Genomic DNA, 121896 nt, shown 5'->3' on the forward strand with positions numbered 1-121896 from the left:
TCCACATTCCTTCAGCAGACTGCATGTGATACCAGATTACATTCTGGTTTGGTTTGATGCTTATACAATAACAAAAGTGTTTTCTTCTCTACTACCTTTCTGAAGAGATTCTGAGACAGGAAAAGATTTTTTTTATTATATTTCCTCAATAAGACAAAAGATGGATGATTAAAACCAGGCAATATTAGCCAAGTCCAGCTCAAATTAGTTGAGTTCCCTTAATGACTGGATTCAATAAATGCTATTGCCGTATGCCCCTGAGATTTTGATTGTCTGTTACAAACAGCATCATTACAGCAATATGTAACTGTAATAAAATTATCAATATTACCACCACTAAACAAACAGTCTAAACAAAACTCTGGAGTCCTGCAGTCCCTTCTTCCCTCCTCCACTCTGTGTCCCCAATTCTTCTCAGTTGAGTCTAGTTTCTAGTCTCTGTCTGACCACTCCACTCCTACCCCAGCCACAGCCTCTCCATCTCAAAGCTGTACTCCATGCCTCCTTCTTTCTCGCCTTCCAGTCATCCTCCTCACAGCAGTCAACTTGACTATTCTCAACACTGCTCCACTTAAAATTCCTTCATCTCTGCACCCCAACTCATAACACACATAGAGCCTTAACTGATCTCGTATCTGCCTTTCTTTCCAGCATCCTTCTCAATAATTACTTTTCCTAGACTCCACCACCTAGGTCCTCCTCAGGACCCTCACTCACCCTATTTGGCAAAATGCTAATACCCACAATCACTTTGTGCCCCCACCTTTTCACCTTCCAGTCCATTGACCTCAAAGGCTCCATGGCATTATATCTGATGAGCTCTTGTGCCAGGTCAGGTCTCTACTCCTAATGACCTCATCCTGATGTGAGTGGGCAGTGATAATCCAAGACCTCCTCTTTATTCCACAATTGTCACTTCTTACCATACTCCCTCTCTCCTCCCAACAACTGTAATGGCCTCATTAAACCCAGAACACATCAGTCATTCTCCTACCTCAAAGGATTAACACTGAACACTCCATCTACATGGAACCTGGTCCCCTATATGTCTGTATGTCCAAATACCTATCACCTTCGAGCCCTGCTCAGAGTGTCAATACGGTCCCTATGTCACATGCAGCCTGCCTCACTGCCAAGGCTACATCTGATCCTCTTTCTCATTATTTGGTCATTTTTCTTAAGCACTTACCACCTTCTAACATTTAATACCAATATATTTATTGCAATTTTTCTACTTCTGCCTCCAGAATATAAACACCACCAGGCTGATATCTTCCTTTCAGTGATATATCCCTGCTACACAGAACAAGGCCTGCACATTTTCGGGGCTCCACGTATAGTATTTGTATTAAATAATTAAATAAGTGAAGGTGATAGCTCTTCTCCATGTGTAAAATGTGGGGCTGAATGAGATGATCCCTGAGGTCACTCACATATCCCAATCACACAGGGTCCCTAGAACAGAGATGAATTAATCACCTGCCACCTTCAGTTCCAAATTGGCCTCTTCATAGAAGTCTCCGTTTTTGAAGAAGTGGGTGTGTATGTCCCATTATCAGAAACTCAGACCTTGTGAATACGCACAGCAGCCTCCCCCTTTTTTTTCTTTTATTATTCATATGTGCATACAAGGCTTGGGTCATTTCTCCCCCCTGCCCCCACCCCCTCCCTTACCACCCACTCTGCCCCCTCCCTCTCCCCCCCACCCCCTCAATACCCAGCAGAAACTATTTTGCCCTTATTTCTAATTTTGTTGTAGAGAGAGTATAAGCAATAATAGGAAGGAACAAGGGTTTTTGCTGGTTGAGATAAGGATAGCTATACAGGGCATTGACTCACGTTGATTTCCTATGTGTGTGTGTGTTACCTTCTAGGTTAATTCTTTTTGATCTAACCTTTTCTCTAGTTCCTGGTCCCCTTTTCCTATTGGCCTCAGTTGCTTTTAAGGTATCTGCTTTAGTTTCTCTGCATTAAGGGCAACAAATGCTAGCTAATTTTTTAGGTGTCTTACCTATCCTCACCTCTCCCTTGTGTGCTCTCGCTTTTATCATGTGCTCAAAGTCCAATCCCATTGTTGTGATTGCCCTTGATCTAATGTCCACATATGAGGGAGAACATACGATATTTGGTCTTTTGGGCCAGGCTAACCTCACTCAGAATGATGTTCTCCAATTCCATCCATTTACCAGCGAATGATAACATTTCGTTCTTCTTCGTGGCTGCATAAAATTCCATTGTGTATAGATACCACATTTTCTTAATCCATTCATCAGTGGTGGGGCATCTTGCAGCCTCCCCCTTGATGAGGCTGTCCTTCCCCAGTGAGGTCCTCCCTGCAAACTCTGCCATCTCCTCCTTGTTCTGCTCCCATCCATGCTGACAGATGAACACCACTTCTGAGAAACTGGTGTGGATCCACCTGAACTCCATGTTCTCCACTCATGGCTGGGAACACAGAGCAGGGTAGTGTGGCATCACTGCCCAGCACTGCCACAATGGGGTCCAAAGGGCCAAGCACAGTAACTCCTCTGTGAACATAGACATTGCAGTGAGAAAGATGAAGACACAAAGGACAAGGGGCAGAGCACACACAGTATCAGGTAGGACAGCCAGGCAAGCCTGGGGGTTGAGAGGAGGGATGAAATGGATTGAGCATCCATGACACTGATTTGGATGAGAGCTTCTAACCCTAAATATGTCCCTGAAATGATTTCTGAAACTCCCTCCTATGCTATGCTAATGTCTTTAGGCCCTTCCATGAAGAAATCTCTAATTCAGTTCTCAAGGGTAAGCAGGCCCCTGTTCAACAGGAAGGACACTGTGTAAAGCACAAGTTACAGGGTCCCACCATTGAGTTTCTATTTCAGGATGTCTGGGAAGATCAAGGAATGTGAGTTTTGTTGTTGTTGTTGTTGTTGTTTGAGGTATTGAACTTGAACTCAGGACCTACACCTTGAACCAGTCCACCAGCCTTATTGAGTGATGAGTTTTTCAAGATAGTGTCTCAGTCTCTCAAACTATTTGCCCAAGCTGGCTTTGAACCATGATCCTCCTGATCTCTCCCTTCTAAGTAGCTAAGATTATAGGCAAGAGCCACTGGCGCCCAGCTTCGAATGTGCATTTTTTAAGAGTTCCAGATATGCACATACTGTTGGTATAGGGACCACACTCTGAGAACCATAGCCTTAACCTGGCCTACCTCAGAACAAACCTGAAAACTGACCAAAGAGCACATGTGCAGCATAGGGTCCCATTCTCTGAACATTCAGCCACACCCAGAAAATTCTCCACTCCTTACCCTAAATTCATTGTTTCAGTTCATATTTTATTCCTTCACTGCACTATTTTGAAACATTTTGTCAAATGCCTCCTCTGTGAAAAACCTGACATTGTCACTCACAGGAGACCCAGTCACTACAAATTTAAGAAAAATGTTCACCCTGATCTCCATCCCTCAGTACCCTTGGTCTTCTGAGGCCAAGTAAAATAGCCACAACCTGACTCCTCTACAGTACAATCTGTTTCAGAGAACTACTTCTCACCCCTTGTTCTGCTCCAACTGGACCCAAGCCATCATCTCCTTGGAGAACAGAATAGCCCAGGACCCTTGTCTATCCTCTCCAACCACTAACATCTGTGATCTTTTTAATGTAAGCTAAACAATTTCTCTACTCTTCTCAAAGGCCTAAAATTCTCTCCAGTTTCCCCCAGTGTCTCTCCAAACACAACTCTTACAGTATCTCAACCCCGACTTACTTTGCTCCACCAATTCTTCCCTCTTCTGTTCCCCACACCCCAGGCACACTACAAGCTCTGCACTGGCTGCTCTCCACAGCAGCCATCTTGCCTAGTAGGTCTTCATGGCTCACTCCCATTCTCCAAAGCTATGTTCCCAACTGCACTGACCACCTCACTGGCACTGCTGCCTGCCCACACCCACCCACCATGCCCCTGGCTGCTCATATGCTGCCCTGCTTCATTTCCCACCACATTCACTTGAGCCTCATTGGTTTCTTGCATTTGATTTTCACTCTACCCTGCAAGGACGTAAGCTTTATAAAATGGAGACTCTTTGCCTAATTTGCTCATAGAAGAGCACTGAAGATATAGTCAGCTTTCCAGTAATATTTGGGAAATATAAATGAATGAATGAATGCTAAAAACACCCAAAAATCAAGGAAGACAAACATGAGAGGGAAGTATTTTCAAACTTTTAAGATTTTGTACTTTCAAATTAAAAAAGAAAAACTTGTCCTTGAACACATGTCAAGATACCATTCACTTATTTTATGAATAAATGCCTCTCCCATTTTAATTTTTTTTTTTTGAGACAGGGTCAGGTTGTGCAAACCAGGCTAGCCTCAAACTCATCCTTCTGATCCCAAGTGCTGGGATTATATGCCTGTGACACCAAGTATGGCTCATCTTAATAATTGCTAATAAAAACTTATTAAATTGTTAGTAAAAATTTATGGTAGCAGTAATAGCATGACCTTTCTAGATCACAGATCCAGACAAATTTCATCCAGTCCTGATGAGCAGCTGGAGAATCCCCACACTAGAGAAAAACAAAGGAAGAGGACTAGGGACATTCTCACCTGTAGCTACCCCAGTGGGCAGCTGGGCAAGAAGCAGGGAGGTGATATGGCAGAGTACAAAGTGACTACAGCAATCCTCCATGTCCTCAAAGCTGGGGAGAGAAGCAAGGGAGTCAGGCCAAGACCAACAGGCAGCACGCAGAAGGCAGGTCCAGGCCAGAGCTCTGGTGCCTCAGCAGAGACAGCAGGGCTCAGGGCTTGGGTCAACCTCCTTCAGGAACAAAGCATTTCCACTGGTTCATCACGCTAACAGAGTGCTAGGCCCCCACAGCCATGACACTGTCAAAGAGTTGACCCTGGGCTCCTCCCAAACCCTTCCTGGATGACTGTGGTTTTAGGAAACCATTAGGGCTGCCTGGGAAGAAACTGCTCCTTTCCTTCCCACCCCAGTCTCAACCACAGTGCCAGCCCTACTTTGCCCAGCCCTACTTTGCCAAAAAAAAAAAAAAGGCCCTTCCATCTCAGCACCTGGAATCCTCTGGTAGAAATCAACCCCCATCTATTCATTAGTCACACAATAACTGTGACCGCCAGGGCAGAGAGCCCACATAAACCTACCTATACTCATGAAGGACATGCAGGCTCCGGCATGCCCCTTGTCTGCCACCCTATAATTTGACCAGGTGTCACCTAGGAAGCCTCAGAGACAAACACATTCTCAAGGAGGATTCAGCACCCACACGGGTACCCAGCACCCTGTCCTCCAATTTTGGTTTAGTTCACCTGATCTTGCATCTCAGCCTAGTCCCTGCTATGACACAGGAGATGCCTTGCCTGGGCAGATGCTAGGAACTTACCTCAGACAAGTCAATCCTCACCCTCTCTCTTTGGTGAAGATTTCTGTCTGAGAGGTAAGAGACCCTTGGTGGAGACACAGCTGCAGAGAACATAAAGACCTTTTGTCTACCACAAACCAACTGCTGTTTGGAAGCACAGGAGAGGCAGCCTCTTGTTCTAGGAAAGACAGACTCTGCGGGTGACTTGTGGGCTCCCCTGCAGGCTCAGTCACTCTCAGTGTGACTTCTCCTGTTTCCTGGGCTGCCCAATGGACAGAGGAACAGCATTTCTCTCCATGATTGAAGTGCAGATGACAGGAATTTATATTTGTAGTCATAAAATGTAATTAGAACAGAGCCTGCTCTTAGTAACTGCTACAGAAATATCCTTAAAACAAATGAATTCAGGGCATAATCTTTGCTGGGTCTGCCTAAAGCAAGACAGTTGTACTTGAACGCTGCCACCCCCAACATTCCACTGCCACCCCCAACATTCCACTGCCACCCCCAACATTCCACTGCCACCCCCAACATTCTCAGCATCCTCCTGCCTCCAGCTGCCCCTGGTTTCTTACTCATGGCCCACTTGTGTCTTCAAAGCCAACGTACCTGCTTCTCTGTGCTTCCAGCTTTGAAAGACTGTCACCTCCTAATGCATCTCTTAACACAGTAGCTGGAGAAACTTCAGAACCCCAGAGAACCCAGCCGAACCCAAATCTTCCCTCAGAGTTCACCTGCCCTGAGCAGCTCTCACAGAGCCAACTCCTGCTTCCAAACCCCATGTGGCTCAGGATTCCACATCTGAGAGTAAAATGGTTCCCAGGAGAGTGGAGAAGTTGCCATGGCGTCTGCAGAGACTCTCACACAGGGGACCCACTAAGCCCTCCCAACAAGAACATCTCCTCTCTGTCTCCTTCCACAACCAAAATCCAAAGCTTGCAAAAGTAGCATGGGCAGCATGTATGCCCTGCCATGTAGATATTGCTCCCTTTATCAGGAAGAAAGCAGCTGGAGCAGAGCAGCAAAAAGTTTCCCCAAAGCACTACAGACAAACTCCATTTAGAGGTGAAATGTCACCACCACCCCCTAATGCCACCACCAATCTCTGCCCAAAGGAGAGAATTCCCAAGGCCTAGAGACCTCAGGAAAATGAAAAGACAGAAAAAACAAAATGAATCCCTAATTAAGTGTCAGGAACTAGACTACACAAATTATAGCTATGCCATTTCATTGTCACAACTGCAGAGATGAAGTCATAAGCACTGACATCCTGTTACATCAGTTCAGTAATTCCGAGTCGAGGTAGGTTGGGGCCATATCTGCCAGGAGACTGCTCCACAACACCAAATCGCCAGCCCTCCAGCACAGCCCCACCCCAGCTCCAGATAACTCAAAGTGAGAAGAGCCAGAAAGAGACTTTGGACTCCTAATGCTTCAGTTATTCCATGGACACAAACCTTGTCTCCCCTGAATCCCAGTCCTTTGCCCTCCATCTTGGGAGAAAGAAGTGAGAGACACTGACAAAGGACAGGTAGATTTCTTTGAGAACACAGCAGAACTTGAAAACTACTGGCAGAGGACATCAAACATGGACACTGTCCTCTCCCAGCTCATCAGGATCACTGTCCAGCTAGTTGAACAATAAACACTGTGCACTGATTCAAATGTGATTTTTCTTGTTGACACCACGAATGATCCCAATGCTAAGGGGGTTAACATTTTACTTTCCTTTTTAACAGACATGTAATAGCTCTTATCTTTTACTTATTTCAAGTGCTGTTTAAGTGGAATCAGATAAATGCTAAGCCATAAATCAATGGTTAATGTAAAAGACATGAAATGTACCAGGATTCTAAAATGTGACGGTGGATGTGAAGTGTTCAGCCCCTTTACTTAAAGGTACAGTCCTACAAGACTTACCTTATCTTAACAAGGTTAAGAGGAGGAGTTCACTGGGCTATGTTCTACTGTAAGACAAAGTTTAAGTTTGTTTTTGTTTGTTTTTTGGGGTTTTTTTACTGCTTATTTCAAGGAAAGAAAAAGAAAAGAAAAACACATACAAGGGCAGGAAGAACGGCTCAGGTGCTACAGGGCCTGCCTATCAAGTACAAGGCCCTGAGTTCAAACCCCAGTACCACCAAAAAGAAAAGCACACACAAGCCAATGGTTTTAGTTCAAGTTTAAATTTTTCCTCCAGTCCTTATCCCACATGAGCCTGGATGGTGGGTTAGCTCTGTGAGTGCCTACTAAGCAAAGGCAGTGGCAGGGATGCCGTCCTTCCTCTGAGCCTGCCCATATAGTCTCTGGTGAGCAGACCCCTCTCAGCCAAGGCCGTCAAGTCCACAACTGAAATTTCCAACCACAGGTGGCTGAGGGACATCTTAACACCATACATCTCTGGCTTCTGAACCCTGGAGCAATAGGCCCCTTAGCTCTCAGGGTTTGAAACTAAAAACCCAGGGCCTGACAATCCATCCCCTAGGCCTTGGGTACTCAACGGTCAGGACTGCCAACATTTGAACACTTGCTCCTTGCCTGCTTACAGTTTCTATCCTGGTAAAGTAGAAGGACCCCAGCAGTTGACTGGAAAGAGCTCCATGGACGTATAGGAATCAGCTGCAGAACGCTCCTGGCTGGAGCACCTGTCCTACCATGCTCAGAGTGACCAGTGTGTCCTGCTTGCTATTCTGAGATCTCAGGGGAGTTGAGGGGCATCACTCCCATCAAAGCCCAGAGATAGATGAAGATAAAGGAGTGAGGCCAGAAGAGGAAACATATTCTTATAGGATATTTAAGGAACATTATTAGGCTAATAAGAAACAAAATAAACGGAAAGAAAGCAGACAGAAGGCAAGATGTCTTAAAGAGGAGGAGGAAGGGAGGGGTGGGGTCCTCTGGGCATTCAGACTGATGCATCCAGAAAGTAAGTATGTGCCCAGAGCAGCTCAAGCACTTTCCCCAGTCACTGCAATGCCAGAAGTCAGTTGCAGACAGCCAGCTCAGGTATGTGCTGGTGACGGGGTAACCCTCTCAGTGCCCCATAATAATTTATGGACCTTCCCAATCCATGGTCAAGGTGAAACAGGCAAGTCCTGGTGGACGGGATTTCAGAATCAAACTAGCAATCTCAAATATTGGCCTCTGACTCTGAGAGAATGAGAGTGCTCTGGGGCAGGGGAGGCAGGAGAGGCCCTGTCCAGCCTGAGGGGCAGCTTCTAGCACTCCCCAGGATGCTGGCTACACTGTCCCTCTCCTGTCACAGAGACACTTCCCCCAGGTATAACTAGGGCCCAAGGTAATAATCACTGACAAATCCTCAGATGTGAATCACTCACTGATTCTGAGCATTTTCTACTTCATTCCAGTGCTGTTTTAGTATAATTTGTAGTTCTTACTGTCCTCATTTTACAACTGCAGTATTGAAGTCAACAATGTAGAGAAATCTACCTGAGGTCACAGGGTCATGTGGACAAACCCTGACAGGAGCCAGATCCACCCCAAATCCTAGCTGAGGTCTAAATGGGGAGCCACCAGATTGGGAGCACCAATGCCAAGGTGCTCCAGGGTTCTGGGAGACAGACAGAGAGGAGACTGAGAACACATTAGAACTATTATAAAAGTTTTAATCTTACCTTTTTTAATGTTATTTGTATTTGTTTTTAATAATCCGTGTGATGTTACACAAATTTTTTACATGCATGTTCAAAATATTTTACTGAAAGGAGGACATGTTCAAAGGGGTTTGAAAAGTCTGGGCACAGTGGCTTACCCCTGTAATCACAGCTACTCAAGAGGTAGCTGAGAAGCTGGAGACCTGGAGGTGGGGAGGATTGTGGCTCGAAGCCAGCCAGGACAAAAAATTACTGAGACTTCCCCGCCATCTCAATAAATAATGTGGTACTGTTGTTTTGTGCCTGTAATCCCAGATACAAGAGAGGCATAGGTAGGAGGATCACCTTCCAAGACCAACCTGGGTCAAGACCAACCCTATCCGAAAAATAACCTAAGCAAAACTGGCTGATGGAGCCCCTGAGTTCAACACCCTGGTACTGAAAAAAAAAAGGATAAAGAAAAAAGTGGGGTGTTGATGCACAGGAAATCAATGCGAGTCAACTCCCTATATAGCTATCCTTATCTCAACTGGCAAAAACCCTTGGTCCTTCCTATTATTGCTTATACTCTCTCTTCAACAAAATTAGAGATAAGGGCAAAATAGTTTCTGCCAGGTAGCTAGGGGGTATGGGGGGAGATGGGGGGGTGGGGAGAAATGACCCAAACATTGTATGCACATATGAATAAAATAAAAATTAAAAAAAAAAGTGGGGTGTTGGAAAATTCCTCTAAAGCAGCCAGCCTCAGAAAGGGAAGCAGCAAGCAGAAGCAACAAGCAGACCCCAGCAAGAGGCTGATCCATGGGTAGGGAAGTAATTCTAAGCCAATGAAGAAGCCACCCAGGTGGCCTTACCTGGTTTATTCCGCCTCTGCTGCCCCCTTGTGGCCATCTCATGGCAGCCAGAAAGATGATTTCCCAGCAGGAAGCCTGAGAGGTACTGCCATACAGACAAGAAAGCTTAGAAATCTGGAAGGCAGAAAAGGAAACCAGACATAGAATAATAGCACATGCAGTAGGATTCCAAATATATGATGTTACAGGAGTCAGGCTGGGTGCCGGTGGTTCACACCTGTAATCCCAGCTTCTCAGAAGGCAGAGATCAGGAGGATCGCAATTCCAAGCCAGTCCAGGCAAATAGTTCACAAGACCCTAGTTTGGAAACACCCAACACAAAAATGGACTGGCAAAGTAGCCCAAGTGGTAGACCACCTGCCTAGCAAGCCTGAAGCCCTGAGTTCAAACCCCAGAACAACCATAATAAAGACAGAGAGAGAAGGAAGGTGTGGTGACAGACATTAAGAGTTCTCTACCATAGAATAAAAGACAAAAAAAAAAGAGTTCCCTGCTAGGCTGAGGGACATGGATAGTTAGAATAGGCTGGGACCTATGGGTCAATGCTCCATAGCTTGACTGCGGGGGGGCAGGGGCGGCTACACAATGTGCATTTTATGCGAAAGCTCTACACACTGGAGATCATTGCATTCATCCTACACAGTGGGAAGAATCCTGCTTCTTGCTGAGTAGTCCTGGGACCCAGGCACAGTTCTTCTTGCTCGGGACTCACCTATGAAATACAGGTGATATACTTCTGCTCTTGTGAAGACGTAATGCAAGAAATGATTCACTGAAGTGCCAGCTCATATGAGGATTAATTTCACAAGAAAACTGACACCTCACAGAAGGCAGTGTGTGGGCAAAGTCAGCAACTCTCCCTTCAAATTAGTCTACCCACACTGCTCCCCTGAGAAGGTGAGAGTGAGGATTTCCCTCTTCTTGGACTCTCACCCCAATACACGACTGAATCTTTGCAAAAAACCAAGGCCAGACCTGTTCTGCTATTTCACCCACAGCAAAAGCTTTTCTCCAACTCCAAGCCCCACCCCTTAAAACCCTATGAGGAGAGGGAAACATAGTTTCTGCTGAAAAGGAGCATGGTCCTGAGGAGAGGGACCCCATCCCACAGGAACCTCAGCCCTTGCCCAGCCCCTGTGAGGACCAGAGTGAGAAGAGAGATGGAGGGTCCAGGGCAGTCAAATTCCACTGAGAAGCTTCAGCTACAGAGATGTAGTGAAGGGGCTGTTTCCTGGCTGAGGGCAGATAAGGAGAAAGTGAGGGATTCTGAGGCACAGGAGCTATGAACCCCACACACTGTCCCAAGCATGAAGGGGTGCGGGAAGGAAGCTGTAGTCAAAGAGGAAGTCAGACACTGAAGGAGAGAGCTGAAGAAATGCCCATCCCCTGTCCTCCCACCACAAGTCTCCCCTAGTGCCTCCCACTGGACAAAGCCAGGGAGATGCCTCCGGCAGGGGGCATCAGTCTCCCAGGTGACAATGCAGGAATGAGAAGGGCACTGAATGGATGAGGAAGGAAACAGATTAATCAACCCAAAAAAGAAAGTCAGAAACAGGAGCAGGAGGTGGGGAGGTTAATATGAGAACCCTGATTCTTCTCTACTTCTGACAGCTTCCCAGGTGACTCACTGTCATTTCTGCCTATTGCTGACTCTCCCTCAACAAAGATGAAAACACCAATGACTGACTCAGTGACAAGGCCAGTGAGTGGGGAATACAGGTGCACTGGGACATGGGAGAGGTTGACCAGCAGTCCAGGGCAGTTTTCAGATGAGAAAGGATAAAGAGAAGAAACTGAGTTCTGTCCCAGAGCAGAGCCCTTAATGTCTGAAAGCGGAAAGCAACAGCCCAGCCACCTGGAGGGCCCACAGAGCCCCTGCTTCCACTTCTGCTCCACCCCACCCTGCCCCTGCTGCTGACTGAACATCCAGGTCCTTGACTGAAAGGACAGTGGCCTCCCAACAGGAGCTACGACTGCCTCAGGTGTGGACTCTACCCATGCTCGGCCCAGGAGCCTCCCCAGAGGTAGCCCATCCACCTCTGCCACCACCACCTCCAAGAGGGAGGAATGGGCTTCCGTGTCCCATCAGTTTACTCAAGAAGTCGAGGGGCTCGGTGTACGCGTGTTTGTTCATTGGTTTGTTCTAAACCACTTTATTGAGGCATGGCTGACCAACAAAAAGCTGCGTGTAATTAATTTATACAACTGGATAAGTTTGGAGATCAGTATACATCTGTGAAATTATCACCACAATCTATGTCAAAAACATTATCTCTCATCAGCCTTTAATCCTAGCTACTCAGCAGGTAGGCATCAGAAAGATGGTGGTTCACAGCCAGCCCCAGACCCTATCTCGAAAAAATCCATCACCAAAACAAGAGGGGGCGGGACTGCTGGTTTGGCTCAAGCAGTAAGAGTGTTGGCCTGGCAAGCCGTGAGGCCCAGAGTTCAAAACCCAGTGGCAACAAAGGTATTTCTCATCTCTAAAACTTTCCTACAATGAAAAATCTGGAGATGTCCTAAGCTTAATTACAAAGGTCCAAGGGTGGAAGAGGGAAGAGACAAAAAATATTAATCAGATAAAAGGTAAGACTGAAACGGGCAAAAGACTGTTCCACACTGAAAGCTTGACTTAAAGCCCCTAGAAGCCAACCTCAGGTACCACTAGGTACCACTACCCCGGGCTTAAGGATAAGCACTATATACACTTCCTTTCCCAGATTTCTAAGTGCATGGCTCTGAGCTCTCTGGCACACCTCATTCTGAAAGCCAGTGGCTACTGGCCTGACTGTCCAGCAAGGTGGCTGGCTGGGATCAGCATCAGAGCACTATACACACTTCCTTTCCCAGATTTCTCCCTGGGGTGAACTCCCAGCCCCTGCCCCATACCCCTGTCCTCAGGCCATGTAGCCCTTCACACTAAAGATGCTTCCCGGCCCCCTCTGGACTTCCCAATGCACCTGCCTGCTCACGGACAGCCCACACTTCGCCCCTGGCTCCAGCACTTCTCATACCTGCTCTCCTACGTGCCCTCCTGCACATTCTCACACATCACTCTGCCCTCACAGCCACCCACGGAAACCAGTCCCTGGATCAAGAAGCATCCTCAGTTTCCCTTTCATGAGTGCCCCAACCAAGTCTTTCCTGCCAGGCAGCTCTGTTCAGTTTTCTTATACTGCTCACTGCCATTAGCTATCACAGAGAACGAAAGAGATACCAGAAATTCCCAGGTCACACCTACAGTTTCAAATTGTCCACCAAACCTGCTCCCCATTTCCTCTGTATCTTTCTTCCTTGGCTAGAAAGCCAGGAAAGCAGATGAAGGGACTCCAAACATTGTGACTGATAGCCCCTCCCCAAGGTGGCCTCCCCTTGCCTTGATCCTTCCCATTTGCCTACCCCATTGTGGGGTGAAGGGCCTGTCCTGCCCTGGAGCTGCACCTACTACATGTATCACCCCTCTACCAGGGGACAACTGCCGTAACTTCTGAAGGGCTGTGCAGGCACAGGCTACACCTCCATCCCCTGGGACTAATCAAAGCGATGGGACCTTTGGTGGATAGAAGTCCAGTGACCACATATCAAGGAAGCCTTCTCCTAGGGAGCAGTGACAGGCAGGGTATAGTAACCAAAAGAGATGTTGTGGGTGGAGTGAAAAGAGCCCTCTCTCTTCTGTTTCAGAACCTTCCTAAAGGTTTGCCCACCTCTCCAGCCTCCCAGGTCACATAAGAGTAAAGCCCTTAAATAACCCCAGGATCTCCTATGTGAGCAGTGACAGCCTCCACCCACATCCAGCCAAGAGCACTCCTTTGGGTAAGAAAGGGTCTTTGCCACCACCACCTTCTCTGACGAGGAGTCATTATCCCAGACAGAAGTGCTCTCCACGGCAAAGACTTAGTCATCTAAAATGGATGAATAGGAAAACGAGATTGTGGTATAAGCTAGGAGAAACCATCAAGGGATAAATTTGGGGGAAGGAGCGTTTGTAAGAGGCCAGGGATGAGAAGAAAGAAAGAGACTCAAGCCCTGTTGTGGTTTGGATAATTTCCCCCAAAGTTCCATGTGTTAAAGGGTTTTTTCCCAGGGGGGCACTGTTGCAAAGTGCCTAACTTTAGCAAGTGAGGCCCAGATTCTTAGGTCATCGGGGGCATGATCTTGAAGAGGAATTATGGGACTTCAGTCTCTTCCTCTTTCATTATATGGCTGATGAGATGAGTGGTTTTGCACCACTATGTGATCCTGTCACAATGTGCTGCCTCACCACAGCCCAAAACAATGGGACCAGTCAGTTATAGACTGGAACCTCCATGAATCAAAATAACCATTTCCACTTTATAAGTTACTTATCTCAGGTATTTTGATACAGCAACAGAAAGCTAACTAATACAAGCTCTGACAAGTAGGACAACAGAGGAACCAATGTGGTCCTGGTCCAGTTGAGGATCCAAGTCCCATACTCAGGTCACTTGAAAGGCCCTCAGTACTCTCCTTTTCCAGAAAAAGCTTAACTCTCAACTTTTATCCATCCAGCTCCTCACCTCTTGATGTCTAAGAACCTAAATGCTACTGTGAGCTCAAGTTAAAGCTGTCTGATGCATCCATGTTGCAAGTTCCCTGTGGCTCCTTGGGGCTCCCTATGGCTCTAAACTCCATGGCCCTAGAAAAGGCTAACATGCACAGTTCATATGACACCACTGTGTACAGCCAGCTCAGAGAGTCAGCCCCTGAGGGACACAAAGAGGATTGGGAATGTGTGCCCCAAAGTGGACCCAACAGGGAGCCCAAAGAGACCCAGGCAGAGCCCAGCCCTCCAGGACTGGATCTTTGGCTCCTAACACTGTCTTTGATCCATCCTTTTCCCTGGGAGTCCATCAGCCTGCTCAGCCTCCTCAGGGTAAGATCACTCATTCCAGCAAGTGGACTCTGTCAAGGAGAAACTAAACAAGTTAATTCATAATGTCAGGCAGTGCTGTGGGAAAACTGTAGGGTTACCTGTAAGAGGATGACATTTGAGCAGAACCCTGAAGAAAGTGAGGGCAAAGCTGGGCGAGTGTCTAGGAGAAGAGCTTTTCTCTGGCAGACCAGGCAGGTGGGGAAGGGTCCTGAGGAAGGACTGTGCATATCCAGTCTGAGGAGTAGCCAGGAGTCCGCAAGCAGGGCTCCAAGAGGGGGAGAAGAGGTGGGAGGGCAGCTGGGCAGGACAACAGTTCTCAGACCTCAGTGAGCATCCGTTCCACAGGAGGGTTTGTCCAAACACAGCTTGTTGGACTCCCACCCAGGGTTTCCTATTCAGCCAGTATGAGACACGCCTGGGACTCACCATCCCTAACAAGCTCCCAACAGGTATTGTCTCTCCCAAATACACTGGGAAACCTGGAGGGAAGGGTACTGGGAGCCAGAGATCTTTCCTGGCAGAAAGACTCTCCTATTGCCTAAAGCTGAGCCAGACTCAGAGGCCCCATAAGGACTTCAGGCCTTGGACCATGACTGTGTTAGACTGGGGCCTGAGGCCCGTGGAAGCACTTCACCATCAGCACAGGCCAGGACTGGAGATACTACTTCCTGGAGTGTTTACCAGACACCCAGGGCATGTGGGCTGTGAGTAAAACAAGGCAGCCCAGTCAGGTGACAGCTGCAGGCCTCACCACCTCCAGCTGCCCTGATGCCCTGATGGCACGCTGCAGCCTGACCCCCCACCCACACTGTACATCTCGGATCCTCTGCCCCTCACTGAGTCTGCCCCTTGAGTCAGTCCTGGACAGCAGGCCCTTATCCCCAGCCAAACACCTGCTGCCCCACCACAGTATCAAACCCTGCCCCTATCACTTCCCTATCTCTACCCTGTCCATCCTAATCCCCACCCTCCTGCCCCCATGTCCACACAGGCCCCGAGGCTCAGTTCCAGCTGTGTAAGGCCTTCCTCCTGATGGAGAAAACACTATGATTCCACTGTAAACACATCCAACAGTCCCCAGTCCTCAATAAGTGTTTGGTAAAGTTTGGCAAGACAGACAGAAAGACAGAGAAAATGTGCAGATTCACAAGCCCTTTGGGTCCCTTGGGCTTGGAGCTTGGAGACATTTACTGAAGGCCAAGCAATTGTTTTTCTTATGTTCTTCTTCCTGTCAATCATACTTAAGAATTCCTTATATGCTTGTGAATTTTACATATTTTAATAGACTTCTTCCTTGTTCTAGACCCCAGCATATGAGTGTTTTTCTCTTCAGAGAAAAAACATAAGGCATTAGCCATGCATTTAACTTTTGCCTATTTATGTGATTGCTTCTAAATTTAAAATGAAGGATAATAATCCTTGATCCTGTGAGCCCAGTAAAAATGCAAACTCTGTCCTCAGGGTTGATTGTCAATCTTGCTGGGAAAGGGATATCCCCAAAAGCTACCAGCTCTGAGTCTTCTAGGACCTCACCAAGTCCCCAACTCCCTTTTTACTCAACACCTACTCACTGACCCACACCAGTCCCCAACCTCCGCTGATAAGGTCTGAGTGCCAAGGTCAGGTGTGTGATGGTAAAAGGGGCTGCACAGGTCTCTGACTTGGGAAGGACACACTCTGGCTATGACAGGAGCCACTCTTAGCCCTATTGGCCCCCAGCCCTGGAGAGCTGGCATTTCTCCTACCCACCCCTTCCTCCTGGGCCAGGCTTTCCAGAAGGAACTACCATGAAGGGCTTGTCCAGGGAATCTACATTGTCAAAGATAAACACAGGATTTACAGTTAAAGTAAGGAAAATATATTTCCTTCAGTAACTATTGCCACTAGGGGAAAGAGCTGGGCTCCATTCCAGTGTATGCAGAGGTGATATAGCATCTTGAAGGAGATCGAAGGGGTGGGGATGTGGTTCATTGCTGGAGCCACACAAGGGCAGGAGGCCCTGGGCTCAACAACAACAACAGCAATAATAATAATAATAATGCAAGAATGAGGGAGAGGTCAGCAGGGGCTCAGAGTCAGAGAAGTGAGAAAGTAAAAAGGGTTGGTCAGTGTAGGTGTGACTAGGCCAGCAATGTTAGCTGGCAGTTATTGAAGTTCTGATTCTGTCCTCCCACAGAGATCTGGACATACAGGCCTTTCCTTGATGACTGCATGTCAAAGAGATGACTCTCAGGCTGCAAGCATGGCTCATGTGGTAGAGTGAGCCCCTGCCTGGCAAGCTCAAGGTGCGGGGTTCAAACCCCAGGACCAGAAAAAAAAATAGAGAATGACTCTCAGGTCCTTGGGATATGCTTCTGAATTATGAGATACCTATTTACAGTTGTCAGCCCCTTTGGAGTAAATGCCCGAAGAGAGGGAGATCGGGGCCTATCTATCAACAGGTGTTGGTTAGAACAAATAGTAAATCTTCCTGGCAGCACTGAGCTTCCCAAGGCAGCACTTTAAGGGAACCTGTGGTCACGCCAGGGACACAACCTCATGCTGCTTTAGCTGGAGTTATGTCTGTCTGTCAATGCAGGGGTGCGAACAGAGCTGTCACATGCTGACAGTTCTGCAGGGCTCACTCCTGGGTCAGCTCCAGAGCCACTGTCCAAATGCCCCTGGGGTGGGGACAGGGGGTTGTCTAACAGCCTTCTCTGAAACTGGAAAAGGATTATTTAGGAACTATTGAAAGGAATATGACCATGTTTCTACTAACAAAAAGAATAGGGCCAGGCATGGAGGCACACACCTGTCATCCCAACTACTTCAAGTGGTAGAGCGGGATCGTGTTCAGAGCCTAGCCCAGGCAAAATTAGTACAAAGAGTAGGCTGGCAGAGTGGCTCAAAGTGGTAGACTGCTTGCCTAGCAAGCATAAAGTCCTGAGTTCAAATTCCAAAACTGCAAAAAAAATAAATAAATAAAAGTAGGAGACACTTTCTAAAAAACAAACTAAAAGCAAAGACACTGGGGACGTGGTTCAAGTGGTAGAGCACTTGCCTAGCTCGAGGCCTAAGTTCCACCCCAGTGCTGCAAAAAAAATGAAAAGGACAAATCCCATTCATGTATGAAAATGGAGAAATGAGACCTGCTGAAACTGTTCCAGGAACGGGCAATGGGGAGATAAAGAATGATGGAGGGGGTGAATTCAACTATGATATATTATAAGAACTTTGGTAAAGGTCACAATGTACTCCCATTACAAAAATAATTTTTTAAAAAAGCCCAAATCCCAAGCATTATAAAGTTTGTCATTTCTTGATCATTTATGTGTCAGACTCTATATAAATATTTCTTGTGCAATTCTCACAAAATTCCTCTGCATTAGATTATTATCTTTTCTTTACCGATGAGGGAACTGAGCGAGGCTCAGAGAAGTTACTAACACCATGTGTCAAGTCAGTGGCAGGGAAGGCAGGACATAAACCCAGTGTGCCAAACTCAAAAGCTGTTTTTCTACTGTATTATATTCTTCTCCCACACCAAAAAAAATAAGTAAATCATGACATTTTACTGAAAAATTATGTAACCAGAGTTAGAAGTACTGATAAAATAAGGCCCAAACCTTCCCGTGAGCGCTCAAGAACTGAGGTGATGTGGCACTGCCCTCATCACCAGCCCTGCTCTGCCTTTATCTGTGACCTCTGCAGCCACATCTGACCAATGGGCAGGACACTGGGTGCTGATCCCAGGACTCAGGTCACCTCGCATGGGGAGGTATTAGAGGGGCTGGGTGTGGCGGCACAGGCCTGTAATTCCAGCAACGTAGGAGGCAGAGTCTGGAAGGTCTGGGGTTTGAGACTAGCCAAGCAAAAAGGTTAGCAAGATTCCCATCTCCATCAGTAAACTGGGCATGGAGGTATGCATCTTTGAGTCCAAATACTCAGGAGGCGTTAAGTAAGTGATCGTGGTCTGAGGCCAGCCACAGCCAAAAACACAATATCCTGTCTGAAAAATAAAGGCAAATGGGTTAGGGTTGTGGCTTGAGTGGTAGTGCTCCTGCCTAGCAAGTGCAAGGCCCTGAGTTCAAATCCTAATACAGAAAAAAAATGGGGGGATTAAAAATAGACCAGTGTTTCCAGAATCCTGAATCCTGTGGGAACCTCTCAGGGGCTGTCTGAGGGGTGTTCTCAGGAGAAGCCACACAGGACCAGAGAACTGATCCTGTATCTCTTTTCTTTTTGGGACCACAAATATGATTTTTTTTCTGTATCATTACTTTCTTGCTTATGTTCCATATTCCAAAAAATATGTTTAAAAAGTAAGGCACATGAAAAATTGTGTAAGCTCCATATTATTCTAAAATCCTCCTGGCCAATAAAAGCATTTCAATTACAGAACTGCAAATATCTGGAAAAGGAGGGCTGGCAGAGTGGCTCATGCTCTAAGAGCACATGCCTAGCAAGTATGAGGCCCTGAGTTCAAACCCCAGTGCTGCCAAATAAATAAATAAATAAATAAAGTGGATATGGTCCATTTGTTGCATGCAGAATATCTGAATCATTCTTACGTTTCACTCATGTCAGTCAGCAAACCCAAGCTTTGCTTTATAAAAATATAGTTACTCTTACAGCAAAGCTCTAACCAGCTTACTCACATGTGTACAGCCAGGTCCCCAAGTATTAACTGTACAAAAATCTACAGGAGCAACAGCATCTAATTGTGTCCTGTTCCCTTTCATCACAGCTAAGGGATTTGGCATTTCTTTAAATGTTGTTTTGATATTGGCAAGGCTTGGTTATGCAATGCTGAAGACCAGGAAAGATACAGCTCATAAGCCACCAGAGTTCAGCCATCCTAATCTGTGTTGAAGCGCCTGAATATGTCTTTCAACCTCTGTGAGATGATGCAGCCCTGCATGAAGTCATCAAACGCCATCTGCCCTCCACCTTGTCTGTCAGACTTTCAGATGAGGATGTTGTGGAACTGGTCAGAGAGCAAGTAGCCCAAACCTGAGAGTGCTTGCTTGAGCTCGTTCTTGCTGATCATCCCGGAGTTGTCCCTGTCATAGGTGCAGAAGACATTCTGCCAGGGTGTGACGCTCTCCCCACACCCAGGAATTCGCTCAAGTTCTCACCAGCCTTGTGCTCCTGGTCAAACACAGCAATGACTGACCTGACAGTCACCGGATTAAATGGGGTCTGTGTGCTATTGGAGAGTGCTTGCTGAGGCACATTGTCTGATATCCCCCAACTCCTGTCTTTATCGACCCACTGGAAGACATTCCTCAGGAAGCTCTGGTCCAGATGCACTGGGCCATCCCTGAGGCCTGGAGGTAGAAGTAGGTGGCCATGAGCTGAGGCTCCAGAGACAATGCCGCTCCACTCCAGGGCTCCACTTCTTCCTCTACAGAAATGATTTTGATGTACAAATCTCTATATTTGATGTAACTTTCTTAAAAAGTAAGAAAACCACAGGCAAGACCATCACTAAGATGGCTTTCGGTTCCAAAGTCTTTCAACTCCACAAGCGACACTTAAGTCCCTGCCACCTCTCTCCCCTCCCTGAGAGCACTCCTGCTTTGACCTCTATGATGAGGTCACTCACCATCCTCACAATATGTGCTTTTCAGTGGGAATTAAGAGTCTTCATATGTGAAAATCTGTTACACAAGTGTTTTGACCCCAGAGGCTTTGCTTTTTAGAGTTCACTGTTATACAAAACGTCAATTAACCAGAAAGATCACGTGGGGTGTCTGAGGAACAGAGGCTGTCCTGTTGGCCTGACTTCATGAGGACAACAGTTACATTTAGTGAGGGCACAAGGGTTTGGCTTAGGCCAGGGTGGATAGTCCTTTCTTGTTGAATGAATGAATGAAGGTTCAGGACCTTTCTCTGATGGTCAAGGATAATGCAGGGCTTCAGCTGCTCTGAAGAAGATATAGCCATCCTCCACCACCCTCAACTGCTCTTGTGGCTACCATTATCAACCTTCCAGTCACTACTTCTCCTCACCATTCATTAAAAAGTTCAGTCCCACCAGGCATGGTGGTACACACCTATAATCCCAGCACTTGGGAGGCTAAGGCAGGAGAATTGCAAGCTCTGCTTAAGGAAAAATAGAAGATCAGTCCCTTAAGTCACTGTCTTTCTCTTCATCTTACTCCTACTACCATTCTTGGTAACTACTCTATAAACCAAGAAAATCCACTTGACACCCTGAGCCCCTGACCTCCTCACCTTCAAGGACCTTGTCTTCTGGCAACTGCAGCCTCTCACGCCACAATCATGCCTTGATCTGTAGACCTGCGACCTCCTCATAATCTTGCTACCACATGATGTCTTCAGATCTTTTCTTCTCAGGCTCTCTTCCCCCAAATTTCTCCACTTCCCAGACTTCCAATCCCTTTGATCCTGGCAGTATGAGATCCCTTTCCATTCCACCTTGCCCCTGTTACCTTTCAGAACCTAGCACACTTAACTCCCATTTCCCTCACTTCCTCCATCACACCAACATGGCAAAAGCCAAGCTCTGGACAAATCCTACTTCCCACCTGCTCTACACCAGCATCCAAGCAGCTGACACGGCGGGATAGTAACACTCTGCCATGTTTGTGAATTATTAATGATCACAAACTTCAAGTTGGTCCTCACATTTTCTTCTTCATTACACACCTTCCCTCCTTACTTCCAAATGATTATTCCTTGCCAACAGGTACTATCCTCTCAACTTTTTTCTGTAAATCTAAAACTGTTCTAAAAAGTAAAGTCTATTTAAAAGAAAAGAAAAACTTAACATTGGTGGATATCAGGGCTGTTTTATTTTTATAAAAATAAATAAGTAAAATTCTCCCCTAGCACTCAAGCTGCGGTCGTTCATTCTAAAGAGAACCAAGTAACATGATTATTTTGATGACAAGAAAGCCCTCAAAGACCAAGATCTCGTCAACTTGAGACTCACGCTTGGCAAATATGGGACAAACTGAGCACTGACTGAGTCCAATCCACAGTCCCACCAAAAAAAAAGGAAAACAATGCTCATTTGCATTTATAACCCATTCTAACCCTCAGCTCTGGGCAATCACTAATCTTTCTGTCTCTGCAGATATGTTCACTGTGGATACTTCAGTAAGTGTATTCATACAATATACATATCAAGTCAGATTTCTTTCATAGCATGTTTTCAAGGTTCATTCATGGTTTTAGCATGTGCCAATATTTCAGTCCCTTTTATTACTAAATAGTATTCCATTTTATGAATATATCATATTTTGTTCACCAGTTCGCCAATTCATACATAATTGGACTATTTCCATTTTACAGTATTGTGAGGAATACTGCTATGAATGTTCTTATGCAACTATTTGTGTGGACGTGTGCTTTCGTTTTTCTAGGGTAGATGCCTAGCAAGGGAAATGCTGGGTCATATGGTACATCTGTGTTGAACATTTTAAGTACTTGCCAAGCTAGCTTTCACTTCCAGGTCAAGATGACACTAGATACAGACACAACTGTGGGGTTAATATATAAAACAAACACAAGAAACTATGAAAGATGGGAGAAAATCTAGGTCAAGATGACACTAAATACAGACACAACTGTGGGGTTAATATATAAAAAACACCAGAAACTATGAAAGATGGGAGAAAAGGCAGACTGGCAAGAATCGCAAGACCCAATGAACACTATGCTGTTGAGTGCTCTGGGTTTTATTTTTGCCTCGAATATATGAAACTGGGTGCTAGAAAAGCCAGCAACCAGGAAACTTCAACAGGTACAGATAAAAAAAAAAATCTACCCAGCCAGGTGCCAGTGGCTCATGCCTGTAATCCTAGCAGGCAGAGATCAGGAGAATCACAGTTCAAAGCCAGCCTGGGCAAATAGTCTGCAAGACCCTATCTCGAAAAGACCCATCACAAAAAAGGGTTGGTGGAGTTGCTCAAGGTGTAGGCCCTGAGCTCAAGCCCAAGTACCAAAAAGAAAAAAATTCCCCCCAAAATCTCTAGACCAGGAAGGGACATCCTGAGAAAACAGAAAACTTTAAGATAAGTATTTCTACTCCAGACAAACACCACGGAAAAAAATATGCCCCACTCCCACACCTGCCAGCAAGGCTGGGTAGGGTGTTTAGATGTGACAATTTAGACATTCCACTCACCCACGTGAGGTACCCCCACCTCATGTCGATATGGTCAGAGAAGACCAAGTACAAAGCCAGGAATTTCAGCCTGCCTGGTGGTACCAAATGCCATCACAATGTCCCTAGAGATCAGATGGGGAGCAGGAAGGAGGTGCTTCACACTTTCTCAGCCAATCTGTGCCAGCAGAGGCCTAGTGGGGAACCTAGACTTCTACCTCCACCTGACACCAATGAGACAAGACCCTCTCTTCTGGTGCCACGTCAGAGGATACCTACTAAAATAGATTTAAATAAGATCCAGAATCTCATAATGTAATAGTCAAAATGTCCATGTTGCAAGTGAAAATCACTTGTCTTACCAAGAATCAGGAAAATCTCAAGCTGAAGAAGAAAAGATAATAGACACCAACACCTAAGAGGACCTAGATGATGGAATTGTCTGACATAAGTGAAGCAGGCAGGTGTTTACAGCAAGTACGAAAAGTGCTCTAGAAAGCAATTACAAATATTCTTGAAACATCAAAAATAGTCTTGGCAGAAAAAAAGAGAAGCTACAAAGGATAAACAGATGGAAATTTTAAATCTTAAAAATACAATAACCAAAATTTAAAACTCAATAGATTGGTTCAACCACTGAATGGAGAATGCAAATAAAAGATACAGTGAACTTAAAGATCCTGACAATAGAAAAAATAAACACAGGATCAGAGATTTGTGGAACTATAACAAACGGAGCTAATATTCATGTTATAGGAAACTCAAAAGGAGAAGAGAAAGAGAGTAGAACAGGAGAAGCATTCAAAGTAATAATGGCTGAAAACTCCAAGAGCTCCAGAAATAGTCAATAGTTATAAACAGGTATTCAAGAAGCTGAATGAGCCCAAGACAGCATACTTTTCTGTGTTTATGGACTGTTTGTAGATCTTTTTTGTCAAAATGTCTTTTCAAATCTTTTGTTCATTTTTTAATTGCCACAGTTGAGTTATAAAAGTTCTTTCTTTGGGCTGGCAGAATGGCTCAAGTGGTAAAGCAGCTGCCTAGTTCGCGTTAGACTCTGAGTTCAAATCCCAGTACCACAAACAAAAATTATTTCTATATCTTGGATACAAGACCTTTATCTAACATATGATTTGCAATGATTTGCTCCCATACTGTTGCTTGTATTCTCACTTTCTTTTTTTGTAGTGAAAATGATTGTAAGTTTATTCAGAAAGGAATACACTTCCAGTAGGCTGAAAGAGGTTATCACTAGAAAGAGAATGACCGTATCACTTTCTTGAAGGTCAATGGGATTTTGATAGGGAATGCATTGAAGCTATAGATCAACTTGGTAAGTACTGCCATCTTAACAATATTAAAACATTAAGTACTCTGACATAAGAAAATGGGATGCTTATTCATTTAGATTTTTTTAAATTTCTTTCAGCAACATTTTATCATTTTCAGTGAATGAGTTTTACCATCTTTTATTAAATTTATCCCAGAGAAATTTATTCTTTTGATAATATTGGAACTGTCTTTCTTAATTTCAATTTTGAATTGCTCAATTGCTGGGGCAAAGACAAATACATTTGAATTTTCTGTATTGATCTTGTATTCTGGTATCCTGAAAAACTTGTTTATTAGTTCCAGTAATATTTGGAGGGATTTGTTATAATTTTATGCATACAAACTCATGTCATCTATAAGTAAATACAGTTTTATTTCTTCATTTTATTTCTTTTTTACTTCCTCCACCCAACCTATACACTTTCAATTTCTTTTTCTTGCCTACTTACACTGGCTAGAATCTCCACTACAATGCTGAATAGAATTTTGTTCCTAAATTTAGGAAGAAAATATTAATTCTGCCACCATTATGTTAATTGTACATTTTTTATAAATGTTCTATCACAAGTTAAATGAGTTCCCTTCTATTTATAATTTGTTGAGAGCCTTTGTTGTAAACATGTTTTGGATCTTATCAAAAAATTAGTTCTGTGCTTAATGAGATGATTGTTTGATTTCTGTCCTTATTCTAACAATATGGTATATACAATATTACTTGATTTGGGGGTGTTGATTACTAATTCAATATCTTTACTTGTCTATTCACAGTTTTTCCTTAAGTCAGTTTTAACAATTTGTATCATTTTAGGAAATTGTCTATTTCATGTAAATTGTCTAATTTGTTGGCACACCATATTTTCCTATATTATTTCATTATTTCATTCCTAATTTTAATAATTTATGTCTTCGCTTTTTCTTGGTCAATCTAACTAAGGATTTATGAAGTTTATCTTGTCAAAAAGGCAACTTTGGGCCTTGTTGGTAGTGCACCATGCAATTCCAGCCCTTGAGGGGTAGAATTAGAAGGATCATGAGTTCAAGGCCAACCTGGGATACATAGTGAAACTTCATCTCAAAAAAAAAAAAGTTAACTTTGGGTTTCACCAGTTTTCTCTACGATTTGTTTATTTCCTATTTCATTTCTATGTCCATATTTATTCTTTTCTTACTTCTGCTTGCTTTGAGCTTAATTTGTTCTTTTTCTAGTTTTTTTATTATGGAAGTTCAGATTATTATGATTGTTATTCTATATTCTTTTCTAACATTAGCATTATGGACTTTAAACTCCCTATAAGCATGGTTTTATCTGCATCTCAAAAGTTCTGGTATGTTATGTTTTCATTTTCATTCAACTCAAACTATTTTGTTTTTAATTAGCGTATATAAATGCAAAAATAATGAATTCAAAATACTTTCTCATTGATCCAGTGGTTTTTAGAAGTAGTTGTTTAATTTTTACACACTTGTAATTTTCTCAAGTTTCCCTTTGTTGTTGTTTTCTAATTTAACTCAGTTGTGATTAAAAAGCATACTTTGATTTCAGTCTTAAGTTTATTGAGATTTGTTTGGTGGTCTAACATTTGTCTACCCTGAAGAATGTACCCAGTGCCTTTGAAAAAAAATGTTATACTCTGCTTTTTTTTTTTTTGGTGGTGGTACTGGGGTTTGAATTCAGAGCTTCATGCGAGCTAGGCAGATATTCTACCACTTGAGTCACTCGACAAGCCCTATATTCCGCTATTTTTCAGTAGAATGTTCTATAGATGTCAGTGAGGATTAGTTAGTTGACAGCATTGTTCAAGTCTTCCACTGGAAGACAGTGCTCAGCTGACATTCTTCTTTGTGGACTAAAGATAACTGCTTCCCCAATGTCATACTCTTTTCAGATGCATCTCATCTTATGACTGAATGGATGAAAAGGACTGGCTACCTCACCCCAATTCAGGACATCTCTGAGGGGCCATCATTAAATCCAGATTAAATCTCAAAGTCTGCTTCCTGGAGACCCAACCAGCATAGCCCTAACTCAGTCCAACTATGGCAACTCTGGTTTCAAAATACATGCCAAATCAGGCTAATTCTCACCATGACCCTGTCTTCTCTCACAGGTCACAGTGCAGAGAACGGAGAAGGTTTGGAGGGGAAGATTAGGTAAATTCTTCATAGGTGGTATTTAAATCTGTCAGGGAACCATGAGATGAGATCACCTAGGGCCAGGTTTAAAAATAGAAAAGATCCAGGAATTGAGGCATAGACACTGGTGCAAGAAGTTGGAGAATAACCTCCAAGAAAGTAGAGAGGTCTGGGGGATCAAGGAGGCCCCATGTACCTTGAATTTATATTTATAAATAATCTATAAAGAGATTATATTTGTACACAACTTATCAGGATGGATCAGTTTTGCTTAGTTTTATGTCTGCAATGAGCTCTTGTCTTCTTTGTATTCAGTCACATTATCAGAGCTCAGCTCATAGGCTGATCCTCTTAAGGTCAAAATCTCCACAACTGAAGTGTGAATGATTGACAGACTTACTTTTCCCTGGGGATATACTAAGAAAGAAAAGTCAGTTGAGCCAATGAACCTCTATTTGATGGGATATTGTAAGGAAAGGGGTAATTTTACATGCCCCTAGCATGCGGCAGCTTTGGAGCTGCAACATTACTAGAAGCCAGGAAGTCTGGGACCCAGGAACAGTTCATACAGCCTGAGCAGGTGCACAGTGACTTACCTTAGACAGGATAAGGCAGGAAGTGGAGTAGGCACCTTCCTGACACTGTCCTTAAACTGGCTTTAGTCCCAGCCCTCACATACTCTTGGTTTCCCTTCTACCTAACCATTTCTCTGTCTCCATTCTATTTCTTCTTTCTTCCAAGCTCCAATGTAGGGTCCCAGTCCCCTTTCCCACAAAGGGCATGAGATCAGCAACAAAGCAGAAATAGCAAGTTCAATTCTTTCCACCCAGGTCTTTGTGGTTCCAAAAGAAATTTAATGTCTCTTCCAATTTTCCTTTTCTACTCACCAGTACCGAATCCCTCCAAATAGCAACTAGAGAGTGCAAAAGTTGGGACTTTGCACACTAGGTTTTCCCTTCCAAGATCACTGCACCCTCCGCTGCCTCCTCAACTAGGGAAGGTGATGGTAAAAAGACAACACCAATAGGACAATGAGCAAAAGCACAGACAGGAAATCACCAAAGAAAAATATGAATAACCATTGCACGAATGAAAGTTAACCTTTACAACAAAATGTGGGGTTTATTTTGAGGTGGGTATTTTTTGTAATGTGTTTTTGTTGTTGCTGTTGTTGTTGTTGTTGTTATTTGAGATGTCTCTGTCTGTAGTCCCATACTGGCCTCAAATCCAAGATCCTCCTGCCTCAGCCTCCCAAGTGCAGGGATTATATCTGTGTACCACCACATCCAGCACAAAATGCAACTTTAAAGCAACAGTGAGATCAGGATGGCAAGGCCAGTAAGACCGTGCCCTGCCAACGATGTCAGACCCCATTGCCCGCTTCAGCGCTTTTTCAACTCTTCCCACGTCCAAGTCTCTCAATAAAATGACTTGAACTCCAAAATAAAACCATTAATAAGATACATACACTTACATCGTAAGTGGCAAGGTTTAATATGTAGGGCTGGCAAGAAAATGGACATTTAAAGACACTAAATAAAATATAAAGTCTTTGCTCCCTGGAGAATGACGCGGTACACTTAAGGACCAAGAGTTTTGGTTCAGTAGCTATCCTTTGACTCAGTGGTTTCACTTCTAAAAGTTAGCCTCAGGAAATAGCCACACAAATATGTAGGTTTAAGAATATTTACTGCAAAATAATTACTATATTTTTAAAAAATTGAGACCCAGCTAAATGGGCTTTGATATGAATCTAATTTAAATGAAGTAAAGTTTACCAAACAGTAGCATTCTGGGCAACCATTAAGGATGGTGTTGGTGACCTGGAGGTGTAGTTCAGTAGTAGTGTACATGTTTAACATGTGTGAGGTCCTGAGTTCAATACCAAGCACTCACATGGACACATACACACACACACACACACACGGACACACACATACACAGAGACACACATATATACACAACACATAGCTAAACATCAGATATACCTAAATTTAGGAACAGTCTACAAAATAACTGACCCATATTCTTTCAAAATGTCAATATAATGAAAGGCAAAGTAAGTCTAAAAACCTGTACTCATATTAAATGAAACTAAAAGGATCTAACTTCCAAATATAGTATACTGCATGATTCTATACTAGATCCTGGATCTAGAAATAAAATTGTCATAAAAGACTTTATGGGACAATTGGAAATTTTTGAATATGGATTATAGATTATAGCATTATATCTATCTAAGTTTTTTATTTTAATTGTATTATGTTATATAAAAGAATGCTCTTGTCCTAGGCAAGTTCACATTGATGGGTTTAGAAGTAGATGACACCTTATGTGTGACTCACTCTCAGGTGGTTCATTAAAAAGAAAAAGTACTGGGCTGGTGGAATGGCTCACATGGTAGAGCACCTGCCTAGCAAGCATGAGGCCTTGACTTCAAACCCCAGTACCACAAAAAAAAAAAAAATTACTACACTATGTTTCACATGCCTATAATCCCAGCAGTTGGGAGTCAGAAGCAGCAGGGTTGTGGGTTCCAGGCCAGCCTGGGCCACACAGTCAGACCTTATCTCAAAAACAAACAAACAAAAACTACTAGTGTATATTTGTAGAAAATAATGATAGCTAGGCACCCATGTTCTCCCAAACCAGCCCAGCATCTTGCCCATTCCCAAAATGGAGAAAAACAGGTCCCAGCAAGAGCCGAGTTAAGGCCTAGAAATCTCCTGGGTTCGTTCTGCCAAAGTGAGTAGTTTCAAATTATGATAAGTTGCAGAGCCTCAGAAGGACCTGTACTGACCTGGAGCTAAGCATCCTCTCTGGAAAAGGGGAATAAGGAAGTCCTTTTACCACTCCACACCTCTGTTTATAGGTCATACCCCTCCTATTCCCATCTCTAGAAAGGAGAAAGCATGTCCACAAACCGAAGGGCTGGGACTGCCCCCAGGGATCCCAGAAGCCAAGCCAGGTCTCCCCGCCTATCACCTGGCCCCCATCAACTCTGTCCTACATTCCTACTTCCCCAGGGGTTGTCAGGGACAGAAGGCCCCTCCCTCATCCCCCTCAATGTTTCTCCACCCCCCTCCCCATCACTAGGGTGTCCAGGACATTGTGTGACTCAGGAAACAGCTCAGACTGAGGCTTGAAGCAGGCCGAGGAGGAAGAAGGGGTAAATAGGAGCTGAGGAGGTGGCCCTGCTTCTGCAGTGTCTCTGCCTAAAGAGGGAGAGGGGATCTGGACTTGGGGAAGGGGCTCTGGAATGCAGCCCCCTTCCCTGGTGCTGCTGCTGCCACTGCTGCTGCTGCCACTGCTGTATTTCCCAATTGTCATGACCAGAGGTGAGGCATGGTGGGGAGACGGGGGCGGCATCTCCCTTAGGAGGATGTCTGATGGAGTGGGGAAGAGAGCCTAACCTCAGACTTTGAGGGGATACTGGATGAAGGAAATTCTTTTCTCCAGTGGAACCAGCCCACAGGGAGAGCAGAGGACTATAGGAGGTGCTGCTCAGACTCAGGTTTAGGGCCTGGTGCCAGGGGCAGTGACTGCTGGGGGGATGGGTGCAAGCATGCACCCAGGGAGAATCCAGCTGGCCCTGGAGCTGAGGCAAGGGGCTCTCAAAGTCACACTAAAGGAGGAAAAGGGAATAGACTGACCACCTGCTAAGGGAAGAGATGAGAGAAGAGCTGGCGATGGATGCATAGAAGGTCAAGGGCCCACCAAGTCCCTTTCCTGTCCAGCTGTCCCCACCCCACAGTGGCTCAATACTAGGCCCTTCCTGAAGGAAATCCCTTCCAAGTCTCAGCCATTCACCTCCCAGGAGCCCTCCCAGCACCCTCCCCCTCCTGATCGCTGTTGTCCTGCTTCCAGGGATGGAGCCAGGCTGGACTTGGGAGGCCAGAGAATAAACAGGAAAGGGGGTGGGGAGTAGTAACTAAGAGGCCTGGGATGGAGGGAGCTGGGGCATGGAGACCACATGGGGAGCTGGACCAACCAGAGTATGAAGCAGAGGGGGGATTACAGAGCAGGTGGGCATTAGGGGCTGCTTCAGGCAGGTCTCTGAGGAACAGCTGGAGGATGAAAGGAGAGCACAGGCCCCTCAGCTCCATCTCATCCTCATGTTCAATCTCCAGGGCTGCTATGCGGAAGTTTTCCAGAACCCTGCGCCAATGGAGGCACCTGCCTGAGCCTGTCTCAGGGGCAAGGGACCTGCCAGTGAGTGTGCCTCCTGGGAGTGGGAGATTAGAGAGAAGGGGAAGGAAGGAGTGAGGAGTGGGAAGAAAGAAGACAGGAGGTGAAGGAGCTGAAGGAAACAAGTGAAGACAAAGGAGAGAGGTGGGAGAGAAGAGGAAGAGAGGCCAGTGATGTGAGTTTTCCTTTCTCCTCCTCGCCCAGGTGTGCTCTTGGCTTTCTGGGGGAGACGTGCCAGTTTCCTGATCCCTGCCAGGATGCCCAGCTCTGCCAGAATGGGGGCAGCTGCCAAGCCCTGCTTCCCACCCCACCACGCTCTCCTAGCCCCTCCTCTGTATCAGCTCCCAGCTTCTTCTGCATCTGTCCCACTGGCTTCTCTGGTGAGAGATGCCAGACCCGGCTGGAAAACCCCTGTTCTCCCTCCTTCTGTTCCAAAAGGGGTCGCTGCCACATCCAGGCCTCAGGCCGCCCACAATGCTCCTGCATGCCTGGATGGACAGGTGAGCAGTGGTGGGGTGGCAAGGATGGGATAGGCAGGAGCAGTGGGCCAAGCTGTTAGGTGGGAAAGGAGGAACTGGGGCCTTTTGAAGACAAAGGCCATTGGACTCAAGAAGTCAATTCTTGGCAGTGATCCACTTATTCAAACCAATATTCCCCAGTATGCGATTGCAAAAATGTTGAACTATTTCCAAACTAAGGGTGCCATTAGCCCCCTTAGTGCACCATCCTGATACCTCTCCTGGCTCCCTCAAGCTTCCCTCAACCTAGCAGCTAAAGGGTTATTGCCTGCCTTGCCAGAGGGCCTCCAGGCTAAGCAATCTGAGCATCTGAATGGCCCCATTCTGAGTGGTGGGTGCCCACAATAGCACCGGGGAAGTCTGCAGTGGTGGGAAGTAGGAAAAGGCCAGTTATCTGACCCAGAGAGAGAACTGGGGTTGCCTCCCAGGAAGATAGGGTCTAGTCTTGGGGTAAGCTTACTGCTTCAGAATAAGAGCAAATGCGAGATCTGCCAATCACTAGCAACATGAAGTTGTATAAGATATTTAAGCCCTCTAAGTCCTTGGTTGTCAGCCCACAAACAATGAGACTAGGTTGTTGAGAGGATGAAAGTGGATGACATTGGCCAGGTGTAATTGTTAACACCTGTAATCCCAGCTACTGGAGAGGTGGAGGCAGGAGGATCACAAGTTTGAGACCAGCTTGGGCAAAGGTAGTAAGAGACCCTCCTCAGAAACAAAATTAAATTGGTAGAGTGGCTCAAGCAGGAAAAGCACCTGCCTAGCAAGTGTGTAGCCCCGAGTTCAAAATCCCAATGCTGCCAAAAAAAAAAAAAAAGAAACAAACAAAAATTAAAACAAAAGGACTGGGGGCATAGCCCAAGAGATAGACCATTTGCCTAGCATGCACAAGGCCATGGTTATAGGAAGGGAAGGGAAAGAAAAGGAAGGCAAGGGGAGAGGAGGGAAGGGAAGGAGAGGGAAGGGGAGGGGAGAACGGGGGAAGAGAGGGAAGGGAAGGGAATACAGTAAGGAAGGAGATGGAAAGAAAGGAAGGAAAGAGAAGGAAAGGAAGGAAAGAAAGAGAAGGAAAGGAAGGAAGGAAAGAGAAAGAAAGGAAGGAAGGAAAAAGAAAAGAAAGGAAGGGAGGGAGGGAGGGAGGAAGGAAGGAAGGAAGGAAGGAAGGAAGGAAGGAAGGAAGGAAGGAAGGAAGGAAGGAAAGAAGGAAAGAAGGAAAGAAGGAAAGAAAGAAAATGATGCCCAGGAAAGAAAGAAAGAAAATGATGCCCAGGAAAGAAAGAAAGAAAATGATGCCCAGGAAAGAAAGAAAGAAAATGATGCCCAGGAAAGAAAGAAAGAAAATGATGCCCAGGAAAGAAAGAAAGAAAATGATGCCCAGGAAGTGCTTCCTTAGCTCAGGGCCTGGCATGTGGTACCTGGGCAGTAATTGGTGGCAACTGATAATGACACTGCTGCAGTTGCCATTACCACTGGTACTTAAGGCTGCACCTTGAGCCTCCTTGTCATTATCCCAATCATTATATCCACCTAAAGAATAAAAACTCACATCAGAGAAGCAAAGCAACTCACCCAAGGAGGTGCCAACCTGAATCTCTGCCTGAAAATGCTGGGTGCTTTTCCCAAGTAGGAACAATTTGCAATACTCCTACCATTAGATACATGTCTTATTTTCAGAGTAGAAAACATGGATGCTCCATCCTCCCAAGGCACAGAAAAGCTAAGGCAGCAGGTGATGAAACAGGACAAAGAGAGCATGGAAATAAAGGGAGAGAATATGAATTGACACCCAGATCATCCAGAGGGGGAGCTAAGCAAGCTCCTATAGGCTAGATTTGTGCAGTGCTAGAACAGCCCCTCTGCCCTCCCCAACTCCCGCCACAGGTGAGCAATGCCAGCTCCGGGACTTCTGCTCAGCCAACCCCTGCATCAACGGAGGCGTGTGTTTGGCCACGTACCCCCAGATCCAGTGCCGCTGCCTACCTGGCTTTGAGGGCCATGCCTGTGAACATGATGTCAATGAGTGCTTCCTGGACCCAGGCCCCTGCCCTAAAGGCACCTCCTGCCATAACACCCTGGGGTCCTTCCAGTGTCTCTGCCCTGAAGGGCGGGAGGGTCCACACTGCGAGCTCCGGAAGGGACCCTGCCTCCCCGGGGGCTGTCCACATGGGGGCACCTGCCAGCTGGTGCCAGGGGGAGACACCACCTTTCACCTCTGCCTCTGCCCCCCAGGTGCGTCTGTATGGGCTTTCCTGTAAGTCCCCTTCACCTCCCCATTCTGGGCAGGGAGAGTTGTCTCCATTAGGTTTCCTTACCCCCTGATCCTATGACCTTGTCAGGTTTCACAGGCCTGGACTGTGAAGTGAATCCAGATGACTGTGTCAGGCATGAGTGTCAAAATGGGGCCACCTGCCAGGATGGGCTGGGCACCTATACATGCCACTGCCCAGAAACCTGGACAGGTGAGTTGTTTAAGCCAGATTTATGGCAACAGTGGCCCAGTTAGCCAGTCCCTGGTCTCCCCTCCTCTCAAGTCTCCCAGCTCAATCCTTGTCCCTTCCCACCCCCCTATAGGCTGGGATTGCTCCCAAGATGTGGATGAATGTGAGGCCCAGGGTCCTCCTCGCTGCAGAAACGGGGGTACCTGCCAGAACTCACCTGGCAGCTTTCACTGTGTGTGTGTGAGTGGCTGGGGAGGCACCGGCTGTGAAGAGAACTTGGATGATTGTGTTGCTGCCACCTGTGCCCCAGGATCCACCTGCATTGACCGTGTGGGCTCTTTTTCCTGCCTCTGCCCACCTGGACGCACAGGTCAAGATAGAGAATATTGGGAAGTTGGGGGGTCAAGGTGGAGGGTGAAAGAAGCACCAGGATGGGCAGTCAGGCTTCAAGCAGCCTTCAAGAACCTTGACCCCTCTAACTCCTGCAGGCCTCCTGTGCCACCTGGAAGACATGTGTCTGAGCCAGCCATGCCATGGGGACGCCCAGTGCAGTACCAATCCTCTGACAGGCTCTACACTCTGCCTGTGCCAGCCTGGCTACTCAGGACCCACCTGTCACCAGGACCTGGATGAATGTCAGATGGGTGAGGCTCCCCACAGCAGAGCCTCTCTGAGTCCAGGCCTCTGAAAAGAACAGAAGACAGGGAAAATTACTTTCAATTTGAAAAGCAAACAGCTCCTTTTCCTTGAATTGGTCCAGATTTGACATCTCTTCCTTCCATGGCCCTCTTCCCCATGCTCAGCCGTCCAAGCCCCACAGATTGTCCCCTTAGGCTTTCTCCATAATAAAGTCCTTCCCCATTTTGGTCTCATTTATCACAAACAGGCCCCTAAGCCTTCCCTAACAGTCTGACCTCCTTGTCCTCCCCATCCTTGGCCCCTAACTCTTCTCTCCTCCCAGCCCAGCAAGGCCCCAGTCCCTGTGAGCATGGCGGCTCCTGCCTCAACACCCCAGGCTCCTTCAACTGCCTCTGCCCACCTGGTTACACAGGCTCCCGCTGCGAGGCTGACCACAATGAGTGCCTGTCCCAGCCCTGCCACCCAGGCAGCACCTGCCTGGACCTACTTTCCACCTTCCACTGCCTCTGCCCACCAGGTACAGCTAGATGGGGCCTTGGGTGGGGGAGACAGAACTAATCCTGAACCCACTTGGTATTTCCCCTCCAGAGCAAGGACAGCCTCAGGCCAATTGTGGGTCAGTAACTACCAGATACTTCTCCTCTCCTTACCCCCCAGATGGAAACTGGGGCACTTATTGCCCCCAGGAGAAGGGCTGCCATAGACAGGAGTGAGGTTGTGTACTGCTCAACTTGGGGGAAGGGCTCCATTCATTTCATGATCATCGTAGAATACACAACCTGATCCACTGTACATAGTGACCCAGCAAGGGACAGTAGAATGGCAATTAAACTTTCCACACTGCATATTCTGCTCCTGCCAACCCAGAATGTTCCCCCTTAATCACACAAACTGTCCACTATAGAGATAAAGGGTAAACGTTTAAAATTCCAAAAGGCCTATGTGCTTGAGTTTGGTGCAATACCCTCAGTATTTTTTTAGGCTAGTTTTACCAGTGGGAAAAGTGTTCCTAGGGAGAGAACCACAGAGCCAATATCAAAAACCCAAATGAAACCAGAAAAATAGGAGCTGACTTTGTGCCAGGTACTGTCTGAGCATCTTGCATGCACATTTCATCTTCTCTTTATAATAACCCAGGGGGTCAGCATTGTTACTATACCCATCTTATAAATGAAAAAACTGTGGCACAAAGAAGTCAAGTGGCTTGTCCAAGTTCACACAGCTAGTAAGTGGCAGAGACAAGATTCAAACCCAGGGCTTCAACAGTTTTAATCATTACACTCCACCACATGGGCAGCACCCAAGTGTCACGGCTCAAGCCACCCACAGACAAGCAGAGAAAAGTACAGAAAACTGTTCAGTAATCCCACATACCAAGGAGCATCAGAGGCAGCCTCCCCATACAAGGAAAAGGGGCTGATTTGGCTCAAGTTCAGGGTGAGATGGTAGAGACTAGAATGAATACAAAGCAAAGGGACAAACAGGAGCAACACAGCTTCCCAAATCCCTTCAAATCCATCCCTACTCCTCCCTGTTCCCCCGGCACAAAGCCCAGGCAGATGCCCACTAGTCTCATTCTTACCTCAAGAATCTCCAGGCTGAGCAGCTACCAAAGAAGCACCACCCGCTGGGTACATAGGAATGGCTTCAAAAGGCACTTCCCCTCCACCTTCCTACAAGTGCCAGCTGGAACCCTACTCCCTGAACAGTTCACTCTGAAAGAGACAAAGCCACACACTACCAAAGGCAGGGAGGAGAGGGACGGTCCGATAGGGGTTTAGAGCAAGTCAACAGCACTGGTTCCAAAACCCAGGTCTTCCAAGCAGGAAGAGGAGCAAGGACGGCCTGGCTGGGGCCCACCCCTCACCATCTCTCTTGTCCTTAGGTTTAGAAGGGCAGCTCTGCGAGGTAGAGACCAACGAGTGTGCCTCTGCTCCTTGCCTGAACCATGCTAGCTGTCAAGACCTGCTCAATGGCTTCCTGTGCCTCTGCCTGCCTGGTGGGTGCAGATTCCAGTCCAGTCACCCTCAGTCCCAGGCATTGGAACCTCCAGGCCTATGACTCATCGGAGGCCTCTTGAAGCTCCCTTTAGCCTGGCCAAGTAGTCCCCCATTTCTCCAATTCCTTCCATGCTTCCCAAATTCTCTTCTGTCACATCCCCAAATCTTCTCTTGCTTGCTCTCCACTCTTATGTCTGTCCTGTCAAATCACCCAGACACCCCTCTTTTTCTTTCTTCTGTGTACTCTCCCTAAGTGTTAGGAGTCCCAGGCTGGTCTTGGCACTGCCACCAGAGACACAGGGAAAGCTGCTCAGGTCTTCTCCTTCTTTTCCCTGCTATGAAAATAACTACAGTTATTGACTATTTACTCCAGGCACTTGACTTTGTGCTTTTCAGGTATTATGTCATTTAACCCTTTCAGTGGTAATGTGACCCACTTCCTCACATGTACAGTACCACTGTGTTGCTGTACCACTGAGTTGCACCCCATCCTGGTCCCATTATTATATTCCCTTTTACCAAGTTGGAAACTGTAGCTGATAGGAAGGCAGGGTCTGAGCTTCACTCTTTCTGCATCGCCCTCGTGTTGCTCTATGCCCAACTATCCCGCGTCTTCTCCAGGAAACCTTGCAGGTTCACCTTTCCTGGAAAGAGGAGGCGCTGTTTTGCACTTGCACCTCTCTGGATGACCTTCACCTCCTCTCCCCATCCCACTCCCTTTCCCACCAGGATTCACTGGCACCCAGTGTGAGGAAGACATAGACGAGTGCAGAAGCAACCCCTGTACCAATGGCGGACGCTGCCAGGACCAGCCTGGAGCCTTCCATTGCGAGTGTCTCCCAGGTAAACTGGGGCTCAGACCCTGGAGTGGCAGGGAGGGGGGAAGGCAGAAGGCGTTCCCTGACACTCCCCCTGTGTCATAGGCTTTGAAGGACCACACTGTGAGACAGAGGTGGATGAGTGTCTGAGCAGCCCCTGCCCCACCGGAGCCAGCTGCCTTGATCTCCCAGGAGCTTTCTTTTGCCTCTGCCCCTCTGGCTTCACAGGTTTGCAGAAGAGACATTAGAAAGAACTGGGAGGATATTTGAGTCCATTTGGAGTGGGGCAAAGGTCATTGGTGGGTGTTTGATAGTTGAGATATGAAAATAAAATGAGAATGGCACCCCTTAAAATTATTCAGTACAAAACCTACACAACTACACAACCATGGAAACAAAGGTAGGTGTTATTGTAGGGCATACATTGGGCCCAGCACAAGTGCATGTGATCGGGAACTCAAAAGCAGGGCTTGAGGGAAGCCATTCACCTGCTTATTTAGCAAGCATTTATTACATGCCTACTGTGAGGGCTGGGGATGTGGCTCAGTAGTAATAAAGTGCTTGCGAGGCATACGTGAGTCCCTGGGTTTAATCCCCAGCACCACGAAAACATGATGAATAAATAAATAAATACTGGTAAGAGAGTTGCTGTTCTCAAGTGGCTTTAAATCTAATCTAACAAGAATTCTATTGATTGTGGCCCAATGGCCCTGAGAAAGGAATGCTCAGGGTCCTATGAGAGCACAAAGGATCAGCCAACCCAGACTGAAGGTGAGAAGGCTTCATAAAGGAGTGATGGCCAAGCTGAATCTTCAAAAACAAGTAGGGATTGTCAAACAGAATGCCAGACAGCATGTTACACCTGGAGATAACTGCACGTGTAAAGGTTCAGAGGGAACAAAAGCACACTCCATCTAAGAAACTGTATGAGATCCAAAGCTTAGGATCTAACCAGGCAAAGATGAGAAATGCATCAGTTATAGGAAGGTTATTTCACACAGGGTCCCATATAACAGGAAGTTAGACAGTATTCTGAAGTCAGTAAGGACAGGTTCATGAGGAGTGAGCAAGTCATGCATAAGACATTAAGTGGCTTTGTTTTCTCTCTGACTCTTCTCTCCACCCACCTTCAGGCCAGGACTGTGAGACTCCCTTGTGTGCCCCCAACCTGTGCCAACCTAAAAAGAAATGCCAGGATCAGAAAAATGAAGCCCACTGTCTCTGCCCCAATGGAAGCCCTGGCTGTGTGCCTACTGAAGACAACTGCACCTGCCACCACGGGCATTGCCAGAGGTAACAGATTCAGGCCCTGACATTTTGCCCCTCCTCTGGGTCCTCCTTAGCTAGGGCAGGAGAAGATAGCAAGTGAAGTATAGGTCAGTGAGAAACAGCCAATAGGGAACAGGAGAGATTGCAAAGTTTTTAAGGCAGGACAAAGGGAGGGTTCAACTGATTGGTGTTACCCAAGAAGAGGAGAGTTCATATCCAGAGAGGGAAATGGAGGACTAGAGGATCAGAGCAGAAAGAAGAATGTAAATTCCATGGTCAGTTTATCTTTCCGTAGATAACATCTTCTGAGCATCTACTTTGTGTGGACACTGTTCCAGACACTGGGGAAGCAGCCCAGAGCAAAAGAGGCAAAGTGACTGCTCTCCTGGAACTTTCATCCTAATAAGGAGACAGAGAGCTGAAGGCTTGGCTCGAGGAGAAAGTGCCTGCCTCATAAACACAAAGCCCTGAGTTCAGACTCCAGGGCAGGAAGAAAAAAAAGACTAATGGGGAGACAGACAATAAGTAATCAACAAATTAGATAAACAGAGATAGAGAATGAATGGTGGGGGGATGGGGTCAGGATGAAAAGGGGCAAGGCTGAGGGCAAAGCTGCTGAAGAAAGAGGCAAGAGTCTCAGGTCCAATCAACAGGGAGGGGAGAAGACCTGGAGAAGAGACAAATTCTCTCCTTTCTCTTCATGACCAGATCCTCCTGTGTATGTGATGTGGGTTGGACAGGGCCAGAGTGTGAGGCTGAGCTGGGGGGCTGCATTTCTGCACCCTGTGCCCACGGTGGGACCTGCTACCCACAGCCCTCTGGCTATAACTGCACCTGTCCCACAGGCTACACAGGTGAGGCCCTCCCTATACCATATATATCCCAGGCTATCACTCCCTAAATCAAGGGTGAGGCACATGGCTAAGGACTCTGCATCTCAGTCACCACCAAGGAAAACTGGGCATGGGCTGCAGGGGACACAGGTGATGGGGGGGGAGAAAAGAGGGTGGATGGGAGATAAAGGGAAGGGAATGCGAAGAGGAAGGAGGAAGGAGAGAAGGCGGACCGCCTTTATTAGACTTCACCTGTTTTCCTCAGGGACTACCTGTAGTGAGATGGTAACAGCTTGTCACTCAGAACCTTGTTTCAATGGTGGCTCCTGCAGCCCCAGCCCTGAGGGTTACTCCTGCACCTGCCCTCCAAGCCACACAGGGCCCCAGTGCAAAACCATCACTGATCACTGTGTGTCTGGTGAGTGCCCTTGGTATCTTGGGGTTAACCATGGGGGGGTGGAGGAACTGGGCAGAGTTCGCCATATTTCTTTTTAACTGGATGGCAATGAGCTGATGTTTTGATGGGGATGTCTGTCCTGTATGCGGTGTGACTGAGGTCACAGGCCAAGTTACAGGCAAGGAACCCAAACCCTCACAGCCTCCTCTCTCCAGCCCCATGCCTCAATGGGGGTACCTGTGTGAACAGACCTGGCACCCCCTCCTGTCTCTGTGCCATGGGCTTCCAGGGCCCACGCTGTGAGGGAAAAATCCGCCCCAGCTGTGCAGACAGGTGAGCAGAGCACAAAGACACCTGGAAGAAAGGAGGGACCCTTCAGCCTTCCTACTCTTCCTCTCTTCTCCCTGGGCTCTAGACTGCCTCCCACTTCACACCCTTGTGCTGCCTCTTCTCCTGGTCAGCCTTCTCCCCAGTGGTTGCCTTCCCAGCACATCACACACTCCCTCCCCCTTATCCCATGAACCTTCTTCCTACTGGGATCTGTCTCTGTCTTGTCCAGCCCCTGTAGGAACAAGGCAACCTGTGAAGATGGCCCTCAGGGGCCCAGCTGCCTCTGCGCCCCTGGCTACACAGGAGGCAGCTGCCAGGTGAGGTGCAATGAGCAGGTGCGCCATGAGGGAAAGGGCTGGAGAGGTCTAGTAAGAGGGGTCTCAGAGACAAAAAGGTGCTGCAGGGAAGCTTGGGAGAGACATCCACATGAAGGGAAGTAGGGAGACATAGGAGTTGGGTGGGGGTGGGTGTTGCTTGAAGCTTGTGTGGTGTAAAGAAGGAAGGAATGGATTTCTGATCCATTCCAAAATAGGGAAATGGAAGGAAATTAGGGAGGTCACCTGGTCTAGACCATTAATAAGGGAGTTTTAGGACGAGGGATTTTGAGGAACTCTGAGCCTGGAAACTTGATGCTCTATCCTTCCTCATGCTCCCTCCCAACCCTCAGACTCTGATGGACTTATGTGCCCAGAAGCCATGCCCACACAATTTCTACTGCCTCCAGAGTGGGTCCTCCTTCCAGTGCCTGTGCCTCCAGGGATGGACAGGGCCTCTCTGCAACTTTCCACTGTCCTCCTGCCAGAAGGAAGCACTGAGCAAAGGTACCCGCCCCAGGACCAACTGAGGAGCAGTTATCACTGTCCTCCAATCCCCATTCCTCAGAGCATCCACCCTGAGAGCCAAACAGCACAGAGCAACTACAGTTATTGATTCTACAGTTCAACACCTAGAGAAGCCTAACGCAACTTCACTCCTGCCACCACAATCAACACAACTTGAGCAACACCAACAATCCCAGTCAACAAACACCATCTTAACACAACCATCAAGGACAAAACTCAATGTAGCGCCACTCAATTCTGTCATGGCTAAAACTCAGAATGGACCACGTTTAACTCAACTATACTCACCACATTTCACCCACCCATCCCCTTTGAAGTCACATCAGTCTCCTTGATATAAGAGCTCAGTAAAGAGACTACTGTGGCCTTAAGGGATGGTTGATGGAATTCCAGTGAGAAAACAACAAAATGGATGCAAAACTTAGGGGACACTAGCAAAATCACATGTTTCCACTACAAGTTTCCCTTGAGTTCTTCTTGCTTAAGACCCATTTTAAGCCAAGACAGCAGTCATATAACACCCTGATAAGCCTTTAAAAAGGTGTCATTCCCATATTATGGGAGGAGGAACTTGATGTTTTAACCTCTTCTGGGTCAGGAGTTCCTAACTCATCAGGCTCACAGGACCTCCACTTGGGAAGGTTAGTGGCTCCCAAGAAAGAAGCCTCTCTGTCAATGTCTAGGGCCCCCGAACACCCTCCCACCCCACTTAACTTCATCTCTCCTTGCTTGTCTTTCTCCTCAGACATAGAAGTCTCTGCCCTGTGTCAGAATGGAGGCCTCTGCATGGACAGAGGCTCCTCCTATTTCTGCCACTGCCCTCCAGGATTTCAAGGCAGGTTGTGCCAGGACACTGTGAACCCCTGTGAGTCTCAGCCTTGCCAACATGGAGCCACCTGTGTGGCCCAGCCCAATGGGTATCTCTGCCAGGTGAGATATCTATAGGAAGGATGGGAGAGAAGACAAGGATGGGCTGGAGATGGGACACAGTAATACTGGTGAATGAGTATCTGATGTACCAAATTCCCTTCACTTTCCTTTACCCCACACATCCAACTAACCACCAGATCTCCTAAAATATTTCTCAAATCTTCCTTTCCCCTTTACCCCGTTTCTCACTGCCTCAGTGTAGGCCTTTGTTGCATTCCACATGGATACCTCTACCAGCCTCCTAGCCACCATCATCCTTGCTTCCACACTTGTCCTTCTGTCAGTTCAGTCTTTATCCACTACCAGGGGATTCTACTGAAAATGTTAAGCTTGGACTGGAGGTGTGGTTCAAGTAGTAGAGCACCTGCTTTGCAGATGCAAAGACCTGAGTTCAAACTCCAGTTCTACTTTTTAAAAAATGTTAAGCTAATCTGTTATTTCCCTGATAAACACTTTCAGGAGCTGCCCACTTCTTTCTCAGAATAAAGTCCAAGGCTTTGCATGATCTCACCCTGCCTGCCTCTCAGGCCTCATCTGTCACCGTCCCACTGCCTGCTCCAGAAACTTAAAACCACCCTGGCCTTCTTACACCCCCATTCTGATTTTGCCTCTCAGTCTTTTCCCCTGCCATTGCCTCTGTCTAGAATGGCCTTCTCCATCTTGTTTCACTAAATGGTGACATGAAGGTGCCTGCCTCAGGAATATGTCCCAAATTTCTCTGTAGCCTAAGGATGGGTTTCTCCTTGGTAAAGTAATTGACAAAGCTGGGATTCAAGTATAAGCAGCCTGATTCCTGTGCACAAAACCACAATTTTTGATGGAAGACACAGGCAGATTTCCTAGCCCACTGTTTACCTCACTTGTTAGTTTCATTTTTTTAACTGTTTAATTTTTTGTTTTGTTTTGTTTTTTGAGACAGACGGGGTCTCATTACGTAGCCCAGGCTGGCCTCAAACTCCCAATCCTCCTGCCTCCACTTTCCAAGTGCTGCGATTACAGTGGGATTACAGAGTGGGATTACAAAGTGGCATGTGCCACCATGCCCAGTTCTCATGAATATACAAAAGTATATTCAAACATATACAAAAATATACAAACATATACAAAAGTATACAAACATATACAAAAGTATGCTGACCAGTAGTGAACTTCTGTGCACTCATTCTCAGCTTCACATAGTTGTTCATGAAACTCCCTCCTCCAGAGGTTTCCAAAACACCTCTTCACTCATTCCCATCAAACTCCTGGTCACTCAGATTCTTTGTGAATCCACTTTTCTCCAAGTCTCCAAAGTCTTCCTGTAATCCATTCTTGCATGTTCTCCTTCCTCTTGCAAGCACCCAGCGTGTGGTACAGATCCTATCAGTGACCTTTCTCTCACTAGCAGAGTGGCATGAACCAATCAGAAAATGGTTAAGGGTTCCAGCATTCTAGAGGCAGAGGCAGGAAGATTAAGAGTTTGAGGACAGCCTGGACTATGTATGGAAACCTTGCCTGAAAAACAAGGGCTGGGGTGTAGCTCAGTGGTAGAGCACCTGCCTAGCATGCACAAGGCCTTGGGTTCAATCCCCAGTACAAGAAAGAAAAAGAAAGGGAGGAGGGAAGGAAGGAAGGAAGGTCGATCACCTTTCTGGGACTCAATTTCTTTATCTGTGAATCAAATTAGATAATCCATATAAAGTATTGTTAGAAGAGTTTTTATAAGGTTATATATATAAATCATATTATAAATGGTAATCCATTTCTCTCCTCTGGTTGACTGAGAGCGTCAAAGAAACAGCAATGAGCTCTAATTTTCCCTGTATTCCTTAATGCCTAAAACAGTATCTGGCACAACGTGGGTGTTCAGTAGATGCTTATGAATTAACTTATAAAGTATGAGAGAACCTGGTGGGTGTGCTGGTAGGGAAAAGAGGTTTTTATCAAAAATGGGGCTATGAAGCTTGGTGCCAGTGGCTCATGCCTGTAATCCTAGCTACCTGGCAGACAGAGATCAAGAAGATCATAGTTAGAAGCCAGATAAGACAAATTGTTCTCAAGACTCTATGTAGGGGGATGGAGTAAGGGAGGGGGGCGGGGGGAAAGGGAGAGAAATGACCCAAACAATGTATGCACATATGAATAAAAGAAAAAAAATTACAAAAAAAAAAAAGACTCTATGTAGAAAATATCCAGTACAAAAAAAGGGCTGACAGAGTGGCTCCTGTCCTCAAGCATGAGGCCCTGAATTCAAACCCTAGTACCACCAAAAAAAAAAAAAAAAAAAAAATGGGGCTATATTTAGTGGCACAGACATTGTTTGGACTGGGAAGGGTTAAGCCTGTGTTATTGAACTATCACATGTCATGTGGTATTGAATTAGAAAGATTGAGTAGCATGTGGCTGTTAGATGGTGAGTTGGGTGAGGCTGTGGGGCTGGAAGGTGGGGGCTGGGCAAACTATTTTGAGCTCAGCTCATCTATTGGCTTCATGTCTGACCCTTCCTGCCTGCAGTGTGCCCCAGGCTACAGTGGACAGAACTGCTCAAAGGAACTTGATGCTTGTCAGTCCCAACCATGTCACAACCATGGAACTTGCAGCCCCAAACCTGGGGGCTTCCACTGTGCCTGCCCTCCAGGCTTTGTGGGGCTGCGCTGTGAGGGGGATGTGGATGAGTGTCTAGATCAGCCCTGCCACCCCACAGGCACCGCAGCCTGCCACTCTCTGGCCAATGCCTTCTACTGCCAGTGTCTACCTGGACACACAGGTGAGGCCTGGGATAGGGGCCCAGGCATCTCTGGAGCACATTTAAGCAGACCACAGAGACCCAGACAATCCCTACCTATGAGACAGCCTAGTCCTCTTGTCTATGCCCCACCCCAGAGGAGATGCCCTTGAATCCCTTTGCCTGCATTCCCAGTGCTAGGCTGACTCCCAGGAATGAGTCAGGAGAGAGGCAAAGACTGAAGCTGTGTGTGATGTCTAATTTCACCCTTATCACAGGCCAGTGGTGTGAAGTAGAGACAGACCCCTGCCAGAGCCAGCCCTGCTCCCATGGAGGGTCCTGTGAGGTCATAGCAGGACCACCCCTAGGTTTTACCTGCCATTGCCCCAAGGTAAGTGGCCACAAAGCTGGCTTCTCTCTTGCCCCCTACATAGATACAAGGTGAGAAAGCTGGAATCCTAGAGGGCAGCATGGGGGAGCGCTGAAGTGGAAATTATTGAAGAGAGTCATCACATGTGCACAGTGGTGAGCAGTTCTCAGAAGCTCACCAGGGAGAAGATCAGGTGATAGCATGAAGGGAATATTTAGAAACTATGGGCATTGCCTACAGGAAGATCAAAAGCTCACCAAGGTTAAACTGGGTGGCCTTGGATAAGTTCTTTTAACTCTTAATGTGAATGTGGACCTCAGATCCATGGAACTGGATTAATCATAAGCCTTGGTTCATGATACACTCATATTGGTTAGTGTCCCACCTTCCTTTGTTATTCTAATTATTAGAAAAATAGTATAATAAAATTCTAATAATAATAAAATAATACGATAATTAGAATAATACAATTCTAACCCAAGAGTTACAAGATTAATAACTTACCTCTACTTATATACTCCTCTATTCTGTTTTCCTTGGACAGGAAAAGGAAAAAAATCCTTTTTCTCAGGATTAAGTTAACACTATAATACAGTTCAAGTCTATTGAGTCTCCCAGGACTTGCATTTCGAAGCTACAGTTCACCCGTATTATTTCACACAGCTGTGATTCATCCATTTCACCACAGTGTAATATGTCATTGTGTGAAATTACCACGGGACATGGTTTCAACATCCGTAAAATGTTTAACTTAATGCTAACTGAAGGTCCCTTTTAGATATGAGAATCTAGGTCTCTCTGCACCATCTTAACCCAGGCGTTTGCTTGAAGGGAGTGGGAAGAGTAACACAAGGTCCTTCCCCATTCTCTCTCCTCCCCACCACAGGGTTTTGAAGGTCCCACCTGCAGTCACGGAGCCCCTTCCTGCGGCATTCATCACTGCCACCATGGAGGCCTATGTCTTCCCTCCCCTAAGCCAGGCTTCCCACCCCTCTGTGCCTGTCTTAGTGGCTTCGGAGACCCTGACTGTCTGACTCCCCCAGCTCCTCAAGGCTGTGGTCCCCCCTCCCCCTGCCTACACAATGGCAGCTGCACAGAGACACCTGGAATGGGGGGCCCAGGCTTTCGATGCTCCTGCCCTTCTGACTCTCCAGGGCCCCGGTGTCAGAGGCCTGGAGCAAAGGGGTGTAAGGACAAAAGTGGAGATGGGGCCTGTGATGCTGGTTGCAGTGGCCCAGGAGGAAATTGGGACGGAGGGGACTGCTCCCTGGGGGTTCCAGACCCCTGGAAGGGCTGCCCTTCCCACTCCCAGTGCTGGCTTCTCTTCCGGGATGGGCAGTGCCACCCTCAGTGTGACTCTGAAGAGTGTCTGTTTGATGGCTATGACTGTGAGACCCCTCCAGCTTGCACGTGAGCCTGAAAACCCACTGGAGCTGAGAGAATGAGGGGGTTGTTGGGGAGATAAATAGATTCCTGGGCTACAGGGTAGCTGCAGCCTCAGGCTCTAGGGAGTTTCCACCCTAATAACCATTGCTAAATAGGGGGAGAAGACTTTGGACTCCAACCTAGGAGAATGGAATGACATCAATAAAATATTGATAAGACACAGCCTTTATTTGAGCACCTATCAGAGTTTGGGACTCAGGCCTCAAGCCTCCCTCCCAAAGCTTTGTTGCCAAGGAATATCTCCCCTAGCAACCAGTACCCCTGAGGGAATGAGGAGAGCTGGGGAGGGTAGGGAGAGGACGTTCTTAAGAGACCAGTATCTATTGACACTGTTGATGTTATTACATCAAGGTTTCTGACCACCAACCAGGGCTACCCCCCTTAGCAATCAAAGGTGTAGAGGCCATGTAATGTCAGGAATTCTTTCTGGGGTGAAGAGGGAACCAGGTTTTAGGGGGTCATGAGTCCTTCTCTCCTCATTCCACAGTCCAGCCTATGACCAGTACTGCCAAGATCACTTCCACAACGGGCACTGCGAGAAAGGCTGCAACACTGCAGAATGTGGCTGGGATGGGGGTGACTGCAGGTCCGAAGATGGGAACTCAGAGTGGGGGCCCTCCCTGGCCCTGCTGGTGGTGCTGAGTCCCCCAGCCCTAGACCAGCAACTGCTTGCCCTGGCCCGGGTGCTGTCCCTGACTCTGAGGGTGGGGCTCTGGGTGAGAAAGGATAGTGATGGCAAAGATATGGTGTTCCCCTATCCTGGAGCACGGGCTGAAGAGGAGCTAGGAAGAACTTGGGACCTCTCTCATCAGAAGAGAGCAGCCCCTCACACCCAGCCCCTGGGCAAAGAGACAGACTCTGTCAATGCTGGGTAAGAAGAGGGGCGGGGGTTGATGCTAATTTTTCTAATGGAGCAGAGGAAAGGAAGTCAGGGACTAATACAGAGATCTCTGGGATGCCTTTCCCACAGGTTTGTTGTGGTTATGGGTGTGGATTTGTCCCACTGTGGCCCTGACCACCCCACATCCCGTTGTCCCTGGGACTCTGGACTCCTGCTCCGCTTCCTTGCTGCAATGACTGCAGTGGGGGCCCTGGAGCCCCTGCTGCCTGGACCCCTGCTGGCTGCTCACCCATATGCAGGCACTGGTAGGTGACCCTTCCACTCCCCCTGACTTCTGCTCTCATGCCAGCATGACATCTCTCATAGATCTCATAGAGATAGAATGAAACAGGATAGCTCGATCTCAAAATGTTCTTTATGGGGAATTACCCTCAACACCTTTCTCTGACTCAATCCCTCATGACCCATTGGTTTTGTAGTCTCCCTCCTTAGTGGCCTAAGTACTTCATGTTAACCTCTGACATAACCCTCCAACAAACCTTGGGTTCTGGCTTATCTTCTTTACTAGACAAAGGTATTTGAGTCATCTCTGTATCAAACAGTTCATAGAACATGAAAGAAAAATAACTGTCATATTGTGCTGCCTATATGCTTTGCTGTAAGCAGCATTTTACAGTTAAACTTATTTAACCCTCTATGAGGCAGGTGCTATTATCCTCACTTCACAGATGAAGAAATTGAGGCAGGGAGGTTACTACACTCAACCAAAGGCCTCATGGTAATAACCAATTTCACCAGGAATGGCCTCTCTTTGTAACTGTGTCTCTCCTACCAGCACCCCCTGCCAACCAGCTTCCCTGGCCTGTGCTGTGCTCCCCAGTAGCTGGGGTACTTCTCCTGGCCCTGGGAGCTCTTTTTGTTCTCCAGCTCATCCGGCGTCGACGACGACGTGAGCATGGGGCCCTCTGGCTGCCTCCAGGGTTCACACGAAGGCCTCGGAGTCAACAGGCCCCCCGCCGCCGCAGGCCCCCACTAGGAGAGGACAGCATCGGCCTCAAGTGAGCGTGAGGAGAGCCCTGGGCTCAGGGAGGGAATCTTTCCTGTGATGATATTTATGACCAGAAGCAATAAGAAATACTATTGCATATATTGAAAGTAGGGAAAGAAGAGGGATAGGAAGGAAATCTTGGAGACCTTGACTGGTCTAAACTTGTGTAACTTCTACCCACTCATCCCCTTTCAGGGCACTGAAACCAGAGGCAGAGACTGAAGAGGATGGAGTGGTGATGTGCTCAGGCCCTGAGGAGGGAGAGGAGGTGGGCCAGGTGAAAGGGATGAGGCAGGAATGATGAGCTGATGGAGGAGATGACAGGACAAGTCAATGGCCTTCACTGATCTTTGCTCTTACCCCAAGGCTGAAGAAATGACCCCACCCTCCAAGTGCCAGCTTTGGCCACTGAATGGTGGCTGTGGGGAGCTCCCTCAGGTAGCCATGCTGACCCCTCCTCAAGAGTCTGAGATAGAAGCCCCTGACGTGGACACCTGTGGACCTGGTATGTGAGGCAACCTAGACCAACAAAATGAAAAAAAAACTTTTGATCCTCTACAATCATAAAGTATCAGATCTGGATGAACTAATGTTGTTAGTGCCTTAGAACAGTGGTTCTCAAAGTATGGTCCCCAGACAGTAGATCAGCATCACCTGGGGATTTGTTAGGAATGAAAATTTTCAGGCTCCACTAGAGAGCTATTAATTCAGAAATTTGGGATGTTGAGCAATCTGTTTTAACAAGCCCTCCAGATGAGTGTGATTTAGACTTAAGTTTGAGAATCACTGCACTAGAATGTTAGAGAATTAAGGCTTTCTTACTTCTTTGGATGAGGAACTGAAGCTGGGGAAGCAGGAGGTAGAAAAGACACTGAAGACAAAAAAAGTCAAGAGCTAGCACTTTCAAAGTGTGGTGATACAAGCCTCTAATTTCAGCACTCAGGAGGCATAGGCAGGAGACTGGTGAGTTCAAGGCTAGTATGGGTTACATGACAAGCTGCAGGTCAGCCTGAGCTATATGGTAGAGCCAGAACTTTGCTTCCTGACACCTCAGCTATGAATGAGTCTCCCTGAGTCTCCATTGTTCTCTCTCCCTTGTGTGCTTCTGATTGACCCATTACTCATTCTCACTCACAGATGGGGTGACACCCCTGATGTCAAAAGTGTGCTGTGGGGGAGTAGACTCCGGGACCTTCCAGGGGCCATGGTTGGGAAGACCTGAGCCCTGGGAACCTCTGCTGGATAAAGGGGCCTGTCCCCAGACTCACACTGTGGGCACTGGAGAGACCCCTCTGCACTTGGCAGCCAGATTCTCCAGGCCAACTGCTGCCCGCCGCCTCCTTGAGGCTGGAGCCAACCCCAATCAGCCAGACCGGGCAGGGCGCACCCCACTTCACACTGCTGTGGCTGCTGATGCTCAGGAGGTCTGTCAGGTCAGTGCACACTGGGGTCCCTACAGAGAACAGGGTGAGCTTACAAATAAAACTGGGCAAAGAGGTTTGACAAAGAGCAAACTGATGTGAGATTAAGGACCTGGAAAGATAAAACAAATGGAAGATGACTGTGTGTTGGTGAGTTAAAAAGTGTGAGGAGGCTAATCTAGCAGTCAGGGTATCCCTGGGCTCACAGGTCTTCTCTATACCCACAGCTGCTACTGAGCAGCAGACAGACTTCGGTGGATGCACGCACAGAGGACGGAACCACACCCTTGATGCTGGCTGCCAGGCTGGCAGTGGAGGACCTGGTTGAAGAATTAATTGCAGCTGGAGCAGACGTGGGGGCCAGAGATAAACGGGGTACGGATTAGGGGGGTGTGCTATAAAGATGAGCAGTTGGGATGTGGGATGATGTGCAAAATATAGGGGCAGCAGAGAGACCAAACCGGAGGCTGGGGCATTCCCTCCTGCCCTGCTGTCAGAGTGGTAAATCTGCTGTACGGTGTCAGAATGAAGCTCGTGAGTCTCCCCCCCATCATTCTCAACACAGATACTGCCCCAGCCCACAGGGAAGTGGGAATGGAGTACGGTATCTGTGGGAAGAGAAACCAGGTCCCACCGACCCAGAACAATACCCATTGTCCCTCCCGCGCGCCTGTGACGTCACCAGAACAACGCTTCCGACCGGCTGGCGGTCGCCGGGGCAACACTTCCCGTCTTTGAGGAACCGGAGTAGCCCTTCCCCCAGAGCCAGAATCCGTGGGAAACCGGAACCCAGGAGTCTGGCGCGTCGCGGAGTAACAACCTCCCACATTGTCCCCTAGGAAAAACCGCGCTGCATTGGGCCGCTGCTGTCAACAACGCCCGAGCCGCTCGCTCCCTTCTCCAGGCTGGAGCAGATAAAGATGCCCAGGACAGCAGGGTCAGACTGGGCAGCAGGCTATCCACAAAAAAAAAAAAAAAAACCTGAAGTGGGCGAGGCTATCAGCCAAGTGGGTGGAGTCAGAAAAGGCCCGTGTTGTGGGCATGGCCTTCCCTGACCTCGCCCCTTGGCTGTTTCTTCTCTACAGGAGCAGACACCGCTGTTCCTGGCGGCCCGGGAAGGAGCAGTGGAGGTAGCCCAGCTGCTGCTGGGGCTGGGGGCGACCCGAGGATTGCGAGACCAGGCTGGGCTAGCGCCCGCGGACATTGCCCGCCAGCGTAACCACTGGGATCTGCTGTCATTACTAGGAGGGGCGGGGCCACCGGAGATACATCACAAAGCGCCGCCGGGCCGCGAGGCTGGGGCGTTCCCGCGCGCGCGGACCGCGTCAGAAAGCGTACCTCCGCACGGAGGCGGGGCTCCGCCGCGCTGCCGGACGCTGTCAGCTGGAACAGGCCCGCGCGGGGGCGGTGCATGTCTGCAAGCTCGGACTTTGTCCGTAGACTTGACCGCACGTGGGAGCGGGGCCTATTCACACTGTCGGAGCCTGTCCGGAGGAGGAGCAGGAGGAGGCCAGCCCTCCCGCAGCCGTAGGTTTTCTGCAGGCATGCGCGGGTCTCGGCCCAACCCTGCGCTAGAGCGAGGAAGAGCCGGACGTGGGGGAAAGGCTTCAGCGGATGACCGGCCCTATGATTGGGTGGTCCTGGGAGCCTGCTGCCCCGCCTCTAGCACTGCAATCCCGCCTCCTTGCCTTACTCCTTCTCCAGAGCGGGGATCCCCTCAAGTTGCCTGGGGTCTTTCTCTCCAAGTAACGCCCTTAAACTCAGGAGGAGAGAGTCAGAACTAGAAGTCTACATAGAGAGGAGGAATTTTAAAACTACCCATAAATGACAGGCACTCTAGACTATGATCAAGCCCCAATCGTGAGGAGTCAGGAATTCAATTTCCCTCTCAAAGAGTGTATGCCCACTGGAATAGGCTTTGTCTCCCACGTAGAAAAGCCACAGCACGAAAAAGAAGGGTTTATGATGCTGGGATGAGACAGGCCCAGTTTCTCTCCTAGAAAATGAGGGTGAGAGTGTACAACAGGCCGAAATGGAGAGAAATATCTCTAACTGGACCCAAGAACTGTGGATAGATAGGATATAAGATACTCTTTTCTTGCGCATGGTTCCCAAAGGGGGCCTCTATCATCCTTTGCCCACACTGTGGCCCACAAACACCTGACTTATTTATTGAGCACCTGCCGTGTGCCAAGCACTGTGTAGATGCTGAAAGATGGCCAATGGCCATTCTAGTTGATGACTCCTTTCCTTTCCAACAACGAAACTGCTACAGGGATGAAGCGCCACTCTTCTAGCCATTGCCATTTCTATTTAAGAACCCCATATATGTCAAATAAAGCTTATTTGAAGTGTTAAATTTTTTGAGGGATTGAAGAGTGGGGTGGGAAAAAAATGTGAAAGTGACTGGATGGGGAATTTCATACCCTTAACACTCATTTGTATGGGGGCTTTAAGTATAGTATAAGGGCAAAAATAAGTAGATTCTTGGGGTCCGATGTTCATTTGAGTATCTTAGGAAAGCAAGTGTCTAGTAGTCCAGGGAGAAACACGCACTCTAAGCCATGCACACCATGTGTCACTCTTCCAAGTGCACTTAGTTACAGCCTGGAGATTCCTAAGCCTTCAAGTCAAGTACAGGAAGATGGAGAGAACATCTCGTGTAACCAACCATCTGTTTCAGCCACCTGATTTCACTTTGGTAGTGTTAGGCCTGAGATGTTGGAGGCATGAGGCATTTTGAAAATAATTTATTGAGTATTCCCTCTGTAGCACGTGTTTTTTTAATACTTGCATCAACTGATGTGCTATTAAAATCCCATTTACTCTTCCAAAAACTGAGACATGAGGATTTTTACCTACCCAAGGAGATAGGCACCTCCTTGGTACCTACCAGCCTGGATGATTTCAATCAAAGACCAAGCTAGGCAGATGGTTCTCTCCATTTTCCATTTCTGTATCCTGTATTCGTGACCAAAGAAAAGTTCCACCCTGTCCCTTATCTGCACTAAACTGTGACTTGCCAGAATGAGCCCTGTCCCATTCTCTCACATTTGATGCACATCTCAGCCCCTGAATAGACCTTAAACAGAGGGCACAGATCTTGAGTATTTACTGTGTATTGGACCCAGTGCTAGGAGTGTAATGTAGATTTGAGAACACTACAACCTGAATCTGAGTCCTTGGCTGCCCACTGGATCCATGCCCTTCCCAGTCCCACTAAGTCAGGGAAGATGAGAACGGCCAAATCCTACATCAAGGTCTTAGGGAGGGAAAGGACCTGGTTTGGGGGAGGGAAGATCCTGAAGAGTGAAACCACTTCCTGTGTAGCTAGTTCCGGTGTTGACAGAAAGAGCTGAAGGGGAGGCGGGGGATGGAGGGAGCAAATTCGGGTGTTGGGGGGCTAATAACCCTGGAGAAGAGAAGGCTGGACTCCTTCCCCACTAGGAGCCCCCTCCACTCCTGCAGCTGGACATTTTTCACAGTCTCTCTGTTCCCTGGGTGGGTGGAGAGGTCAAACAAGCTGTTTGGGTGGGAAAAAGAGAATGGAGGAAGTTGACAGAGATGGGCGGGGCCCTTGGGGGGGGCTGACCAGGAACCCAGCTTCCTGCTCAGTACCCAAGCATCCAGCCCCCAGCTCACCCCCACCCCTTTCAGCCCCCACTCCCCTCAGGAACCCAAGGTTCCTTCCCTCCTCCCAAATCCCAGCCACCCCTCCCCTGTTTCTCCCCACCTGGGGATGGAGGCTGAGAGACCCCAAGAAGAAGAGGATGGTGAACAGGTGAGCTGGACTCTGGGTGGGGAGGCTGACAACTGGGAGAGAAGGGAAGTATGAGGATCTGGGGCACAGACATAGTGACAATGCACACAGAAGACTTGGAAAAGCTAGGGCAGGAAGAGAAACACAGGAAATGGGCCACTGGCCTAGACCTCTGCCCACCCTTCCACCTACACTCCCGCTGACTGGAATGCACGTCTCTTGGCATCAGGGACCCCCGCAGGATGAGCAGGGCTGGCCCCCTCTGGACTCTACCACTCGGCCTTGGCGATCTGCTCCTCCATCCCCTCCTCCTCCAGGGACCCGCCACACAGGTACCCCCACCAACCCAGAGAACACGTGACTTTGGTGCCCATGTCCTGACTCCATTACCAAGGCCGGTCCAGTGTGGTCCCCCTACCATCACATCCTCTCTGCTCTAACCCAAAGACCCTGATCACCTCACTGTGTCTCCACCCCTCACTGCGCCTATCTGCCAACTTCTGTGGGTCTCTGAGCCCTCCTTCCCTCCTCTTCCCAGCCCTGGGGCCCCGCTCGGCCTCCCTACTCTCCTTGCAGACTGAGCTACTTCTGGACCTGGTGGCTGAGGCCCAGTCCCGCCGCCTAGAGGAGCAGAGGGCCACCTTCCATGCCCCCCCGAACCCCCCAAGCTTAGCCCCAGCTCCACCCCGGCCTCTTGAGGACAAAGAACAGCTTTACAGCACCATCCTCAGTCATCAGGTGAGACAACCCCAGGAGGCAACACTCAGGCCTCCAGGTCTTAGTCCATTCTCTTTTGGCCTTACCTCTTCTTTCTACCTAGGCATCCACTCTGTTGCCAGCCTCTAGACCCCATCCTTATCACGGGTTTCTTATCTGCTTCCCGCACCAACTCTGGCTCTTCTCAAGCCCCCACCCCCACCCACTATCAATGCTTTCCTCTCCCTCCACTCCTCCAGTGCCAACGAATGGAAGCCCAGCGGTCAGAGCCTCCCCTACCTCCAGGGGGACAGGAGCTCCTGGAGTTGCTGCTGAGAGTTCAGGGTGGGGGTCGAATGGAGGAACAAAGATCACAGCCCCCCACACACACTTGCTGAGACTTGACCCTGCAATCAGCCCCTCCTCCCTCCTAGGGCTCAAAGCTGGGCAGCTCATGGCATGCCCTCAACCCAGCTTAGCAGGGCTACCAACAGAAACTGCAGTATTCGTCACCCTCGACACCTTCCTTGGGAACTGGAGTGGGTGAAAGTGCTCAAATCCTGAGAATAGGCAAGGTAGGATGGTCATTTAATTCCCTCCTCAAGGATGCTGGAGCTTGAAGCAGTAAGAGGACCCCAGCCACCAAACTCAGGCAGTGGCTGGTAGTCTCTATCCTGAGCTGTCAAGCTTCTAGACAGGGCCTGCCTGCCCCTGCGAAGAAAAGGCATATCTCCCAAGGTACTGAGACAGCTCCACCCTCCCTCCCGGTAAGAATGGAGGGTGGGCACTGTGTAAGAGAGATTAAGACACTTCTCCATCCTCTGCGACCAGCATGCCCTAGCCCCAAGGCTGAGGGTCCTAGAAGCTGTGAACGGACCTTTAGCCCTGCCCACCCCCACCTTCTGCTGCTCTGAGTCTGTCTGATGTTTTGGTTGTATAAATAAATGTAATTCCCCTCTGGATTGAAGACTGGTATCTGGTAGGGGGGTAGGGATGAAGGGTAGGAAGATAAGGCCAGAGGCAGCCTCTCTTCCCCAGTCTGGCCAGAGGCCAGCTCCCCTCCCTGGCTGGTTAATTACTGGCTCATTAAGCAGCGGCTGGAGACCTTCCTAATTATCTCCCCCAGCCCCCCTCTCCCGGTTTTAATTAAGTAGAGCAGGGAGGGGAGTCATTAGGACAAGAAATATGAACTCAGCTGTCTGTGAACCCAGGCATTCCAGCGGCCAGAGTCCACATCACCTAGATCTCGGATTCAGAACCCAAGTGGCAGGCCGCCCAGCCCCTGCCTTCCCCCCCATGTCCCCCACTCCGTCCAAGGCCACCGAGGCCCAGCCCCGGGGCCTGCCCATATTTTCCCCGACCGACCAGACTCCTCCCCTCGTCCCTCTCCCCTCCTCCACTCGGTCTCAGTTCCTCTGTTTCTGTGTCTCTCTCTCCGCCCCCGACTCCTCCCTATTCCTCCTCTCTTCTCCCCTCCTCTTCCTCCCCGGCTCCCCTCCCCCAGCCTCCCTCCCTTGCTCCCCCCTCTCCCTCCTCCCTCTCGCACACACACCCCCGCTTGGGCCTCCTCTCTCTCTCCGGCTCCATTTTCTCCGCCGCCGGGGGCCGGGGTCTCCTGTGGGGGGCCCAGCCGGTTCCCCAGGTCTCCCTTCAGTGCCGGGGTGAACCCCGAGGGAGCCGGGAGGGGGGGAGACGGGCGGGGGCTGGGGCGGAGGGAGCAGCGGCCCCAGCGAGTTTGGGGGGGAAGTAACCAGGCGGGGGGAGGGGCGGAGCAGGGAGGGGGCCTCAGGGCCCCCCCCCAGCTATGGACGAGCGGCTGCTGGGGCCGCCCCCTCCAGGCGGGGGCAGGGGGGGCCTGGGATTGGTGGGTGGGGAGCCTGGGGGCCCTGGCGAGCCTCCCGGTGGCGGAGACCCCGGAGGGGGGAGCGGGGGGGTCCCGGGAGGCCGAGGGAAGCAAGACATCGGGGACATTCTGCAGCAGATAATGACCATCACCGACCAGAGCCTGGACGAGGCCCAGGCCAAGTGAGTGCCCCCATCCCGGGACCCCACACAGACCCACAGAACCTGGTACACAAGCTCTTGAGTCTTTTGGGAGTCCCCCCCTGCCAATTCCAGGGCCCTCTCAGGATCCCACCGCTCTTCTCTCTCCTTAGTCAGGGAGTCTGGTGGTGATCCCTCTCAAACCTCCCTTCACCCACAGACCCTGAAACCTCCACAGAGCGAACCCTAGGTGGTCTCCCTCCCCTGCTAACCTTTTACTGACCCCTACAATCTTCTGGATCAGCCCCATCTCCAGAGCCCTTTTCTGGCTCTCAGACTTAGAAACTGTTCTTGAGCGGTGCTGTATTCTCTCCTACCTCTCCACCCAGCCCACCCCATTCTCCTTAGATCTGGGACCTTACACCCTTTCCCTGAGGTCCTAATACACCCATGGCCCTGGCCTCCAAGGGTCTTCACATACCCTTGTGCCTGCCCAGCCCCAGGACCTGTCCAAATGCCTGTAGTGAACTCCTCATTTAGCTGAGCATCACCAACCCTCTGCCTCCTCAAACTTTTGACTCTTCTTCATCTCAGCTTCCATCTCTCTTCTGAAACCTACCTAGTCACCCTCATTTCTCCAGTCATCCCCAAATTCCTCCTCCATACCTTTCCTGGGCCATCTCCCAAAGCCCCCAGCCCACCCACGGTTTCTGCTGCCTGCATCTTCCTTCTGTTTTCCTGAAACCCAGCAGCTTCCCATACTATGGGAGCTGATCTACTCCAGTCCATCCCAAACCTCTTTTCTCCCTCAGCAGATTATCCCCCTCCCTCCTCACTCCCAGTCTCTCTTGGTCCTACAGCTCTGTTTCTCTAGTTCCTGAACTTTTTTCTTTCCCCACTCCCATTCCTCCCAAGGAAACACGCCCTAAACTGTCACCGAATGAAGCCAGCTCTCTTTAGTGTCCTGTGTGAAATCAAGGAAAAAACCGGTACGTGGGTTCCTCTCTGATCCTCAACTCTGGGGACAAAACTGTTTACTGTAGGGCAAAGAGTTTGACAACTTGGGGCTGTGAGGAAAGTGGGGACCCAGGGAGGTGACGAAGAGGGACCAGGGAAGGAACCAAAGTCTGGAAACGTGGGTCTCCAGGAGCTCTGAGCGCTGGGTGAGGAGTCCCTGGGGCCCTAAGTACACTTGCCTGCATGCTAGGCCTCAGCATTCGAAGCTCCCAAGAGGAGGAGCCAGTGGACCCACAGTTGATGCGCTTGGACAACATGCTTCTGGCAGAGGGTGTGGCTGGGCCTGAGAAGGGGGGAGGCTCAGCAGCAGCAGCTGCAGCCGCAGCAGCCTCTGGGGGTGGCGTGTCCCCGGACAACTCCATTGAACACTCAGACTATCGCAGCAAGCTTGCCCAAATTCGCCACATCTACCACTCAGAGCTGGAGAAGTATGAGCAGGTGAGGAGAGGAGGCTGAGGCGGGTGGAGGCTCTTCAGAGGGAATCCCAAAACCAAAGGTCTCCTCATCACCAGCCCACCTGCCCCCGCTGCAGGCATGTAACGAGTTCACAACCCATGTCATGAACCTGCTGAGGGAACAGAGCCGTACAAGGCCTGTGGCCCCCAAGGAGATGGAACGAATGGTGAGCATCATCCATCGAAAGTTCAGCGCCATCCAGATGCAGCTCAAGCAAAGCACCTGTGAGGCTGTCATGATCCTACGTTCCCGCTTCCTGGATGCCAGGTGGGGGCTCTGGTACCCTAGCTGGCCCCCAGCACCAGTCTGCTTATTTCTTTCCAAGACCCTAGAATGCCATGTTGTACAACACGGTACTCCGACAGTAGTACCTCCTGGAGTTATGCAACATGACAGCCCTGCTAAGATACCATTATGCTCCTCACACCCTTCTCCCTGCTCTGTAGACGAAAACGCCGAAACTTCAGCAAACAGGCCACTGAGGTCCTAAATGAGTATTTCTACTCCCATCTGAGTAATCCATATCCTAGTGAAGAGGCTAAGGAGGAGCTCGCCAAGAAGTGTGGCATCACCGTCTCTCAGGTATTGTGAGACCGTCTCTCAGGTACTGGGGAGAAAGAGTTTGGGGGCAAAAAGCTGTCAGCTATTCATTAAGGGGTTTCAGAGGGAAAAGTTTCCACCTGACCCTCTGTGCCCAACACCCTGCAGGTCTCCAATTGGTTTGGCAACAAGCGGATTCGCTATAAGAAAAATATTGGAAAGTTCCAAGAGGAAGCAAACATCTATGCTGTCAAGACAGCCGTATCAGTTGCCCAGGGGGGCCACAGCCGCACCAGCTCCCCGACACCCCCTTCCTCTGCAGGTGGAGCCCACTGCCACCCTGGCTAGCTGTTCTGTATACTTCCTGTTTTTGTTCCCGCTTCCTGTCTAGGCAGGATTATAGCAAAAGGGGACTTTTGAGGGTTAAAGGGACCAAGCTGAGATAGGATGGATGATAATGTCAGGGACAGAGGTCACTCCAGTAAAGTTACTTCTGCCTTTCTCTCAATGAATGGCCAGGGGAGGCTCTGGAAAAACCTGCTCTGATTGTGGGAATGTTGTTTTGGGCTTGGTTTGGTTTGGTTTTTTGATACAGAATCTTACTATGTAGTCCAGGCTCGTCTGGAACTCCTGATTTCCCTACCTCAGCCTCCCCCGGTGTGTGATTACAGATGTGTACCACCATGTCTGGCTGGGAATGTTGTTTTGTGGGTAATTTGTGTGTAGCCCACTTAATATCCCCACAGAGCTAGCCTAGAGAGCTTTCTAGAACCTGAGAATTGTGTACATCTGCCATCACAAGCTCCCTTGTACTCTTCCTTAATTTGTTCTCTTGTTTCCTCAAGGCTCTGGTGGCTCTTTCAGTCTCTCAGGATCTGGAGACATGTTTCTGGGGATGCCCGGCCTCAATGGAGATTCCTATTCTGCTTCCCAGGTCAGGTGCCCCATCTCCTGACTTTCCAAACTCCACCCTCCCCCTGCCCCCCACCCTTAAGATACTAGACCTTTTCTGAGGCTTCTGTCATGCGTTCCTTGTGGCCTGCAGGTGGAAACACTCCGACACTCAATGGGGCCAGGGGGCTACGGGGATAACCTTGGAGGAGGCCAGATGTACAGTCCTCGGGAAATGAGAGTGAGTGGTTCCTGAAGCCCCGTGGTCTCTAGTTCCAAGACAGGAGAGTCTTTTTTCCCTAGCACTGTTGCTTACACAGGGTTTCCCGGGGCCCTACTCCTACTGTTTCTCTCCCTTTTTCCAGGCAAATGGCAGCTGGCAGGAGGCTGTGACCCCATCCTCAGTGACATCCCCGACAGAGGGACCAGGGAGTGTTCACTCCGACACCTCCAACTGATCTCACCCCTCAGGGTCACAGGAGTGGGGGCTCCCACAAGGCAACTCTTGAAGAGGACACAGGCTTCCAGAGGACAAACCCCAAAACAGGAGAAGCACAAAACAGAGGGGTGAATGGGATCATCCCTTCTCCAACTAGACTCAGTGCTGAGGGTGCTGACTATATGGCAGGGAGAACGGGGCCCCTAAGGGGAGAGTGGGGTCTTTCTTTCCTTCTTTCAGTCTTTTTTTTTTTTTCTGTCCCATTCTCTCTCACACACACAGAAAAACAGACACCTATTTCTCAGACCACTTTTTCTCACATCTCTCCCCCCACACACATACACACACACAACTATTCTGTTTGTCTCTCTGGGTTCCCCCACTTTCCCTTCCCCACCCCACTTAAATGCTCTGGAATCTGGAGACGTCAGCCCTGCCCAACCCAGAGATGCCAAAAATGGGGACTCGACTTCTGGACAAGAGGACATGGGCCACGCCCCCTGTGCATCCCCACCCCTGGCCCCTCCAGACGGCTTTATTACCTCATATGCAGCTCATCTTAAACCAATAGAATCGCTCGGTGGACGAGAGTGTCTGACTCAGATATCTACCTCGGAGGGAGTTTCTGCTACTTAAGGGAATTGTTGACTGGGCTTTGGGGTTGAACCTTTTTTTTTTTTTTTTTTTAAAGAAAAACCCTGGGATACTTTTTTTGATTTTCTTATTGTTAATTTTTAATTTAGTTTGTGGAATTAGGTGGTTGTTGGTTTTTGGTTTTGTTTGTTGTTTTATTGTATATAAACATACTGATTTTTTTTTTTTAATTTCTTGCTTTCCCATATTAGAGGTGATAGCCAAAGGGATCCTAGTAAGAGAAAGGGAACAACCAGAACTAGTAAAGAGGCCCACCTGGCTCTGGGCCTACCCATCAAAAAGTTAGTTTTGCAGGACAACAACTCCCCTGCTTTGCCCCCCTCCAGTCACTTAGATGGTTCTTTGTGCAGTCAAGTTTTTGCTGCATTTGGTGTGGAGGCATAGTGGCTTGCCCTGAAGACCACCTGTCCCCCCCCTTCCCATAACTCTTGGGAAGAGCTGGATTCAGAAATTTTGGAAGAGCTCAAGGATGCCACCTTCTCTGTGTGATACATCTTTAAATTTTTTAAAAAACTATTTGCAGATTGGAGGAGAATGAATGGGGAGGGGGTTCTTGCCAAATATGTTAAATATAGGTTAGATGCTTATGTATGTGTCTCCCTCAGTTTCCCCAAAAATAAGGTCTTTTTTTTTTCCTCACACCAAAATCAAGGGGGTGGGGAGAGAAGTTGCAAAAAGTCAGGTATTGAGGAAGATAAAAAGTCTCATCCTCAGCCCTCAACCCTTATATCTGATCCCCACAAACATCCTCAGGATTTTACAAGACTGTCAGAGTGGTGACCCCCTCCCAACAGAGATCCAGGCAGGACTGGGGAGACAGGTTGGGAGTGATGGGTGGGGGAGGGGGGAGGCATGGGCCAGGGGCAGTTCTCTCCTCACTTGTAAACTTGTAGTTTCACAAAGAAAAAAAAAAACAACGCAGTTTTAAATAAAGGAATTTCTTTTTTCCCTGGGTTGAGAATTTTTTTTTCAAAAAACATGAAACACTAGAAATCTTTTTCTCTGAAAGCCCCAATAGGTTTCTACCCTGTCCTACAGCCTTATCATCACTGCAAGGCCTCATATCCACCCCTGGTGACAACACCCTGCCCTAAATCCTAGCAACCCTACCTAATCAAGATGGGGCTCCAGGCAGCCCTGTGCGGGATTAATGGAATACAGTGGGGGACTCAGAAGGAATGAGACCCTAGAAAGTGTACTTCCCTACCCCCAGGTGAGTGGCAGTGCCCAGAGGTGGGGTGAGATTGCTTCTCCTAGCACCTGAAGGACTCTTGTCCAGGAGGCATGAATTCCTGGCATTCCCTGTGACTGACAATAGTAGAAGGGGACAAGCCCCACCTAGGGTAGTAGCCACATCAGGGAAAGGGGCAGACGGAGCCAGGAGCCTGGGAAGGAAACAGGATGGCAGCTGGGGCAGCGGCTGGAGTCTGGGTGCTGGTCCTTGGTCTGTGGGGTGAGCTACTCCCCAGCCCTGCTGATCCTCCCTGCAGAAAGCACTCTGCCCCCAAAATCCCCAGAACCCCCCCACACCCCATCTCCCAGAATTTTTTCCTAGAACCTGGCTGCTGCTTTTCAAGTTCTCACACCCACCCTGTACTAATTTCATTAGCTCCCATCTTCCCTCTACCACTATATTGTCTCCCAGGGGCAGTAGTAGGCAGTCAAAACATCACAGTCCGGATCGGGGAGCCACTGGTACTGAACTGTAAGGGGGCCCCCAAGAAACAACCCCAGCACCTGGAATGGAAGCTGGTAAGCTGGACTTCTTGTCACAGCCTCCCAAATTAAGGAGAGACCTGTGATGATGCCCACCACCACCCTGCCTGATCCATTCTTTCCCAGAGGACTTGCACTGTTAAGACCTTTCTCCTCTGTCTCCAGAACACAGGACGGACAGAAGCTTGGAAGGTCCTGTCTCCCCAGGGAGGCCCCTGGGATAGTGTGGCTCGAGTCCTCCCCAATGGCTCCCTCCTCCTTCCAGCTGTTGGGGTCCATGATGAGGGGACCTTCCGGTGCCGGGTAACGAACAGGCATGGAAAGGAGACCAAGTCCAACTACCGGGTCCAAGTCTACCGTAAGGATTCTAGGGCCTTGGCTAGGGCCCACTTCTCATCTGAGAAAAAACATTAACTCCTGAGCCCTTCACTGGGTGTGTGAGGACCTGACTTCCACTGCTCCCATTCCCACACCCAGCCTGTGAGAATCTTCAAAGCTGCAGCCTCTGATTGGATTTCTCCCTCCTTCAGAAATTCCTCGGAAGCCAGAAATTGTAGATCCTGCCTCTGAACTCACAGCTGGTATCCCCAATAAGGTAGTGGAAAACAGCGGGAGAGGTCAAAAGTGGTCTTGTGAATATGTCTGTGTGCCTGTGTATCATCTTGCATTTTCAAAGGTTGAGGTCATCACTCTTTCCTCAGGTGGGGACATGTACGTCTGAGGGAGGCTACCCCGCAGGGTCTCTTAGCTGGCACTTGGATGGGAAACCCCTGATTCCTGATGGAAAAGGTGAGTCGCATGGTGCACTGCCCCCCCCTTCCCCACCCCCCACCAGCTGCTTCTTCCTGATCTTGCTCCCACACCCACCTACGTATCTTATCTTGTCTTTCCCTTACGACAGGAGTGTCTGTGAAAGAAGAGACCAGGAGACACCCTGAGACAGGGCTCTTTACACTCCAGTCAGAACTGATAGTGACCCTGGCCCAGGGAGAAGCTGCCCGCCCCACCTTCTCTTGTAGCTTCAGTCCAGGCCTTCCCCGGTACCGAACCTTGAACACAGCCCCCATCCAACCCAATGTCAAGGGTAAGCACTGAAGTAAAGAGGACCCCAAGTTCAGATGAACACATTCTGGAAGTATAGACCTTGGGGAGGCACAGGCAAGCCCATGGCCACCAGAGCCACTCCCAGGTATAATGATCAACCTCCAGCCCTTCCCACTCCCAGAGCCTGTGCCTCTGGAAGTCCAACTGCTGGTGGAGCCAGAAGGTGGAGCAGTAGCTCTCAGTGGGACTGTGACCTTGACCTGTGAAGCCCCTGCCAAGCCGCCTCCTCAGATCCACTGGATAAAAGATGTGAGTGACCTAGAGGGGTTGGGAAGTAGGGAAAACCATAACTGGTAACTGGAAGGGCAGAGGTCTAATAAAGGTAGAGGCAGGTAAGGCGCTAAAATGGAAGACAGGGTATCTCAGAATGTGTAGACAAAGATAAGAGTATGGGATGTTTAGATGGATTTTATAATAGTTTCCTGTCTCCCTTCCCCCACCAGGGTATGCCCTTGCCCCTTCCCCCCAGCCCTGTGCTACTCCTTCCTGAGGTAGGGCCTGAGGATGAGGGGACCTACAGCTGTGTGGCCACTCACCCCAGTCACAGGCCTAGGGAAAGCCCTGCTGTCAGCATCAGCATCATAGGTAAGACCCCTCCCCAAATCCAGGGACCCTGGGGGGGAAAGGGATGCAGAAGGCTCCATCTCCCTTGGCAAGATCCACCCTACCCCTCTCTCAGTGCACCCACATCCAGGCCTCCTCTGTCTCACCCAAATCCTGCCAAGAGAGCAGCCCAACCTTTCCCCAGTGAACTGAAGGAAGACTACAGTGGGGCTCCCACCATACAGCTCTCTCCCAACTTAAGCCTTTCTTTTTGACTTGTTCTGTCTCCCAGAAACAGGTGAAGAGGGACCACCTGCAGGTAAGGGATTGGATTAAAGTCAGAGAAAAACAGATAGCCCCACCACGTGACTGGGGGTATGGTAAACAAGAAAGGAACTGTGAGTGGTGGGGCTGTGCCCTCACTTTTCTGAAATCTCCCTACAGGCTCTGTGGGAGGGTCAGGGCTGGGAACTCTAGCCCTGGCCCTGGGGATCCTGGGAGGCCTGGGAATAGCTGCCCTGCTCACTGGGGCCATCATGTGGCGAAAACGGCACCAGGGAGAGGAGAGGTGAGTGAAGAAAGACACCTGACATGGGGCTTCCAGGCAGCAGGTGAGGGGTATGAGGGTAGGGGATGATGGAATGCTGGGAACCATGTGCAGAATTTTTCCCAATCCTCCTCCTCAGGAAGGTTCCAGACAACCAAGAGGAGGAGGAGGAGCGCACAGAGCTTAATCAGTCAGAGGAGCCTGAGGCAGCAGAAAGTGGGGCAGGAAGGCCTTAAAGAACCCCAACAAAGACCATGTCCATCAGCTCCTTCACACTGTGCTGGCTCCAGACCAGCTCTCCCCTGTACAATGTCTTCCCCACCTTGCCACACTTTCTTCCACACAAACCATGCTAAGTAAACACTTGACACAAGTGCTCTATGAATGTTTTGTGTGTGTGTGACCACCTCACCCCTGCTTTTGTGTGTGTGTGTGTGTGTGTGTGTGTGTGTGTGGTACTGGGGTTTGAACTCAGGGCCTCCACCTTTAACCACTCTCAGTCCTTTTTTGTGATGGGTTTTTTTCAAGATAGGGTCTTACAAACTATTTGCCTGGGCTGGATCAGGAGGATCTCTGCCTCCTGAGTAGCTAGGCTTACAGGTGTGAACCACAGGCACCTGGCACTTTTTTTTGTCTTTTTTTTTTTTTTTTTGAACATCTATTCCAGTTCAAGAGAAGACCCTCCTGTCCTGGGAGAGAGGAAGGGAGGGAAGAAGGGAGAGAGGAAGGAAGAAAGGGAGGGAGGGAGAACTTAGGAAGAATTCCCATCAATACATTTCACCTTTTTTATTGAATTTATAATAAAGGAGGTAGTGAGGGGTGGGGAGTTAATTAGAGTCAGACCCATATTAAACACGGGGGAGAGGAAAATTAAATTAAATCGACAAGAGGAGGAGTGGGGGAGAGCAGAGTAAGCCTTGCCCACCTTTCAACATCAAATCACGAAATTGGGGGAAAGCAAAGGATTAGGAGAGGAGAGAAATGGACACTGTCTTCAGTCTGTCCTTCCCCAGAACTGGGAGTTACCCAGCAAGAATTCAGAGCAGCGGGCTCTCCCATCCTATGCACAGATGTGTCTCCTCCCCATGCCCTTCAGAAGAGTGGCTAGGGTTGGCTAAGTTAGCCAACAAAAATGGAGGGGTCATGGAGGGGGTGTCCAGAATAAGGAAGGGTCTGCAGGAACCCCCAATACTGATTCTCCTCTTGTTGGAGATGGGCAGGAAGGAGATATAGCTCAAATACTGAGCAGCCAGAAAAAGAAGAAGATGGCAAGAAATAGGAAGAGGGAATCCTGCCAGCTGGAGGCCGGGTGACCCTGTCCCAGATCCACACCTGTAGGAGAAAGAAAAGCTATGGAAGTACAATGCTGGTGGGCCAGAAGGAGACCTAGGGGATTGAGAGGGCTCCCTGGTAGGAACTAAGGGAAGACTCTTACCTGCACCCCTGCGGAAAGGCTCGTGGGTATTGAAGACAGTGGTGAAAAAGCCAAAGGGAAAAGCACCAACACCAAATGAGAAGTGAAAACCCCCGGTATCACCAAATGGCTGGAATCCCTAGGGAGGTGGAAAAAGTCAGGGGAACAGAACACCTTTGGCAAGGAAGGAATGCTATTGGACAAGAAAACTCACCCCTCTACTCTCTGGAGCTGGTCGCTGGCCCTGGGGGCGGGGTGGAGTTTTCAATCTGAGAGAGAAGAAAGAGACTATCAACAGGGAATCTCTACTCTGACACACATCTTCCCTGGGCAGAAGCCTCAATCTTCCCTTGATACCACCTCCAGTATCTCACCTGGGATCCTGGGGCTTCTGGCTCCCTCGTCCATAAAGAGGGACAACTTTATCTCTGCTGATGCCAGCTTTACACACAGGACATTCTTGCCGGTCTGGTCGTGTCTCCAGCCACTGGGGGGTAGAGGGAGAGAGAAAAATGAAGTGGTTTCAAGTACAAGGAGGATCTTTTAGTTCCTCAGACCTCCCCATGTCCTTCTTTATCTCCTCAATACGCACCTGATGAAGACAGGGCCAGCTGGATGGGGGAAAAAGAAAAAAGTCAAAATAGTTACAGAAAAGAGTCACAGACCCCAGACTTAGCAGAATCCCATCTCACCCTCTTCCCAGGTATTACCTACTAGTTCTTTTCATATTTTCTGCAACTTCTACCATGCCAGCTAACTGAGCCTTCCTCCTTCTCTGATTTTACAACATCTAGAGTTCCTTCCATCTTCAACACTCAATCCTCTCCCAACACACACACACACACACACACACACACACACACACACACACATCCCCTCTCTTCTCTGCCTTCAATTTCCAATTCTCTTCAACACATCTCTTTCCAGGTCTTCTTTTTCAGCAGTTCTTTCCCCCATCCATTCAGCTCAAACCCCCTTTACTAGGCATTCTCTCACTACTTTTCCTCTCGTTTTCAAGCTCATTAAAGTCTTTCATTTCCACGACTCTTGAACCTCTTAATCCTACCGATCCACAATGCCCTTATGGTTTGTCATACCACCCCCTCCCACATTTCATCTAAATGTGGGCCCATATATTCCCTGAGTCAACAATTCAAGTGATACGTACCTTCCCTAGCCTTTGATTCTCATCCATTTCTACCTGTACAGCTAAGAAAATCTAACTTCCCTGGGGTAAGGTAGCTCACCTGTACAGAAGTGCAGTGCCCCTCCATTTCCCGTCCCACCTCCTCCTTATAACACAGCACACACGCACTAGCTCCTAATTTGTAAAACCCTCCTTTCCAGAGATCTCATCTAATCTACTCGCACAAACCAGATTAAGACGTGAGACCCCTCCTCAGGCCTCACGTGGGGGTGTAACCTCCGATTATCTATATGGTTATGCTCCCCGCTCCCGGCCTCCTCAGTATAGGGATGAGCCCCACCACCTTCTACTCCCGTCCCAGATTCTCACCAATACAGGTGGCCACACACACTGACCACAGCTTCCCGAGCGGTCTCCAAACATATATTACATTCGAAGGTCGCGCCCGCCCCGCCCCGCTCGCGGTTTGGCCCTTCAGGGCCCCCGTCCTCCTCCTCCGCAGCTGCCATGGCCGGTTCTGTTTCGCCCCCCACGTACCCCAGTCCCCCCAAACACACACACGCCCCAACAAATGAGAAACCGCCTCCTGCCCACGATCGTTGGGCAGACTTCAAGGTTTTCTAATCACTATTGGTCTGAGTGACTGCCGATCACACAGGATTCAAAAGAAAGGATTGGTCCAAAGGGTAGGGGCGGATAGGGTTTGTGCGCTCCTGCCCTCGCACAATGATTATTGGCTGACACAGTCACAGATTGGTAACAACTCGCTATTCCCGGTGTTATCGCCCGGCCAGAAAGGCTTTTATTCGTCTGTGTGGATGCCAGTCATAGCCAAAGCCCAGAGTAATTGGCTCAGGTCATATAGATCTCGCCCACTATCAGCCTCTTTCTTTCCTTCACTTCCGCTTTCAATGAATGTCCGGGTTCGTATTGGACTTTGGAGCGTATGGCTCCAAAGCAAGTGATTGGCTGGAACTCCACGGAATACGGTGGCGAGGTGAAATACGCTTGCGCAGCAGGAGATGGGACAAGACCGGCCAATCTTATCAGGGTTGAGCCGTCTCTGGTCCCACCCCTTCAGCTCTAACTTGTCGCCATGGTGACTGCTCTGCAATTGGCAAGGCTTGCAATTCAAAGGCCTTGGCCCCGCCCCATCCGGGTCCTTTGGCTGTGGACTCTCAAGACTGATTGGGCCCTTTCCTTCGCCCCGGATTGGCCGAGACCCGGAAAGACGGCGCAGAGCTCAAAAAAGAGGGCAAAAATTGTAGGGTCTCAGGGTTCAAAATGGCTCCGGCCTTCTTGGGTGACGTAGAGGGCAGAATTTGGGTCCGCCACTCCCTCTTAATGAAAAAGGAAGCAGAACCGGGATTAGCCCGACGTTTGGATGGTGCGAACATCGATCTGCGGCGCTGGTGTTAACCCAACTCCCTCAGCTGGACGATTCAGCACCCCCCTCTTTAGGTGATTTACAGAGCAGAACTGAGCTAAAGGCCCACCCCTCTTTAATGTGAAAGAGCATAACAGAATCGACCTCAACTCCGTCTCAAACCTTAAAAGCAGAAAAGGTCTGGTCCCACTCATTTATGAGTGGGTGCAGAAGGGACAAAGCCCGCCCCTTTTGGTAATTTGCCCAGCCGAACTGGGGTCTTCCCGGCTGGATCCTTGAGAGCTTGGGCTTTAGCCCTAGGAACAGAACTAGGTAACAGTCCTCCCACTACCAATGTTCTTTACATCCTTTTCACCAGGGCGTGTAAACTCATGCAGGCCAAAGGTGTGCCTCGGGGTGGGAGGCTGACAAAAAATTCAGCAACACCTTGATAAAGGTCCCATGTGATTCAAGAATCGGGAAAGACGACTGGTGGAGTGGCCCAAGCGGTAAGGACGCCTGCCTAGCAAGCGTGAGGACTCGAGTTCGAATCCCAGTACACAACAAAAAGAATTGGGAAAGCTAAGAAGTTGGGAGCCGCATAGGGGAAGCAGGGGTTTAGAAGGCTTGAGGAGGTTTAGAGAATAAGGTGTTGAAAGGCAGAGATGGAGAACAAGGAGATGGAATGATCCTGAGACCAAAGCAAGAACTGGAGCTCTGAACACATGGCTACAAAATTAAGGAGGCATGCTCATCTCAGAGGAATCAGCATTCTTCCTCACTTTCCCCCCAGAAACTAATGCCTTAATGCCCAGTTACATCAGAAGAAGAGATGCGTTCCGCTTCTATGTTGGGGGGAGATGTTGTCTTAGCTTGGGCAAGTAAAGACAACTTATCTCAGTACTGAGATAAGTACTGAGATAACAAGCATGGAAAAGAAATGAACCTGGAAAGAGCCAGGGAGTACCCCTCCTCTTTAAAGCCAGAGAGGGTGGGTAGAGGAGGGAGCTGGACTGCTGGGAGATGATGGGAGGAGGGGGACAAAGAGCAGAGACTAGACCAGAAGGCTGGAAGGCAAAGGTGCGGAGAGATGGAGACCTGAAGAGAAAAAGATAAGAGGTGAACTTAGCGCTTCGAATATAGTAGGTGCTTGTTAAATGTTTGTAATGGAATGGGGGAACAGGAAAAGGGGTCTTCGGGAAGAGTTGGAGTTTGAGGGACTAAGCACAGATACAGAAGTTAGAGAGGGAAAAAAAACCAGAGAAACAAAGTAAAAGTGACAATAAGAGGAGAGCTGCTGGGGAATGAAGGAAAGGAATGCGCCGAAAGAGGAATACATCAACAAGGGATTCAGAGCGTGTGTGCTGAAAGAATAAAAGGGGGTGGAGAAAAAAGATGCAGCTGGAGACAAGCAAAGCCCAGGGAGCTCTCTTGGGGCGAAGCTAGCGAGAGAATAGATGTGGGGAGGAGATGCCGGGTTTTCTAAGAGGGGATTGGCAAGTGAGGCCGCCCATCACCGCCTCCCACTTCCTGGCCAGCCCCGGAAGCTAGCAGGCGTTGGGGAGGGGTGGGGGAGATAGCGGCAGCAGCAGCCCCAGCCCTGAGAGATAGCAGGAAGGGAGGGAGGGAGGGTGCTGGGGGGATAACCCCCCACCATTCCTGCAGCTATGGGCCCAACCTCGCGCTCCCACCTCCCCTCCATCGGCAGGGGCTAGGACACCCCTAAATCCTGTCGCCCCCTTGGCACCGACACCCCGACAGAGAGAGACACAGCCAGCCGCCACCACCGCTGCCGCAGCCTGGCTGGAGAGGGGGCCAGCCCCCCAGGCCCCCCACCCCACTGAGGTGTGGGCGGGAAAGGGGGAGGAGGGAGGAGGGTGTGAGAGGGACGTGGATGAAGGGATGGGAGAGATGGGCTGGGAGGGCCGACTGGGGAGAGGGTTGCTGGGGAAAGGAGAGGGGCCTAAGCGGAAGAATGGAAGAGACATGGGTGGGAAGAGAGATGGAAACTCTGAATTTGGGACGGGGGTGTGGACAGGGAATTCCCTACTCATTCCCCAATTCCTTTTTTTACCCTTTGGCCCCACATGACTTTTGGGGGGTGATGAGGAGAGAAGGCCAGCAAAATTGCTTCCTAGGAATGCCCTCAGGCACTTCTGATTCCCTGTAGGCACAGAACCTTATTTCTGTGGCCTTCCACACTGCTAGACCCGTACTGACACAAAAATACCTTGTGGTGTTGGAGGTGTTTCTACGTTGACTCTGTTTCGTTGACATGTTTAATGGCTTATGTGCAGCTAGATTGTCCCTGTGCTATCCATAGGGTATAGAGAAATGTTTGATTTTCTGTCAGAATTGCCCATTGTCATATATTGTGTTCATGTCTCATCCACTTTTAACATGTTCAAGTACCGAATGTGTGTAGTTTTTAAATATTGCACTTATTATGTGGTTCCATACTACCTACATGTTTTATGCTTTTGCATGTGAAGGTGATATATCTTATTTTTTTTTAACTTACACGTTATGTCCATGGTTCTGCCATAACTGGGAGTCTTCATATATGAACTCTCATGGTTTAGTGGAGTAGCACACACTTATGTTGTGATTGGATTAGCTTGATTTCCTAGTTTTGATTCTCACTGCACATGTGTGTGCCTCTTCTCTTGATGGATGCACTGATTAACACATCCATAGTGTGGGCGCGCTTCTGGTTACACCAACCATGTATTTCATAAATTTATTGTCGGTATATTTTGAAAGCTCTATGCTCATTAACCTATTTGGCATTCCATTTTGTTTATTAATCCTTAGCTCCTTATCTGTTTCTGTCTAGAGAGGATGTCTTAATATCAAATATTAGAGAAGGTAACTTGGTCTCCAGGTCTCTCAAAGGGCCATTTTTTTTTTTTTGATGGGATTTGAACTCAGGCTATGTGCTTGCTAGGCAGTCACTCTACCACTTGTGCCACACCCCTCACCCTTTTTGTTTTTAGTTATTTTTCAAATAGGGGTAGGCCTCAGCCAAAATGTACCACTATGCCTGGCTTGTTGCTTGAAATGGGATCTTGCTAACTTTTTCCCGGGGCTATCCTTGAACTGTGAACCTCTGGAGTAGCAGGGATTACTTAGTAGCTGGGATTATAGACGTGTACCACCACACCCAATTCTCAAAGAGTCATTCTTACATGCTTTACCTTGCTGACCTCAACCTCTTTCTTCATACAAATTCTCTGTTGGCTGTATATCATCATGCATATCAGAGTCAGCCCTGCTGTAAACTCTCTTCATCCATATTTATGGACATTATGCTCCCCTCTTTGCCTGGCTCATACAGATTCTACTCTGTATGTTTCTCTTGTATATAAGATAAGATTATATCATGATTGTCATTCTTGTCTTCACCGTGACCATGTATATGTGTGTGTGTGTGTGTGTGTGTGTGTGTGTGTGTGTGTGTGTGTGTGTTTTCAGAATACCTTAGTGTTATGGCTTAGCACGTTCAATACCTTTTCAGTGACTTTTCATAACTAACATTCTATGAGAAGGTTCTGATTCATGATCAGAACCACTACCTTGAACTGTGTCCGAACCCAGCACTGAAAGAAAAAGAGAACCACTATCTGTGGCGTCTGACATTAATTGTAGGTACCTAACAGCCCTATAATCTGTTCAGCAAGTGTTTATTGAGCAGCTATTCTACTTTCTATATCGCCTTTGGAGATAAGACAGAATCCCTGTCTTCAAGCTGCTTACAACCTAAGGGAAAAGAAAACAGCAATGAGCAGGTACATATAGTGTGCTGTCTATATCAAGCCCGAGTGCACATCAGACTTACCTGGCAGGCATGTTAAAGTACAGATTATTTGGCCCAATGCCCAGAGCTCTTGATTCAGTATATCTGGGGTGAGGTCCAAGAATTTGCATTTCTATACTTTGAGAGGCACTGATCAAGAAGAAATTGTAATGAGAGCACAGGCCTCGAAGGGTTCAGGAAGACATCCAAAAGGTGGCTGTGTGAGGCAAGAGAAGAGGCAGAAAGGGCATTCCAAAAGGAACTGTTCAAGGCACAGAATCATGAAAGATCGAGGTGCAGCTGAGGAAGTAAATCAGTTGGGAACAAAAAAGACTTTTGTTGGCATGTGGTCAAAGATGTAAACAGAAGTTAACTTGTCAAGAAGGGCCTTAGGCAAAACAGAAAAATGTTCAGATTTAAGTTATAGAAGCATCTCTGGTTGCCATGTGGAAGATGAGTGGAGAGAAAGAGTTAGCAGACTACAGCATGTAGCCCAGGGGAGAAATGATGTTGTTCTGAACTTGCAGGGCAGTGGGATGGAGCAGTTTAGAAAGCCTACTTTTCCAGCTATTTCCTACATAGCCTCCTACCTTTGAGCACAGCTCTTCCTGTTCTAGGAAGGGAGTGCCTTTGACCTAGATGGAAGTAACAGGTATTTGCCTGAACACCCTTTTTGTCAACTGTAACCCTCCCTCCAGCAGTGGGACAGAGGCAGAAGGACCTAGAAGACAGGTTCTATATGCTTGCTTCTCTTCTTTCCTGAGGAAGGTGATATGATGTCCCCTTTACTCTCCACCCTCCTTTTTTCACTTAGGGGTGCCTTTCACACCACTTAGCTGCCCACGTTGCTTCTGTGCAGGTAGAAGGGAGGAAAGAGGGTGTTGGGATTCGTTTGCCTGTCTGAGGAAGCAGGAAGTCTCTGGGGATTGAAGAGGCTGCCTGGGGGGAGAGGGATTTTTCTAGGTATACATTTACATTCCTTTATTTGTCCCTGAGTGTGATGATGAATTTGCATATGTGTGTGTGAGCCTGCCAGTCTTTATATGACTGTATCTGTATCAGTGACATGAGCTTTTTTCTTATCACTCATCCCTCAGTGTTTGTCTGTGGGTGGTTTGTCATTGTATCTGATTTGTATTGTGTGTATGTGTGTGTATACACACAGGTGATGGCATAACTGAGTGCTCAAGAATGCGGACTGCTTAGGTTTAATGTAGAAACCACAGCTTAGGATCAGTGTGACCTCAGGTAAGTTTTTTAACCTCTCTAGGCCTATTTTCTATAAAATGTAAATAATAATGGCACTTTATAGATTATTGTGTGGATATGTGTTAACATAGTATTTATACTAACACAGTCCAACAGAAGTATATTGTAAGCCACATGTATAAGTTTTAATTTTCTGATAACCTCATTTAAAAGATATAAAGAGATGCCAAGCTGGGTGCCAGTGCTCAGGCCTGTAATCCTAGTTACTTGGGAGGATGAGATAGGGGAGGATCATGGCTCTAGGCTAGCCCAGGCAGATAGTTTGTGAGACCCCAGAGCAAAATGGACTGCAGGTGTGACTAGTAATAAAGTGCCTGCTTTACAAGCACAAAGCCCTGAATTCAACCATAGTCCCACAAAAAAAAGAAAAAGATACAAAGAAAACAGTGAAATTACTTTAAATAATATGCTTTTAATGAACCCAATATATTTCAAAGAAAATATAAATAATTATTAATAGGATATTTTACTTTTTTCTCATCCAAAGTCTGTAGAATCTGATGTATATTTTACTTTTCCAGCACCTCTCAATTTGAACTAGCCACATTTCAGGTGCTAAGGAACACATGTGGCTGGTGGCCACAGTATTGGACAGTGCAGGTATAGATTATTACAAAATCCTTTCCAGCTACAAGTATTAGCTGTCATTATTGGTTTTTTTATTTTTTACTTATCTGTGAGTTTCAGATATCCATATCTTGAGTCTCTTATCTCTGAATGTATCCAGAGCCCTCAAGGGGGAGGCAGGGAAGGTAGAGACAACTGTCCTAAACTCCCCATCCTAGCCAGGCTTCCTGAGAAGGTTTCTGTGAGAGCCCAGGCTCCATTCTGTGTCTTTGGCCTTTGTCCTCAGAGCACTTCCTATCCCTGTCTGGTGGGCCTTGCTCACCTGACCTCCCCCTCCCCTCCAGAAACCAGGTCCTTCACCTTATCCCTTGCAGGTGGCCAGAATGGAGCTGTGGCCCGGGGCATGGACGGTGCTGCTGTTGTTGCTTCTACTGCTGCTCTTCCTGCTGCCTGCCCTATGGTTCTACAGCCCCAGTGCCAAGTACTTCTTCAAGATGGCCTTCTACAACGGTTGGATCCTCTTCTTGGCTGTGCTCGCCATCCCTGTGTGTGCCGTACGAGGACGCAACGTTGAGAACATGAAGTGAGAGGCAAGGGGTAGTGGGTGATAAGGGAAGCTAAGGGTGAGAAATGTGAAGGGTAGATTTGCAAATAATATCTTGTGTCTTAAAGAGACTGAGCGAGTCTAGGGGTAAGGAAGGGGGAAAGGATTACAAAGGTGATAGAAAGTCAGTAGGGTAGAAGGAACTGAGGCATGCAGGTGGACATGAGTGGATCCCACTAGGCCTCCTTGCTGTGACCCCACAGGATTTTGCGTCTAATGCTGCTCCACATCAAATACCTGTACGGGATCCGAGTGGAGGTGCGAGGGGCTCACCACTTCCCTCCATCACAGCCCTACGTCGTAGTCTCCAACCACCAGAGCTCCCTCGACCTGCTTGGTGAGACCCTACCAAACGGCACACATTCCCTAGCCATGCCTTCCCTCATGGCACCTTCCCCAGAACCTGCTCATCTAGAGGTCGTCAACTCACTGGCATGTTTTGCCCCCTCACTCCCTCCTCAGGCCTTCTTTCCCTGGGGCAGATCTGCCCTCATAAGCAGGATACATAGACCTTTAGTCACCCGTGCTTTCACTTGGTACTCCTTTAACCCCAGTCCCTAGTAGTGTGGGTAATGACCTAGGTGAGTGCACTGCCTGCTGTAACACCCTACTTGAACCCTAATCCTTACCCCATGCCCACCTGTGCCCAAGGGATGATGGAGGTATTGCCAGGCCGATGTGTGCCCATTGCCAAACGTGAGCTACTGTGGGCCGGCTCTGCTGGACTGGCATGCTGGCTGGCAGGAGTCATCTTCATCGACCGGAAGCGCACTGGGGATGCCATCAGTGTCATGTCTGAGGTCGCCCAGACCCTGCTCACTCAGGACGTGAGTCATCCTGGGGGAAATGGGGGCTTAGGGAGCTAGGGAGTAGAATAGTTGTAACCTAGGACCTATGGGCCTCATTACTACATTGCTTCCACAATGACTCCTCCCTATGTGTGTGTCTTTCTTCCCCAGGTGAGAGTCTGGGTTTTTCCTGAGGGAACAAGAAACCACAATGGCTCTATGCTGCCCTTTAAACGTGGCGCCTTCCATCTTGCAGTACAGGCCCAGGTGATTACTACTTCCCCTTCTGCTGTTCAGTGCTTAGCCCCCAATCTTCCTGTTTAGGCAGAGACTTGGACTCAGAAGAACCTGTGGACTGATTTGCTTTACCCTTCCCCTAGGTTCCCATTGTCCCCATAGTCATGTCCTCCTATCAAGACTTCTACTGCAAGAAGGAGCGCCGCTTCACTTCGGGTGAGTGCTCTGAGGAGGTTTGGGGGATGGGGAGTGGCCAGAATGGCCATGGGAGAAGGGCTGGGGGGCATCCCTGGGAGGCAGGGGGATCATTCAGTGCCAGAACCCTGAGACATCCATGTGACCATCTAGTCTGACTCCATACCAGGCAATAAGTCCATATTAAACACCCACTGTATACTGCCAAATGGGCAGTACTTGGTCTCTCCAAGAGGGGCTTTTAGGATCTAGCAGGAAAGGTAAGGCCTGTATGTGCAAAGTTGTAATGAATAACACTTGGCAGTAAATACTAAACCCAGACAATGGGGTCTGCAGGGGTGATGGGGAGGTATCTGGACTGGGGTTTGGGGAGGGCTTTGTACAAGTGGAGGGGTGGTTGTCTAGGCTTAGGGAAGAGACTTTAGACTGAGGAAAGGAGTAGCAAGATTTCTGTGAAGCTGGGCCCCACCTATGGGCAGAGACCTGGGAGTACAAGCCATGATGGTGCTCCTCATCACCAGGACGATGTCAGGTGCGGGTGCTGCCCCCAGTGCCCACAGAAGGGCTGACACCAGATGACGTCCCAGCTCTGGCTGACAGAGTCCGGCACTCCATGCTCACCATTTTCCGGGAAATCTCCACTGACGGCCGGGGTGGTGGTGACTGTCTGAAGAAGCCTGGGGGGGTGGTTGAGGCCAGGCTCTGAGCTCTCCTCCCATCAGTCCTGATCGTCCTCCCCATACCTACCAACCTAGTGGCCCTGAAGCAGGACCAAGCCCTCTTCCTCAGTGCCCTTCTTCCCACTTATTCTCCTCTTTGGAATCTTCAACTTCTGAAGTAAATGTGGATACAGTGTCACTCCCTGTCCCTTTCCTGGCCCCACCCATGGACTGTCCTGCCTGGGTGCAGTCTCTACTCTGATCCCCACTTCCTGCCATCTTGTTTGTGGGACAGTTTCCTCCCCTTGAGTGGCTCATCCTACACCAGAGTGGGATTCATTCCATCCCATCCCCAGTGGACTCTTCCTTTGCAGTCTTCTCTCCCTCTCCATCCCACATTGACCAGTGGACTCATCCGTTCTGTGGAACAATTCACTCCCCACTCCCAAGTCCATGGATTCAGTGGGCTCATCCGTTCATGAGGACTCCACTCTGTGGCTGGAAGCTGAAACCTGGAACACTCCTCCCAGGCTCATCCTGGGAACTTCCTTTGGCACCTTCACCCCTCTCCTGGAGACCCCTCAGTGGGGGCAGACTTTTCTAACTCTGAGGTCTCATCTCTGCCCTTGCCCAAATGCCTAGGGTTGAGCACATTCTTGGATGCCAGTTTGGTCTCCACATTTCTGTCCCTGTGGTACAGTTCTTTAGCGGTCCTGACCAGATCCCACTCCAGCCCCCTGTACCATCCTAATCAGACATGGGGGGAGAGGCAGACAACAGGCACTGCAATCACTGCTCTCTGGGAAGTTGGGGAAAGGAACTGGCAGGGAGAGGAGGGCATTTAATTTATTTCTCTTTCTTTTGACCTCCCCACCCTCTCTAAACCAGTTTCCTCACAGTGGCATTGGCTGTTCCCTGCCTCCCACTCCAGATCTATTCCCCCAACCCAGGAGGTAGGCTGGGAGCAGAAGGAGAGGGTGGGACCCAGTTTTTTGTGGCTGGTTTTTATTAATTATCTGGATAACATCAAGTGACTGAGAATAAAGAGAAAGAGAGATCTGGGAGGTTTTTTTTTTGCTGTTTTTGTTAAGGAATTGAAGAAGCAGTCCTTGTCCAGGCAACCTGACCCAGTGAGATCAGGAAGACCAAGAGAGCCCACCTTCCCCCTTTCTTCAGCTCTCCACTCTCCAAAGGTTTCATGTCTCATTCCTCCTTGGCCAATAGCCTTATCTGCAGCTTACAGTTGGTCAATCCCAGAGGATTAGTACATGCAGTTTCTGTATAAATTAGGGGGTAGAGGCTCCTTATTGATGATGATTGAGGCCAGGGCCCAGGCTGTTCTTCTCACAGGAGCCTGATTAATGACAAGGAGATGGGGAGATAGGGTGGCTGTGGTCTGTGGATGATCACCTTCTGGGGATCATCCACAGACCACCATCCAACAATAAGTGGGACTACTGGGCTGGGCACAGGGTATCAGAAGAGAAGGAGCGTAAAATGGAGACAGCAGGTGTGTAGAGAGTAAGCATCCAGGAGGGGATTCTAGAATTAAGGAATACCACATTGCAGAGTCTTTGGAAGAGCTGGGGGCAGTCTTTGGGAGTGGGAGTTAGGTAGGAGGAACAGGACTCACAGGCACCCAGCCTCTCCTCCAGCAGTAGCACCTGGTCGCTGAGAGATTCGATCCTCTCACCCCGGCCCCACAGCTCAGCCACCTGTTCTGGCTGCAGCTCTTCAGGTGGCATGGGCAGCACCCCTCGGACCCAGGCCCCAGCCTGAGCAGCCCACTGCAAAGGAAGAGATAACCTCAAGATGTTGACAACCTGGCCTTCCTCACCCTGTAGGCTAGGCCCTAGGTGCTCCAGCTCACCTGTTCCAGCCTCTCCAGCCGCCCTCTCAGCTCTTTAATCTCCATCGCCTGCCTTAGGGCATATTCATGTTCTGCTTCCCGAACTAGAGACAAAGATAGGGAGAAAGTGATAAATTGACCAATGTCTTGGCTCTTGCTCCTGGCCCGAGGCCCTCTACCTGCAGCCCATACTCACTGGCCACACTGAGGATGCTGGCACTAGTTGGGGGTTCTGAAGACCCCTCTGCACAAGTGTGCTCATCAGGGCCCAGCATCAAGCCACGGGGACAGCCACAGGTGAAGCTGCCTGCTGTGTTGAGACAACGGTGCGAACAGAGGGTAACACTGGCCCTACACTCATCCACATCTAGTTACACAAAAGAGGAGGAGGGTGAGAGATGGTAAGGTGGGGAGGCCCAGTGCCACCTCCTGGAGGGGAGGGTGAGCCAACTCACCCACATGACAGTGCCTCCCTCCCCAGCCAGGGGCGCACTGGCATTGATCAGGCCCAACACAGACGCCTCCATTCAGACAAGGCTTGAGGCAGATGGCTGTAAGGAGAGAAAAGGGTTCAGACCTAAACCAAAGGCCCAACTCCCTTGCACCCCTGAGCATGCTTCCCATAAGTCTTGGGAGATCCCACCTCACCTTCACAGGTAAGTGCCCCCGGGTGTCGCTTCTTCCAGCCCTGGCAGCACACAGTGTGGGTCTGCTGCACCTCTCGTCTCACCTCCCGCCACGCCACACGGTATGTGGTCCTGGAACATAGTGCCAGGCTAAGGACCTGGGTTTGGGTTCTGGCCAAGGCTCTTGGTGTCCTTTTGAGAGACTCCAGAGTTCCAGGTCCCCATCCCTTACCTGTAGGTGCTGCAGATGCGCCTTCCAGCACACAGAGTCAGGTAGGGCTTGTACACAGGTTGACTATAGGACTCATTGTAGTGGAGTGGTACCATGAGTGTCTGCTTGGAGCAGACACCTTGCCTGCATCCATGCCAGAGAAGGTAAGAGACTGAGTGTGCCAGGCTGTGGGGAGCCAGGAGTCCCACAGTGGCCACTGAGGCCTCTTCCCTGGAGGTGATAGACTCTCACCCTCATTCTAAACTTTCAGCCCTGTTTTGCATCTCAAGAAGCCCCACCCCCAGCAGCAGGCTCCCATGCAGACCTCACCCAGGCCCACCCCCTCTGTTATCACCTCTCTTTGAAGGTTCCACCCTTGGCCCCCTCTCCTGACATCAGTAGCAGGAGGAATGAAAGTCCGCCTAAGAGAGTGCACAGCTCAGCCCTGGACCCCATGATTCTCCAGACTCTGTGGGCTGCAGGCAAGAAGTAGTTAAGGGATACCCTTCCTCTCTTATTAGCTGCTCCAGCCCCAGCCCCTCCTGAAGCAGTCTGCTAGTGCCCGCTTTTACAGACTAGCCACCAGGATTGTCTACACTTTGTGTTCCTTTAGCTGACCCGTCTTTAACATATCATGATTTATTCAGCATCAGCCAAGTTCACACCCTAGCACTCTCACTCTACCACCCCTCTAGCCCATCTGCCCCCAGTGCCCTGTTCCACCTGGAGGGACACAAGACAGGCTTAACCCTCCCCTCATGACCCTCTTTAACATGCTCTCTTAGAACCTAAGTTTCATACTTCAAAACCCAAGAAAGGAACCCTCACACCTTACACACAAGCCCAAGACCTGGAACTTCCATACCTTAAACACATTTCTGTTACCCTCACATACTCAAGCCACCACATGCACCCTGGACGAATCCTTCACTCAGACAATGCCCCCCCACCCAACTCACCCACCTCAAGGCTCTACATGACTCCCGTTTTTCCCATTGACATTCTCTCCCCACCTGCCTTCCCCTTCCCTCCTTCCCACCTGGCTTCTCTCCAGAGAGAATTCAGTCAGTCCAGCCTCAGCAGCTGCAGCTCAGACTGGTGGGTGGGCCTCTGGGCTGGGAAGGAGGAGGGGCTGGGCCAGACAGAGGCCTCCCATTCCTGCCCCCTCCCACAAGCCTCCTCCTTAGCTCTAGCCTGGTTAAGTCCCACTGCCCTCACCCACACTCTAGCAAAGGGCTGACTAGAAGAATCTTCCAGCCCTTGAAGGCCCCCACACTAGGGACTCCCCAAATCAACCACAGCTCCTGGCTCTAACACTACCCCTGCAATCCAACACACACTGTGAGAGAGACCAAGTTGGCAGGGCACAAAGCACGGTTAAGTCATGAGGGAAGAGGCAAGATCAGCTAAGGGAAAAAGAGTAAGGCGTCACAAAAGGGCAGGGGGTGGGGGGAGGTCAACCCAAGCCACCAAGGGGAAAATTGCCCCCACCTCTTGATGACATTTGTTAGGACTTGGGGGATACAGAGTTGAGTCAGCCACCACCCCCCATGCCAGAGCAGACAGGGCACTATTGTCTTGGCCCAAATTCCTTCTTTCAAGGAAAAGGAGGCTCATTGTGTAGCCCCTCACCCAGCTCTGGCCTACAAAGATCGAAAAGGAGCGCAACAAATGCCCACCCTGACCCTCAGCCCCCTCGTCTAGCCTGGGGGTGGCAAGCGCATTCTACCCATGAGGCTGAGCCCCAAACCACTGGAGCCCCTGGGCTCAGCCCCTAATCCTAGGCTGGGACAGGAAGAGAATTGTCTTCAGCAGGAAAGAACCCGCAGAGAATCAGGAACCCACACAGAATGGGCATTGAGAGAACGGAAACACCAAGGGGGTCTCCACCCCAGATCAGGCATCCTGGCACCCAGGCCCCAGGCTCTCCATCCCCACCCTCCTTGGGAAACCCAGGTTCCCTTCTCCTGGAAATGAGCCAAGCCACACTGAGGAAATGGAACTTTATTTCCATAAATACAGGGAACACCCACTCAAGAGTAATTAAAAGAGGGGCTGGGGCCTCAAACTAGGCTCCCAAGGCATACCCCAACACTGATCATAGGGACTGGGGGATCCCCAAACCTGAGATGGGCCTTGCAGGCCACAGATATTCCCCAACACTGACACTTCAAGAACGGAACTGTCCCCATAGGGGGGGCCTCAGAACCCCACTCTCATGGGTGTCCCTCTTCGGGGTGATGAGGACTGACGACGGGGGAAGTTCAGAAGAAAAGGGAACACAGAACAGAAGCTAAAAATGTCCTGAGTGGCCTGGAAGGAGACCCCTGTGGTGGGCAGGGAGTGGGTTCTCCTCCTGCACAGCCAGATACAAAGGAGGAGCAGCAGTAGAAGCAGCCACAAGTTAAAAACCTGGCTCTCACTTCCCACCTCAGCCTTGGGTGAAAGGGAAAGCATGGAGCCACCCCTAAAGAGGATGTGAGGTAGGGAGAACCAGGACTTGGCATTCACAGAAGAGCAGAAGAGGGGGTTCTGGGAGCCCTGGTTGGTAGGGGGCAGTGTGGGAGCAATGAGGTGGTCACAGGCATGCTAGATTTGATGTCTGCTTTCCAAGGCCACCACTTGGTCTCTGGGCTTGGGAATTCCTGGTGACTCCCGAGAATGTCCTTAGGAGAGCCACGGTTCAATGCAAGACTCATAAAGAGTACGGTTGGAATGCCAGGTCGTGTGGGAGATCCCGGCCATCGGACACCTCACTATGGCCCCACGGGCCAAGAGAGTCTTCAACCCAAAAGAATCCCGGAGGTACACCTTCGAAGTGGACAAAGGGGCACCAAAGCATGGAAGAAAGACACAAAAAAAAACAAAGTGAATTACTGCTGGTGTCCTGGCCCCCTCCCCACAGGGTCAACCCTTTGGATCAGGGAATAGTGGCAGGGAGGGCTCCACAATGAGGGAGGCCAGTGGCCAAAATCAGGGGAAATAATTCCAAGGAACTCACCAGTTGCTCCTCCATCTCTAAGACCGTCTCATTGGCATCATAGAAACCAAAGAAGCTACAAAGAGATTTGGGGTATGTTATCAGGACAGCCAAGGAAAATCAAGGTGGGCTAGGGTCCTTCAAGAACTCACAGCCCTTTAGAGACACAAGCAACAGGCAAAACACTCAAAATATTTAACTGGAGATAATGTACCTCAAAGGTGGATGCCCTGAGGATATAGCATAACATCTACAGAATTCCCATTAAAAAATTCTCAGCCTGAATCTAATGAGGAAATATCCAACAAGCCCAAACTGAGGGACATGCTACAAAATAGCTGATCTAGCCAGCTACGGCAGCACATGCCTATAATCTTAGCACTTGGGTGCCTGAGGCAGGAGGATCATAACTTCCAGGCCAACCTGCACTACATAGCTACATAACAAGACCCTGTCTCATTCATTCAATCAATCAATCAATAAAAGCTAGTCTATGTGCTTCAAAAATATAGATGTCAACCAGGCGCTAGGGGCTTACGCCTATAATCCTAGCTACTTGGGAAGCAGAGATTGGGAAGAACATGCCATCTCAGGCAAATAATTCAAGAGACTCACCTCCAAAATAACCAGAGCAAAATGGACTGGAAGTGTGGCTCAAGCAGTAGAGACCCTGCCTTGCAAGTGTGAAGCCCTAAGTTCAAACCCCAGTCTCACAAACACACACACACACACACAGAAAAACATATCTATATGTGTTTCTCTATATATAGATATATGTACACATATAGATACATATATATGTATATGTCACAGGCAAAGAGTGAAGGATAATTCTTGATTAAAAGAGGTTAAAGAGACATGACAACTAAATGCAACACGTGAGCCAAGGCTAGATCTTGCTTCTATAAGGACAATTAGAAAACTAATAATCTATAGATTACTGTCTCAATTTCACATTTTTGAAAACTAGCTTTGTAAAGAACAGCATATTTATAGGAAGTACATCCCCCCACACTAAAGTATAGAGGTGTAAAGACATATCGTGTCTGCAAACCCTACTGTCAAAGGATCCACACACAAAAAACCACAAATTTAAAGGTTTATATAATTAACTAATATATGTAAGTACATACATATGTAGGGGGACTGAGAAAAGATGTTAATGCAAACATGGTAAAATATTGCTGGATGCCGGTTGCTCATGTCTGTAATCCTAGCTACTTAGGAAGCCAAGATCAGGAGGATCACAATCCAAGGCCAGCCCAGGGCAAGCAGTACAGCACCTGCCTGCAAGTGTGAGACCCTGAGTTTAAACCCAACACCATAAAAAAAAAAGGTAAAATACTAAGATTTGGGAAATCTAGGTGAAGAGCGTACTAGAATGCTTTACACTATTTTGGTAACTTTTCTTAGAAGTATGAAATTATTTCAAAATAATAAGGTCTTGTGCTCTCTTCAGCAGCACTTATGTAAAATTAGAAGGATATAGAGAAGATTAACATGGCCCTTTACAAAGATGAAATGCACATTTGTGAAACATTCCGAATTTTTTAAAAGAAATACAAAAAATAAGATAGTGTGCTAAAACAAGTAAGGGCTGGAGATGTAGTTAAATATATATATTTATCATCCCAGCTACTCAGGGAAGCATAAATAGAACCACTGTTCAGGCCAGCCTGGGAATAAATGTAAGACCCTATCCCAAAAATAAAGTAAAAAGGACTAGGGGCATGGTTCAAGTGGTAGAGTGCTTGCCTCGCAAGCAGGAGGGAGACCTTGCATTCAATTCCCAATATTGTTTTTCGGAAAAAAAAAATTAAAAAGTAAAATAAAATGTCCTCCTAACAAATGTGAGGTCCTGAGTTCAAATCCCAGAGCCACTGATAATAATAATATAATAAAATAGTCTAATTTTTTTAAATTAAAGAATATTTAACTGGTATAGGCACTGAGTGGACCCTCACTGTGAATAAATGAACATCTGCTAATTGTGTTAAGTCCAGTGGTCGGTGGGAACAAAGGAGAGGCTACCACACTAATTTTTTTTATTATTCATTTATTCATATACGCATACATTGCTTGGGCCATTTCTCCCCCCTGCCACACTAATTTTTTAAAGCACTGACAATACGTCCCATTGGGAAGCTATTTTATCTCATTTCCTATCATCTCTTTACTGTAATCTGCCGTGATCCTGGTCTAGGGAAAGTGTCTCAGCCAAAGGGAACAGCAAGAACAAAGACACAAGCGATGAGACACTGTTGGACATATGGGGGAGCTAAGCTAGAGGTCTGGGGTTGGATTTTAGGTACAGAAAAGAAGTAATGGCACACAGGCTTGTGATTTGGACGCCAGCTCTGCCACACTCTCTCCAAGCGTGTGTTTGAGTGTGTTATTTAATACACCACATGAGCATACCTCCTTTGCTGGGACACAGTGGCTCAAGTCTATAAGCCTAGCTACTCTCAACCAATGGCTATGGTGGTGTGTACCTGTCAGCTACACAGGGCTGATGTAAGGATTAAACTAGCTAATACATACAAAGTACTTAAAAGAGTGCCTTGAGCTATTACTATCATTCATAGGGTTGTTGGATATGTAAAATGAGATAGCGTATATAAAGTCATCCCTTATTGTTGCACAATTATAATATTGTAAGGGGTGTCACTATCAAAACCCTCTAATACTGTCCCATCTCACTCAGAATAAAAACCAAAGGCACTAGCTGTCAGGAAGTATGGCAGATGAGGAGTTACTGTTTAGTAGGTAAGGAGTTTCACTTTAGGCTAGGGGTAAAAGTTGTTTAGATAGTGCTCGCTTAGGCAGCACATATACTAAAATTGGAACGATACAGAGAAGATTAGCATGGGCCCTGTGGAAGGATGATATGCAAATTCGTGAAGCATTCCATAAAAAAAATAAATAAATAAAAGTTGTTTTGATAAATGGTGGTGATGGCTGCACAACAATGTGGATTTACTTCATGCCACAAAACTACACTGAAGGGCTGGCAGACTGGCTCAAGTAGCCACTCTGACTAGCAAGCTTGAAGGCCCTGAGTTCACGCCCCAATACCAAAAAAAAAAATAAAAAAACTGTACACTGTAAAAATGGTTAAAATTGTAATTTAGTTACCTATTTACCTATCTACAAATAAACACACATACACCATATACATATACTTTTTTTCTCCTGGTGCTGGAATCAAATCTAGAATCTCAAGCATATTAGGCAAGTACTTTACTGAGCTATGGACCCCAGCCCAGTGTGTGTGTGTGTGTGTGTGTGTGTGTGTGTGTGTGTGTGTGTGTGTGTGTGTGTGTGTGTGTGTGTGACAGTCTCACTATATAGTCCAAGACCCCAGCCCAGTGTGTGTGTGTGTGTGTGTGTGTGAGAGACAGTCTCACTATATAGTCCAAGCCAGCTTCAAACTTGCAACCCTCCTGCCTCAGCCTCCTCAGTGTTGGGATTATAGGTATGTACCATCACACCTGGCTGTATTTGGTCACAATAAAAAAGGGAAAAAAATTGGGCTGGTGGAATGGCTCAAGTGGTAGGTTTAGCAAGCCTGAGGCCCTGAGTTAAAAACCCTAGTACTGCAAAAGGAAAAAAGAAAAAAATTAAGGGCCTAACTTTGGCCTACAAAGACTCAGTGTTAACTGGTTTCTGCTACCTCTCTACCTTCCTCTCCTGACCTCCCCCCAGTCCTTGTGCTTTTGCCACACCTGCCTCCTCATTCCTCACACCAGCCCCAGGGCTCAGCAGGAGCTCCTTGAGTCTTTTCCCCCAGACTGTGGCAGAACTCCTTCCCTAATTTCCTTCAGTCTTACTTGCCCAGCCTTCTAGGAGGACTTCTCTGACCACTATCTAAAATAGGCCCCAGTCATCCTCTGATCTCCCCTCTGCCTTCTTTTATTGCCACCTGACATATGTTTTTATAATTGATTATCTTCTCCCCAGCTAGAACATAAGCTACATAACACTAGGGATTTCTCTTTTATTTACTGCTGCATCCCCAGAGTCTAGAGCAGCACTTGCGCACACAGTGCTCAACAAATATTTTTTAGGAATGTAGTTCAGGTGACATTTCAGATCACTCATAATGACATACAACCGAGGCAAGCACACAGTGCCATGGAACCATGGATTTTCCTGAGGCATAAGATGGAGGGGATGAGGCTCAAGGCTGTCACAGTAGTCTAGGTCAGTAAAGAGACGGTAGGAAATAAGATAAAATGGCACAGAACTCCCCCACTTGTACCTATGTCAATTTCCTGGTTTTGATGTTGTGCTCTAGTTAAATAAGATGCAATGACTGGGGAAACTTCGTGAAACATACACAGGACCTCTCTAAACCATCTTTGCAACCCCTAATTATTTCAAAATTAAAAGCTGGGTTCCGTTTTGTTCTGTCTTGTTTTGTTTCAGATAGAGTCTCACTGTATTGCCAGGATGGTCTCAAACTCATGCGCTCAAGTGATCCTTCTTCATCAGACTCAAAATTAAGTTTTATAAGGGCTGAGTGCTTGTTTAGTGCTTGTTTGATCCCCCCAGAAAAGAAAAGCTTTTACAGAGGGGCTGACAGGGATGGAAAGAGAGTAAAGTCGGCAGGACTTAGTGACGGGGTAGATATAGAGATTTGGAATATGCCTCCCAGAGGTTTTGCTTTTAGGTAACAGGACAAATAGCAAGTGGAAGATACTAACTGAGCAGTGAGAAGTAGGCCAGTTTTAGGCTGGAGATAAAGATTGCTGTGGGGCTGAAAAATGTTTTTAGCCAATATTCAGTCTCCATAATCCCTTATTACCTGGACTGCCAGGGAGTAATAACACCATCATCAGGGCCTCCAATCAGCACCAGGCGGCCCACACGAAGAAAGTTTTTCCGCCATGCTGCAGGGTGGTAGAAAGAAGACTGAGTCACAGCCCAGGTTGTTGCAAAAGACATGGGGTCAAAGAAGCAGAAAAATGAACACAAGATGGGAGCATGGGGTCTTACCAGTGGCATTGGGATGGTCTCTTTCTCCATTGATTAGGGCCAGGAAGCTGCTGGCATTGAGGTATAAATCATCATGATGGGGGTCTGAGCACAAACAGCAGTTAGAAAGATAAAGAAGCCAATAAGGCTGTGGTAATAGTCAAGGTGAATAGTAATATAATAGTATTGCTAATAACTATAAACATGATAAGAAGCACTTTTATCTAGCACCTACTATGAATCGGGTACTGCCAAAAGCACATTACATTAATTTAATCTTCACAACCACCTTATGAAGTATGTGCTACATTATTTTGCAGATGAGAAAAAGCTAAGTAAGTTGCCCAGAATCACCCAGCAATGTCAAGTAGTCTGGCCCCAGCATCATGGTCTTACAGACTGCACTAGAGGTGGAAAAACTATGAACCATGGGCCAAATCTAGTCTGCCACTTGTTTTTATAAAAAAAGTTGCATTGGAACACAGACACAACTCATTCATTTACATACGGTCTACACTGCTTTCACACTGTAACAGCACAGTCAAGTAGTTGTGAGAGAAACTGTATGGCCTACAAAGCCAATAGTATTTACCATTTGGCCTTTTACAGAAAAGTTCTGCTGATCCCTGCATCATACTATACTCTCTGAGACAATTAGATGATACACATAAAGAAAGCAATTTGAACAGTGCCTAGTCAGATAATAAGTACTCAATAAATGGAAGATCTCATTATTGTCATTGGTACTGGTTAGGGTAGAGGTGGTGGCAGCAGGCCCTACCCTCCACAGTGCCTTCTCCATGGAGGCCCCAGTTCAGCATCCCCCACTCACCATGCCAATAGTTGCAGATGGAGAATTCCTGGCCCCAGGGGCTATAGCAGATCCGGTAGAGATTAGACCGCATGGAGGTGGGGAACAGCCACTTCAAATAGTCTGTGTCTGGCAAGAGAATGGCAGTTCCAAGTGGCCACTAGCCTCTGTGCCCCCCAAAACTCAGGGCCTTCTATGGATCCCACAGTGCCCACTCACCTCCATACTGCCCCATCTGTGGAGATGAGAGAGAGATGAAAGTATCCACATTGTGCTCATCCATGACAGAGAGCAGTGCCCGGCACACAAGGCCACCTGAAGGCAGAACATCAACATTGAGCAGGGACTTAAATACAGACAGGTCAACAGGATATAGGCCCCTGCTTTCTGCCCCTTCCCTCCACACACACACTGAATATATGGAGACTGGGGCCCACAGAATGCAGGCACACCCTATGCCAAAAGATCACATATCATGAAGTGACAAAGGCAGAATTAAGAGTCTCGGTCTCCTGACTAACTCCAGAATGCTTTTAACAATAACCATGAAATATGGGGACAGAAGGGGCAGTAGTACATGGAACCTCCCTCCCATTCAGGACAGACAGAAAGATACAGGTGCTGAGAGAAGTCAGAAAAGTGGGGCTCAGGTACCAGGGCTCTGGCTGAAGCAATGTAGTTCAGAAAAGGGGACACCAGGAAGTATCCCAGTTAGTATCCCTCAGATAAGGATCAAGCCTCAAGCAGGGCTTAGGAGTTACGAGGAATTTGTCGCCTACCCTGGGAGTAGCAGATGAGATGTACCCCTTGAGGGGCCTTTGCCATGATGGGGACCACAGCCTCTCGGAACCCTTGCACCTGTTCCCACAGGGGCCGCAAGCTCTCTCTGCCATCGAAGAGATCAAGTACTGTCACCACAGTCCCGGGGTGTGTCTGTGGGAAGGGGGCAATGCAACCACTGGGGATGGACTATGGAGCTCCCACACACACCCCCTGGTCACCATCCACATGCCTACTATGACTGCTAGAACCAGGGATCCCAGCTCCCAACTACCCCCTCACACATACACACTCCTGTGGCAGTTTCCTGAGGAGCTGGCAGTCCCAGAGGTAGCTTTCAGCTGCCCACTCTTCCTCCCAGCTATGTAGACACCTCCAACACCCTCCACCAGTGTCCCCTAACAGACCTCATTAATGTATTCCAGCAGGTGGCGAAAGCTGTATGAGCTGTCAAATAGCCCATGCACCACGATGACCGGCTTGTAGGAAGCGCGGTGGGGTGCCGGGGCTGCAGGCAGCAGCAGCAACAGCAGGAACGGCAACAGGAACAGAACCCACGCTGAGGGGAGTCTCTGCCCCCAGAGACCCAGCATGCTCCCACCTGAGAAGGGGAAATGAGGTACTGTGAAGAAAATGACAACATCCCCTTCCTTCGGAACAGACACCTGATAATCAAGCCTTCCCTTCGCACTTCCACACCAGGTCTTTGTCACATAGCCTACTTTTAACTTACTCCAGGTCCTCTCCTCACAAACACACCCCCTACTACACGTTGACGCACCAACGCGCATCTGAGGTCCCGCCCCCAACTCAGTGATCGGGGTACTTGGTCGCTAGGCCCAGGATCTTCCTTATGCATCACCCCAGCCATGCACATCCTGGAGTTCTGCAAGACCCCCCCCCCTCCCCGCCGAGAAGCAGCCCAGGACCCCTGGAGAGTGCAAACTCTCACCTGGCCTGGATCTGTAGGCCTCGCTCCGCCCGCTGTTTACTTCTCCCCAGTCTGGAACCCACGGGGAGGGGAAGGGTGTAACGAGAGCGCGCAGGGGAATGACGGATGGGAGGGGGGGAAGGACTGCTCGGGGTCGCGCAAAGCCGTCACGTCCGGGGCTTTCCCTGGCAACTGTGCGAGCGTCCCCTGCAACGCAGGCCGGGGGACCGCAGGGGCAATGGAATATTCCATTGCACCCTAGGAGGTGGGGAGGAAATAGGCGGAGCGATCCATTTAGGGAGGTGGGGAGAACCAGCAGCTGCAAATATACCCTAGAAATCTAAAGAAAGCCTCTCCAGGCCCCGCTGCACCGCGACCCGACTTCCCCCGCCTTGATTCACCCCACTTCGCAATCCAGGCGCCTGACTCTGCAGCAGAACACGAAATTCTCGGTCAGGGACGGTGGGGGTTGGATTCGGGAAAAGGTAGTCCTTTTGCCATACGCCTCGTGGGTGGCGGGATGTCGTGCAGGGCTGATGGCAGCTGGAGCACGCCCCTCGACCCCCTACCCACCCCATCAGCGTCTTACAACTCTTCAGTCTGAAGTGCGTGTAGTGCCCTCGTCTCCAGAGACGTGGAGAGTCCTCCAGGCCCCTCGAGTTAAGTGCAGCCTGGCCCAGTTTCTCCAGCCCCACTCAATTCTCCTCCCCAAATGCGACCCACCCCCCAAGGGGCGTGGGCTCCTGGGGCAGCGCTAACTCACGCCTACTCGATTTCGATCAGTCTTCTACTTGAGCGACGCCCTAAAATCCGGTCCTCAGAACTCTGAGTCGCTCCCTCCCCAGAGCATTCTACCCTAGCCAGACTTCGAGCTCCAGGTTCCTGCACCGCTCAGCCTACCCTTGACTCCTACCCGATATCCCAGTGCCCGGCTGAGGCCTTTGTTAGGGCTTTTACTCAACAGTTAAAAATTATTCCCTTGAGAAAGGGATTTCTGAGCATGTCTGAGTCTCTCCACCTGATCATAAAGTCTTTGCTCATTCTAAACTCGTCTCTCCCAATAAAACCAACTTGGACTCAGAAGCGTGTCGAGTGAGGATGGGGTAGGAGTAAGGGATTAGGGGATTACGGGAACGCCTGAAAAAAGCCAGAACGACCGGTATGAGGCCGTGCTCTAAATCTTTGAAGCCCAAAACTGACTCAGGCCTCTTTATTGCTTTCCGCCTGGACTCAGACCCGGAGAGACACAGCTAGGAGAGCGACTGCCTTAGGCAGGGGCTGGGAAATACTTCTAAAGGAGGGGGAGGGGATAACTGATGCTCAGGCTGCTTCTACAAAAAGCCCAACTGGTGTAATCTCGGTAGACTGCCTATCCTCACCCCACCTCCGCACCCACGCGCTTCCAAGATGCAAAAAAGCAAATAAAAGACTGCAATAATCGCTGTGCCTCAAGTGGACTCCGAGGTGGAGTTGCGTCTTGGCAAGGGTGGTGTGTGGGGGTAGGGGGATTTCAGGAATGAATCTGAACACTGACCTTACCCAGAAACTCTATGCACCCCAACAAGCAAGGTGGGGGGAGGAAGAGGGAAAACGGATGTTTATAAGCATGTAGTTCAGAAATGAGCAGTTAGATCATCCCTTCCCTGTCCCAAAGCATTTCAGCTCCTTAACTCTGGAGGAAGAAGGCAGCTATGAGCCCCAATGCTCTCTCCCTTCCCCCACCTACTTTCATATTACACACCAGAGCCAGGCGTGATAACATACTGTAATCCCAGCACTGGGGAAACAAAGGCAGAAGAATGGAGAATTTGAAGACAACTTGTGCTACATAGTGGAGACCCTTCCTGTCTTGAAAAAACAAACAAAAACAAAATTTAAAGCCGGATGGGTGGCTCACGTTTGTAATCCTAGCTACTCAGGAGGCAGAGATCAGGAGGATGGCAGTTTGAAGCCAGCTCCAGGCAAATAGTTTGGGAGACCCTGTCTCGAAAATAATCCCACCCCAAAGAAAGGTGGATGGAGTGGCTCAAGCCGTAAAGACGCCTCCTTAACAAATATGAGGGGCTCCCCAAAAAAATTATAGACTCAAGTCTCCCCACTTTATGGCCAGGATGGCAGCCCAGACTGTGCATCCCAGGAACTTTTCGGAATATCTTGGTTCTCAACTTTCCACAATTCTCCCTCATATACGTTAGCTCTTCTAAACAGGAGAAAATTAGGGCCACAGATTTGGGAGATCCTGGTACCTTGCAAATAGCTCGGAAGGGAAATAAGGAGGGGAAGACCTGCCTGGGTGAATCAGGTCTGGAGGGAGGTCGGATATTGAATCCACTGAGCACCTGGCTCACTCCTTCCCACGACATAATCACTACAGCGAGTCTTAGAAGGGGAGACTCTAGAGAGTTCTCTCTCCCTCCTTCCTTCTCTTAGTCCCACCCGCCTTGCTTGGTCTTGCCTCCGTTTCCATGACAACTCCAAGGGAGCCTAAATTGGGGACTTGAATACCAGGGTAAAAGGAGGAGAGAGGTGGTCCAAGAGCATACGAGACAGAGTGGGGGGACAGCTTCAGATGTCCCCCCCTCCCTAGACTCGGTCCCTTTAAGCTCCCCCCCCCTTTCCGCTCTCCCTCCGCCCCCCCCCCCCCCCCCCCCCCCCCCCGCTACTGTCTTCATCTCTCCATCTCTGCGCTGCTGCGGGCTGCGCCATCCCGGACTCAGACTCCAGTGCCAGCCGGGGGCCCTTGACTCCGGCTGCCGGGACCCCGTCCCAGTGAGACCGCAGGCATGTCATCGGAAAAGTCAGGTAAAAAACAATAACAAAACCTCCCCCACGCCCTCCCTAATCCCCCCCACACTTGCCCTAACTCCCTTCCTTAACCCTCCCTAGCCGGTGGTTAGGGTGGTACGGTTCCATCCTCCCTTCTGTCCACCTCTCAACGCCCCCCAACACCCATTCCTTCCTATCTCCCACCCTTCTCTTCCTCCCTCCGTCCAGTGTCAACCTCTGCCCCTTGCCAACAACATGGACAAGGGGGCAGGTTAAGAGGGAGGTACTGAGCAGCTTATTATCAGCCAGGTATTGCAGGGATAGCATCCCTGGGAGTGACAGATGGACAATCACTGGCTCACTCGCCTGGAGACATCCAGTGGGGAAATACGGAGACATGATGAGATGGGGGTTGGCAGAGAAGTAAAATCTAGAAGGCTCTTTTTTGTGGGCTTTAAAAGGGCCCATTAGATTCCCAGAGAGGCCAGGGCATCCTCCTTCACCACTGAAGGGAAGAGAAAGTGGACAATGTCATTCCACATGTGCTTATACAAAAACTATTTAACACATACGAATACCATGTTGCACGTCTACACATGTGCACTTACAAGGGTAGATCAGAGAGACCAGCCCAAGGTAGCAGTCACATAAGGACAGGAGACAGGGTCTATGAGTGAAAGCTGAGTGCATGCTGATGAAAAAGAAGAAAGAGCAGCAGAGGAGAGTTGTGACCTCAAAACTAGATTGAAGGGGGGAGGGCAGGTGGCCTAGATACAGTCCCTTTCCTGATCCCAAAATGAGAGATGGCTTCTCATCCGTCTCTGTCTTTCCCATTACTTCTCCATCCCTTTCCATCTCCTCTTACCCCTTCTCTTCTCTTCTGTCTTATCTCTCCCCTTATCCTCTCCTCGGCTTCCTGCCTTACGGCCCCCAGGTCTCCCGGACTCAGTTCCTCACACTTCTCCACCCCCGTACAATGCCCCCCAACCCCCAGCCGAGCCCCCCGTCCCGCCCCCACAGGCAGCCCCCTCCTCGCACCATCACCACCACCATCACTACCACCAGTCAGGCACCGCCACCCTCCCGCGCTTAGGGGCAGGTGGCCTATCATCTTCAGCGGCCAACGCTCAGCGAGGCCCCTCGTCCTCTGCCACACTGCCTCGGCCCCCACACCATGCCCCACCCGGTCCGGCCGCTGGGGCGCCCCCACCCGGCTGCGCTACCTTGCCCCGCATGCCACCCGACCCTTACCTGCAGGAGACTCGCTTCGAGGGCCCACTTCCCCCGCCGCCGCCCGCTGCCGCCGCCCCGCCCCCGCCAGCGCCCTCCGCTACTGCCCAGGCCCCGGGCTTCGTGGTGCCCACGCACGCGGGGGCGGTGGGCACTCTGCCGCTGGGGGGCTACGTAGCGCCAGGCTACCCCTTGCAGCTGCAGCCCTGCACTGCCTACGTGCCGGTCTACCCTGTGGGCACGGTGAGTGTGGGGCTGACAGGGGCCCGGGAGGTGGGGGGCACAGTGAAACAGGTCTTGAAATTGGGGAAACACTGGAAGCTGGGGAAATAGCGAAACAGGAACAGGGGACCGAGCGGTGTTCTGGTGAAAAGCTCTAGATAGAATTGCAAAGAGGTGAGGGACTAGGGAAAGGCCTGGGAATATGGGTGCTGGAGGGCGGGACGAGAGCGACGTTCTCTTGGGGTCAGTTGTGAGGGTCTGGGAGAGGGAACTGAGATCAAGAGGAGATCTGAAAGGACACCGCCTGGAGGGAAGAAATGGAACCTAGAAACCGAGGGGCAGAGAGAGCAGAAGCTGAGACTGAGTCCGTAGAAATCAGGTAAGTGTGTCTAGAGGGAAAAAACAAGGTCTGTTGAAGACCAGCACAGCGCCAGTGGGCCATACCTCGTGGGAAAATGTGGAGACCGCCAAGAATATGGGAGTTAATGATGCAGAATTTATGGGTGTCCTGGAAAAACAATAATTTTCTTTGAAAAGAAAAAAATGGTGCTTTTACAACCGCTCCGCCAAAGGCCGACCGTTGATAGGCCGTAAGAGGGTCGGAATGAGTCTCCTTCCCCCAACTTTCCTTCCACAGCCCTACGCAGGCGGGACGCCTGGAGGAACGGGAGTGACCTCCACTCTCCCCCCGCCACCCCAGGGCCCGGGGCTGGCCCTGCTGGAGCCGAGACGCCCGCCGCACGACTACATGCCCATCGCAGTGCTGACTACTATCTGCTGCTTCTGGCCTACGGGCATCATCGCCATCTTCAAGGCAGTGCAGGTGTGGGGCGAGGGGGTTTAGAATTACGCGGTTTTTCTTAGTCTGGGCATTCTGGGGATCATCTTAGAGCGAGGCTAAGGCGTGGGAACAAGCAGCGGCTGTCTGACCACCACCCACCCCCGTCCCTGGTAGGTGCGCACGGCGTTGGCCCGCGGAGACATGGTGTCCGCAGAGATCGCTTCACGCGAGGCCCGGAACTTCTCCTTCATTTCCCTGGCGGTGGGCATCGCAGCCATGGTACTCTGTACCATCCTCACAGTAGTCATCATCATCGCTGCGCAGCACCACGAGAACTACTGGGATCCCTAAAAACGCCCCGGCCCAGCCCCACTGTGCGCCCCTCGACCTCCCAGGCGCCTTCTGCAGTCATGCCGCGGACCCAATGGGTGTCCTACTCACCGGCCTCTAAGGCCGCTGGACTTCGATACATCCTAAACTCCGCCTCCACGGAACCTCTCGCCTTGAGAGTCCAATGTGAATCCAGTTCCTCAGGAACCTTTCCAAAACCCACAACCCCCGGGACGCCGTTTCCCGGGATCCCCGCCAAACTCCCGGCTCTCAGTAGTTCCAATCTTCCACCTGCTCAAAGTGCGACGCCCCCAGCCGAGCTCGCGAGGTCTGTGCTTGCCAGCCGCGAGTCTGGTCCCCAAAGCCCCGCCTCCTCTTCAGGCTCCGCCTCAACTCCGGCAAAGCCCCGCCTCCAGGTGGGCAAGCTCCGCCTTCTTTTCCTCCCTGCGGGGTGATTCAGTCTGGTTATTGGGTTTGTGGCTCTAGGCCCAGCCCACAGACCGACAGACACTTCCCCTTCGCTCTAGGACCTAGCCCCGGGATAACCACACCCCCACGCTCGCTCCAGTTATTTGCTAGTACTGTTTTGTCCTCCTTCTCCTGGGTCTCTACCTATTTTCTTGCAAATTTCGGAACCTTCTTCCTCCTCACTCCACCCCCGCCTTTGTTTTTTGAAATGAGACTTGGGAAGTTTCGAGTTTAGGATCCTTAATCTTGGAATAAGAAACTAGTCTCATTGTCTGTAAATACTCCTTTCCACCTGTCCCAACCCCTGGGCAACCTGGCAGAAAGGAATCCAGGATAGTGACCTCCCGAGCCCAGGAGGGAGCCGGCCCGCTCCCCTCTCCCCTCGGTGGTCCCTGCCTTGTTCTGATCTGTGTGTGCGTGTGTGAACTTCTGAAAGACAATATTAAAGAAACTTAGTGGATTTATCACCCGCGATTCCAAAGGCTGCGGCCCCACTAAGACCCTCCCCTTTTTGGGTCCCCTTTTCATTTCTCCATCTCCTTGGGGAAGGGGGAGACAATCAACAAAAACAAAAATGGGAAGAGACAGATTTCCAGAACACGAGAGAGACACAAATAGGAGGAATAGAGAGGGGCCCCTGGATATAGCCATTAGGGAAGACCTTGGTTGCCTTTCTCACTGAGGGCTTTCAGACCCCCACCGCCCCTTTCCCACTCCCTTCTAGACTGGGTTTAGGGCTGTAGGAGTCCACAGATCTTTCCCTCAAACTCCAGAAAGACGAGAGGAAAGAAGATGGCAGACCATTGTGAAGTTGGTCAAGGATGGCGGGGGGCGGGGTGGGGGAAGGGGGGTCGGGGCGGGGAGGCAGGCAAAAGTTACCAGCTGCGCACAGCTCTTCCTGACTTTGGGCTGAAAGTGGCAGACAACCTGGATTAGAGCCCCCCGTGAGGGGCTAGGGTAGGCAAAGAGCTGTGTGAACCCTAAGGAGGAGGTAATAGCCTCTCAAGTCTCCTGCCTACCCTGATGTTAGCTGAGAAGGCATCTGCGTGGGAGGGGCTGAGGATGAGACTAGTGGAGGACTTTGAGCCTTTCATTGTATAAGCTTTCATTATACCCTTCAGGACACGGTTCTAACCCTAAATTTGTGCATTCATACAACAGAGGCGTGACCCTGACCTCATGGAGCTTACAGTCTACAAGGGAAGCCTTGCACGAAGACAGAAGACAAGAAAAGGGGATGTCATGGGTTCTCTTTGGGATATTTTAGGTATAAGGTGCCTTCCTTATCAAACTTCTTGAAAAAATAATACTCGCTTGCAGCTTCTACTTCCTCATCTCCTATTAATCTTTTTTTTTTTCCTTAAATAGGGGAGTAGAGCTATCAGAGATTTTTGCACCTTCCCCACCCCCCAACCCAGTACAGGGTTTTTAACTCAGAGCTTCAATGGGGCACACCCCAGCCCTTTTTGCTTTAGTTATTTTTTTAATAGAGTCTCACAACTTTTGCCTGGATTGCAATCCTCCTATTTATGTTTGCCAAGTAGCTGGTATAATAGGCACACACCACCACGCCCAGTTTATTGGTTAAGATGGAGTCTTGCTAACTTTTTGCCCAGGCTGGTCAAACCACCCAACTTCCTGCTCTCCACCTCCAGAGTATCTGGGGTTACAAGTGTGAGCCACCAACTGGTTCTGTTTTTCTTTTCTTTCTTACCCACTATTTCTTTTTTTGGGGAGAAGGGCTAGTACTGGGGTTTGAATTCCGGGCTTCATGCTTGCTAGGCAGACTACCACTTGAGCCCTTTTTTGTGTTGGACATTTTAGACATAGGGTCTCTCAAACTATTTGTCCCAGGGCTGGCTTGGAACCATGATCCTCCTGATCTCTGCCTCCTGAGAAGCTAGGATTATAGACATGAGCCAACAGCACCTGGCTACATACCCCCTATTTCTTGACCTCTTGAAATATGCTTTCACTCTCTACACTACTGAAATCATTCTCTCAAATGGCACCCAAAGGTCAGAGTTTGCCTGGGCCAAAATCAATGGCATTTTTCACAGTACTTGCTTCTCTAACCCTCCTGTGCCTATCTCTTGACTCTGGATTCCCCACAACTCCAGGCTCAGGGACATGTACTCTCCTCTCCCAACCTCTTCATCCTCATACCTCTAGTCATTCCTCCTTCCTTTTTCTCCACCTTTCCCTAAATGTCTGTCTCTGAATTTCTTTTTCTTTCTCCGAGATGTTCCTTTGAAAGCTTATCTACTCAATATATCCATCATCTTTATTTAATTAGTTATTTACTTTCATTTGATTGGTTGATTGGTCTTGCTATATAGCCCAGACTAGGCTCAAATTCTCAATCCTCCTGCCTCCTGAGTGTTGGGATTACAGGCAGACACCACAAGGCCTGGAGTTCTGATTATTTTTTTTTTCTGGTGCTGGGGATTGAACTGAGGGCCCCTCACATGATAAGCAAGTGCTCTACCACTGAGATACATCCCCAGCCTCTAAACATCATCACTAACACTAACCCAATGCCTCTATAACCTTTATGTGCAGACATTCTTTTTTGGAGGGGGTGGGACTGGAATTTGAATTCAGGGCTTCACACTTGCAAAACAGGCACTCTACCACTTGAGCTAGACCTTCAGTCCATTTTGCTTTGGTTATTATTGGAGATGTGGTCTCCCAAACTATTTGCCTGGTCTGGCCTCAAACCACGATCTCGATCTCCCGACCTCACCCTCCCAACTAGCTAGGATTGTCAGCATGAGCCACCTTTTCCTAGCTCAGACATTCTTCCAGTGCCTTTGAACACAGATAGCCACATGAACCATGCTACCTTACTCTAAACTCAGCATATTCCAAACCAACCCTGCTTCCCTGTTTTTTTAAATGACTTTGTCTTCCAGTCACCCTTCCTTATCTGATACTTGCCACCCCCCCCCACCTCCTGCCTTACAAAGGTGTACTGTCAAGCCTGAGTCAATTTCACAGCCACAATATGTTTTGAATCTGTAACTTTTCCCCAGCTCTTGCCAGAAGCATTACCTCATCTAGGATTATTGCAGCAGCTTCCCCAACAGGTCTCCCCGCCACCTACCTCTCCAGCTCTCCCTCAAAGCTGCTGTCAAATTATCCTCCCTAGACACACTTCTTACATAATTTCACTGCTTAAAACCTTTCAAAAACCAGTCATAGTGGCATGCACCTGTAGTCTCAGCTATAGGGGAGGCTAAAGGGGGAGGATCACTTGAGCCCAGAGTTTGAGACTAGTCTGGGCAATATAGTGAGACCCTGTCTCTAAAAAGGGGAAAGTAAAAATAAAAAGCCCTTCAACATTTCCTATTGTTTATTCAATCATTTACAAAATATCAATCTGGCCTTCAACTCCTTTCATAATTGTGCTTGCAAAGCAGGAGCTCTACTACTTGAGCCACATCTCCAGCCAAAGGGCAACTTTCTTTAAAAGTATCCAGGTCTGAAACCCACCCAATTGCATTTCTTCCCTACCCCACTCCATCCCCCCAACCCTCACCCCTACCCCTGCCTAGGCCTCTTCTCGTCTTTTTTTTTCCTTCTTTTTCTTTTTCTTTAAGCGTTTGAATTCAGGGTCTCATGCTTGCTAGGTAGGCGATCTTGAGCCACTCTGCCATTTCCTTCACCTGTTGTCTTGATGAACAAACCTTCCTTGGAACTCATTTGAAAGCTGGAGCCAAATCTGGTTTATCTGTGGTTTTCAGATCATCATCTGATAAAACCTCTTCCACCAATCTTTGAACTCAATTGAACTGAAAGTAATCAGGCAGAAGGAGAAGTGAGTAAAAATGACTTCTCCCTAATCTCTTCAATTCAGCCAGACTCCTCCCTGGGGAGGAAACAAAATACTGTTTTCCAATTTGATTCTCCTACCACCTTACCTCAACGCCCTCTCCACACAGTGCCCTCCGCTCTTGCACCCTACTGACAGATTCCACCTTCCAGCAGAGGTTCTATACCCCCTGAACATCTACTCTTTTGTGTGTGTGTGTGTGTGTGTGTGTGTGTGTGTGTGTGTGTGTGTGTGTGTGTGGTACTGGGGTTTGAACTCAGGGCCTTACAATTGCTAGGCAGATGCTCTACTGTCTTCCAATTTGATTCAATATTGGGTCATTAATCCCTCTGATTTATTGACGATTTGGCACCTGTCTATTTCTATTTCTGTGAACTTTTTCATTTTTCTTTTTCTCCTTCCTTCCTTCCATCCTCCCTCCCTCCCTTCCTTTTTCCCTCTTCTTTTCTTTTCTTTTTTCTCCCCAGTGGTTGGGGATGGAACCCAGTGCCTCATGAATGCCAGGCAAACATTCTACCATGAATCTATATTCTCAGCCCCTCGTTTCAGTATTTCTAATGTCTTCGGTATCCATGTAGATCATCCAATACTCTGGACAATTGCTGGCCTCTAGTGATCTGATGTCCCATTCTCCCAGCCATCCTCTCTTTCTCTGTATCATGCCTTCAACTTGGTCACCACCAATAACTGTCATCTTTCCAAAAATCTTTATATCCACAGTCTTTTCATATCAACCGCCAGAAACCCTGTTCCAAAAATTCCCAACCCTATCTGGACTTCCCAGTGATTAACTCTCTGCATTATTTTTAAGTGGTGTTTGATTCCCTTGATTTCTTTTTTTCGTATTACCCAGTTTAGGTTCAACACTGTGATCACCTCTCTGCCCTCACCATGAACTTTGGAGTTACTGGGATTTGAACTCAGGGCCATGTGCTTGCTCTAGGCAGGTGCTCTACCACTTGAGCCCTTCCCTTTTCCACACATTTTATACCTGGATAAATCCCATGCTGCCTGCTCCACACTGCGCCCAAAAGCTGAATTCATCTGGGGAAAAACACACAGTCATACTGGCTGGTCCCGCTTCCTGTGGGCCCTCTGTATGGCCTGCCAGCCCGTATTTCCCTAGTCAGTTTACCTTCCCTACACAGACCACAATTTCACAATATGACAACATTTCTTCTTATTTTATTGAAAAAAACAGAAACTTTTAGAAAAGAACTTCCTCATGGTCTCACCCCCAAATCCATCAGCCTACCTGCATAGATGCCACAGAGAGGTTGACCTGCTCCCAACCCCACCTCACCCTGGCCCTAGAATTCCATTCCTTCCCACTTGGTCAGAGCTATGACTTCTGAAATCATCTCCTATCTCTTCCTGATAATCAGTTTATCCCCTTTGCTGAAATAGTCCCATCATTGTACAAACAGGCTACAATTACACATATATCTTGTCTTTGAAAGAAAAGAAAACCTCTTTGTTTCTTGTTCCTCACCTAAATAGTAAAAATAAAATATTCAGAATAGGGCTTGTACCTTGGAAGGAAGGGAATTCTGATCAAAAAGAAACATACAGGGAGCTTCAACAATAATGGGAAGACTTTTTTTTTTTTGAGACAGGGTCTTGTTATGTAGCCTAGGATGGCCTTGAACTTGAGATCCTCCTGCCTTCCACCTCCTAAGTGCTGGATCTACAGGCATGCACTATCATACCCAGACCAAGACTTTACTTCCTAAGCAATATGAAGTTCATTTAATTATTCTTTGTAGTATATAGGCACATATAGATATGTATTGTAATTTTATATGCATGAAATAATTGACACTTAAAATTTTTTATTTTGGAAGGCTGGTAGAGTGGCTCAAGTGGTAAGAGTGCTTGCCTAGCAAGCATGAAGCCCTGAGTTCAAACCCCAGTGCCACCAAAAAAAAAGTCTTATTCTTGCAGTGCTTGGTATCTAACCCAGGGCTTTGTGTGTGCCAGGCAAATGGTCTACCACTGAGCTACACCCAAGCCTCGTTTTTTTTTTTGTTTTTTTTTTTTAAACTATCCCTTGACCCAGCACCCTAAATTGATGCCCCATTTCTTTCTTCTCTTTACAGTGAAACTTCCTGCTGACTCCACTTTCTCACATCCCATTTTGACTTGGATTTCCCTCAATCAGGCTTCCATCTTCACCACATGTCAGGGTAACCAAGTTTCTAAACCCAATGATCAAGGTTAAACACTCTCTCTCTCTCTCTCTCTCTCTCTCTCTCTCTCTCTCTCTCTCTCTCTGGGGCCTTGTATGTTCCATTGTACTATACCCCCAACCTCTCAGCTTAACTAGAGTTCTTAACAGAGCTTCATGGTTTGGGGACTATTGACATTTTGGGTCAGATAATTTTTTTTTTTAAAGCTACTGGGGCTTGAGCACAGGGCCTACACCTTAAGCCACTCCACAAGCCCTTTTTATGATAGGCTTTTTTGAGAACTATTTGCCCATGATGGCTTCAAACCACAATCCTCCTGATCTCTGCCTCCTGAGTAGCTAGGATTACAGGCATGAGCCACCGGTGCCTGGCAGATTTTCAGGTAATTCTTTATCATGGGGGACTGACCTGACCTGTACATTGTCTTGACAAACGTCTACTGGGGGGACAACTTTTTAAAAAATTCTATTTGTATTAAAAAAGTCTATTTGTTAGCTTGTTCCTGGAGAACATCTTGACCAGTTGTTTTTTTAAGAGTGCTCCTCCCACCCCCAGGAATAATTGGTGGAGTCTAGAGATGTCTTTGACCATCTCAACTGAGGAGTGCCCCCAGCATCTAGTAAGGAGAGGCCAGACATGCTGCTAAACATCCTACAATGCGCAGGAGACAATAAAGAATTATCTCTCCCAAATACCAATTAGTGCTGAAGCTGAGAAACCTTGCTGTAGACCCACCAGCAGCATTTGACACAGTTGGTCACTTCCTCCTTTTTGAAATGCTTTCTTCACTTCAAATACTCTTTCTTAATCCAACTGAAGAACTCCCTTGTTCCTTATATGCTGCTCCTTTTTAGTTTCATTGACCAAAGCCTGGCTTTCTGCTTCCATTTTTGACTGGCATTGTCCATCTTCTATGCAGAAATCAGGGGGATGTAACTCAGTGACAGAGCATTTGCCTAGCATATGCAAGGCCCTTGATTCCATCCCTAGCATCATAAGGAAAAAGAAAAGGAAAAATGCTAGGTGTGGTAGTACACACCTGTAATCCCAGCACTCCAGATGCTAAGGCAGGAAGATCTCAAGTTTGAGTCCTGCCTGGGCAATTATTAAGACCCTGCCTTAAAAAAATAATAATGAAATTACCAGAGGATATCATTTGTCTGCTCAAACTGGTGGCTCCTGATCACACTTAGAATGGTTAGCTTTCAGGACAAGATAAACTAGTCACAGTGCCTTGGCATGCTGCATACGTTGAAATGAAGGAAAAAAGGCTAAGAGCAAGATCCTCCTGACCTCCTGCCCTTCTTTCTCCTTCTCCCCTTTCTCCCCCAAGGCAGGGCATAGAAACTAGAACCCCTTTCTTCCAAAGCCAGCCATAAAACCTAAAAATCACCCTGTCCTTGCCCTGCCTTTCTATGTAAGAGCTGACCACAAAGAAATCTCTGACCTGCCTTGTCTGATAATGGATCATAAGACTCTCATTACAAGAGGAAGGACTGCCACACAGAGTCCAAGGAGAAGTTGACAGAGGAGCCTGGATGAGTGTTCCCCTCTGTCTATTTCCAGAGAGCATACCCTTTTGGTCCAGTCACATTTCTACAGTATTGCTCATTCTTTTTTCATTTTTTTTTATTGTTGTTGTAGTGGGTATACATTTACATTTACAAAAGTTCTTACAATATATAATTGAATTCACCTTCCATCATTCTCCTTTATCCACCCTCCCTTCAAATAAAATTTTGATTAAATAAGGAATCTGTCATGCTTTCCTCTTGTTAACCTGTCTTTTATTGTAGGCTGTTGATCCTTATGATGGGTGAGAAGAGAGATCACACTTTCTCTTCCTATAGCATAAAATACAACATCTAAGCCATGGCCTGTGAATTTTATGCCAGGTTCTTCCTCACCTCTCTGATTTCATTCCCTACCACTTTTTTCCTTGCTTATTCTGCTCCATCTACTCTGACCTCATTTCTCTTCTAGCTGCTGGGCTATAAAATAAAAATCCAATCCTTTCCTGCCTCAGGGCCTTTGCACTCCCTTTTTTTTCTGTCACTAGAGATATCTAGTCTGCTCCCTTACATCATTTATATTATTGCATAAATAACTCTACATGAAGGATTACCCTCTATGAATTAAAACTAGCCCACCCATATCTGAAAGCATACTATTCCCTTACTCTGCTTTTATGGTGTTCATAATACCTGTTACTGCCTGACATCTTATGATATTTTATCAATTGATTTTTATTGCCTAACATTTTTGCTTGAATGTAAGCACTAAGGCTTTTTCTCTCTGCCTTATTCTCTGCCCCTAGCACAGTGCTTGTCACTCAATAAAGATTTGTTGAATGGGGGCTGGTGATGTGGCTCAGTGGTACAATATATGCTTGTGTACGGCCCTGGTTTTGATCGTAGCACCACATAGACAAAAGATTGTTGCATGTCTGAATGAATAAGTAGCACATGGAGTTGTGTGAGGAGAAGATGGGATAATATGTATAAGACCCTTAGCCCAATGCCTGGGATTACACTTGCAATGCATACTCATTTTGCTAAAGAGAAGCTCTTATGAAAATACTTTCCTGCAGAAAAGCCTGCATTTCACTGCCTCATCCTGCCTAAAAACCCTGCCTATGAGGGAAGCACAAGAAAATGCTTTGGGAGCAAGGAAAAAGGAGGAACAATTTTGACACATATTCCAACAGAACAAAAACCACAGAAACCACCAAAACTAAACAGAAGGGAAAATTTATTTAACCTTTGGAAAGTTAGAATTTTGGTCTCTCCTGCTGATGCTAAATGGCAGAGCATAATTGCAGCATATGGTTCCATGTGGTGAGTGCAGAATGCAAGGAATGTGAGAGTGAAAAAGATTCCAGCTGGCTCCAGGCCTGGTGACAGGGCAGCATGGATGGGTCTTGGAATAGCCCGGGAAAACTGAGCTTGACAAGTGAGAGGTGCATGGCACTGGTTTCCTTTCCTTATCTCACCTGCCTTGTGCTGCTTCCCCACCTGCAATAAATCCCTTCAATCTCTCCACGTCAAAATGATGGCTGTGATTCAAGGCTCAACTTTCTGAATCCCTCCTTCCTTCCATAGTTGAAACAATTTCCCTTCTGCTTACCACGTTTTCCCTTGCATCTGGAGTATTTTGTAACACAATTCTCTACCTATGTTAGACTACTGTTAGGGATCCTCTGCATTTGTCTGTATATTTCATTGATTTTTTTTTTTTTTGGTTGTACTGGGGTTTGAACTCAGGGCTTCATGCTTGCTAGGCAGGCACTTTATTGCTTGAGCCCCTCCGACAGACTTTTTCTTGTTGTTGAGTGTTTTCAAGATAGGATCTTCTGAAATATTCACTGGGTTGGAACCTCAATCCTCTTGATCTCTGTCTACTAAGTAGCTAGGATTATAGGCGTGAGTCCCCCAGATTTTTTTGTTATTGGTGTGATGTTTCTGTTTGTTTGGTTGGTTGGTTGATTAGTTTTGTTTTAGAGACAGGTCTCACTTAGTAACTCAGGCTGACCTTGAATTTGTCATCCTCCTGCCTAAGCCCCTGAGTGCTGGGATTACAGATGTGTACCACCATGCCTGGCTTAGGTTAAATCTTTTTATTTACTTAATTTTTTTAGCAGTATTTTCGGTTTGAACTTCGGACCTTGTGCTTGCTAAGCAGGCACTCTACCACATGAGCCACTCTGCCAGCCCAGGTTAAATCTTTAATGAAGGCAAAACCTGCCCTCATGGGAGAGTTGCAGAATACCAGCTCCTCTGAGTCACTTTGGAAAGAGGGGACTTGGAAAGAAAGAAGGGATGGGACTGCAGGTGAGATGTAAATACACTTATTTACAGGTAATTCCTCAGAAACATGTCAATATTGGGTTTCCCTCAGACTAATCTTTAGCAAGCTATTAAGCACCTTTTATAAGGACATAGAGGAGGGGAAAATTGTTCCAGAATGGGTTTCACATTCCATAGTCACAGACAACAGAACTTTCTTTCCTTCCAAGTCTTTCCTTCCATTCTTCCAGTCCTGTCTGGGAGTTGGTACCAGTGGGAGAGGGGAGGATATAAGGAAAGGGTGTGGGAAGATGAATGTATTGGAAATATTATGCACTGATGTGTGAAAATGGAAAAATGAGACCTGTTGAAACTATTCCAGGAATGGAGGGAGGGAAGGACAAAGGAGAATGATGAAGGGGGTGAATTCAACTATGATATATTGTATATGATATATTGTAAGAACTTTTGTAAATGTCATAATGTACCTCCAGTATAACAATAATATGATAATAAAAATTAAATAAAATATGAAGGTAAAATATAAAATAAATATTCTTTTCTCAGTGACAGGGTCTCACTGTATAGTTCAGGCTGTATAGTTCACAATACTTCTGCATGAGCCTACTGAGTTCTGGAATTACAGGCATGCACCACCATGCCTAGCCTTTTTGGGTATTTTCCAGATAGGGTCTTGCAAACTATTTGTGCTGATGGGCTTCAAACTTTGATCCTCCTGATCTCTGTCTCCTGAGTACCTAGGATTATAGGCATGAGCCACTGGCACCCCGCTAAAGCCTAACTTTTTTTTTTTTTAATGCCAGGGATTAAAGCCAGGGCTTCATGAATGCTAGGCAAGAACTCTACCATTGAACTATACCCCCTAGCCAGCCCTATGTAATTTTTTTGTTGTTTCAGAAAAAGTCTTGCTATGTTGCCCAAGCTGGCCCTGACTTCCTGCTCTCAAGCCATGCTCCCAACTCAGCCTCTCCAATAGCTGGGATTGTAGGTGCATGCCACCATGCACTGTACATTATCAAATCTTTAGGGCAAAGAGAGAGAGCAGAGAGACATTGCTCCTTCCTCACTCCCCAGACCAAACCTCTAGCCAACAGGTAAGTGATTTTTCATTTGGGTCTTTTTGTTTTTGGGCAGTACTAGGGTTTGAACTCAGGGCCTCATGCTTGCTAGGTAGGCACTCTACCACTTGAGCCATTCCACCAGCCCTTTTTTGTGTTGAGTATTTTTGAGATAAGGTCTCTTCATCTATTTGCCCAGGCTGGCCTCAAACTCTGATCCTCCTGATTTCTGCCTCCTGAGTAGCTAGGATTGCAGGGGTGAACACTGGCACCGGATTAAAACTTTAAAATGTTATGGGGATTTTTGTGAGGTACTAGGGCTTGAACTCAGGGCCTACACCTTGAGCCACTCCGCCAGCCCTTTTTTTTTAATGGGTTTTTAATTGAGATATGATCTCTTGAACTATTTACTTGGGCTGTCTTTGAACCACGATCCTCCTGATCTCTGCCTCGTGAGTAGCTAGGATTATAGGAATGAGCCATCAGCACCTGGGAGGGATTTGTTGTTTTTGTTTGTTTGTTTGTTTGAGACAGGGTCTCACTATGTGTTTTAGGCTGACCTTGAACTCACAGTTCTCCTGCCTCATCCTCCATAGTGTTGAGACTGAAGGCATGTACTACCATGCCTGGCTTGATTGGTTATCTTTTATGTTTTTTTGGGTTTTTTGGGTGGAAATCAGCTCTTAAAAAATAAAAGGGGCTAGTGGAGTGGCTCAAGTGGTAGAATACCTGCCTAGCAAGCATGAGACCCTGAGTTCAAACCCCAGTATTGCCATAAATTAAAATAAAAGTATTTTCATCTGTGATTTGAATTAGCTTTTTTTAGTGGTTTAGTGCCTATATTTCTATTTGTGTTTATAGTCACATTAGTGACAAGGAAGCACTTAAAAAGATAAAGTACACTATTTAATTCGGTATTCTCAATATGGATGCTCTCTGAAGTTCAGCTCCAGGGCTGGCAGTGTGGATCAAGTGGTAGAGCACCCACCTAGCAAGTGTGAGGCCCTGAGTTCAAACCCCAGTACCACCAATAAATAGATTTTTTAAAATACAAAAATAAAAATACAGTTGAAGTTCAGCTCCAACTCACTCTGTAAAAAAAAAAAAAAACTTTTCTTTAAGCCAGGCGCTGGTGGCTCACACCTGTAATCCTAGCTACTCAGGAGGCAGAGATCAGAAGGATTGCAGTTTGAAACCAGCCCAGGCAAATAGTTTGTGAGACCCTATCTCGAAAATACCCACCACAAAAAGGGCTGGTGGAGTGGCTCAAGGTGAAGGCCTGAGTTCAAGCCCCAGTACTGCAAAAATAAGTAAATAAATAAAACTTTCCTTTAGGAGTCTTTGCTTCCATTTCCTGTATGGGGAACAAGAAATGTTTTTCTCTCTGTTTCTCCCCCCCTTACCTATACTTTATACTGTTATACTAAAATAAATTCTTGTTAAAACTTAAAAAGAATTTTTCCTTTATTATGCAAAACTACATTTCATTCAAAAAAAGGTTTTTTGGTTGTATTGGTGTTTGAACTCAGGGCCTCACACTTGCTAGGCAGGCACTCTACCACTTGAGCAAGTCTACCAGCCTTTTTCTATGTCAGGTATTGTTCAAGTTGGGATCTCAAGAACTATTTGCTTGGGGCTGGTTTGGAACCAGGAAACTTCCTGATCTCTACTTTCTGAGTAGCTGGGATTACAGATGTGAGCCACCAGTGCCCAGCCCACTCATTCTTTAGATGTCAGCAAAAATGCTTAGCCTATCTCAAAAAAACAAAACCATCACAAAAAGGGCTGCTGGAGTGGCTCAATGTATAAGACTTTTAAGTCTTGAGTTCAAACCTCAGTACCACAAAAAAGCAAAAACAAAAGAATCAGTCTCAAGGAATGTTCCCCTCATCCTCTATCGTTCACCCTCATAGCATTTCATGCTTCTTTCCATACCTCCTTGTCAGGTTGTAAATTCCATGAGGGCAGCAACTGCATCTGTGTCATTTATCTATGCATCCCTAGTTACTAGCAAACTGCTTGGCATATAGCAGGTGCTCAATACTTGTTGAGTGAATGGAGGAGATAACACACACACACACACAACACAGGAGACAAAGTCACTGTCCTACAAAGTGTATTGGAACTAGAACACACACAGAACAAGAGAACCTTCGAAAGCATTACACTTGAAGCAGGGTAGGGTTTCTTTTATTTGAGAGAAACCAGTCTTTTGAAGAGTCAGTGGAGTGACCCTCTCAGTTAAAACACGTCAAACAAATTAGCAGTCTTTGTGCAGGAATTGGGGTATGATTGAACATTTTGTGAAGTATTCTAGACTGCCTGCCTTTCTTCGAGATCTCTGAAGTGGAAAATGGAGGAGGGAAGGAAAAGAGATAGATTAATTTTCAACAGGATCCCAGGGATTCCAAAACTCAGAATAGTTATCCACAGCCAGGGTGAGGGAAGCAGTGAACTAAGGTTACTCTGGCTCAGAACCCAGAAATTAAACTTGAGGGGAAAAAAAAAAAATGTCTAGGTTAGTGACCTGAAGCTCAGCACAAAACAGAGGGAGGACTGTTTTGACTCAAATCTGTGGCTAATGATGAAACTGCACCTCTTCCTCAGCTGTCCTGGCATGCGTTTTGTAATCTGAGGCACAATGATGGGGGGTTACAGAACAAAATGAAGAAGATGATAAAATGCAGTGCTGAGAGAGGGACTCTCCTTTCCTGACAAATTGTGCTACCCCAGACTGTGCAGGAAGCTGGCCAAGCAAGACTGAATCACAAAAAATCTTTAGACAATGATGGATATAAAGAGAAAGGTTGCCAGGCGCTGGTGACTCATGCCTGTAATCCTAGCTACTCAGGAGGTAGAGATCAGGAGAATCGCGGTTTGAAGCCACCCGGGGAAATAGTTAGCGAGACCCTATCTCGAAAAACCTGTCACAAAAATAGGGCTGGTGGAGTGGCTCAAGGTGTAAGCCCTGAGTTCAAGCCCTAGTACCGAAAAAAAAAAAAAAAAGGTCTCAGACGTTTTTGTTTTTTTATTTTTCAGCTGCTCCCCCCACGAAATAGGGCCAGTTGGAGAGAAAGAGGCCTGAGGGTTTATCTTGGAGCACCCTGGATTGAATGGGTGAAGGAAGGGACAGGGGTTGACTTTCGCTGGGATCTCCAAATTTAGCACTGGAAGGACTGAGGTCACCAAATAAAAGGACCAACCTCTGTCATTCACCACCTCTGTAATTCTCCATACTTTGGGTGGCTGGGGTGGGCTGGGAGGGGGCGGATTGGGGATGGAACCCAGAGCTTTGCGCATGCGAGGCAAGCGCCCCACTACTGAGCTACATCCCTAGTCCCTCCATTGTGTCTTCATTAGTCCAGGTTTCCCCTTCCAGGACATTAGTCTTCCAATAAACTGGCCGGCAGGACCGCCTCTGATTCGGTTCGATTAAGCTTAGTGCGGTTGCTTCGGCCTAGTTCGGTTGCTAAGACCTGAAGCTTTGCGGTTGTGGAGGAAATGATGTTACGCCCAATAGGCGGGCTAAATAGATGCCTCCCGCCTCCTGATTGGCTGCTGGGTTTTGACTAGATTCGCAGTCTCCTGCGCTTCAGGGTTAGTTGTCAGTATCTCTCCCCCAGCTGCTAGTAGTACTTAGGCGGTCCTCTCCGTTTGGGACTAGATTCCGAGGACATTATTCATTAAACACGTAGCTTCGAAAGGAGAGGTGGTTCGAATAAACCGGCTCATGCCACCATTCTAGGCGCTTTGGCTGCTCAGGTACTTTTTGAATCGATGGGTGTCCGTGGTTGGGACGGCTACCCGAACTGTAGGAAATTGTGGAATTTATAGTTGTAAACTATGGTCTGGTTGGAACCGAGGCTCGAGGAAAACAGATTTTTTTTTTTTGAAGAAAAAAAATTGGAGACTTTCAGGACTGCGGACCTGGGACTCAGAAGGATGGGAAAGAACAAGAAGGAGTCTAAATAAGAATCCTGCAAATTAAAAAAAAAAAAATCCTGCAATTAGCATTGTTTTGGTTTTCATTTCAGGTGCTGACCTAAACCTGATCCATCACTTTCCAACCAGAATTCTTCGTTGGCCCACTGTGAAAGGAACCAGGCAGCCAAATGGAGACGCCACCAGTCAGTCCAGTGAAAGACAAGGATACCTCTGAATCACAGCAACAATGGGAAAAGAACCCCTGGGAGAACTTTAATCCAACTACTAAGTTTGGGCAGCAGTTCCGAGACCCTCCAACTGAAACCCTTGAGCTGGAAGCGAGTCCAGATCCAGCCAGTCAAATTCTGGAGAATCCCGAAGGGACTGAAAAACTGGTGGCTGAACTTAAATCTCATGAATCCACCAATGAGATACTACAGCCTCTTCAAGCTTCTGAACTCTGGTACTGTCCTGATGGGAGCTTTATCAAGAAGATCATAATCCGTGGTCATGGCTTGGACAAACCCAAGCTAGGCTCCCGCTGTCGGGTACAGGCTTTTGGGGTTCCTTTTGGGTCAGGGATGTCAGAAGGCTGGACAGAACTAACTGTGGGTGTAGGGTCATGGAGGGAGGAAACCTGGGGGGAGATCATAGAGAAATGCTTAGAGTCCATGTGTCAAGCTGAGGAGGCAGAGATTCAGCTTCCTAGACACTCTGGGCCACCTGTCAGGCTCATACTGGACTCCTTCACTCAGGGTCGGGACTCTTGGGAGCTGGAAATCAGTGAGAAGGAAGCCTTGGCCAGGGACGAACGTGCAAGGGGCACAGAACTATTTCGAGCTGGGAATCCTGAAGGGGCTGCCAAATGCTATGGACGGGCCCTTCGGCTGCTGCTGACCTTACCCCCACCTGGCCCACTAGAAAGAATTGTCCTCCATGCCAATCTCGCTGCCTGTCAGTTGCAGCTAGGGCAGCCCCAGTTGGCAGCTCAGAGCTGTGACCGGGTTCTGGAGCGGGATCCTGGCCACTTAAAGGCTTTATACCGAAGGGGGGTTGCCCAGGCTGCCCTTGGAAACCTGGAAAAAGCAACTGCTGACCTCAAGAAAGTGCTGGCGGTAGAACCCCAAAACCGGGCAGCCCAGGAGGAACTGGGGAAGGTGGTCATTCAGGGGAAGAAACAGGATGCAAGGCTGGCTCAGGGTCTGCGCAAGATGTTTGATTAAAAGTTAAACCTTAAAAGAGACAGGAACCTGTGGGATTGTGGTCTGTGCTGTGAGATTTTTTTTTTTTTTTTAGGGGCCCAGAGGGAGGGTTTTGACCCATATCCTATTCCCAGATTTTGCCTTCCTCGAGGAGGTAGTAATGGTCTCAGTGTGCTGTTTAGGGGGAAACTTATCTATCTTCGAAGACGTCGAGAAGCTGTCCAAACAGAAAAGTTTAGGGCTGGCGGGGGAAGATGCCAAAACTTTAAAGGCTGGGAACTACATCTCCCAAGCACCTTGTGGCTGGGGGCTGTGAGCCGCGTGCACCGGCTGTACTGCCCCCTTACAGTGGAACTGCTGTTGCTCCGCCGTGCTCCCATTGGCCCCGCCTGTACGGCCATTTCTTCTCTCAAGTCCTGTTCTGGCACCCAGGCCTCTTACTGGCCGGTAGAACTTCCGGTACGCCCCCTTTCTTAAGAGCGTCAACTGATTTGTTGATGATGGGGAGGGGCGGGCCTTAGGAACCGTCTCATGGTCGGGGGGCGGGGGGAAAAGATGGCGGAGCTGATGCTCCTCAGCGAGATCGCGGACCCGACGCGTTTCTTCACCGACAACCTGCTGAGCCCGGAGGACTGGGGTGTGCGAAGTGAGGCCTCGGGAGGGAGAGGGCTAGGGCAAAATGTGTCCTGGAGGCATGCGGGAAGGAAGCGAAAGCCCAAAGAGGAAGGCTGGGCAAATAGCGAAAACACCATCTGAAGGAGGGCAGAGCAGAGGGACTCGCTGTGTTTTCCCGGGATACGGGAGTGGAGGAAGACCTCTGCTCCTTGCGCCAACATCGGGTTGCTACCAGGCCGGGGAAGTTCCTGTGCTGTGTCACTTTTCAAGTGGGCGGGCGGTGGGTCTGGCCGAGCTAAGCCAATGAGGGATGGGGCCGGGGCTTGAGCGCGATCTGTACGCTGGTCCGCTGGAGACCCTCCTGACACGCCGCACTCCTTGCAGACAGCCCCTTGTACCCTGGCCTGGATGAAGTGGCTGAGGAGCAGATGCAGCTCTTTCGTTGCGTGGAGCAGGATGTCCCGGTATTGCCCTTCAGCCTTTCTGTAACCTTTAGTGGGAGTGGTCCCAGAACCTGGAGTCATCCCTAAACTCGGCCTCATCTGAGGTCACCCCTACTTTCTCACATTCCTGCCCTCTGACATCTTCCTTTATTCAGTTTGACAGCAGCTCTGTGGATGTGGGGATGGATACCAGTCCTCCTGAACCCCCGTGGGACCCTCTGCCTATCTTCCCAGGTAAGATATCCTTTATGGTTTCCTCATCTTTCCAGAAATTGACATCTTCCCGCTGTTTCCCAGAAATCACATAATCCCTTGTATCCTAACACATCTTCTGCATAAGTATCTGTGCACGTCTGTCTCCTTTGATCCCTAATGGGGGTGTCTGTGTCATCTCCCCACCCCCACCCCCCTGTGGGGAAATCACCACCCCCAAGTCTTTGGACACTTCAGATTATTCTTCTCAGGCTCTACTTCTTGGTTATTTTCTAACCTCTTTTTCTCCAGATCTTCAGGTGAAGTCTGAGCCATCCTCCCCCTGTTCTTCCTCCTCCCTCAGCTCTGAATCATCACATCTCTCCACAGAACCCTGCAGACAAGTAAGAGACAGTTTTCTTCTACTCTCAGTGGTAGGGCTCTGCACCATTTCCTTCACTCATGGGTGTTGAGAAAATGGTTTGTGTGCTATGATTCATGAAGTGCATGGAGGCTTCTTCTGCCTGTTCCATTTCCTCAGTATCCTCATTTTCCATACCTCCACAGGGAGGTATGGAAAGATATAGAAAGTATAATATTCAGAGATATATGGCAGCAGTGGTGGGGATGAGAAGAAGAGAGTTGTTAACTGTTGATAATTCTGGAACTGTTCTTGCCCAAGTTGTCTACTGTAAAGTGATACTTGAAATCATGAGACTTCATCAGCCCTCCCAGGAATAAAGTAGAAAGAGAGAACAAAGGGCCAGAGAAAGCCTAGGGAGATGCTCAATACTATTCAGACCACAGTGTCAGATAATTAGTGGTTCATAAGCTCTCAAGCTTTTGTTTTTGCTCTTACTCTCAACACCTCTTGTTTTCTTTCTTTCTTTCTGCCTCCTTGCTCCACCCTAACTCTCATCCAGGCACCTGGAGTTGGGGAGGTGCTGCGTGTGAAGACAGAATCCTTAGCACCCCCACTCTGTCTCCTGGGAGATGATCCAACATCCCCTTTTGAAACCGTGCAGATCACAGTGGGTCCCACCTCTGATGACCCTTCAGGTAATAATAGCCTGCCACTGTCCCCAGGCTTTACCAAGGTAGAGAGAACATATCCAAGTGCTTGTGTATAGATAGGGGGGGACTGGAGGAGGGGAGCAGACAAGGTGGGAAGGTGAAATGACAGATAACAGAGAGAAGTCAGGAAGGAAGAGAATTTTTGGCAGCATTGAAGAGACTGAGATGCCTTTTTTTCTTTATCTTGCTCCTAGTGTCCTGTTGTGTCATTCCATTTACCATTAATTTGCATTTAAGTTTAAGGCATATTTAGTTATTACTCCTCTCCTCTCTAGACTTTTCTTTCTTTTCTTTTTTTTTCTTGAGTAGGAGCCTTGATCTCCTAGGGTTAAGAGCCTTCTTCTTCATCTCCCAAATGCTGGGACTAGAGGTACACACCACCATGTCCAGATTCTTTCAACATTTTATTATTAAAATTTTCCAACATTCAGGAATATTGAAAATACCTAATTCCTAGATTTTGTAATTAATATTATTTATGCTTTGTGTGTTCTTAAGTTTACTTGTTCAAATATTTAGTCAATGGATTTTTTTTTTTTTTTTGATAGTACTGGGGTTTGAACTCAGGGGCCTCATGTTTGCTAGGCAGGCACTCTACCACTTGAGCTACTTCACCAACCCTTCAATAGATTTTTAATGGGCACATATTCCATGACAGGTGGCCAGTGGGGTGGTAAAAATCAAAGATGAACAAGACGTGACCTCCATGCTGACTTGAGAATCTTGGAGAATAGTAGAGAAAGAAAGATAGCACCAACGAACATAGGTGGATAGAGACCATTAGATGGTACCAGGAAAGCGCCTACGAGGGAGCTGAATTTGGGACTTGCTCCTGGAGGAAGGATATCTGGAGCCAAAATTTTATTTTGTTTTGCTTTATTTTTTTGTTGTTGTTTTGATTTGTAACTGACATACAAAATTTGTACTTATTGGGTACAATAGTTAAACATATGTATACAATGTATAATGATCAAATCAGGGTAATTAGCATTTGTCTTTCCTCAAATATTACCTTTTCCATTTGTTGGAAACTGAGTTGAGTTTTGAAGGACCCTGCATCTCTTCAGAGTGGATGTGAGGAGTGTCCTGAGTATCAAGGAGCTATGAGGCTAGAGAGCTAGATGGGCCCTATGAAGGGTCTCTTCATTTTCATTCTATGGACACTCTCAGCCTTTGAAAAACTAAACCGGGGAGCAATATGATTACAAGGCGACTCTGGTGACAGAGTAAAGAACAGATTGCAGAAAGGCAGGTCTGGAGGCGGAAGGACCAAGGAAGAGTCCCATGCAGTTATTCAAGGGGAGATACTCAGGTATGGAGAAAAAGGCAAATTTGAGAAAGAATGACGTAGAAGAGGTGAGTTGCAGTGACTTCCTGGGCACTAAAGAGAGATAGCAGACAAAGGATGTGTGGGTTTCTAGCTATGGCAGCTGCTGGTGGGTGGGGTACTCTCCACAGGCTAGAGACTACAAAAGCAGGAGTTTTCTGGTCAAGGGAGATGATGAATCCAATGTTGGACATGATAACTGTTGATTTCAATGTACCTTTCTCACAGGTTGAAGTCCAGAAACTGGAGGGCAAGGGAGCCCACTAATGCAGTCCATTTAGATTTTCATCTTGGGCTTCAGCAGGGCAGAGAAGGCTAGAGGAAAACGGGTCATGTTACAGAGGACACACAAAAAAATAAATCTTAAAACACCTTTAGCAGCAAAGATTACTGATGACTTTGCAACAGATAGTGTCATTAAAGTCATTTTCTCCCCTAATTTTAGGTATTTTGTGAAGGCCTGTTCTTTTCCCATCACTCCACTAGATTGGAAGTATAGTCCTTGCTTTTGGAGAACTTTGTGAGGGTTATATAGTACATTGTGCTTTTAAGTAGTTCGGATGAGATGGGTGGCTGGGGGGAAGAAGGAAAGGAAATGAGTAGTGTAGACCAGAGGTAGTGGTGGACTCTTGGCCTTTGGGCTGAATCTGCCCTAAGGTTTTATTTCACTTACATGGGGCCTGAAATTTGTTTTTGTGGGGTGATGAACAAGTTGTAAAGAGACTTAACAGAAGCCATGACGGCTCAGGGGTGGCTGGGGTTTGTGATTTGGTGCTTGGGAGGTTTAGATATCAGAAGGGAACTTGTATAAAGGCTGGAGCAGTAAGCTTTGTTTAAGGCCAGTTGAATTTGGGTGCCTGGGGGGAAGGGCGCGGCATGAGGATGGAAGTGACCAGAAGGCCGTTTGAGAGTTGGGATCTGGCATAAGCAACAGTCAGATGTTGTTAGCATGGAGGAATGTTGGACCAGGAGGGGGTGAAAAAATCCAGCAAGATAGGAATGTGATGCTGGAGACTCCCTTGCCTGAGTCTCTTCTATGTGAGTAGACAAGGGTCTGTGAGGAAGAAGGAAGGAATAGCAGAAGAACAAGGGCAGCATTAAGGAAAACTGTCCTTGGTGAGAAAAATTAGAGGAGCCACCGAAGAAGTAAAGAAAGTACCAGAAAAGAGGTGGTAGAGAGCTAACAGGTCAGCAGCTCCATGCTCTTCCTTCTGGTGACTGCTTAGGACCAGAATAGTTTCATGCTCAGGTACAAAGAGAAATGACACATTTCCCCCTCAGAATCCTTTTCCCCTTCATCTTCAGTGTTTACCTGACATTCAGCTTTTGTTTCTTCCTGCCACTTCATAGATATTCAGACCAAGGTAGAGCCTGTCTCTCCATCTTCCTCTGTCAACTCTGAGGCCTCCTTGCTATCAGCAGATTCTCCCAGCCAGGTGAGCATAAATTCCCTCCCTCCCTCCTGTAGTCCCTTTGAGAGCTCAGGAATTCGAGAACTTTCTTTTCTTTGGCTCTTTTTCTCAACACCCCAACACGCCTCCTGACTGACATCTCTGGACTGTCCTGTGTAGGCTTTTACAGGAGAGGAGGTTCTGGAAGTGAAGACAGAGTCCCCATCCCCTCCAGGGTGCCTCCTATGGGATGTCTCAGCCCCCTCACGTGGAGCTGTCCAGATCAGCATGGTTCCATCCCCTGATAGTTCCTCAGGTAAGGGGACCTCCTGATCCCTCAGGCTCCTGGTGACAGGCCTATAGTCTTGAAATGCCTTCCTTCCTTTAGGCAAAGCCCCACTCATCCGGAAGCCACCACTGCAGCCCAAACCTGTGGTGCTAACCACTGTCCAGATGCCATCCAGAGCTGTGCCTCCAAGCACCACCGTTCTTCTACAGCCCCTCGTCCAGCAGCCCACAGGTACCAAAGGAGAAGAGGAGAGGGACTGGATGGATCTTACCAGGGAGCCTACAGGCACTGAGGGTCCCGGTTAGTAGACACAAGGACCCTCCTGACTCCGCTCTCTGACCTCCTGCCCCAGGGCCCCCAGTTGTCCTCATCCAAGGTGCTATTCGAGTCCAACCTGAAGGGCCATCCCCTGCTGTTCCACGACCTGAGAGGAAGAGCATTGTTCCAGCCCCTATGCCTGGGAACTCCTGCCCACCTGAAGTGGATGTAAGTACTGTGGGGGAGAGGATAGAGCTCATGGGAAGAGGGAAGTCCATCATGGAGAGAATTCCAGGATAAGTAGGGAGTTGAGATACAGGAGCAAAAAGTGAGGACTCAGACCTTTGGATGATCTTCAGGGTCAGAGTAGACCTTTTCTATATGAGTATGAATTCCATGTAGTTTTTGAATCTTAAGGTTCGTGATCACTACAGATAGAGAAGTGGGAGAAACATACTGTGTTATGGTTGTGGTAGTAGAGGAAAGGGGCTGCTTCCTAGGGAGAACTAAGCAAACTGTCCCTTTTTTTCTTTATCTTTTTTTTTTTTTTCCTGCAGTACTGGGGTTTGAACTCAGGGCCAACAGCCACTGGTACCCAGTTCAAACTGTCCCTTAATTATAGCAAAGTTAAATTTTGGGCTCTTAAAAAGAGGATTGAGAAGAAAGAAGATCCACCAAAAAGGACGAAGGAAGTTCCTTTTGCAGTCTAACCCCTTCCGTTTCTGAGGACCAGAAGTAGGGAATGGTTTTTGAGAAGGGCTCTTTATTTTATTTTGTAGTACTGGGATTTGGACTCAGAGACTACACCTTGAGCCCCTCCACTAGCCCTTTTTTTGATGGATTTTGTTTTTCAAGATACTGTCTCGCAAACTATTTGCCCAGGCTGGCTTCGAACTGTGATCCTCCTGATCTCTGTCTTCTGAGTAGCTAGGATTACAGGTGTGAGCCACCAGTGCCCAGCTGAGAAGGGCTCTTTCCCTGGAATGTTTCAGTAGAGAGGTTAAAGCTCCTCTCTGGCTATGAAGGTGAGGGTCAGGAAGGCAAGGAGAATGGCCCACATGAACTTTGAGTAATCAGTTCCTGGGGTTGGGGGCATGGCCCACTTGCCTACTCACCTTTCATTTTCTGTTTGACCTCCTGGTCCTAGGCAAAGCTGCTGAAGCGGCAGCAGCGAATGATCAAGAACAGAGAGTCTGCATGCCAGTCCCGGAGGAAGAAGAAAGAGTATCTGCAGGGACTGGAGGCCAGACTGCAGGCAGTGCTGGCTGACAACCAACAGCTGCGCAGGGAGAATGCTGCCCTCCGGCGGCGACTGGAGGCACTGCTAGCTGAGGTAAGCCTGGATTGTCCTTGGGAAAGAACAAAGCCTTCTTGAGGTGACTTAGTCTCTCCTGTCTCTTCCTCTGCACCTTAGAACAGCGAGCTCAAGTTAGGGTCTGGAAACAGGAAAGTGGTCTGCATCATGGTCTTCCTTCTCTTCATTGCCTTCAACTTTGGACCTGTTAGGTAAGATCATTCCCACGTACCAAGAACCCTCCAGGTAGAGCTGAGTCTCACAGCTGCTTGATTGCTGGCTTTGGCCCAGATTGTTTTCTCCATATCACATACAAATGTTCTGGTGTCCTTAGCACTGATGGTGTGCCCAACAGTCCTTTCTTGCTCCACCATTTCTCTCATAGGTGGTACCTTGTGGGGTAGATGATGGAAATGATGCCAATAAATAGTGATTTTTAAGGGCTTATTGAGTGCTAGGCTCTAGGTTAAGTGCTTTCCTTTTCTTGTTTCCTGGACCTGGGAGGTAGGGAGTTTTATTGTTCCCATCTTATATATGAAGAGACTCAGCCTTGTCAAGCAGATTAAAACCTAGGCAGTTTGACTGAGGAGCCCTTACTCTTGACTTCATAAAGCTGGAATAATTCTTTATGTTCTGTGCTTTCCTACCCACAGCATCAGTGAGCCTCCTCCAGCTCCTGTCTCTCCTCGGATGAGCAGGGAGGAGCCTCGACCCCAGAGACATTTGCTGGAATTCTCAGAGCAAGATCCAGTTCATGGAGTTGAACCCTTCCAGGGGTCCTTTCAGGCCCCTGAGGAGCCTCAGCCAAGCCCCACAGGTCATCCCAGTTTCAGGTGAGAGAACAAGGACTCCTTTTCCTTGGGGGGTATGAGCAAATCTTTTCCCAAAAAGCTACTTTTGTGGGAAGGGATAGTCAAAGCTGTTCTCTTGCTGACAGTGCCTGCCTTGTTGATGTGAGAGTGTTGGGCCATCTCTAATCATTGCTTCCTTCCTGCCTTACTCCAGGAACCTGACAGCCTTCGCTGGGGGTGCCAAAGAGTTACTACTGAGAGACCTAGACCAGCTTTTCCTCTCCTCTGACTGCCGGCACTTCAACCGAACTGAGTCCCTGAGGTGTGAGGGAGTCAGAGCTGGGCACCTTCCCTTGGCCTTTGAGGTCCTTCATAGACAGCCTGGTTGTCCTGTGTAGTGCAGCTTCAGCTCCCCCTGCCTTTTCCTTTCACTCTTGCGTGTGGCCCAAGGAAATAGTCATGGCATCTTTGCCTGGCCCAGAGGTGGTGACCATCCTCTGCTTTCCCAGGCTCGCCGATGAGTTGAGTGGCTGGGTCCAGCGTCACCAGAGAGGCCGACGGAAAATGCCTCAGAGGGCCCAGGAGAGACAGGTAAGAGTCAGTGGGGGTGGTTCAAGAAAGGTCATATGAAGACAAGGGCCAAATGTCATGGGGATTTCAAGTGGGTATTTTGTGGAAGTGTCAGGGATTGGGGAAGTGGAGGAATGGCTATGAGGTGGCGTTAGCTTCCAGGGGCCTCCTGTCTCTTTCCCGTTTCCCTTTAGCCTCTCCAAATCCTTAGATCCTTCTCCTTCCAGAAGTCTCAGCTACGGAAGAGGTTGCCTCCAGTTAAGTCAGTCCCCACCCAACCCCTGGGACCTCCAGAAAGGTAAATAAAGTGAGATTCTACTCTATAAAAGAACTGTACCTCCCAGAGCTGTTCTATGGTTGTCATCATTGTCACCAGTGACATTATGCTTCCCTCCCCCGCCAAGGTCTCTGTCTCTTTCCTTCTCATCAGGAACTAGGCACTGGGCTTAATTCCTCCCAAATCCTGTTTTCACCTTCCTAGGGATGCTGTGGGCCAACTACAGTTATATCGCCACCCAGACCGTTCACAGCCAGAGTTCTTGGATGCAATTGACCGTCGGGAAGACACATTTTATGTTGTCTCCTTCCAAAGGGTGAGTTCCTCCTCCTCACCCTCCCCTTGTCACCCTGAACTCTATCAGGTGAAGAGTAGAGCTGGGGAGACTGTGGGCATCTTTTCCTCCACTGCCCAGCCTGGCCTCTCTGCTCCCCAGGACCACTTGCTGCTCCCAGCCATCAGCCACAACAAGACCTCCAGACCCAAGATGTCCCTGGTGATGCCTGCCATGGCTCCTAATGGTAATTCTGTCCCTCTGGGTGAAGGGAGCGGTCCTGGAATTGAGGAAGGGGGAAGTTCCTACAGGGAGATCCAGCAAGGGGTACTGAGGGAGAAAGGGAGAGGAGCGGGGATATTCAGAGAGAGACTTAGAGGTGAAAAGCCCGAAGTAAGTGAAGAGAAAACAAAGCACAGGTGACTGAGAAGTGGAGGGGAGAGACAGACACAGATGACACACAGAACACCCCAGCACTTAGGAAGCTGAGTCAGGAGGATGGAGAGTTTGAGGTCAGCCTGTGCTACATAGTGAGATTCTGTCTCAAAAAGAATGCGGGTAAAAAGAAATCTACATAACACAGAAAATAAAAAAAAAAAATGCAAGTGAAGGTACCTAGGTAGGTGGCTGGGCAGAGTGGGATAAGATGAAGCCTGCTAGACTCTCACTTCTTTTTTTCTCTTAATGTCCTCTTCTATATGATCCCTCACTCATCAATGTCATTTTCTTTTCCTTCCCCATTCCTTTTCCTTGCCCCAACCTTCATCCTTGCCATCCCATTTAACTCCGTTGTGGACCTGCCTCCTCATCATTGCCCCTTCCTTTCCTTCCAATCATCTTAACTTTTCTGACCCCCCCTCCCACTCCTGTTTGCCTCCTCCCTCTTTTCTTCATTAACTCTCCTCTTCTCACAGAGACCCTATCAGGCCGGGGGGCCCCAGGGGACTATGAGGAGATGATGCAGATCGAGTGTGAGGTCATGGACACCAGGGTGATTCACATCAAGACCTCCACGGTGCCCCCCTCGCTCCGAAAACAGCGGTCCCCAACCCCGGGCAATGCCACAGGTGGCCCCTTGCCAGCTTCTGCAGCCAGCCCAGCCCATCAGGCCTCCCACCAACCCCTCTACCTCAATCATCCCTGACCTCTGCAGTTCACACTGACTTAGAACTGGGGGTGGGGGACACAAAACAACCAAATGGGACAGTTTCAAATTTCCCTGATCCCTGGACTTGGGGCAGTTGGTAAAGACAGAGTGTGGGGTTAAGCACTTTTTAGAATATAGGGCTCCTCTCATTTCTATGAACCCCCAGTCCTGGTTCTTTCTCTGAGGGCATTGAGTGAGGTTTGGTTTTGGGGTGGGTGGGCTCCCGAATACTCTTTATACTTTTGTTTCTCTCTTTGGGAGTAGAGATGGGAATTTAGTCCCCAGGTGGGACAAGGGAAGTTTTTACATTTTGGAGTTGGTTACTCAAGTAAAGGAGGGGTGGTGGAGGGAGATCAGTTTATGTGTGTACGTATCTTTTTTATTATTAAATAAACAACTTGGAGGGCATTAAAGGATTGGTGGCTGCCTTTCTGGCTTATGACTTCTAGAGGGCCAGCATCAAAGAACCAAGCACAGAAGATATTGCTGGCAATGGGGTGGGGTAGGTGTGGGGTCACAGACCTCATGTCATCCACTTGCCCTACTCCTGCAACTATTGGGTATGTCTGTGTCTGTGGAGTGATACCAGAGGATTTTACTGGAATGTGTCTGAGTAAACAGGAAGGATGGGCCCCACGCCCTTCAGGGTGCATAGCAGCTCATTCCCTGCTCTCCAGCAGGTTTCCCCCCACCCCTTGCTTTCCAGGATGAGCAGCTCACACAAACAACAGGAGCTAGGGCCAGAAGGCGCTCAGCCCAGGAAGGAGGGACCATGGTGGAGAAGGTTGTGGTATTTAGGAGGGAAGGGACATCTTGCAGGACATCCTCTTAGGGACTGAGACCTGAGGGTTCAGATGAAAGAAAAAGACAAGAGTGGGTCAGGAAGAAAATGCTGTGTGTTCTAATTTGGAGGAAGGGGAACAGGAAAAGTGAGGGGTTTAGTCTGCCCAACCAGGAGGGATCTCTTGTCGAGCAGCGCATCAGGCCTGACCCTGCAGGAGTGTCCTGGGTCAGCTGGAGGGTGTAAGCTGGGCCTGGGCTCCATGCCCAGATGACTGGACAGGGGCTGCCTGGGCCATAAGCCCAGGCCTGAAGGAGGAAGAACCTCACATGTCCAGCCAGGCTCTCCCTCCACACCCCCACCCATACTGTGTTTGGGGTGAAAACAGACTGGGTAGCTATGACAACCTGGAACTGGGGCTCCCAGGAACTGGGCTCTCCTCCCTCCAGGGGACAGCCCTGGA

At 48.4% G+C, this 121896-nt stretch overlaps 10 protein-coding genes, 1 long non-coding RNA gene, 2 other non-coding genes and 1 pseudogene across 45 annotated transcripts; 9 read left to right on the top strand and 5 right to left on the bottom strand.

Moving 5' to 3' along the window:
• Positions 1-9838: 9838 nt before the first annotated feature.
• On the bottom strand, positions 9839-50812 carry LOC141425653 (uncharacterized). Its single transcript, XR_012450687.1, has 4 exons — positions 50685-50812; positions 35680-36741; positions 34071-34142; positions 9839-9953 (listed from the first exon to the last, which is right to left on the bottom strand). It is a non-coding gene; the product is annotated as an uncharacterized lncRNA (long non-coding RNA).
• On the bottom strand, positions 19460-22894 carry LOC109680276 (programmed cell death protein 6 pseudogene; annotated as a pseudogene).
• On the top strand, positions 29423-51705 carry Notch4 (notch receptor 4). 6 transcript variants are annotated; one of them, XM_074082491.1, is made up of 30 exons: positions 29423-29652; positions 30445-30526; positions 30707-31002; positions 32902-33249; positions 33357-33479; positions 33592-33828; positions 33947-34102; positions 34420-34614; positions 35983-36096; positions 36827-36940; positions 37021-37143; positions 38049-38208; positions 38893-39038; positions 39283-39435; positions 39630-39747; positions 39974-40061; positions 40412-40565; positions 41332-41516; positions 44010-44262; positions 44499-44611; positions 45477-46000; positions 46524-46907; positions 47007-47182; positions 47713-47935; positions 48121-48202; positions 48292-48430; positions 49063-49358; positions 49574-49721; positions 50186-50283; positions 50432-51705. In XM_074082491.1, the coding sequence occupies exons 1-30, from the start codon at positions 29574-29576 to the stop codon at positions 51128-51130; spliced, it is 6006 nt and encodes a 2001-aa protein (XP_073938592.1). In that variant the 5' UTR covers positions 29423-29573; the 3' UTR covers positions 51131-51705. The 6 variants fall into 6 exon arrangements, with proteins under 6 accessions (XP_073938592.1, XP_073938593.1, XP_073938595.1 ...); XM_074082492.1 differs by having other exon boundaries at positions 48121-48193; XM_074082494.1 differs by having other exon boundaries at positions 47761-47935.
• A 976-nt stretch (positions 51706-52681) lies between these two features.
• Gpsm3 (G protein signaling modulator 3) lies at positions 52682-54762 on the top strand. Of its 2 annotated transcripts, none has more exons than XM_020169730.2 (4): positions 52682-53127; positions 53336-53438; positions 53645-53844; positions 54063-54762. In XM_020169730.2, exons 1-4 carry the CDS (start codon positions 53086-53088, stop codon positions 54198-54200), a joined length of 483 nt encoding a protein of 160 aa, XP_020025319.1. In that variant the 5' UTR covers positions 52682-53085; the 3' UTR covers positions 54201-54762. The 2 variants fall into 2 exon arrangements, with proteins under 2 accessions (XP_020025319.1, XP_073938603.1); XM_074082502.1 differs by having other exon boundaries at positions 53097-53127; positions 53683-53844.
• An 829-nt stretch (positions 54763-55591) lies between these two features.
• On the top strand, positions 55592-59812 carry Pbx2 (PBX homeobox 2). 2 transcript variants are annotated; one of them, XM_020169726.2, is made up of 9 exons: positions 55592-55827; positions 56701-56774; positions 56993-57240; positions 57335-57525; positions 57705-57840; positions 57967-58120; positions 58644-58732; positions 58844-58930; positions 59055-59812. In XM_020169726.2, exons 1-9 carry the CDS (start codon positions 55607-55609, stop codon positions 59145-59147), a joined length of 1293 nt encoding a protein of 430 aa, XP_020025315.1. In that variant the 5' UTR covers positions 55592-55606; the 3' UTR covers positions 59148-59812. The 2 variants fall into 2 exon arrangements, with proteins under 2 accessions (XP_020025315.1, XP_073938599.1); XM_074082498.1 differs by having other exon boundaries at positions 55795-55872.
• A 1264-nt stretch (positions 59813-61076) lies between these two features.
• Positions 61077-64065, top strand: Ager (advanced glycosylation end-product specific receptor). Of its 2 annotated transcripts, XM_020169727.2 has the most exons (11): positions 61077-61235; positions 61428-61534; positions 61664-61856; positions 62029-62093; positions 62200-62287; positions 62400-62582; positions 62724-62851; positions 63046-63187; positions 63438-63464; positions 63590-63713; positions 63832-64065. In XM_020169727.2, exons 1-11 carry the CDS (start codon positions 61184-61186, stop codon positions 63926-63928), a joined length of 1206 nt encoding a protein of 401 aa, XP_020025316.2. In that variant the 5' UTR covers positions 61077-61183; the 3' UTR covers positions 63929-64065. The 2 variants fall into 2 exon arrangements, with proteins under 2 accessions (XP_020025316.2, XP_020025318.2); XM_020169729.2 differs by lacking the exon at positions 63438-63464.
• Positions 64066-64463: 398 nt separating this feature from the next.
• On the bottom strand, positions 64464-66963 carry Rnf5 (ring finger protein 5). 3 transcript variants are annotated; one of them, XM_074082499.1, is made up of 6 exons: positions 66623-66956; positions 65699-65717; positions 65481-65593; positions 65321-65375; positions 65128-65245; positions 64464-65042 (listed from the first exon to the last, which is right to left on the bottom strand). In XM_074082499.1, exons 1-6 carry the CDS (start codon positions 66760-66762, stop codon positions 64927-64929), a joined length of 561 nt encoding a protein of 186 aa, XP_073938600.1. In that variant the 5' UTR covers positions 66763-66956; the 3' UTR covers positions 64464-64926. The 3 variants fall into 3 exon arrangements, with proteins under 3 accessions (XP_073938600.1, XP_020025320.1, XP_073938602.1); XM_020169731.2 differs by having other exon boundaries at positions 64464-65024; positions 66623-66802; XM_074082501.1 differs by lacking the exon at positions 65128-65245 and having other exon boundaries at positions 64464-65024; positions 66623-66963.
• A 2204-nt stretch (positions 66964-69167) lies between these two features.
• On the top strand, positions 69168-76796 carry Agpat1 (1-acylglycerol-3-phosphate O-acyltransferase 1). 2 transcript variants are annotated; one of them, XM_020169725.2, is made up of 7 exons: positions 69168-69464; positions 73626-73834; positions 74059-74192; positions 74507-74682; positions 74815-74910; positions 75024-75096; positions 75597-76796. In XM_020169725.2, exons 2-7 carry the CDS (start codon positions 73635-73637, stop codon positions 75779-75781), a joined length of 864 nt encoding a protein of 287 aa, XP_020025314.1. In that variant the 5' UTR covers positions 69168-69464; positions 73626-73634; the 3' UTR covers positions 75782-76796. The 2 variants fall into 2 exon arrangements, with proteins under 2 accessions (XP_020025314.1, XP_073938632.1); XM_074082531.1 differs by lacking the exon at positions 69168-69464 and adding an exon at positions 69594-72663.
• On the bottom strand, positions 76500-80256 carry Egfl8 (EGF like domain multiple 8). 6 transcript variants are annotated; one of them, XM_020169724.2, is made up of 8 exons: positions 78776-80256; positions 78442-78564; positions 78232-78341; positions 78039-78134; positions 77780-77950; positions 77605-77687; positions 77368-77521; positions 76500-77088 (listed from the first exon to the last, which is right to left on the bottom strand). In XM_020169724.2, exons 1-8 carry the CDS (start codon positions 78874-78876, stop codon positions 77039-77041), a joined length of 888 nt encoding a protein of 295 aa, XP_020025313.1. In that variant the 5' UTR covers positions 78877-80256; the 3' UTR covers positions 76500-77038. The 6 variants fall into 6 exon arrangements, with proteins under 6 accessions (XP_020025313.1, XP_073938619.1, XP_073938620.1 ...); XM_074082518.1 differs by having other exon boundaries at positions 77399-77521; positions 78232-78359; XM_074082519.1 differs by having other exon boundaries at positions 78232-78359.
• Positions 80257-80408: 152 nt separating this feature from the next.
• On the bottom strand, positions 80409-94658 carry Ppt2 (palmitoyl-protein thioesterase 2). 5 transcript variants are annotated; one of them, XM_074082527.1, is made up of 10 exons: positions 89489-89507; positions 88921-88971; positions 88376-88569; positions 87968-88121; positions 87408-87503; positions 87210-87317; positions 86399-86482; positions 86208-86292; positions 81422-81476; positions 80409-81231 (listed from the first exon to the last, which is right to left on the bottom strand). In XM_074082527.1, the coding sequence occupies exons 3-10, from the start codon at positions 88559-88561 to the stop codon at positions 81088-81090; spliced, it is 912 nt and encodes a 303-aa protein (XP_073938628.1). In that variant the 5' UTR covers positions 88562-88569; positions 88921-88971; positions 89489-89507; the 3' UTR covers positions 80409-81087. The 5 variants fall into 5 exon arrangements, with proteins under 5 accessions (XP_073938628.1, XP_073938626.1, XP_073938627.1 ...); XM_074082525.1 differs by lacking the exons at positions 88921-88971; positions 89489-89507 and adding an exon at positions 94340-94658; XM_074082526.1 differs by lacking the exon at positions 88921-88971 and having other exon boundaries at positions 89489-89626.
• Positions 82848-82951, top strand: LOC141410511 (U6 spliceosomal RNA). Its single transcript, XR_012435375.1, has one exon. It is a non-coding gene; the product is annotated as a U6 spliceosomal RNA (small nuclear RNA).
• Positions 84211-84317, top strand: LOC141426038 (U6 spliceosomal RNA). Its single transcript, XR_012451151.1, has one exon. It is a non-coding gene; the product is annotated as a U6 spliceosomal RNA (small nuclear RNA).
• LOC109699674 (proline-rich transmembrane protein 1) lies at positions 91564-110751 on the top strand. 6 transcript variants are annotated; one of them, XM_020184515.2, is made up of 4 exons: positions 91564-91701; positions 92600-93138; positions 93755-93940; positions 94073-94395. In XM_020184515.2, the coding sequence occupies exons 1-4, from the start codon at positions 91683-91685 to the stop codon at positions 94247-94249; spliced, it is 921 nt and encodes a 306-aa protein (XP_020040104.1). In that variant the 5' UTR covers positions 91564-91682; the 3' UTR covers positions 94250-94395. The 6 variants fall into 6 exon arrangements, with proteins under 6 accessions (XP_020040104.1, XP_073938623.1, XP_073938624.1 ...); XM_074082522.1 differs by lacking the exons at positions 91564-91701; positions 92600-93138; positions 93755-93940; positions 94073-94395 and adding exons at positions 104436-104550; positions 109619-110751; XM_074082523.1 differs by lacking the exons at positions 91564-91701; positions 92600-93138; positions 93755-93940; positions 94073-94395 and adding exons at positions 104461-104577; positions 109619-110751.
• Atf6b (activating transcription factor 6 beta) lies at positions 109980-121065 on the top strand. Of its 8 annotated transcripts, none has more exons than XM_020184514.2 (18): positions 109980-110056; positions 111710-111789; positions 111924-112002; positions 112273-112364; positions 112884-113019; positions 115712-115797; positions 115933-116068; positions 116141-116272; positions 116394-116527; positions 117447-117632; positions 117714-117805; positions 118247-118426; positions 118599-118706; positions 118894-118975; positions 119149-119252; positions 119436-119547; positions 119647-119752; positions 120420-121065. In XM_020184514.2, the coding sequence occupies exons 2-18, from the start codon at positions 111754-111756 to the stop codon at positions 120647-120649; spliced, it is 2031 nt and encodes a 676-aa protein (XP_020040103.1). In that variant the 5' UTR covers positions 109980-110056; positions 111710-111753; the 3' UTR covers positions 120650-121065. The 8 variants fall into 8 exon arrangements, with proteins under 8 accessions (XP_020040103.1, XP_020040097.2, XP_020040100.1 ...); XM_020184508.2 differs by lacking the exon at positions 109980-110056 and adding an exon at positions 111219-111347; XM_020184511.2 differs by lacking the exon at positions 109980-110056 and adding an exon at positions 111219-111347 and having other exon boundaries at positions 119182-119252; positions 119668-119752.
• Positions 121066-121896: the final 831 nt, after the last annotated feature.

The sequence above is a fragment of the Castor canadensis genome, chromosome 8 (genome assembly GCF_047511655.1).
Source record: "Castor canadensis chromosome 8, mCasCan1.hap1v2, whole genome shotgun sequence".
Taxonomy (NCBI): domain Eukaryota; kingdom Metazoa; phylum Chordata; class Mammalia; order Rodentia; family Castoridae; genus Castor; species Castor canadensis.

What these genes read in the sequence shown, in the direction of transcription:
- Notch4 (XM_074082491.1), top strand. Translation starts at nt 29,574, where the DNA reads ATGCAGCCCCCTTCCCTGGTGCTGCTGCTGCCACTGCTGCTGCTGCCA. An exon ending in GTGTCTACCTGGACACACAG is followed by an intron (nt 44,263 to 44,498) that starts GTGAGGCCTGGG and finishes CCCTTATCACAG; the next exon opens with GCCAGTGGTGTGAAGTAGAG. An exon ending in AAGATGCCCAGGACAGCAGG is followed by an intron (nt 50,284 to 50,431) that starts GTCAGACTGGGC and finishes TCTTCTCTACAG; the next exon opens with GAGCAGACACCGCTGTTCCT.
- Gpsm3 (XM_020169730.2), top strand. Translation starts at nt 53,086, where the DNA reads ATGGAGGCTGAGAGACCCCAAGAAGAAGAGGATGGTGAACAG. An exon ending in TCCAGGGACCCGCCACACAG is followed by an intron (nt 53,439 to 53,644) that starts GTACCCCCACCA and finishes TCCTCTTCCCAG; the next exon opens with CCCTGGGGCCCCGCTCGGCC. An exon ending in GCACCATCCTCAGTCATCAG is followed by an intron (nt 53,845 to 54,062) that starts GTGAGACAACCC and finishes CCACTCCTCCAG; the next exon opens with TGCCAACGAATGGAAGCCCA.
- Pbx2 (XM_020169726.2), top strand. Translation starts at nt 55,607, where the DNA reads ATGGACGAGCGGCTGCTGGGGCCGCCCCCTCCAGGCGGGGGCAGGGGG. An exon ending in TCCCGCTTCCTGGATGCCAG is followed by an intron (nt 57,526 to 57,704) that starts GTGGGGGCTCTG and finishes CCTGCTCTGTAG; the next exon opens with ACGAAAACGCCGAAACTTCA. An exon ending in ATTCCTATTCTGCTTCCCAG is followed by an intron (nt 58,733 to 58,843) that starts GTCAGGTGCCCC and finishes TGTGGCCTGCAG; the next exon opens with GTGGAAACACTCCGACACTC.
- Ager (XM_020169727.2), top strand. Translation starts at nt 61,184, where the DNA reads ATGGCAGCTGGGGCAGCGGCTGGAGTCTGGGTGCTGGTCCTTGGTCTG. An exon ending in CAGCTGGTATCCCCAATAAG is followed by an intron (nt 62,094 to 62,199) that starts GTAGTGGAAAAC and finishes CTCTTTCCTCAG; the next exon opens with GTGGGGACATGTACGTCTGA. An exon ending in CCTGATTCCTGATGGAAAAG is followed by an intron (nt 62,288 to 62,399) that starts GTGAGTCGCATG and finishes CCCTTACGACAG; the next exon opens with GAGTGTCTGTGAAAGAAGAG.
- Rnf5 (XM_074082499.1), bottom strand. Translation starts at nt 66,762, where the DNA reads ATGGCAGCTGCGGAGGAGGAGGACGGGGGCCCTGAAGGGCCAAACCGC. An exon ending in CAGAAGCCCCAGGATCCCAG is followed by an intron (nt 65,376 to 65,480) that starts GTGAGATACTGG and finishes CTTCTCTCTCAG; the next exon opens with ATTGAAAACTCCACCCCGCC. An exon ending in CAGCTCCAGAGAGTAGAGGG is followed by an intron (nt 65,246 to 65,320) that starts GTGAGTTTTCTT and finishes CCACCTCCCTAG; the next exon opens with GGATTCCAGCCATTTGGTGA.
- Agpat1 (XM_020169725.2), top strand. Translation starts at nt 73,635, where the DNA reads ATGGAGCTGTGGCCCGGGGCATGGACGGTGCTGCTGTTGTTGCTTCTA. An exon ending in GAGCTCCCTCGACCTGCTTG is followed by an intron (nt 74,193 to 74,506) that starts GTGAGACCCTAC and finishes CCTGTGCCCAAG; the next exon opens with GGATGATGGAGGTATTGCCA. An exon ending in AGACCCTGCTCACTCAGGAC is followed by an intron (nt 74,683 to 74,814) that starts GTGAGTCATCCT and finishes TTTCTTCCCCAG; the next exon opens with GTGAGAGTCTGGGTTTTTCC.
- Egfl8 (XM_074082515.1), bottom strand. Translation starts at nt 78,876, where the DNA reads ATGGGGTCCAGGGCTGAGCTGTGCACTCTCTTAGGCGGACTTTCATTC. An exon ending in CGCATCTGCAGCACCTACAG is followed by an intron (nt 78,360 to 78,441) that starts GTAAGGGATGGG and finishes CCAGGTCCTTAG; the next exon opens with CCTGGCACTATGTTCCAGGA. An exon ending in CAGCATCCTCAGTGTGGCCA is followed by an intron (nt 77,688 to 77,779) that starts GTGAGTATGGGC and finishes CTTTGTCTCTAG; the next exon opens with TTCGGGAAGCAGAACATGAA.
- Ppt2 (XM_074082525.1), bottom strand. Translation starts at nt 94,370, where the DNA reads ATGTATCGAAGTCCAGCGGCCTTAGAGGCCG. An exon ending in AGACCATCCCAATGCCACTG is followed by an intron (nt 86,293 to 86,398) that starts GTAAGACCCCAT and finishes ACCACCCTGCAG; the next exon opens with CATGGCGGAAAAACTTTCTT. An exon ending in ATTACTCCCTGGCAGTCCAG is followed by an intron (nt 81,477 to 86,207) that starts GTAATAAGGGAT and finishes ATCTCTTTGTAG; the next exon opens with CTTCTTTGGTTTCTATGATG.
- LOC109699674 (XM_074082522.1), top strand. Translation starts at nt 109,697, where the DNA reads ATGGAGACGCCACCAGTCAGTCCAGTGAAAGACAAGGATACCTCTGAA.
- Atf6b (XM_020184507.2), top strand. Translation starts at nt 111,242, where the DNA reads ATGGTCGGGGGGCGGGGGGAAAAGATGGCGGAGCTGATGCTCCTCAGC. An exon ending in GCGTGGAGCAGGATGTCCCG is followed by an intron (nt 111,790 to 111,923) that starts GTATTGCCCTTC and finishes TCCTTTATTCAG; the next exon opens with TTTGACAGCAGCTCTGTGGA. An exon ending in ATCCCCTGATAGTTCCTCAG is followed by an intron (nt 116,069 to 116,140) that starts GTAAGGGGACCT and finishes TCCTTCCTTTAG; the next exon opens with GCAAAGCCCCACTCATCCGG.